Here is a 128,531-nt window from a genome sequence, read left to right on the forward strand (position 1 = left end):
TTAGAAAATACTGTACATATATTTCTAATCTTGTTCAAGATATTGTACCTATATAGTTCATTTAACAATGTAATGCAATTTGCTAATCTTTGAAAGTTATTATTACCAACTATTAGGATATAAAGAAATGAAAGTTAGTAGATAGTTATTACAGTTGAACTTGTCATATTAGCTATGTTTTCAAGGTCAAGCAGAGAAATATTTTAGATAGCTCATCTTCAAACTCTTCAGAGGTCTATAGAATATGGCATTTCAGATGTTTTAATAACATAGTTTTTTTTTCTTTTTTTATGACAATGAGACATGTCTGCTCCTGGCAGCACCAATCTACTTCAGAGAAAATGGGCATTGAAGAAACTCCACATGGAGTTAACTTTCACTGTGGCAAAAATTATCCACTGGGCATGAAAGTGCCCTCTCATCAACTGCTGACAGTATGCTGTCCAAAATGGACAAGCAGGACACAAAACAAAGGACTGCTGATTCTTGCCAAGACAAGTTAGGAAGGCTCTTTAGAAAATCTTGCCTCACAGATGAGTCTGTCAGATATGCTAAGCCTATAGGCCAAAGATGGTGCCCCAATGTTGCAGAGAAACCTTGGGTGACTGTCCAGGCAGCTGGCTGTTTCTCTCATAACTCACATTTTTTTGGAAGTCGCTTGTTTGCATTTCCTGATTTACTAGGTAATATTATTTCCTTCTTGGGTCTCTGAGGGAGTTGAAGATTAGATAGTTATAGTTTTCCTTATTAAGAAGTTCAGAAAAGAAACTCACTAAGAGGTGTAAAGTGCATAAGTTTGAAAGACATCAAAAGATAGTTTTGGTAATGCAAATTAGGATAGAAGGTAAACTAGACACAATCCTTTGGGTTCAAAAGAATAGGATGGATAATGAAATATTTTCTCTGAATTTGTCAAATGCAAATGGACTAGACATTGTTGGTGTATTTATTGCTTGTATATATTGTATATGGTTATTGTACTTATTGTATACACTCTTATGTCAGTTATAACTTTTTTATTTTAGACAAAAAAGGGGAAATGTGGTGATACATTGTGTCCCCCAATATATTGTGACCCTAATAAAGCTTATCTGAGGATCAGAGGAGAAAGCCAGCCACTATAGTAAATGTAGAGTTCAGGCAATGGTAGACATGCCTTTTATCCTAGAATTCAGGAGGTAGAAATCATTCAGATCTCTGTCAGTTCAAGGCCACACTGGGAACAAAGCCAGGCATGGTGGCACATGCCTTAAATTCCAACACTAGTTAGCCATAAAGGTCTAGAGGTCTGTACAGACAGACAAACAGGAAGTGACAGTGCTGGGCAGGAAGAGGAAGTGATGTAACTGGGTGGAGAGAGGAAGTGAGATGGCAGGGACAGAAAGGCATATAGGCATGGGTATATATGAAGTAGGTCTCTTTGGAAGTTGAGGCATTGGTGAGGTGAAGTTGGCTGTGGCTTTTCCTATTTCCCTGATCTCTTGGCTTTTACCCAAATATTTGGCTCTGGGTTTTTATTAATAAAATCATTTAGCAATTTGTCTTACAAGGAATAGTAACCATAAGACAATGACTAACTATGTAAACCTGCTTATAGGAACCCTAAAACTTTTAAGACTGTTGTGCAGCAAGAAGCATTCTGATAAAGAGTAAGAACATACCATTGCCCCTAGGAATGGTCTATATTCCTACAGCATTAATCAAAATGTACCAATTCATCTCCTGAACAAGGTAAGGATGCTCAGGGAAATGTATATATGTGCACCATCTGAGTGCCTTGTATCCAGGAAGTCCAGAAGTGGGCACTGGATCCTTTGGAATTGAAGTTACAGGTGGTTGTGAGTTGTCATGTGGGTTCTAGAAACCAATCCTATGTCCTTTTCAAGAGCAGCAAGTGCTCTTAACCACCAAATCATCTCTCCAGCCCTTTGTTTTAATTCTTTTGACAAAGACCAGAGAGCCAAGAGCAGGCTAAAGCAAGATCCCGGTAACCTTAGGACTTTTTTCTGTGTTAAAATCCCAATTTTGCATCAAACACACAAAGGACGGTGCAGGAGAGGAAAAGCAAAGGAAAAAGAGAAGCTATAGGGAGCTGTATTGCCTTATATGATCCTACTTTAGAAGTCAGTATCCCCTCTAGGGTTTGCCAGTAGCCAAGATAGTGACTGTCTAATTCTACCCAGGTTCTAGAAGGCACACAGTCTCCACCATTCAATGCAGAGTGGCTAGATTCTAGAAAAGTAAGCAGGACAGGAAACATTTCTGTGGCTATTTCTCAAGAAGGGAATTATTAAAATTGGGTCCTATAAATTGGGAGAAGCAGAATAAGAAAAACAAGAGTCCCCAAAATTCTGGATCTCAGAATCAGGAGCACATCGAAGCTGATAGTAGCACACCAAACAGAAAAAGGATCCTGGAAATTTGATGAAGCCCTATTAGTGCCCACTATAACCTACTACAATGTAAGTTCCTTCATGAAAGAGAGCTTTAGTTCACTTGTAATGTATCTGTAGTGTCTTCAAGAGTGCCTGTCACATAGTAGGCAGTCACTAAAATTTGTTGAATAGCACTGTCAATAGAAATGAACATTTTTAATGCCTTGCTGCTTAATATCTTCTACATCCAAGGTAATAGATGTTTCCTTATCTTCTAGTTGTTTTAGAGTTGTGTATCTTACAGGAACTTGCTAATGCCCCAAAAGTCTTTCTTCCCTCCTCCATGGTAACTGTTTTGTTATGGTATACTTTATATGCAACAAATGACAAATATCAAATCCATAGACTGATTAGTTTTGTGTGTGTATACACATCCATGTAACCACCACTCATACTGAGAACCAGAATATTTCCTTCATTCCAGAAAGTTCTTTATTCCCCCTTCCAATCAATAATAGTTTCTACAGGACATGGAGAAATGGCTCAGTACTTTGAGTTTTTACTGCTCTTTCAAGAAACTTGAGTTCAGTTCCCAGCACACATATTGTGTGGCTCACAACCGCCTATAACTTTAGCTCCAAGGAATCTGGGACCCCTCTTCTGGTTCCACAACACCACAGCACGTACATACACACAAATAAAAATAATACAAATAAAATATTTTTAAAAATAATTTCTCTAATACAGTCAAACCATTATTCTGACTTCTCTCACCAAAGAGTATGGAAATGAACCAAAAATTTCACATTTTAGAACAAAATATTTGAAATATTTTGAAATATAAGGGCAAACATTGAAACAATTAGAAAATTTAACATAAATACTGGTTGTGTTGTTTCACACATTGACAAACACAGGTTAAAATTAGTGGAAATAGAGACAGTGGGGAGTAGAGGCAAACTAGGTTGGACAAAGAAGGAACATGTAAAGTTGATCACTCTTTTCCCATTGCCATCCACCTGAATAGGGATTTTTGTGTGGAGGCAGAATTGGGAAAGCCCCATTTTTTGTTTATCTGAATATTCATCCCACAATGGGGCTCCCTGCATTGGGAAAGCCATTCTACCCCAGTGGCTCTCCAGCACCCCCTATGTCATAAATGAATATAGGGTGCTTTTCAAAATATTTTTAATTTTCTTTGTTCTGTGTATATGTATATGATTTCTATGTGTGAGCATGGGGATTCTCCTGTCCCTGTGATGTGTCCAGGAATATAGGAATAAGATAGGAATATAGGAATAAGATAGAAATATAGGAATAAGCTTAAGAGACGGAAGCTGACAGCCATCAGCCTGGCCAGCAAAAAAGGGATTAACTTTTAACTGGGCCCTTCTGCATTTTACAATGGGCAGCTCTGTCAACAACTCAAAGGTTACTTTTTTATTAAATATTGCCCTCTGTAAACCTGGGGTTAGTGCTGTGGGATGGTCTGTATGTGCTCTGATTGGTCAATAAATAAAACACTGATTGGCCAGTGGCTAGGCAGGAAGTATTGGTGGGACTAACAGAGAGGAGAATTGAGAGAACAGGAAGGCGGAGGGAGAGACTGCCAGCTGCCACCATGACAAGCAGCATGTGAAGATGCCAGTAAGCTACGAGCCACGTGGCAGGGCATAGATTTGTGGAAATGGATTAATTTAAGCTATAAGAACAGTTAGTAAGAAGCCTGCCATGGCCATACAGTTTGTAAGCAATATAAGTCTGTGTTTACTTGGCTGGGTCTGAGCGACTGTGGGACTGGTGGGTGACAAAGATTTGTCCTGACTGTGGGCAAGGCAGGAAAACTCTAGCTATAGGTTAGCTATTTTCGATACCCCCCTACCACTCACTACCAAAACCAAAGTTAACTTTTAATGATTTCTACGTGACAACCTGCCTTGCATTGTTTCATATTCCCCTCACTATGGGAACCCAGCTGTATCAGGAAAAGTTGTAGTTTTGGACAAACATCAATTAACTGAGTCAGGAAGGGCTGCAGGGATATATAAATATTGTTTAGCTGAAACCCCCTAAAACCTTGTTAATGGAAAACTGTAAAAACCTAAAAGCAATTTGTGTCTAAAAGTTTAACTTAAAAATTGTAAAAATTCCTTTGTCCATGCCTAATGCTTTCCCTTGACTATAAAAAGAGGCTCATACCCCCCCCTCCAACTGCCACAGCCCTAGAATCCCGAACACTGGCTGTGGTCTCAACTAGCTGATAAGCTTTTGTGTCCTGATGTGATTTTTTTTTCTTTGGTTTCTTCTCGAATGAAGTTTGCTTCTGGTTTAATAGACTTTGGTGTCTGGACCCATTATTGCATGATCCCAGACCCAATACCTGCCTCCCATCTTCCCTCCCTGGGATTATGGACACATGCTGCTGTGCCCAACTTTACATATGTTCTGAGGATTCCAACTCAGTTCCACACACTTGCAAAACAAGCAGTTTTACCTATTGAACCCTCTTCACAGCTGTGAATTTAGTTTTTGATGAAGAAAAAGAGATGCCAAGATTTGGCTGAGTAGAAGCATTGTTTGACAGTCATCTACTCAATTATTTGCACTCAAGTAACATGGGTGCATCGTTGCACCTGAGTACAGTTAATTTTGTCATACTTGAACACTATAATGAAGGCTTTACTCGAATATCCAGCTTTCCAAACATGTTCCTTATTTACATCTAGTGCCTTCAATTAAAATTAATAAGAAAAAACTGCAGTCACAATTCCTCCTTATAAAACTTTTATTAATGCCAGAAATGAAATAGTAAAAGTGAAATAAAATTGAGAAATCAGTGTCATTGTGGGTACAGAGATGATGATATGAACAGGGGGGACTAAGGAGATCATTAAGAAGAGGAATGTTTGTGGGGCTTCTTCATGATGATTCAACTGATTCCAGATCTATAGTGAAGCAACTACAGTTAGGTTATTTTGTGCCATTATAGGCAGGCTGTGTATACCTCAGACCTCCTTCTTTCCTAAGAAAAGCTTAACTCCTCACTGGTCCTGGGTTTGCAGCTTTCCCAACTTGCAGGCTGAAGGCCTCCTGTTCCCCATCCTGCACTGGGAATAAAATTGAAAGGAGCTACAAAAAACAGACTGAAATTAATAACAGCACTGTCCTATTAAATTGGTTCCTAGAGTTCTCAAGAAGGTGTCCACTGCTAAGTGTATAGCTAAGTCATATGCATTTGACTCAAAATGGCCTCTGCTATCATTCCTGTAGGAAATAACAAGTCCTGGGTTAGAAACACAGCCCTTTTCATATATATATATATATATTATATATATATATATATATATATATATATATGCTGTCTCCACAAAAAACAAGATTTAGATGTCATCACTTTGTCTCAGTGGTAGCTTTCTTAGGAGCATCTGCTGTTTCCAGCTTACAAATTCCTTGTGCTTTGTTCCACTGTGCTCTTATGCAGCTATCCTTCAGCAGTTTTATCAAAGCAGGGCATAACTGTATACATCCTGGAAATTATGTCATCTTTTACCTTGTAAAAGAGTGCATACTTAGGGCACTCTTGTTTTTAATATATCTAAAAGGGTTGTATTACTTATATACTAATACTTAAAATACATTCTTAGAAATGTTTTGTAGGTAAGATAAATTTGTATATTGAGTGACATTCCCTGCTGGCAACTTCAGCTGTAACTTCTATCTTCATCCTGTGTGGCCCTTGACCCTGGGGGTTATAATTTTCTGCACTAGCTTTTTCCAGGTAATTAAGGATCTAAACATAAGTACCTCATACCTGAGGAAGCTCTGCTCCTGTCTATAGGCATTGACAGTCTGGAGCCCCGGATTCTTGCTTGGGTTTTATGTGATTGTTTATCAGTTACAAGGAAAAGAAGGAAGCTCCTCAAAGGCTCTGGCCTGTGTGTTGTGGTTTGGGGCTGGATATGAGGTCCAAGTATACCAAGGTCCTTGACCTTGTTTAAAGTACTTGACAATTTCCCTATTTTCCACATTAAAAAAAAAGATGTATCCACAACATTCTGTTTTGAAAATCAAAGTGATTTCTTGTATGATATGAAAAAAATATTTTGTCATTTATTTTCATTTGAGGCAGTGTGAAATGTTGATACCTGATGACAAAGCCTACAACTTCTCTGGCTACACTGACCCTCATTGAGGTGGCTTCCTATTTGATCCATCTTCATATATAAGAAACAATAGCCAGGTTGAAGTGGCAGATCTGTTAATTTGCCAATTTAGTTTTATCTTCTATCTGTAGGTGCTCTGAAAGATCAGAAAGGAAATTAACTAACACTCCATTCCCAACTGAGACCTTTGTTTTGGGTTCCTCAGCCTCCAGAACCATAAAAAAATCAGCCGAATTTTCAGTCTCAGGACCTAGTCATTTCTCAAGTAGAGGAGAAAAACAGGCAGGAAACCAAAGAGTAGAACTGTTTGTTAAATTTGAAACTGCAGTTGTGATGTAAAATAAGTGAATAAATGTTTTTTCTGGTCATTTTTATCACTTAAAAGCTTCAGTCCTTCATAGAGAATCTGGCAACAATGTATGTCTTCCCTGATATGCTAAAAAAAAATTCTCTGTCAGCATCCATCAGTTCACAAAGCAAAGAAAAATGTGGCTTGCATAGGAGCCTATGTGATCAAGAATGGATTTCAGACTGGCCACCAGGAGGTAATGTAGCATCACACAGAGCCCCTCACTGGAAATGTTTCCCTTTCAAATACCAAAAACATCTATGCAGATCGCCATGAAAAGGTGAGGTGATAGCTCATCTTATGTCTGCAGGTATTTCCTACAGGTCACCAAACTGACTCAGTTGTTAGAGTTCATCAGACTTCTCAGCAGTAATAAAAGGCAGAAGAATAACACTGCAATTAACAGTCTGGGCAACTGTAAGCCTGACATTGTGTCCCAATTCTGTATGTGATCTTGGGCAATAAGTTTACTCTTCTGCTTCTTGGTTTTCTTTTCTTGAAAGTGAGAGCAATAGGCTCTGCTATGTCTTGCTTCTGAAGTCTTTTAGAAAATAGGAGGTGATATATACAAAAGCATGCTGTGCAAAGGGTAACAGCAACAGAATAGGAAATTGAAGGCATGTCTTCAGTGCTACTAGTGTCATCTAATATGCTCATCATGGAGCCTTTACTGAGGAGTTACACTTCAACTTTTGCCATTCCTTAATGTCTAGACATACCCACTACCCATTGCTGCAATTGTACTGTCTTGGGACTAGAAATGACTGACCTGATGAAATCTTTGATGTAAGGACTTTAGATGCACCTGCTACCATTGCTAGACTTGATCTCCTCAACTATGTCTTCAGAGATTGTGACAAGACCATCTCCAAGTCTCCTTTGCTAGGATAGTTTATTAGATGATCTAAATGTAAGGGATAGGACAGAATTTCAGATACTGAAGGCAAATTATGTCATCCTGTTGGTATCAATACTGGTTCCAACTTTTGCTCCAAATACTCCATTTGACAAAACTTTAACAGGGTATTTGGAAAAACATTTTTGTAATCATTTGTCATCGTTGTTGTTGTTCCTACTCTGCCTGAATGAATGACTTTTTTTTTTTTTACATCTCCATCTGTAGCTCTAGCATTCTCTTTCTCTCTGGCTGTGGAATCAATGGCAAACATCCCTGGGGTTGGAAAAATGAACCTCTGCCACAGGCTCTGGCATTGGGAACTTGACTCCCTGAACTCAATGCATACCCTCTTTTCTAAAGGTTTTTGCTAAGACTTCCTAAACCACATATTTACTCTTGGTTTTGCCCTACACTGACCACTGGTGTATTTTTTATTGGAAAAAATGCAAACATATTCCCAAGCTTCCCTGTTGCACACTTTGCCCAAGCCCACACCTCTCACGCTTTGGATTGCCTCTCATCAGTCCACTCCTGCTTGGTGCTCTGGAGAGCTTGTGTCTTCTGCTCATCCACTTGGACATAGTCTACTCTCTGCTCTTCTGAAAGAAGAAGTTTCTGAAGGGGGAGAACAAAAAGGTTTTAATTTCATCTTAATTTAAATGTTCTTTGGCAGATTACATTTGCTTCCTCTTCTTCCTATAGAAACTTGATACTATATGTGTATTATGTTTGCAAGCATCTCTTTAGTTATTTGATTTGCTTAGATCAATAGGATGCAAGTGGAAGTGATGTATCCTGCACTAAGTAGAAGCATTCTGGAATTCAGTTGTCTCTCTTTTTATGTTCTGCCAAGAGCCCTGGATTGAAGACTGTCTGTAACACAAAGGCCCTGGCCTACAATAGTCTTTTTCAGTAGCGGTAGCTAAATGTTCCTTTGTTGCTGTAAGCACCTGAAATTTTCTGCTTTGAGTGTGATAGCTTACTCAAACTGATAAATGGGCCTTCTGTATTTGTTTCTCTCACTCATCTCATTGGCTTTTCTTCAATGCCAGAGCAGTGTTTGGGAATGTAAAGAGACACACAAATAGAATCATTCTATACATTCTGTTCAATGGGCTGCTTTTTACCCACCAAACAATACATTCTTAGTGTAGATCATGGCCATCCCTTGCTCACATACCATCATCATGAGGCTGTCAAGTCAGTGATATCAGTTAATAGCTAATATCACTAGCTATTAATATCAATAGCTATTAATCACTCAGTCCTCACAGTCCTTGATGTAGGTGGCATTATTTCTGATCCCTACTGTAGAGAGGAGAATATTACCCAATGGAATAGAAACTACATTCAAGGTAATTCACTGAGATCCACTTTAACTTAGAGCTCCTTTTACCATTCCTTAAAAACTAGAGAGACAAGTCTAGTACTTGTTCCCTAAACAAACCCTTCCTATGCCTCAATAGCCTGTGTGTGCCTGACCCTAAGCTCTGCTTAGGGTTTTTTTTCTATAACTTTTAGGGCCCCAAATTTTAAGAGCATGAAACTTACACATATCTATACACAGGCACCCAGAGAAAATACCCTAAAAGAAACATACTGGATTTCATGCTTTCTAGGTGTCAGGATTAAGGTTAATTTTAGCATTTTGATTATATGTGTTTGTACTTCCAAGATCTAGGATACTACACATGGTTTTATCATTAGAAAAATCTCTAGCAGTGCAATCAGGACCTGTGCTCAGCACATGAGCTGGCATTTTGGAACCTATTCCCCACACTGGGATGCCTCACCCAGCCTTGATGCAGTGGGAGAAGCTCGGTCCTGTCTCAACTTAGTATGCCATGCTTGCCCCTTTCTGAACAGAGGAGGAGTGGATATGGGGGGGATGAGGGGAGATGGGGGAGGGAATGGGAAGGGTAGGAGAAACTGCGATTGGTATGTAAAATAAATGAAAATATTTAATTAAAAAAAGAAAAATCTAAGCAAAAGTGAAATCACCTGGGAATTGTTCCTACCTGCTGCACAGGGGCTGGTGATGCTGAATTGAAGTCCAGGGCCAAATAATCCAGGCTGAATTTCTTTCTCCAAGTAAGAGCACTACTACTCACAGAATTGACTGTTCTGTATTCTTCCTAAGAACCAACATCATAAGACTGAGATCAATAACGAATAGCTAGGGTGCATTTGGGAAAGAAAGCTAGTTTGTGCTTCATCCAAGCAGCTGCTGCCGGATCGATCATAAGAGGGTGATCTGAGGCCTGCACATTTGAGTAAGATTTGACATTTCAGCTGGACAATGGTGGTGCATGCCTTTAATCCCGGTTCTAGAGAGGCAGGTGGATCTCTGTGAGTTCAAGGCCAGCCTGGACTACAGAGTGAGTTCCAGGACAGCCAGTGCTGTCACACAGAGAAATCCTGTCTTCAAACACAAACAAGTTGGCATTTCATACATAATACAGTAAGGGGTTAGGGGCACTTGTTGCCATGTCCAGATTTTTTAATGTGGATTCTGGGGATCTAAATTCATATCCGCCTGGCAGGAACTTCTAATCTGTTAATGTTCATAATTAACATAATAGATATTATGGCTTATTATTTTAATAGCTCATCTCACAGAGTATTGGTAATAACACAACTTTAAAAAGGTTTCTCCTTCTAGCACTGTTTTAGAATATTAGGTGAAGATGTATGACATTTGTTTATGCTGTGAAACAATTGTTTAATGATGCAAAGATGTGTTGCATTCTTTTATGTTGCATTTGTTTAACTCTGTGAAGCTGTGTTAACTGTGCCTGTTTAAAACACCTAATGGTCTAAAAAGAGCTGAATGGCCAATAGCGAGGCAGGAGAAAGGATAGGTGGGGCTGGCAGGCAGAGAGAATAAATAGGAGGAGAAATCTGGGAGGAAAGGATGGAGGATTGAGGGTCAAGAGTGAGAGAAGGAGGGAGGATGCCGGAGGCCAGCCACCCAGCCACACAACCAGACACAGAGTAAGAAGTAAAGAAAGGTATATAGAATAGAGAAAGATAAAATACCAGAGGCAAAAGATAGATGAGACAATTTGAGTTAAGAAAAACTGGCTAACACTAGTGGAAGCCCATGAACTGTGGACTGGTGGCTGTGGAGCCTCCATTGGACTGGACTAGTCCCTCTGGATACGGAAGATGGTTGTTTGGCTCGAACTGTTTGGGGGGCACCCAGGCAGGGGGATCGGGATCCATACCTGGTCTATGAACAGGCTTCTGGGAATCCGGTGCCTGTGGTGTGACACCTTGCACAGTCTTGGTGCAGTGGTGAGGGGCTTGGACCTGCCTGGGCTCAGTGTGCCACTCTGCTGACTCCCCATGGGAGACCTCGATTTGGGGGATGTGGGGTTGCGGGGTGGCTTGGGAAAGAGGGCTGGAGAGTGGGAAGAGGGAGGTGGGGGGTTGTGGATAGTATGTGGAGTGAGTAGAAAATTTCTTAATAAAGAAAAATGAAAGAAAGGAAAAGAAAAGAAAAACTGGCTAGAAAAAAAACAAACCAGGCTAAGGCCAGGCATTCATAAAAAAAAGAATTTTTTAATGTGTGATTTATTTGGGAGCTGGCTGGTGCTGCCCCCCAAAAAGCCCAAAAGAGTAAAGAGTAAAAAAACAACCAGCAACATAGCCAGTTTTTATTCCCTCCCATCTGTTTGGACCCCTGTCTTTCATGCCATAGCTTTCCCAGAATGTCAGGTGAAATTACTGGTTGTCACTCATATTTAAAAATTAATGATCAAAGAAAAGAATGGAAGCACACATCTTTAATCCCAGCACTAGGGAGGCAAAGACAGGTGAATCTCTGTGAATTTGAGGCCAGCCTGGTCTACATAGAGTGTTCCAGACTAGTCAGAGCTACCTGGTGAGACCTTGTCTTAAAACAAAACAAAACACCAACACCAAAAAAATAAAGCAGCCAAACAACAATAAAAGCAAATGGTCAGAAGACTAACATATAGTGCTGGAGAGATAGCTTAAAAGTTAAAAGCATATACTGCTCTTCTAGAGAGAAAAATCAAATTATGTATCTGATACCTTTGGTCTCCAAGAAGACCTACAATCATGAGCACATACCCCTCCCCAAACAGATACACACACACACACACACACACACACACACACACACACACACACACACACAAACAAACACACCTTTTTTAAAAGGGTTAACACAAAGCTTTGCATATGTGAGTGAGATTTGTAAGCTCTGGAGTTTACTGAAGGGGATCTTACTGGCTAGTTTCGATCGACAACATCTAATATTAGGATCTAGGAACTCTTGGGCTGCTGAAATAGCCTAGATAACTATCATCTTCCAACTTCCAGAACCAGTCATAAAAGTCTGAGTGTCAACCAGACCTGGAAAAGAGAGGGCAGAGAAATTGCTGGGAATTCTCACATCTGTTTGCTCACCTTGTTTTTAGTATTGTGTCAAAAGACAGAGGAAAGAGCAGACAACAAAGAGTAATAGAGGAGTGAATATGATCAAAGTATATTATATGCATATGTAGAAATGTCATAATAAAACTCCTTTGTACAGTCAATACACATTAATAACACTTTTTCTCAACATAATATTTAGAAACTAGCTTTCTTTCCACTCACACTATGGCTTGGATAGATGAGCTGGCAGATCTGGCATGGTGGGTGGCTCATATTGCAGAGCCTTCCATGCTGGGCAACAAGGCAGGAAGTATAATTGCCCCGGGCCTGGTAAGACACCGAAGGAGCTGTGCAGTTTAAAGGCCCAAGACCCTGAATATAGTGGACAACTGCCTAACCCAAATCTTTTTCATCTGTCCTCTTTTTTCCATCTCTCCTTATATAATTTTCTGGTATAAGATGCCTATCTTTAATAACTAATACATATAGCTGAGCGGTATAATACTCCTTTAATCTTAGCACTCAGGAGGCAGAGGAAGGTGGATCTCAGTGAGTTTGGGGCTAGCCTGGTCTACAGAGAAAGTTCCAGGATAGCCAAGGCTACACAGAGAAACCCTGTCTTGAAAAAAAAAAAAAAAACCCCATATAATACATTATATATATATATATAATCTTTAGTATATAATAATGCCTAGTATTGTCCCACTTTTATTTTTTTGCTTTTGTTTTCCTTTATATTGCACATATGACAGAAAACATGTGATATTTATCTATCTGAATGTCTTTCAGTGAACAAACACACAGCCAGCAATACACTAAATCGGAAAAAAACTGAAGGTTTTCCTCTAAAATTGGGAATGAGACAAGAATGTTCATGTTCAACTTTTCCAACATGACGTTTGATGTCTTACCCAGAGCAATAAGGCCGAAAGTGACCTTTGACTTATGTTCCTTTCCAAGGAAATGGGAAAACTGAATAGATTTATTTTTACTAACCACTGATAAGATGCCAGAGAATCTTAAATATAAACAAATCATTTTTAGTGTGAGTTGGAAAGACTTCACCAGGTAACTGTTCCTGTGCTTGTCCTACCTCAGTGTACAGTAAAAGTAAAGTACCCTTGAGAGGTAGAGAATTGCAACTGTCCCTAGGTGCATAACATGGTAGAAATTGATTATCAACAACACTGTTGTTGATAATCAATTAAGGATTAATTAAGGATGAAAATGTCATAATGAAACAATGTTTTGTATAAATAATGGCTGCTAATTTTTTTGCAAAAATAAATATTAAAGCCACACTGAGATATCACTGTACACCTATTAAAATGTCTACATTTTTAAAAAATTGATAATTCAAATCATGTAGACAAGAATGGAGAAACACTGATACTCTCATACTTTATTAGCAGGAGGGAAAATGCTGCAGTCACTAAGCCAATATCTTATAAAGTATGCTTTAGAAAGTGTCTTATAAAGATACAAACGCACTTTATAAAGTATTTTACAAAGTTAAATATACATTTGATGAAATAATGTGTATATTGAGGAGAAGGATTTTATAGGTGAAGAGTGTGGGATCCATATATCACTACCACAGGATAATAATGAGACCAGTAGACATTCTTGGACTCTAAGACAGCTATTGTTTCCAAAACTACAGTTATGAAGTAGCAACAAAATAATTTTATTGTTGGGGGTCACCACAACATGAAGGTTTGCAGCATTACGAAGGTTGAGAAGCACTGACCTAAAGCTTAGTTATGCATACCTGAATAGTAGTTTCTTTACATTTTAGGCTGGACAGTTTTGGGTTTTTTCCCCCTTAGGGGATGTACTGTACATTGTAGAATATATAACAGCATTTCTTTTAATTTTTATTTATTGTTATTTGTATGAGTGTTTTTTCTACATTTATATATGTGATACATGCATGCTGGGTGCCCATGGAGTTCAGAAGAGGGCACCAAATTCCCTAGAACTGGAATTTCAGATGGTTGTGAGCTACAACATGGTTGCTGGGAGCTGAACCGAGGTTCCCTGTAAGAACAAGTGCTCTTAACCACTGAGACATCTCTTTAGGCCCTGTAGCATCACTTTTTAGTTCTTCCCACTAGAAACCAATTGTGCCATCTCTTTTGACTCTAGCTTTGTATCTAGACACTGAACCTTAAGAAAAGAAAAATTCTATCTACATAAAAGCCTGTAGAAGATCCCAAATTTTAGGGAAAAGATGATAGAGTGAAAGGACAACTCAGAGAACTGGGAAAACAGCTATAAATTATGCATCGGATAAGGGTTAATGTTCATAACATAGAATAAACACCTGAAACTCAATAACAAAAACAACCTAATTAAAAATAGACAACATATTATAGTAATTTTTCCAAAGAAGATAACAAAATGGTAAACAAGCACATTAAAGATATTTAATGTCATTATTCATTTGGAAAAGACAAATGAAAACCACAATGACCTTCCACTTCATATTGATTAGGATAACTATTACAAAAATAGGGAGAATAAAATGTTAAGATGTGGAGAAATTTGAAATCCTTGTGTTTTGCTGGTAGGAATGTAAAATGGCACAGCCATTGTGGAAGACAAGTTTGGTGTTTCCTTAAAATGTCAACATAAAATGTATGTATATGGTTCAACAATTTCACCTGTAGACAAATACTCAAAAGATTTGAGAAAGCAAGTGCTCAAATATATTCTTGTATCTGATATTTACAGCATCATTATTCACAACAGCCCAAAAGTGGCAACAACACACATGTCCGTCAACAAATAAGTGGAAAAATAAAATATAGTATGCTCTTATTAAATATTATTCACATACTATATATGTATATATATTTAAAAACCACTATGCTAAATGAAAGACAGATACAAAAGAATTAATATTGTATGATTCTGCTTTTTAAACATCTATTTATTTATTTGTGTAATTTATATAATTTATATAACTACAGTAAATTGTTTATTAAATACTACAAAATGTTTATAACTATTCTACTTGTCCCCAGATTTGAAAGAGTCCAAGTGTCCCTCAGTGGGTGAATGGGTAAACAAAATGTGGAATACCCATACAAGGGAATGCTACTCAGCAATAGAACAGAAAGGAGTAGTGACAAATGTATCAATTTGGATGAATTTCAGATAATAGTCTGAGTAAATTAGGCCAGACTCAAAAATATTATATGATTCTCTCTATGCAACATTCTTGACAAGCTAAAATGATAGTTATGAAGAATAGATAAGTTACTACCAAGAGTTAGGAGTGGCAGTATGGTATAAAGAGTATAAAGAGACAGAATGAGTGAGTATTTGGGGTTGATGGCCATGTTCAGTATCCTGATTGTGGTAAAGTTCACACAATTCTATCTATCTATCTATCTATCTATCTATCTATCTATCTATCTATCTATCTATCTATCTAAATTCATCTATCTCCATATACCCAAACTAAGAGAACTGCAAACCGAGAAAGAAATTTCACTGTATGATTTAAAAACTTAAAAGTCTTATAGAAGACAAAGCAGTAGCTTACGCATCTGTCTTCACAGAAGCCCAACAAGAAAGGGATGCATTTCAGCCCTTCCTTCTAGCACATCTCCATTCCTTTGTGCTGCCTACAGAAACACTTTCTACTAGGGACCCCCAGTGACCACACTAGGATGGGATTCAACCCATCTCCATTCCTTTGTGTTACCACCAACCCGGAAAACACTTTGTACCAGGGACCCCCACAACCAACATATTTAACTAGAATCCAGAGAGGGTAACCAAAGATTGGAACACCTATCCAACAAAGATAAGACCAGATATCTATGTCAAGAAACACTTAAAACATCATAACTCCCGGTGCCTAGATCCCAGAGGGGGAAAAAAAAAACAATACACCTCCTCCAGAAGCCAATAACCCTATTGCAATAGGCCCTAAGAAAAGCAATTTAATACAAGCACTAGAGAAGAACTTCAAAATATCAATTGTGAATATGTTCAAGGACCTTAAAGGAGATATGAACAAATGCCTTAATTAGGACCATGAAAACACAATCAGTTGAATGGAATAATTAAAACAACTTAAGACACAAAAGTAGAATTTAATAAAGAAATAGAATCACCAAAGAAAGCCCAAATTGAAATATAACTGAAAATAAAAAAAAAAACCCTCAGGACAACAAACAAAATCCTCAGATATCAGTGCCTCCATCAACCTTCATCATAGAAGTTTCTTGTAGTAGATGCTAATTAACAAAGAGATCCACAACTGGACAATGTGCAGAGAGTTAGAGATTTTGGAGCACTTAGTCCTAAATGTGATGTCCATCAAATCCCTCCCCTCAAGGCTCAGGAATCTATGGAGAATAGAAGGTGAAAAAATTGTAAGAACCAGAGGTAATAGATGACTCCAAGGAAATAATGTCTTCTAAATACAACAGAACTGATGAAGATATGAACCTATGGATATTGTAGCAGCACACAAAAGACCTACACAGTTTCAAGCCAGATGAAGTCCCAGTACTGAGAAAAAGTGGAGACAGTATCCAACCCCTAACCAAGAAGCTATTTGCAATTGTTACTCACTGGCAAAGGGAAAATAAGTTTTGTCCAATGGAGTGCCAATAGGTGTATCAATTACATTCTAGGGCAATCCCCATGCCCAAGAATAATGTTGGTCAACACAAAATGAACTCCATGATTATTTTGTGTGCCTTTTTGTTTTGTTTTGGCATTTTAAAAAATCTTTTTGGAGCCGGGCTGTGGTGGCGCACGCCTTTAATCCCAGCACTCGGGAAGCAGAGGCAGGCGGATCTCTGTGAGTTCCAGGCCAGCCTGGGCTACCAAGTGAGTTCCAGGAAAAGGCGCAAAGCTACACAGAGAAACCCTGTCTCAAAAAACCAAAAAAAAAAAAAAAAAAAAAAAAAATCTTTTTGGTTATTTTCTTCGTTTTGGTTTTTTTCTGTTTTTCTGTTTTCTGTTTTGTGTCTTTGTTTTTCTGTTTGTGTGTGTGTGTGATTTTTAAGAGAGAAAGAATATAAAGGACGTGGGAGGAGTTGGAGGAGGAGAAAATATGATCAAAATATGTTGTATGACAAAAAACTAAACAAATAAAAAGAAAAAAAAATTTTCTTCAAACTGGAAAAAGTATAGGACAAGAAGACAGTTCAGGGGGCTGGAGAGATGGCTCAGTGGTTAAGAGCACTGACTGTTCTTCCAGAGGACATGAGTTCAATTTCCAGCAACCACATGGTGGCTCATAACCACCTGTAATGAGATCTGGCGCCCTCTTCTGGCCTGCAGGGACACATGCAGGCAGAACAGTGTAAAAATAATAAATAAATAAATAAATCTTCAAAAAAAAAAAAAAAAAAAGACAGTTCAGTAACTGCTTGCCTTTCAAGCATGAGGACCTGAATTTAATACACAGAGCCCAGACAAATAAAAGCCAGGCATAGTGATATAAACTTGTAATCCCAGTACTAAGGAAGTGGGATAGGTAAAAGCCTGGGCCATATCTCCCAGCAAGCTTAGTCTGCTTGGTAAGCTCTAATCCAGTGAGAGATCCTGTCTCAGAAAGCAATGTGGATAGCCCTTGAAGAAAGACAACGTTTTTCTGATTTTTTCACATGTATGCACACATATATATGCATTACTTCATGTGGGAGCCCGTTCTCAGGTTCCTCGTGGCTTTACCCAGCAGGTCCACATAGAGGATGATTAGGACCATGGGCCTGAGTCCAGGTGTCTGAGATGGTCTGCACTTGGCTGTGCTGGGGGAGGAGGTCTTTTGCTCCACCCCTTGGCCTCTCTATAAAAACCCTGGGGCAGAGACAGTTGGAGCCCCGTTGGAATAGGTTCCAGGCCCTCTCGAGGCTATCCTTTATTTTCTGTTTATCTCCACAAGATTCTCCACAATAAATCTTTTCTATCTAATATTTCCTGCTGCTCGCACTCAAGAAAACTCTGGGGAGCTGTGGGGTTGGTGGGTAAATGCCCCACAGAATGGCGCCATGAACAGGGACTAAAGAAAAAAGAAAAAAAGGGACTAAAGAAAAAAGGGGGACTAAAAAAAGGGGGGACTAAAGACAAAGTAATAGGGACTAAAGACAAAGTAATAGGGACTAAAGATAAAGGAAAATAATAGTTTTATTACAGAGTTTTTGGTGAAAGTGCTGAGTCAGCCCTGCCAGTGGAAAGGCATGCCAGTGTTATGGAAAATATATATATATTATTGAGAGGCAGGGGTTTTATCCTCTAGAGAAAAGGAAAATGGACTGGAAGGATGTCCGATGCTGCAGCGAAATTCTCTTCTGTCAAAATTTTCTATCTTCTATCCCTTTCTCAATTTCTATCTGTGAAAAATAAGTATAAGGTATAGGGTAGTAATATAGTGTAGGAAAAACTTAGAAGTGTAAGATCGTGTAGGGAAAAATAAGTAAGGCAACTAGACAGAATTTCAATTTTCTAACTTTGGGGGCTATGAATGCAAACTGGGGAAAAAAATCTTTCTTTGGGCTTTACAGATAGGAAAAAGGCTCTTCTTTGAGCTTATGGAGAAGAAAAAGTTTCCTATGGAAGCTTTTGTCCTGGGGACAGCTGAAATGCTAAGTCCAAGCATCAGGAGAAAGTTCTTTTCTCCCTGAGGCAAAAATGCGGGTGTAAAAAGCCAAAAAGTTTAAAGTTCAGAAGTTTTGGGAAAAGTTGGTCTTTCTCCTGGGGGGGGGGGAATCTTTCTCTTAAACTATAAAGCTTTTCTTGGAAAATTTGCGGGGAAAACATCTCTCTAAAAAGCTTTAATCTTTCTCAAAAGCTCTCTTAAACTTAAAAACTAAAGCCTTTAACTTTCTCAGAAGGACAAAAATTAGAATCACCTGAAGATATTAGTATGGGGACCACCTGTGATTAGCTCAAAGGGAAAACAACAAACCTCTTAAGATGGCAAAACCTCTCCAAGTTTTCTTTCAAGCTTTAAAAATCCTCCCTGCAATGCAGGAGGCAGGGACAAGTTCCTAAAAACCTCTTCTAAGCTCAGGCTCTTCAAGCTAGTAAAAGACAGTGGGTCAGAGTCCCCTGAGGGAAACGCTTGGGAGAGTGTGGGTGAAGAGCTACAGAGAGCCCAAAAGGGCAGGAAACTTTACCTGAAAAAAGCAAAAAAGCCAAGCTTTTCAGTTACAGCCTAGCTGAGGTATCAAGGGTTTTGTTTCTGAGTGAGCATCTTTGAAAAGGTGCTCCTAATCTTCCTAAGGCAAAGATCCCCTGAAGCATTGTATCCTCTCTTCTGACCAAAAACCCAGAGGCGACTGGCCAGCGTCTCTGAGTTGGAGTGCATTTTGGGGATACTAGGGTTCCTGCAGTTGCAAACTTCCTGGAGCACAGAGCTGAGGCAGGAAGGTGCAGGACCCAGGGGAAGATTGCTAATGAACAAACAAAGCTAAAGCCGGTGGGAACGGCACAGTTGTCTGCTTTCCTACAAGTCCCGGGTTGATAGGTCCACAGCTGCACAAAGAAATCTGAGAAAAGCTTTCCTATCAGAGAAAGGACCTTTCTGGGAAAACAGTAAAGCTGAACTGTGTCTGAAGCAGTTGTGCTGCTGAGTCAGAACGCTGTCTGGGGAAAGAGCCCAGCCAGGGCAGGACAGAACTCTCCAGGAGTAAAGCTTTCTTTTCTGTCAGAGAAAGCACTTCTTTGAGAAAAGCTTTGTTTCAACTGCCTCCCTGAGATGAGGGGGTGTAGCCCTGAGGGGTGATTGCCTCTGCCATAAGCTCTGTCCTTGAGCACCCAAACAAACCCAACCCACTATGGGACTGGGCCAGGTGAAGGCCTGATGAGGTAAAACACCCGTCTTAATGGGAGTTTAGAAATAGCAAAAACCTCCCTTGTTAGATTTTCAGTCTGTATGCAAACCACACAGACCCCGAAAACAAATGGAAAAAAAGCTCCTACCTTCAGTAGCAGGGAAAGCCCCCACAGTAGTGTCGGAAACTGTTTCTGGCGTAGAGGGGATAAACTGAGACCAAACTGGGAACTGTCTGGGAGAAAGACTCTGAAGAAACAGAAGGGACAGATTCCTCGCCAGAAAATGCATGACCCATTAAAAGCTGCTAGAATTTGAGGCAGATTCAGGGGGAGAAAAAAAGCCCCTACTTCCAAAGGCAGCTAGCAGAGGTACAGAGCTGCAAACAGATACCTGAAGCTCTGCATTTGGGGGGGGGGGAGGAACAAGCAAAATGAGAATAAAATCAGTGGGAGAAAATCTCTCTGAAAGAGCTATGGAAAAGCTGTTGTACATGATCTTGTTTTTTCACTGACTGGCTGAGACAAACACAAACCCCTAGGAAAGTTGCTATCAGAAATGCCAGCCTCAATGCTGGCTAATGAGGCAGGTGTGGTTCTGATCCCAGGCCAGTGTCAAATGAAGGAGAGACACCTACCTGTTAAAGCCAGCTGAGGTGAGACCAGAAACCTCCCAATGTCCCATAGTTGAAAATGTAAAATGCTTGTTCAAATCTCCTGTTGCAAAAGCAAAAAACTTGTTCAAACCTCCCAGGCAAGAATTTGTAAACAAGTCTGGTAAAAAAGAAACCCTCGAGGTCTTCTTCCCAATCATCTATGGCAAATAGATGTTATGCATATTGCAGAATTTGGCAAATTAAAATATGTACATGTGACCATTGACACTTATTCAAGATTTTTAATGGACAGTGCACAATCTGGGGAACCTACAAAACATGTAATTATGCACTGCTTGAAGTGTTTTTTTGTATATGGGTTTACCAAAAGTTATTAAAACTGATAATGGTTCTGGATAGTGTAGTAAGGCATTTCAACAATTTTGTACCCAATGGGAAATCGTACATAAAACAGGTATTCCTTATAGTCCTCCGGGACAAGGTATTGTGGAAAGGGCTCATAGCAGTCTTAAAATACAACTTCAAAAATAAAAATAAAAAAGGAAGAAATTTACCCTTAATCACCACATAATGCATTAAATTATGCTCTTTTTGTTCTGAACTTTTTGAATGTGAATGTCTATGAACAGTCTGCTGCAGATAGATTTTGGCACAGTGGCACCCAAGCGACTTTTGCTCAAGTGAAATGGAAAGATCCCTGCTTGAGATTATGGAAGGGTCCTGATTCTGTTTTAATAAGGGGTCAAGGACATGTTTGTGTTTTTTCACAAGAGGAGAATGAAGCTTGGTGGTTACTGGAGTGTTTGTAAGGAGCGTGGAACTAAGAAAAGTCAGCTCCAATGACGTTCCTATAAAGGAACCAGAATGAAAGTGGCTCGATTAGTGTTTCTGAGGTTTTGTCACTGGTTAATGCAAACAGTGAGGAAATAAGAGTTCGGAGCTGGGCTGCTTTTGGTTTTACTAGCTCCTTTAGAAAAATACTTTATATCACCTAATAGCTGTGCAGTACTTGGCGAAGAGCTTTACAGCAGCTAAATACGGTAATTTCACCCTCAGCGTGAAGTGAAGTTTTTCGGTAGAGCAAACCCAGAGTACTGCTGTAATAGAAACGTTTGTCTGAATTGAAGCACTTAGGGGAGCTATTATGAATTTGGGTGAAGGGACAGCCTCTAGTTAAAGATCGTTTACCGCTGACAGTGCATCTCTGCCAGTTCCCGAACGGCTGAGAGAACTGGCAACTTTGGAGTGTAGCTTCGTCCTGAGAAGGTTACAGTCCCCTAGAAACAACTATCACAACTCTATAACAACAACACTCACTAAATCCCAGTGCTTTATAACAAAGCTGACTATAAACTCTAAACTTTAGAAATGATGTACGTACTTCCTGTCTAGTTAAGAGAATCTTTCTAATAGAGATAGTGATGATAATTAAGAGTAAGAAGTAGAAAAAGATGAAAATAAGATATGTGAGTTTGTAGAAAGTCTGTCTTTTACATCTCTGTATTAAGAAATCTTTAGGTGTTTGCTAAGTTAAATATATGCTAATGGTAGCCCTATATAAGTTTGTAAAATAGGTCTATAGAGTTCCTTTAAGAATATAAGCTTGCGTAGCCGGGCGTTGGTGGCGCACGCCTTTAATCCCAGCACTTGGGAGGCAGAGGCAGGCGGATCTCTGTGAGTTCGAGGCCAGCCTGGGCTACCAAGTGAGCTCCAGGAAAGGCGCAAAGCTACACAGAGAAACCCTGTCTCGAAAAACCAAAAAAAAAAAAAAAAAAAAAAAAAAAGAATATAAGCTTGCAGGAAGTATCTAAGGTAGTCCTAAGACATGTAATAATAAGCTTATAAGAAGTAAAGATGCTAGTTATAAATGTAAGTTTAAATAAGAGTAAGATGGAATGAATATAAGTATATAAGAAGTAATAAAAATATATTTGCTAAAGTAGTTCTATAGTTTCCTTAAAGAGTATAAATAAGTAGATGTTAATGTTATATGTGAGTTTGTAAAAATGTGTAAATGTTGTGTAACTTTATGCTTAAGTACATGTTTTATGTGAGTTTGTGAAAAACTGTAAATACTGGGTGTGAGTCTATGCTTAATGTATATGGTAAAAGAATCTGAGATACAGATGTTAGTGTCCTAGCAGACGGCAAAGCAGGCAGTCTGAATGGTTTCAAAAGCTCCAGAAGCCGCTAAGAAGCTAAGAATGGCGGACCCCAGAACCAGCACAACAAGGCATCTGCAGCTGAGATCTGTGGAAAATCAACGCAGCACAGAAAAACCTGAGCTAATGGCAAAAATGGTGCAGTTTAAAATATTACTATAACTAAAAAGGTCTCTGGCTTGAGAATAAAAGTTGCAGAGACGCTTGTTTGAACTAAAATTGTTAACTGCAAAAACTTTTGGTTGTAGAACGTCTCTTCATATTTGGAAGTGAAAGCCTGATACCAGAATTTATTTCTTGTTTGAACTTTTTGAACTTAAAATAAGATAAAACTACAAAAAGACTTTTGTTATGAATTTCTTCATATTTGGAAGCCTAGTACCAGAATTTATCATTTGAATTTTGGGACTTAAGAAATGAAATAAACAATAGAGATTTCATAGCAATGGGATAATTTTGAGTTTACTTATAGCAATGACCTAGGAACTGTTTTCTGGAATTAGGTTAAAAATGGAATGTTTAAATGAAGAAATTTATTGTTTCTACCTTGACTCAAGATGCAGTTTTATGTATGCATATATGCTGGTGATTCATGAACTGTTCTGTGTTTAAAATGCAATTGTTGTGGTACTGTTTATGTAAAAATGGAATTACTTATGGAACTGGTTTTGTGTTACAAATGGAACTGTTTAAACAGAAAAGTTTGGGTTTTCTAACTAGGCTTGAGATCTTGCTTAAAAAATTATAAGAGAAGGGAGCGTTAATATTCCTTAGTCTACTTAATTTAAAAAATTGTTTGAGTGGATTAATGTCATGTTTTGTAAGTAAGAAATGCAAATGGGGTATCCTAAGAGGCTACTTTTAAAGTATAAAGAGTTTTACTAAACTGCTTTTGGATGTTTTGCTAAAAGTTTTCAAAATATTAATGATTAGATTGAGAATATTGCTTTTCAATATGGGATTGTAGGAATTGTATAAGTTTGGGTTTTTTTCTAACTAGGTTTGAGATTTTGTTTAAAAAATTATAAAGAAAAGGAGGAGTTATGAGTGAATTAAGGTTGAATGTATGTTTGCAGAAATTATATTTAACCTATTGATATTAATGCACCCTGGTTTTGTGGAGTTAAGGAAACATTTAAGTTTGATGTGAATACATCAAAGTTTTTTCTGTGTTCTGTTAGCAAGAAAATTCAAATGATTGAGTTAAAGTTGTAAGACGGAGAAAATTGTTAACTATATATAGCACCATATATTCTAATTCAAATGGTCCTGTTAAGAGTTTGCTTTGAGTTGTAAGATTGAGAGAATTGTGACTATGTATAGCAATGTTTATGTTAACCTGTTAATGGTAATGATGAAGCTAAGGGATTCTTTAAGTTTGTAGTAGCCTTAAGAGTTTTTGGTTTAGAAAGGGCTTGAGGCAGCTAAGACTGCTGTAGTCACCTTGGACCTAATTCAAAAGAGAAATGCCATCTTTATCATCCTCTACTCCCATACTGGGAGGTGTAACAGCTATGGAGATTGCTGTAAGCCATTAATAGTTAGTTATTTTTTTATATATATTAAGAAGGGGGGACCTGTGGGAGCCTGTTCTTGGGTTCCTTGGGACCCAGCAGGTCCACATAGAGGATGATTAGACCATGGGCCTGAGTGCAGGTGTCTGAGATGGTCTGCACTTGGCTGTGCTGGGGGAGGAGGTCTTTTGCTCCACTCCTTGGTGTCTCTATAAAAACCCTGGGGCAGAGAAAGTCTAAGCCCGTTGGAAAAGGTCCCAGTCCATCTCGAGGCTATCCTTTATTTTCTGTTTATCTCTGCAAGATTCTCTGCAATAAATCCTTCTAATATTTCCTGCTGCTCACACTCAAGAAAACTCTGGGGAGCTGTGCGGTTGGTGGGTAAACGCCCCACAACTTCACACATGAACATATGTGTGTGTGTGTGTGTGTGTGTGTGTGTGTGTGTGTATCACACACATATACAAAGTATTGTATGGTTGGGGTTTATTAATAGTTTAATTGTTATGGTGCTTGCTTAGCACTCATATAGCCCCAAATAAACCTTTAATGTTGGTGCATATCTATAATCCCAGCACTTGGGAGGTGGGGCAAAAGGATTTGAAGTTCAGGGTCAACTTGAGCTACATACTGAGTTAAGGTCAGCCTGGGTTACGGGAGATTCTTTCCAAAAAGGGTATTATAACACTATAATAAAAATTATTAATGTGAGTTTTAACACTAGTATTCTACTTCCAAAAGTTGTTCTGACATATGCACTGTGGCATGTGCACACAAATGCATGCACATGTGCACATGCACGTGCACACATACATAAATAGATATAGTAGAAAAGAAGTCTTACAAGTTTTTTAAATTGTAAAGTTTGAAAAGCTGGTATATAAGAAATAGCATTAAAAATATATTTAGTCTTCTAAACTTTTCATTTCATAAACATTTGAAGGATATATAAAAACACTTGTATAGCAATAAGACAAAACCTGTATTTCAATCCCCGGCCTCACCTTTTAAAAAAATTAATTTTATTTATGTATATGAGATTTTTGCCTCCATGTTTATCTGGGCACTACTTGTGTGCCTGATGCTATCAGAGACCAAAAGAGGGCATCAGATCCTCTGGAGCACACGTATGATTATGGAAAAAAAATCAATATAAATCATGTTAGTTTTGACTATCATATCGGTCCATTGTGTGGCACAAGGTATAAACAAGTCATTTCAGAGTATATTGTAAACTGAAGTTAAACAAACACACCTGAATGAGGTAAGACACCCCTTCACCTTTTTCACATAGTTCTTCGCTCACATCTACCATCAACCAGTATTGCCAGCTCTTCAACTTCTGTGTCATATTGTTCAGTAATACACATTCATTGACAACCTATACACACTTAGGCAAGCAATCAATATTTAATTGTGTTGTTTATGAAATAACTGGTCTTACTGTCTCAGATATCAGCAAACTGTTGGTATCTGGAATAACTTTACACTTGCTTCCATAATGTTTAAGGTTCACTTTCCTTTTCTGTTCTCCAGAAACAGAGAACAGTTGTTTAGAATCCTTTATAGGAATGTTTTCTTCTAGGGATTTCCCAAGGGCCATACTAAGTGTAAGAAATATTGGGAAGAGTACAGCAGATTTATACATGTGTCACTTCCCACCTGCATGTAGTTAAGTGTATCACAGCACAACTTTTATCAAATGAGACAAAATGAAGCATTTAGCTGTTACTTTCCTAGAGGCAATTCATTTTATTTTATATAATATTTTAATATATTCTTTGAAAATGCAAGTTTCATAATGTATACAATGTGCTTTAATTGCCTTGTCTCCTCACACATAGGAGGATAAGATTATCTTCTTAAGAGCATATATCAGTGCCTTGAACATCATCTTGCCTTAGCAGGATAGAAAATATCTCTTCAAAACCTAATGTTCATAGTGAAATTCTCTCTTGGAACTCTGTTTCTATGTTGTGGATAGACATAGTTCTGGCTAAAGGGTTCTCTAATTGCTATGGATGCTAAAAGCATTTTCAAAACTCATGATCTCAATGGAATCCACATTAAGAGAATAGGGCAATAGGACAGGGAGGAGATACTAACACTCTCGAACTGTGAATGGCTAATCAAAAGACAAAGATGTCACATTTCTACACACTCAGGTCTACAGAAAGACCCTAAAACATAAATCTCCAGAAAGTTCAGAAGCAGGTGTTTTTATAAAATAAAGCCTCCAATAAACCTGTTTTTACAGCCTGGACTTTGGACATTTAGAAAATTACAAACCCATTGGAATCAAACAGAACATCACAGTTTTTTGGAAAAAGAATTGACTACCATTTCTATTTTCCACAGCATGGGCTCTAAGTCCAAGGTTCCCATGAAATATTGTGAACTTCAAATGGTATAAGGAGCTGAATACTGCAAGAAGGAAAAACAGCTTCAAGGGAGCTGAGGAATGACTCCATAGATAAAATGCTTTGTACTCAAAAGTTAGGATCTGAGTCTGGATCTCCAGAACCCATATAAAAGCTGGGCATGATTACATACATCTTTAATTCAGGTACTTGTTGGGAGGAGAAGACAAATGAATCCCTGGATTTCTGTGGCCAGGCAGCCTAGCAAATCAGTGAGCTCTGGGTTCAATGAGAGATCCTATCCTAAGATTAACTTAAAGAAAAAAATGGTAAGGTGAAGAGACATAGTGGAAGACTCTTGATGTCGACCTTTGGTCCTCACACACATGTGCATACACATGTACAAATGCACCAATATGCACACATGCATATACATATACTACACACATGCACACACTTACAATACACATTTAAAAAAAAGAAAAAAAGGAAATTAGCTTCAAATTGATTTGCTCCCAATCTAAAAAAAAAACAAACCGGTGACCTGGTTTTACAATCAAGTGTGCATTATGACTACACAGAGACTTCTGAGGAATGTACTTTTATCATAATGAATTCTCAAGATTATAGATTTGGAGAAGAAAAAGAACACAAAAAGTACAAGATTACCATTTGGATGTAGCTTTCTTCTTCTTCTTTGGAAGAAGGAGTGGCAAAAAATCTTGCAGAATTAATACCATTTCTTTGTGACGAGAGAAAGCTGGTTCGATTGCTAAGACCAAAAAATATAGATGAGATCAATGCAATGTCTTACAGCTGCTCTGAAACATAGCCAGGAACAAACACAGTCCTGTGGAGTTTGAGCCCTCCCCTTCCAGACACAGCTTCCTTTTGGCCCAAGCAATTCTTGAAGAAGACACTTCCCAGTAGCCCTGTCTCACTCAGAAGAAAAAGCTTCCCAATTGTTTTTTCCTAAGCCCTCCACATAATGCAGACAAATACATTGTATTTAGCAAATAACAACAAATTAACAAAAATGCTCCAAAGTAATAAAGCTGACTGACAGAATTAAAAGAAATACTCCAAAGCAAAATCTAAACAAACAACCAGACAACAACCCCGTCCCACTTCTTTTGGGTCTTTTTTATTCCAAAGTAGCCAGAAGAAGTATGGAAGTATCCATCTAACAGGACAAGAAGAGATAGTGTATTAATTTCTGTCTTCCTTCTGAGATGGAAGAACAGGCTAAGTGTCTCTGCAGTTTGGCCTGGAAATAAAGCTCTCTGCAGAATTCCGCTTTACAAAGTTAGCATGTCTGTGTGGGTATGGTGGTGCATCCTTTTACCTTTAATCCCAGAACTCAGGAAGCAGAGACAGGCAGATTTCTGTGAGTTCAAGCCCTTCCTGATCTACATAGTAAACTCCAGGCCAACCAGGGATACATAGAGAGACCGTGCCTCAAAAAAAAAGTTACCATGTCCTGTGGAATTTATTATGAGCTAGGAAAATGCAGCTTCTAGAAGGTAAGATGAGCAGGCACAGATGTGTTAAGGTTTGTTTACCCAGCCCATAAACTATCCCACTTTCTCTGAGAGCTCTTTTCTCAGATATAATTCATAAAGTTGAGATTCTCTAGTTATTAGTGTTGTCTGTGTACGCTGTGCCATAGTGGATTCCAATCTGACAGAATTCCATAATTTTGTCTCCCTTGAATATCTGCATTGGGATCGAAAAATAGTCCATATTTGTTGGTGCTGGAGTTAAAGCATGTAAACAAACTTGGAGTATGTAATGGGTAATCTTGGTTGTCAACTTGACATCTAGAATCAACTAAACCCAAGCAGATGGGTACACCTGTGAGGGATTTTCCTTATTAGATCGTTTGAAGTGGGAAAACCCACCCTAAATCTGGGCCACACCTTCTAATGACAGCTCACATAAAAAGATGTGGAAGAAGAAAGCTTTTGCTTTTTGCCTGCTTGCCTTCACTCTCACTAGAAAGTTAATCTATCCTGCTGCTGAGGTATTTCTATTTCTACTTTGTTGTGTTTTAGCATACACATCTTGTTGACACTGGTAGTTCCAGAAAAAAAAAAAAAAAAAAAAAAAAAAAAAAAAAAAAAAAAAAAAAAAAAAAAAAAAAAAAAAGAACCTACTTCTTCAGGATTCCAATATAGACTGAAGGCCAGAATCCCTCTGGGCATTCCCTGGTCTTCAGTACCAGATTGGAACTGTTGAGATATCTAGAATCACAGACTGAACAAGTACTGTATTCCTGGCCTTCACGTTGGGAGACAGCCATTGTAGACCTACTCAGACCACAGCCTGTAAGCCACTTTAACAAATCCTCTTTTAATATATACATATTCATTTTATCAGTTCTGTTTCTTTAGAGAACCCTGACTAATACAGAACGGGATCATGCAACAAAGAAAAGAGCTCTGCAGAGAACAGGTACAGCAGGAAGAGAGAGAAGTTCCCAACACTGCTCTATTTCTAGGATTCAGAATCTGGAGGAACCCAGTCACATGCCTTCCTTTGTGATCCAGAAACCACTCCTGGCTCTTTATAACAAGACCAACTCCTCCCTTGACTCCCTTAAGCAAGATAAAATGAGCTTCAACCACAAGAGATCTAATATCTGAGGTTTACCAAGGCACAGTGTGAGTCCTGGTTAGAGATGTGTGTTCTCGAATGGTGGAAAGGTTTCTGAGGTCCAAGGGAGGGGGCCGTGCTAAAAAAAAAAAAAAAAGTGCACAGTATTCAGTATGGTTAAGCAGAGAATCTAAAGATTGTAAAAGCTATCACAATACACTTCCTTTACATGCCAAATTTAAATGTATTGACAGTAATTACTGGTAATGAGTGAGAATTTCAACATTCCATTCTTGCCTGATTCCCTGGGGAAAAGGACAAGTATTGAATAAATGGCCTCATGGTATGTTAGAGGGAACAAAATGAGACTGTACATTTAGTCAACAAACACGTATTGGGAACTCAGTCTATCAGTCATGAATCACAAAGGAAACCAAATTGGAAACACAATATTAACCAAATATACAGAAATCTGTAGCCTCAGGAAGACCAATCAATGTATTCCAGACACTCTACATGTCTGAAAGGCAGAAATGATCACCAGGTTCCAGTCTCCATGTCTCCACCTAATGGTCCTCCCACCTAAAATAGTCTTCCTCATGTTGTTTCCTAGTTACTCATCTTCACATCTCAGTTCAATGTCCCCTGCTTTGGGTGGTCTTATCTGGCCTCCAGACAGTGCCAGATCCCTCACCACAGGCCTCATGTTTTTGTTTCCTTATGCTGCATGCACTTCTCCCACAGTTTATAATGAAACACTATCTGTGATTATTTGACTATAGTCTATACCGTGATCCCAGATGGCAGGGTTTCCTTTTGGCTTGCTCAAGGCAGCAGCCTGCACACTTAGTACTTGCCTCAGTGGCCTATCTGGCTGCTTTGATATCTATTTTCTTCACTAACCTACATGGGCAGAAATACATGCTGACAGAGACCTTCCTGCTGCCCAATTGTTTTCTTAGGTACCATGGGCCTAGGCAACTATCTAGGCTCAGGATGTAGAAATACATGAATGATGGGGGAAGGGGAGGGGGGCAGGAATGGACCAGACCTGAGTAAGGTCTCATTTAGCAGCTTTGGGCATGGCCACCAGAAGGGGTAGTTTTTCCAAAGAGCAATGAGAGGCAGAAGCAGACCATATTGTCTGACAAGGATCATAGACATAGCCAAATGCTTCCTTATAATCATATAGCCTACTTGGCAGGTGAAGGTAACAATGAAGTTAAGAATTCACTTTGAGGGAGTGATGTCTCAATGGTGAAGAGCACTTACTGCCCTTCCAGAGGACCCAGTTCTGTTCTCAGCACCTACATGGCAGCTCACAACCATCTGTAACTCCAGTTTCAGGGGATTTGATACCCCCTATGGCCTCTGTGGACACTGAATACATGCAGTACATAGACATAAATGCAGGTAAAATACCCACATACATGAAATAATCTCAAAAAAATAAAAAATAATTCACTTTGATCTGTCTTTTCTCTTTCTTTTTCTTCTCCTTGTATGTCCATGATGTTTAGCAGATCAGAAGGGCTACCTGAGAGTAGTAACACAGGGGCTAAAAGTTGCTCTTTGTACACAATAGTCATGTGATTCATAGCCGAAGTCTTCCCCTACCACAACCTCTGCTGACATATGGTATGCATAGAGCAATAAGTTATAAAATGTACTTGAGTATGAAGGACATTAAAGAATTGTTGTCAATGACCATTGTTGCCTGCCTTCCAGAAGGTCAGTATTATACACTTGAGTTATTTACATGAGATGTTTGGTGGCTTCCACTATGATTCTCATCACTTACTCCTGGGACTTCATTATGGAAGTAGACAAAAATGAGCCCTCTGGAATGAAATTGGATTTGTAGGTTTATTTGCAGAGACTAATTACCTTTAGGTCCCCTGACTCTTTTTTATAATAATCTTGGAACAAAAGTTATCCCCAATCTTCTAATTCTTCTGCATCAATTTCTTTCTAATATTTTTTTCTGGTTTTTCAAGACAGGCTTTCTCTGTGTAACAATCCTGGCTGTCCTAGAACTTGCTTTGTAGACCAGGCTGGCCTCAAACTTATTGAGATCTGTTTGCCTCTGCCACCCAAGTGCTGGGATTAAAGGTGTGGGCCACCACTGCCCGACTCTTTCTAATATGGAAGGAGCTTGCCCTCCTACCCAACACAGCAATCCTAGTCAAATGCCTTACATTTCCTCTGGGGCTTGAGATCTCTGTTCACTGGAGGTGGCTCCAAGTCTGCAGGTAACTCCGACAACATGCTTGAGCTCATTGGGATGTAGTCATCCTGGCTGTAATGGGGTCTAAGACTAGAAGCAGTGCCTTTGGGGCTCATGGGCACATAGGAGTCTTCAGCACTGAATGAAGCTGTAGGATACATCGGTGAAAACTTACATGGCTGCAAAACAGAGCAAGTATAGGTTGGAAACTATAGACCACAAATTCAAACTGCTACTAGTAGGCACTACAGCTGTGCATACAGTTTGAGTTCCAAATTACCCCAAAGTAACTCTGAATTTCTTAGGGAAAAATGGACAAGCATCTAGTCAAAGTTCTGCCTCTGAATTCACATGAGAATAGATGATAACTCTCCAAGATCTAATGCTAGCACACTAAAGGTTTTGAATTAAGATTTGCTCTTAATTTTGACTATCAACTTGGCTGGACTTGGGATTTCTTGGAGACCCATCTTTCGGAGCATTTCTAGAGAGGTTTAACTGAGAAAGAAAGTCCTACTCTGAATGTAGGCAGTACCAACCTCCTGGAATCCTAGAATCCAGAACTGAATAAACCAGGAGGCAAAATAAACCTTTCTCTTATGTGGCTCAGTCAGATATTTTTTCACAACAAGAAAAATAACAATACATGCTTCAAGTATAATGCAGTGCTTTAATAGCTACCCAAATCAGTTCAAATCTTTAGGAGATTACTGGAAGAGTTCTCAGAGATTCAGAGTACTGAATCTCAGAAGACTTAAAGGAAATATCACATATAGGTCAGGTTATTTCTGGTCAAACTGAAACTTTAAGGAACGCAAGGGCCAAACTTACCAGATTTAAACTGAGCCGCTTATCTCGGTGTCTTAAGGACTGGATTTGTACATCACCTGAAAGATAGTCTAAAGTGGTGAGTGCTGCAGGACAATATCCATTGAAACTAAAGTCCAAGTCCCTATACTCCTCAGGTCCTGTGCCTATAGGTCCAGAGAGGCAGGGAAGGATAATACATAATTTCCATACAAAAAGCTTGATAGTAAATGTAACTGGAAGTCAGAATCCATTCCCCAAGAGATGGAAAATCAGTCCAGATTCTAAAGATACTTATGTTGTCTGATGGCTTTGGTTCTCTTCATAAATCAGAAAAAGATACAGCAAGTAATTAACAAGTGTTTGCTGAATTTGTTAAAATAATCTTCTGGGTTTGGATAGACCTGTGGGTCTCAGGAAAAAAAAATGTTTGAAATATCCATTGTAGTAAGCAAAAAAAAAAAAAAAAAAAAACAAGTTTAGCATAGAACAACAGCGTTGTGGTCAGCATTAAGGGCTCAGTTGATCTATGCTACCTTGAGTCAGTGACTGTGATCTTTCTGCAACAATAAACAGATACTCAGGTACGGGCTTGAAAGACAGAGTATTTGAACTAATCTAGAATCAGGAACTTGTTACATGGATGTGAAAATGAGACAAAATTTAGAGTAATTGTTTAACTGAAAGAAGAAATGTCTATAAGGCATATTGAGTTCTTAACTCATCAAATAAGGCCAGAATTACTCTAATACAAAGTCAAACATATTATAAGAAAACTATAGATCAAGATATGTCATGAATATAAATGCAAACATTCTAAAAATACTAATAAATTCGATTTGGTGATGCTTAAAAAGAATTACATAACACGATCAAGTAGGATTTATAATAGTTATGCAAGTCTGGCTCAACATTTGAAAATCAATTACCATATTCCACATTAAGTTTAAGGAATACTATAGGGCTTTGATCCCTTTATGAATCTTGAGATTGATGAGTATGTGGAGATGGCAACTAGTGGGCACCAGATTAATACTGGAATGGTGATAATATGAGGAAATAACAGCATCATCATGTTAGAAGTCTTGGAAAGAGCCTAAACAGTGGCTTCTCAGCAGAAAAGTCCATGCCCTCCCCAAAAAGCCTGTTTAACTATGGTGTAAAATTGGGTTATGTGCATTTTAATGTGACAGTTTTTGCTAAATAAACTTCTCGTGTTACTTAAAAGGGGATAATAAAAGTACATGATCATATCCACAGATGTAGAAAAAGCATTTGACAAAATCCAATACCCATTCATGATTTTAAAAAGAAAAAGTAGGGCTGGAGAGATGGCTGAGTGGTTAAGAGCATGTTTTGCTCTTGCAAAACATCTAAGCTCAGTTCCCAGCACTTAGCTTATAAGTGCTTGTAACTCCAGTTCCAAGGAGATCCAATGTCTCTGACCTCATAGGCACCTGCACTAACATGCATGTAACTATACAGGCATACATGTACATTGCTGAGAGAAAGAGAGAGAGAGAGGGAGGGAGGGAGAGAGAGAGAGAGAGAGAGAGAGAGAGAGAGAGAGAGAGAGAGAGAGAGAGAAGGAAAGAAAGAAACCCTCAGTAAACTAGGAATAAAGAGGAACATCTTCAACGTTGTAAAGAAAGCTACAGAGCAGGGGATGTAGCTAGGTGGTAGAGTGCCTGCCTAGCATGCTCAAAGCCATGAGTTCAATCTGTAGCACTAAGAAAGGAAGGTAGTGAGGAACAGAGAGGGTAGGAAGGGAGAGAGGGAAGGGGGGAAGGAAGGAAGGGTAAGCCTACAAAGAAATCTACAGCTAACACCATAATTAATGGTAAGAAACTCAAAATGTTCCTCCTAAAAATAAGAAAAATCAAAGGATGTTCCCTCTCCATGCTGCTTTTTTTTCTTTATTAAGATTTTTTTTCACTCATTTTACACACCAATCAAAGATTCCCCCTCTTCCCTCCTCCTGCCCTACCCCCACTCTCTCCCACAAGAAGGCAAGGCCTCCCATAGGGAGGAACATTCAGTAGAGGCAAGTCCAAGCCCTTCCCCCAGCCTCAAGGCTGCACAAGGTGTCCCAACATAGGTAGTGGGCTCCACAAAGTCTGCTCATGCACCAGAGATGGATTCTGATCCTACTGCCAGGACCCTCCCCCAAGCAGATCAAGCTACACAATTGTCTCACTATGCAGAAGGCCTAGTCCAGTCCCATGCAGGCTCCACAGCCATAGATCCAACTTTCATGAGTTCCCACTAGTTTGCTTTGGTCGTCTCTACAGGTTTCCCTATCATGATCCTGATGCACTTGCTCATAGAATCCCTCTTCTCTCTCTTCTACTGGATGCCTGGAGCTCTGCCTGATGTTTGGCTGTTGATCTCTGCATCTGCCTCCATCAATCATTGGAGAAAAGTTCTGCCCACATTGCTTTTTAACATTGTACTATAAGTACTAATAAATGCAATGTGACAAGAAAAGAAAAAAATATACAGATTAGGAAGGAAGAAATTAAACTTGTCTTTGTTGATAGACATGGTGGTGCATGTCTGTAATTCCAGCACTCAGGAGGGTAAGGCAGGAGGGTCTCCAAGAATTCAAGGCCAATCTAGGGTACATGGTGAGTTTGAAGTTAGTATGGGCAACTTAAGACTTTGTCTCACAAAACACCCAAAATCCTGTCTCTGTTCACAGATAGGATTAAGAAGAAACCTTGAACAAAAATCAATGAATTTTTCCTGGAATAATAGGCTATCACTGCAAAGTTTCAGGACATAAAGTTAACATAAGTCCATCAGTATCCTATACAATAGCAATTAAGTGAAATTCTAAGTAAAAAAAAAAGCACAATATAATTTACACTAGTACCTACCTCCCCAAATGAAATACATTGCTTACATATAAACCTAACAAAATATGTACAAAATATATATGTGTAAAACTGAAAATTCTGGTGAAATAAAACAAAACAACTAAATAAATGGAGGGGGTATAAAGTTGGTAAAGTGCTTATCTTGTAAGCATTAGAGTTTGAGTTTGGATCCTCAGCATCCACATAAAAGCTGTTACAGCATCCCACATTTGTAACTGGAAGTGTAGACAGGAGGATCCCTGAAGCTCAATGGCCAGATAATCTAGCTTATTGATGAGCTTCAGGTTCAGTGAGAGAGCCTGTTTAAAAAATAAGATGGAAAACAATAGAGGAAAACACTCAACACTGGCTTCTAGCCTCCACATTCACACATACACACCCAGGCAGATACAATACACAGTAAGTTAAATAAATGGGACCCAGAGAAATGGCTCAGTAGTTAAGAGGACATACTGAGTTTGGTTCCCAGCACCCACACTAGGTAGTTGACAACTACCTGTGCTCCAGCTCCATGAGATCCAACGACCTCTTCTGGAGTCCACAGGCACTTGCACTTACATGTGTACATATCCACACACAGACATACACATATATGCATGATCAAACATAAAAATATGTATTTTTAAATTAAATACATGAAGAAATACCACATTCTCTTAAGAAACTTATTGATTTATGAATAAATTAATATTGTCAAGTTGTCCATTCCCAAGTTCATCTATAAATACAGTGTAATTCTAATCAGAATACAAAAAACTATTGTGTATATATATAAATAGTTTCCATATGAAGTTTAAGTGGATGGAAAGGCAAAAATACAGAAATGTTAACATAATATTGAAAGAGAAGAACAAAGTTAAGGAACTGACACTATCTGACTCCATTATTTATTCTAATGTTATAGTAATCATGACGGTGTAGTACTGTAGGAAAACTCAGTCACTAGCCTAACTAATTCCATTTTATCCCGCTCTGGCTCTATGTTCCCTTTCTAAATTTTTCCCTCTAACTCACTCTTCTTCAGGTACCTTGAATTCTTAGAAGGTAAGGACTAATGAACAAATGTCATTATAACAAAGGACTGAAACTGTCCCCAAGAAATGATGTGCCTCAAAAAACAGATTACCTCCATGATGAAGTTGTTCTACAAATAGAGGCAGTTTCTCCATGAAGGGAATAGAGGCAACACCCTGGATCAGGAGCAATCATCTCATGGAAACCAGATTGTTTCCTTCAAGTCATGACTGTGATAACTTCTCTAAAACCAGAACTGAGATAATGGTTGGTCGTATCACCAGCCTGAACAAGAACTCTGTCAGCTATCTGACATCACCACCCCCTCAGCTATGCATGTCTCAATTCTTTTGATTTATTTCCTCTCCTATACACTCTCAAAATTTCCTTAAGATAGACCTGGGTCAATGAAATCTCTTTATCTGTTTTGTTTTCATTGTTTTGTTTCGTTTGATCTAGTGTAATCCCATTGGTTAAAGCTTCTTTCTCTTCCCATTTCTTTAATTAGCATATTCAAACAGGTAGCTGAACCTAGTCCACTGGGATCCACACTGGGGCCTAAAATTTGTTCCTAAAACTCTGGTGAGAGAATTGGTGAAAGAACAGACATATATTTCAATGGACTGGAATAGAGACTGCTAAATAGAGCCACATAAATATGTTTAGCTAAACTTTGAAAAAGAAGTGAATGCTAAGCACTGTAGAAAACATATTATCTTTTTACCAAATGATGCTGGAACAAATTAAATGTCCTCATATAAAAGAAATCTAAACAGAGACCCTATACCTTTCACAAAAATTAAATCAGAGTGGGTCTTAGGCTTAACTATAAAATGAAAAATTAAGGTGCTGCTACTAGGATAAAACCTAGATGATCTTGTATCTAGTGATGAAAAAAAGAACTGATGTCATTAATTTTTTTAAAATAACACTATCAAGAGAAGGGGAAAGCAAGCACAAACAAGGAAGAGACATTTCAAAAATAAAACATACCTGATAAAAGACTGGTATCCAACACATGCAAAGAAGTTTAAAAATAAACAATAAACAATCTTACTTAAAATGGGCCAAATATCTTAACAGACACCTTACTATAAACTACATACAGATGGCAAATAAGCCTATGAGAAGATGCTCTACATCATATGATATTAATGAAATGAAAATGAAATAACCAATAGAATGGCTAAAAGCCAGACTACTGACACCACCCCCATACTAAGTGAAGATATAGAGTGAGAGGAACTGTAATTCCTAGCTGGTAGGAATGCAAAGTGATATGACTGCTTTGGAGGATAGTATGGCAGTTTTATAAAAACCTAAACCTATTTTCAACCATATGGTTCTGCAATTGAATTCCTTGCTATTTATCCAGAGGACTTAAAAATTTGTCAACATACAAAAAGCTTCACATAATGTTTACAATAGCTTTATTCATAAATTGATATAGGAGTTAAAAATAAGAACTGATGTTATTACTATCTGCAGATGATATATCTATACAAAAAAATGAAAAATAATCTACATATTAGAAAAATTGGATAGGATATCAAAATACAAAGTCAATTTGAGTTTCATATAACAGCAAAAGAGCCAAATAAAATGTCTTTGACAATAAACATAAAATAGGTCATTGTTGGAAATTATTAAATAAAACTGATTTAAATAAAAATAAACATAAAATAGTAAATACGTGAGAATATATTATAAGGAACTCAAAAACTCGGCAACAAAAAAGCAAGTTATCCACGTTTAAAGTGATCAATAAAGGCTGCAGGGATGGCTTAGTGGTTACAAGCACTAACTGCTCTTGTAGAAGACTAAGGTTCAGTTCCCAGAACCCACATAGTGGCTCACAACCATCTATAACTCTAGTTCCAAAGAACTAAAACCTTCTTCTGGCCTCTGCAGGCACTGCACAAACACTGTGCATAGACATACATGCAAACAAAACACTCATACATATAAAAAAAATAAACCTTCATAAAAGAATAGACATTTCCAAGAAGGCAACAGATGGCCAACAAATATATGAAAAATGTTTAACATTGTTAACCATCAGGGAAGTTCAAAATTAAATTATCAACTCAGCCCAGCTACAATAACAACCATAAAAATGACCCCCCCAAAAAATCACAAGTTCTGGTAAGAATGTGAACAAAGGAAAACACTTACACACCAGTGGTAGGAATGTGAATTGGTGCAGAAATTATGGAAAATATCATGAAGCTTCTTCAACAAATTAAAAATAGTCTTACCATATGATCCAGCAGTTCCAGGATCAGGACTATATGCCCAAAGGAAATGAAATCATTACTTCAAAGAGACATCTGCAGTCCCACACTTACTAAGATACATTAACAGCAAAATCAACAGGTAAAAGGAAAAAATGTGTCATATACATACATGCACATACATTTGCATATATACATACACACAGCATCATGTATGCACACAGTAACGTGTACATGTACACAGTGGAAGGCCATTCAGCCATAAAAATGGGAAATCTTTTAATTTGAAAAGATATATCACATTAAAGCAACCAGACAAAGAAAAACTGCTGCATGATCTCACATGTTAAATCTAAAACAGTTAACTCATAAAAATGGGGCCTAGCCCTGTGTTTGCCAGAAACATGGCAGTACAATAAAATTAGATGTTTATCAAAAGGTCTAAACTTTTAACTATAACATAAGCGAGTTCTGAGGATCTAATGTAAAACACAGATGGTTATGAGTGTGCTAAGTAATCTGTGATCATCCTTACAAATTGCATATGAAAACAGGAGGTGAAAGAATTTTCTAACTGATATCTATCAAGACAGGAAGTTTCAATGATTAAGAAAGTGTGGTGGTACTGGTACAAGTTGAATAGCAGAGGACAGGAAGCAGAGTCAGACTGAGACCTTTATACACATGGTTTCACTTATGACAGAGGGAACAGAACAGCCTTCTCAATACAGGGAGCCCCATCATGTGATGGACATCCAAATCAACAAAAATGGGCCTTTCCCAATTCTGCCTCCACACACAAACCCCACATCCAGGTGGACAGCAAAGGAAAAGCAGTGATCCACTTCACATGTTCCCTCTGCTTTGTCCAACCCAATTTTCTTCTACTCCTTACTGTTGCTTCATGGTAAAAACCCCTATTTTCATCTATTTTAACCTGTGTTTGTTTTTATCTGAAAGAACACAACCTGGCTGTTTTATGTTTGTCTCAAAACTTTCAATTCATTGTCTGTTGCTGGAGGGCTTCTCTCCAGGTTCCACCAAGCCCCGCAGTCCCACAATCCACATATAAAATAATCACTCAGATGTTTATATTACTTATAAACTGTATGGCCATGGCAGGCTTCTTGCTAACTGTTCTTTTATCTTAAATTAACCCATTTCTATAAACCTATACCTTGCCATGTGGCTGGTGGCTTACCGGCGTCTTTACATGCTGCTTGTCCTGGCAGTGGCTACAGTGTCTCTCCTCCTTCTTCCTGTTTCCCCAATTCTCCTCTCTCCTTGTCCTGCCTATACTTCCTGTCTGGTCACTGGCCATCAGTGTTTTATTTATATAGATCGATATCCACAGCAATTGTCACACTCTATTATTCTACTAGCTTTATTAATTTCAGTTTCTAATTTTTTTTAAGACAGGATTTCTCTATTTAACAGCTCTGGATGTCCTGGAACTCACTCTGTAGTCCAGACTGGCTTTGAACTCAGAGATCCACCTGCATCTGCTTCCCAAGTGTTGGGATTAAAGTAGTGCACAAGTACCATCCAGCTTCAGTTTCTAAATTTTGCTTACCAACTTTTATTTGTCCCCACTTTTTGTCACTATTCTCATGAATTAAGAACCTTTGTGCAATCAGCACACACCCATTTCACTGCGGTCGTCTGATGTGTGATGGTTAGTCACATTATTAAAGAACTTTGAGTGTTCCCAGGGTGACATATTTCCTAATCAGAATGAGAGATTTGAAAGCCAATTTGCCTTCTTTACACTTTGACTAATTCTTTTGATATATAGTCTTAGTAAGTAATAGTGTGTGATTGTATTTGGGTGGAGGGAGAGAGAGATATTTTTTTTAATCTGTCTGAGATCCATAGGCATGAGAGAAAGGAATAAGATGCTTAGGCTGATGAACTCACGGCAAAATATGAGACTGCCCAAAAAAGCAGTAAAGAGTTTACTAAAAAGCCACAGTGAGGATATTTGTATGGACTTGTGTTGAGCAGCTTTTGAAGGTCGCAGAGAGCTGGAGTGGAAGGGCAGAGAGTGGTAGAAAATGGCACTATATGGAAAACTGCAAGTTATTCACACTGAAGGGTATGTCAGTAGACCAGAATTGATGAAGCTAGGTGAGAATTAAATATGCCAGTTAGGATCTAGGAAGAACTTGTGAATTGGGATGCTGAATGAGACTAACAAAATTGATAAGAAATACAAGGAGCTATGATCTACAGTCTCCAAGATCATTATGCAGGTGAGAAGCGAAGAAGAGAATGGAATCCAGTGAAAGCAAAACCACATGACCTTCAGTATTAAGTATGTCTTCAAGTGACTCCAAACAAAACTCAGCAGCTCAATCTCAGATGAAGAGTTTACCAGTTGGGCAAGGACTCACAATGGACAGAGACTCCATCCTTTTACAGTATCTTTAGCAACCTAAGAATCTTCCCTGGTGGCCAAGCTCAAATGAGGGGTGGAGGTACCTAGAACCAGGAGAGTTCTGTGTGTTCTCATTGTACATTCAGCCTCATTAGGAGACTGGATTGGTTTGACCAATGAATGCTACCATGTGGACACAAGGTGTGATAAAGAGTTGTGAAGGACAGTCCTTGCCCATAATTATGTACCTGAATCTTAACACCCAACACTTACCTTTCCATGACCCTACATGGTCTAAACCAGAGAGAGAGATTCTTCTTGGCACCATAGTGTACCCTGGCTTCTTGCTACTGCTGCACCCAGTCAACAGGAACTGATCTTCTTGGCGCCGTTCAGAGAGATAACTTGGCTTAGGAGGACGAGGAGGTGGAGTGTTGGACATAATGTTTAGTTCTTTTGCCCCACTGGGTAAGGAAACTTGCTTTTTTTCTACATGAATTGTGGGATTTAAGGAAGATTCCAAAAATGGTGAAGAAGACATGTGGTTCCTGGATGGGACATTGATTTCTCTGTTCCAGATTAGAGCAGCCTGGGGCCTTGTGGAAGGCACATCCTGAGATCCATTCCCATGGCGCAGGGGGTGAACCAAATTATTAGAGGTAAATGGCTGCAGACCATCAAGAAAAACATCATCAAATGAAGTCTGTTCCAATGAACGGTCCGAATTTGACCAACTATCACATCTGGTGGGAAGACTGAAGAAAAGCATATAAATTGGAATGATATATAGACATCCACACACAAAATCCACAATGTACTTCATTCTAAGTTGTCATATGTCACCCTTTTTCTACTTGTAGAGACTTATTCTTTTTACAACCCACAGTTACACCAACTCCTCAGTGAAGAAAAAATATCTGCTATTTTTTTTCATCCTATAAAGCATCAGATGAGTATGAAATGTGAGGTGAGAAATGAAAGCCACAATACTGAAACCCCTGGCTCATTTTATTTAGTATACTACTTCATCTTTAATAGTGATATTGATAATGATCTCCCTTCATCATTAGCAGTAAGAAAGAGATGAGAGTATACCCACCCACTAGAAAACATTGTTGCTAAACAGACTTATTTGGCTATGTTCTTTGAGCACATTTCAGAGACAGACTCTGCAGAAGGCAGTGTGAGTTCTGTGAACAGAGTAGAACATTCTAGAAGGTCCAACTTAGTCCCCAAAGTAAGCATACCTGGCATGGTGCAGTTTTCCAGTCTCACAGTTGGACAGGATCAGATAATCAGGAAGGAAGAGAAACTCTGACTCACTTCTGGTTTCCTCAGTGGCTACAGCATTAGTGTTTGGCTCATCTTTTGGCAAGGCAGAGTTGGCAACATGAGCAGTATGAAGTGAACTGGCAGGGGATGGCTGGAGGGAGGAGGGCATGTGAGAGAGACTCTCCACAGAATCTGCTGGAAAAATCATTTCCCAGGTTAGTGTTTTAAGAATGGCTGTAACACTCCATCAAAGTTTCTCAAACAGTATCCAAGAACCAAATAGAAGATGGAAATCACAGCTGGTGTTTGTACTGGTAGAGGCAACCATTTCCTCAAGCTATAAACAATGTCTGGGAAAGGAGACCAGTGTTCCAAGAGTGAAGTGTTGAATCAATTAAGAGAAAAAAAAAAAAAAAATAAGCATTCTTGGTCTCAAAACCTGCAGTTCAATAGTCTACACACAGCTTAACAGTCCTCAGCAACAGCCTTGAATCATTGTTTATTCACTCAACAAATATCATGTATCTGTGCATATGTATTTAATTTATGCATAATAAATCTATATGTATATACTTACATATGCATTCAGGCATATAAATATCATGATTTGGATATGATGTCTCCCCCTCCCAAAAGGCTCATGTATTAAAGGCTCTGATACTGAGTAGTGAATCTAATCATTGAAAAGTGACTGAATCATGTAGATTCCCATTTAAGAATGAATTAATCTACTGAAGGATTGATAATTTGATGGTATTATTTGGAGGTTGTAGAAACTTTTGGAGGTAGACCTCCTTGGAGGAAAGAGGTCACTAGGGAGGCATGTTTTGGGGGCTGTATTCTATCCTGCCCCCACCTCCTTCCTGTCTATAATAAGACAAGCAGCCTCTGCTAAACTCTTCTACTACTATAATATTCTGTTTTACCTCAGACCCAAAGTAATGTAATGGAGCCAGTTGACCACAGTTTGAAACGTTTGAAATGGTGAGTAAAATATGAAGATTTCTACTTTCAACTTCTCTCTCTCATGTATTTGCCATAGCAACAAAAATCTAACACAGAAAATTGGCGCTAGAGGTGGGGATGTTGCTGGAATTACTCCTAAATATGTGATTCAGATGCTTCTAGAACTGGTTTACAGGAAGAATTTGGAAATTTTGAGAGCTGAGCTAGAGAAGATCTGGAATTCTGTAAGCAGAACTTCATGATGACTCTAGTAAGAATTTAGAAAATAAGAATGTTGTAAGAGTCCAGACAGAAAAGACTGTACTCTTGAGGTATCACAAGAGAATGCAGATTCTTCTGGGGGATAGAATTAGAGGAAGTTCATGTTGCATAGTAGAAAAGAACATTACTGCATTCTGTCATGCCCTGAGACCTTGTGGAACACAAGTTTCATTCTGTTCTACAGGGTTGCTAGCTGATTTTAGTCACATTTACAGTGAGAATCAGAGAACAAAAAGCAAAATGCAAGAACTGATTTTTTTATTTCATTTTATTTTTTAATTTTATTTTAGTATACATGTGTTTTGTCTACATGTATGTCTGTGCACCGCATGTGTGCAGTGCTCAAGAAGGCCAGAAGAGGACATCAAATCCCCCTGGAACTGTAGTTACAGATTGTTGTGAGCTGCCATGGGGGTGCTAGGAATAAACCCAGGTTCTCTATAAGAGCAGCCAGTGCTCTTAAGTGCTGAGCCATCTCTCTATCCTCAGAATTCAAAGACTTAAAAAAAAAAAAAAACTTCAGTTTGGCTTGAAAAATACATATGAAGTTGTAACTAAAGAAGTCATGGTTTTTAACAAGATTGACATCATTAAAAAGAAGTTAGATGGAAGGTATGTAGCTCAGTGATGGAGTACATGCTTACCATGACCAAGGACCTGGTCCCAATCTCAAAATTTGTAGCAATGACAACAACAACAACAATGATGTTAAGCACTTTGCACCAGGAAAATAGGAAAGATGTCTTGATGATACCTCAAAAATCATTGTAACCCAACCATTACAGGTCTAAAAATGTTAAGGTATAAACTCATTTGAAAGACTTTCCCTTGAGAGGAAGAATGCTATTCACAGGATTCCTTGCTCACACAAGGCTATCCAAGTTCAGTTGCCCAGGTATTTGAATATTGCTACAGATATGTTTCAAGAAGGACTAGCTACCACCATGAACTGATGGTGGACACTAGCATCATTCACAAGATGCTGGTTTTACAAGGATACTAAATCTAAGTCTTAGGGTCTTGGAGGTGTCTATCTAATTTCAAAGGAAAGCCTGAGAAACCAGACAATGTGCATCAGGGTTAGATTCTTTGGGAGGAGCCCATGAGAGGACAATGTATAAAGCTGTAATAATGAAACTGAAGATACAAAGGAGAACACAAGAAGCTGGAAATGTCAGGAACATGGAACATCTTCTAAAGAAAAGCACTATGGAGCCTGGAGAGGTGGCTCAGCAGTTAAGAGCACTGACTGCTTTTCTAGAGACCCCAGTTCAATTCCCAGCACCCACATGGCAGCTCACAACTGTCTGTAACTCTAGTTCCAGGGGACATGATACCCTCCCTCACACAGACTATATGCAGGCAAAATACCAATGCACATAAAAATAAATTAATATAAAAAGAAAGGCACTGGGAGGAAGTAGAGCCAACCTAGGGAGGAAACCACATGGGCTGTAGCTGACAAAGCTAGAGGGGCATGGCTCTCCAAAACCTGAGGAGCTCACATCATAGTACACTATGCTCCAGGAGATGGACATGGAGCTCTAGGATTTAATACTTTACCTGCTGGGTTTTGAATTTGCTTGGGTCCTGTCCCTCCTTTCTTTTACCCCATCCTGCCTTTTGGAATGTGAGTGTTTACTCTGTGCCATCTTATGTTGGGAGTATGTAAATTATTTCTTGATTTTTTAATAGGGATTCACAGACAAGAGATTGCCTCCAGTTTCCATATAAGTCTTTGTATTTGAGCAATGTCGAATCTGTTGACACTTTGAGAAAAGAATGAGTGTTTTCAGTTGTACACAGGATAGTTATAGCATGTTATGTAGAATTATGATCATGTTACCGTCTTTATTTTGAGTTTGAATATGGTTTAAGGATACTTGATAAGGTACCAGATAGACAAAGGGGAGACTTGTGATGATTAATCTTATCAACTTGACTGGATTGAAAAATGACTAAAAGGTTATTCAGGTACAGTTCTGAGTATAGGAAATTTCACAAATGGTTAAGGGGAGAGAAATGTGTATACCACCCAATGAATTAGGGTCCTGGATGGAACAAAAAGAAGAAGAAAGAAGCCCACAAGTATAAACATTCATTCCCCTTGTTTCTGGCTACTGTGAGGTGAGTAACTGTGATGAACATATATTCTTGTGGCTATCATCTTCTGCCTCACAACAGGCCCATAGCAATAGGTCTACAAACAAAGGAACCAAGCAATCACGGACTGAAAGCACTAGGCAAAATAAATCTGTCCCCCTTTGTTTTTGTCACTTCATCAACAAGTCTAACATATTATGTGTGCATAAATACTTATATTAAGTGTGTGTATATTCATGTTTATATAGAATACCTAGTAGTACATCTACATATGTGACTGGAACCTTTTTAACTCTGGCAATGTAGCAGAAACAAAGACTCTGCCTTTACTTGAGTTTACACTTATACCAGAGGAGTCACATAAGCAACACATAAATGGAATGTTGTTAATAATTGTTTTATATAAGGAGAAACAAAGGAACAGTGTGTTGTTATGGCTGGGTATCACATGTTTCTCAGGGACACTAACATTCTCACCAAAGCCTAAGAACAGGGCTCAAAATTTAATCAGGATTAAGAACTAATAGGAACTCCAGATCATAAAAAGCCAATGAAAAGCTTGCTTTTATTTTTTCTTGGAACCAAGTTTTTGATACAGGGTTCCTCAGTCAGAGTGACCCTGAACTTCCTGGGATCATGTCCAGGTTCTAGTTATCATCTATTTTCTTCAAGTGTCCTCTACTGTAAAGTAGAGGTGACAACAGCATATCTGGCAGAGTCAGTATGGGTTAAGACAAATTCATAGGGAAGATGCAATGTTGACTAGACTGCGACTGCCCGAAACAGAAGTAAATACCATACAGTTGTTCCATCTTATTGCACTTTCCCTTTCTGTGCTTTTATTTATCTAAAATTAACCTTGGTCTGAAAATATGAAATGGAATTTTCAGAAATAAGGAAGTACTATGTTTTTTTTTAAAAAGTGTGTGTGTGTGTGTGTGTGTGTGTGTGTGTGTGTGTGTGTGTGTGTGTATGCAGTGACTGTGAAGGCCAGAAGAGAGCTTTGGACCTCTTGGATCTGGAGTTACAGGAAGTTGCGAGTTGCCTAATGTGGGTTATGAGAATCAAACCTAGGTCTTCTGCCAGAGCAGTATGCACTTTTCACCACTGAGCCATCTCTCCAATCCTAGAAGCCATAAGTTTTAAATTGTAAGGCATTATGTATAGTTTGATAAATTCTTGTGCCATGAACTGTGTGCTGCCTAGAATTTTAATCCTCTCTTTGTCCAGCATATGCACAATCTACACTATTGTGCCCATCAGGCACTTAGCAGCCTCTTTGTTATCAAGTTAGTTGTCATGGCACCAACAGTTATTGTTTTTAAGTATTTTTTTCTTAATATTAGCCTTAATGTGTAAGAATAATGATCTCCTTCACCAACCCCACATCTGACAGAGGATTGATCTCCACATTATATAAAGAACTCAAGAAACTAGACATCAAAATACTGAACAGTCCAATTAAAAAATGGGCTAAAGAGCTAAACAGAGAATTCACAAAACAAGAAACACAAATGGCTGAAAGACATTTAAAGAAATGCTCAACATCCTTAATCATCAGAGAAATGCAAATCAAAACGACTCTGAGATACCACCTTACACCTGTCAGAATGGCTACAATGAAAAACACCAATGACAGTCAATGTTGGAGAGGATGTGGAGCAAAGGGAACACTCCTTCACTGTTGGTGGGAATGTAAACTTGTACAACCACTGTGGAAATCAGTATGGCGTTTTCTCAGAAAATTAGGAATCGAACTACCTCAAGACCCAGCCATCCCACTCTTGGGCATATACCCAAGGAATGCTGATTCAGACCATAAAGATACATGCTCAGCTATGTTCATAGAAGCACTATTTGTAATAGCCAGAACCTGGAAACAACCTAGATGCCCATCAACGGAAGAATGAATGAAAAAAAATGTGGTACATATGCACAATGGAGTACTACTCAGCAGAGAAAAACAATGAAAGCATGAAATTTGCAGACAAATGGATGGAACTAGAAAAAAATCATCCTGAGTGAGGTAACCCAAACCCAGAAAGACAGTCATGGTATGTACTCACTCATAAGTGGATTCTAGATATAAAATAAAGAACAATCATACCATAACCCATAGAACCATGGAGGCTATATATATAGCATGGAGGTCCCTAGGACGACTGTGGCTTATAATAAATTTCGGTTTTACTCAATTATTGAAAAAAAAATAGCCAAATGAATGGAAACACATGAACTATGAACCAAAGCTGAGGGGCCCCCAGCTGGATCAGGCCCTCTGAACAGGTGTGACAGTTGATTGGCTTGATCAGTTTGGGAGGCATCTAGGCAGTGGGACCAAGTCCTGTGCTCATTGCATGAGTTGGCTGTTTGAAACCTGGAACTTATGCAGGGACACTTGGCTCAGTCTGTGAGGAAGGGACTGGACCTGCTTGGTCTGAGTCTACCAGGTTGATCGCAGTCCTCGGGGGAGGATTTGCCCTGGTGAAGGCGGGAATGAGGGGATAGGCTGGGGGTAAGTGGAGGGAGTGGGAGGGGGGAGAATAGGGGAACCCATGGCTGATATGTAGAACTGAATGGTATTGTAAAATAAAATAAATAAAAATTAAAAAAAAGAATAATGATCTCAGTAATTGAATTATGTAAAATAAAAGTTGTAAAGTGCTTCTGTTAGTACAAACAAGTGACATATTTTCACTTAATAAGAAAAAAATCTTATACTAATTTTGCAAGATTGACATAAGAATGAGCCTTCTACAATGGTCGAGAGACAGCCGGGACTGACGTACTCTGGTGATGGGATGGCCAAACACCCTGATAGTTGTGCCATAAACCCCATCCAAGGACTGAGGAATCTGGATGCAGACATCCATGGCTAGGCCCCTGGTGGAGCGCTGGGAGTCTAATTAGTGAGAAAGAGGAGGGTTTATATGAGCGAGAATTGTTGAAGCCAAGGTTGGATAAAGCACAGGGACAAATAACCAAATGAATGGAAACACATGAACTATGAACCAAAGGCTGAGGGGTCCCCAACTGGATCAGGCCCTCTGAATAGGTGAGACAGTCGATTGGCTTGATCTGTTTGGGAGGCATCTAGGCAGTGGTACCAGGTCCTGGGCTCGTTGCATGAGTTGGCTGTTTGAAACCTGGGACTTATGCAGGGACACTTGGCTCAATCTGGGAGTGGGGGAACTGGACCTGCCTGGACTGAGTCTATCAGGTCGATCCCAGTCCTCGGGGGAGACCTTGATCTAGAGGAGGTGGGAATGGGGGGTGGGCTGGGAGGAAGGGGAGGGGGCAGGAAGGGGGAGAACAAGGGAATCTATGGCTATTATGTAGAACTGAATAGTATTGTAAAATAAATAAAAAAAAAGAATGAGCCTTCTATTCATACAATTGTGAAGATAAAAGAAATATTTATTTATTTTGCTGTTCTACTTCAAACTGAAAAAGTTTCTGGTGACAGTCATAATGTATGATAAACACTTATGTAAGATGGAAAGGCATTAAATTTGTGTGTATACACATAGAGAAAAATGATATACCATCAAAAATAGAGTTTGGCACTGTTGAAGGCTTCAGGCATCTACTAGAGATTTTGAAATCAAACACCTGTAAATAAAGGGGGCTGTTGCACATGGAAAGCTGAAAGAAAGCCTTTATAACATGGATTTCAGATGAAAGGGACTTGACCTTTACATTTTCCTAAAAGTGGAGGGAATAAAAGGAGTTGTGGGGAAGTTTCTTTCTTTCTTCCAAATTCACAACAGGGCAGGGTTTTCTTTTCTTTCATTCTTTTTTTTTTTTTTTTTTTTTGGTTTTTTGAGACAGAGTTTCTCTGTGTAGCTTTGCGCCTTTCCTGGAACTCACTTTGGAGACTTTGGAGACTAGGCTGGCCTTGAACTCACAGAGATCTGCCTGCCTCTGCCTCCCAAGTGCTGGGATTAAAGGCATGTGCCACCACCACCCAAGCAGGGTTTTCTAATTACTTCCTGGTTCTTTATTCCTTTTCCTTTTGAGTCACTGGGAAATATATTACATACATATGTTTTGGGACAACTGCTATATGAAAAAAGCAAGAGGAGACACATAATAGTGTGCATGAAAAAATATAGATGTAAAAGTTTGGCTGAACCCTGCCCCCCCACCCCTGCCACCTGTGGTGGGTGGGGGAGCTGACCCTTACCAGCTGCAGCATTCGGGAAAGCGGGCCCTGAACCTCGGCTGGCAACACAGTAGAGCTAACCCTATTGACAAGGAGATATGGGTGAACTGGCCCAAGAACGTGAGCATGGGAGACCTAGCCCTGCCCCTCATCTGCCATATGGTGGTGTGGGTGGGGGAGAGATGCCCCCTTCCCCCATCACTGCCTGTGGCAGGTGGGAGAGCTGGCCCTGAGGTCATAAGAGTGGGAGAGCTGTCCGAGTCCTTCATCAGCTGCAGCACTTGGAAGAGTGGCAACACTGTAGAGCTGGCCCTGAAGGTATAGGTGTAGGAGAGACTACCCTGAGGGCAAGAAAGCAGGAGAACTGGCCCCACCCCTTGCTCATTGCTGCAAAGGGTGAACTAGCCAGGGCAATGCTAGAGAGTTCACCCTGGTGGTGAGGACAGGGAAAGCTGGTGCGCTGACAAATCCTGCAACTACCAAGGCCCAGAACCAGGACTACATCCACCCCATCTGTGATCTGCTGGAACATGTGAAGGGGACAGTCTTGAAGACTCAAAAGCTTCAGGATCTCCACAACACAGGGCAGCAACAGGATATCTAAGAGAAGTGAGGGCCCAGTATGTATAGTGTAGCAGAAACCAGAGGTCTCAAACCAGACCAATGACTCTTTGTAACGAACACTTACAAGTAAAGCTATATGGATAAAAAGGGTTTACTGCATGACTCACTGTGTCACCATACAGCTTCCTTGATGAGATATTTCCTTTTTTTCTCTTAAATTTTATTTTAATTTATTTGGGGGGAGCTGCAAGGACAGAGGGCAGATATGAAGGGGCAGGAAATGAATGGGATCAAGATACATGATGTGAAAGACATAACGAATAAATAAAAAGAAAGTTAAAAAAAAGTTTAGCTGAAGGTAGAGAATAGGATAGTGGAGGGCCAGCATCAAGCACCACTGGAAGAGTTGGTCAGAGAGGCTCTGCTGGGTTTGCTTGATGTCAGGCTCTAGGCATGATGGATATACTGCAACTTTGCAAGCTCTCTCTGTTGTACCAAAGATAAAGTACTTGCTGTCACTTCATTTCCTTTTATTTGAGTGCTTTCAAAGCTCAGCAATGTTACTAAATAGTATCACTTAATAAGCTTTGCTGGCTCATGAAAAGAAAAGGAAGCACACATGCATGTTTTGCCTTAGAGATGTAACCCTGACTCCCCATTGCCACCTGGTGTTAGAATGTGGATATTTCCATGGTAGATGACAAAAAAGAGTTAAGGAGTTATTGAAATGTTGAAGTATGTGCCAATATTAGGGATACAATTTTTTTCTACTAAACAAAGAGGCTAAAAAAAATCAGATTCAAAATTCCCTATTCTAAATGTCAGAATATGGTGAAATAATACTAGGGCACCGTGATTGCTAATCTTGGTTGTCAACTTGACTACATCTGGAATCAACTAAAGCTCAAGTGGCTGAGTAAGCCTGTGAAGGATTTTCTTGATTTGATCATTTGAGGTGAGATGGAACAACCTAAATCTTGGCCATACCTTCTGGTAGCAGCCCACATAAAAGTACATGGAAAGAGAAAGCTTTTGCTTTTTGCCTGCTTGCCCTCTCTCTTGCTGGCAAGTTCATCTATCCTGCTACTGAGGCATTCCTTTGCTGGTATTAGAACCTACTTTTTAAGGATTCCAATGTAGACTGAAGACCAACTGTGACATACATCCTCATGGATAGAACAACTATATGATTCTTGGCCTTTCCATCAGGAGACAGCTATTGCTGGACTAGCCAGACCACACTTACAAGTCACTGTAATAAACACACACACACACACACACACACACAACACACACACACACACACACAAACACACACACACCACTATATTAGTTTTATTACTTAAAAGAACCTTTACTACTACAGGCTCAAAAATAAAATCTACAAAAGGAAGTAAATTATAACCCTAAGTTATAACCATCTTGTATATTACATGGGAATGGTAGTATGTGGAAACAGGGTGAAAGAGGAGGGAGGGAAGGAGCTGGAGAAAGAGAGAGAGTGGAATTAGGAGGAGGAGGAAGAAAAGGGGAAAGGAGGAGGAAAGGATTGAATTAACTGCTCCCAATGCTCCAAAGTGACCCAGAGTCAACTTCCAGGTTGTTTACCAGCAGAGATCTCCAATGTTACGTGTATGGGCAGATTTTTGCCTTTCCACATTTGGACTTGAGTCCTACTACTAAGCAAAAGACAGTGTTTTCCAGTGTTGTATTGAGTTTAGTGGGATTAGCTCTTGTAATATACATTAGATTGCCAAAATACCTTCACAGAGGCAGGCATCACTTATTTGCAGCAGCTTTCCAGCACCAGCAAAGCACCTTGGACAATCCCTTTGTTCATAAGAGTTCCAACCCTGCTCTTACCTGCACCATCTTCCAGTTGATTGAGATTGCAGACTTGACTGATGCTGTGTACCCACACCTGCATTTCTTCCTCAGTCTTGGCTACTAGGTAGAATGTACGGGAAGTAGTCTTGACAATGAACACAAAATTGTTCTGAAATTCCTTCCTAACGAAGCCAGGGCCTGCATGCTTCCACACAGTGCATTCGCTGAGATCTATCACACGGATAGGCTTGCTGGAGTGCTTGTTGCGGTAGTACTCTAAGACATCAGGATTGCCACTCATGCGGCCCCGTCGGAGGACAAACCAGCGCTTGCGCCAAGCCTGTATAGGAAATTTGACATGAAGTTATTAGACCAATTGTTCGTGTTTCTCAAGCTCTGACAAGAACCTTATAGGAGGACAAGGGCAGCAAGAAAAGAAAAACTGCCATTCTAAAGTAACACTTTTTATTTTTGGAGAGAGAGGTGGTCTCATAGAGGCCATGATAGACTCAAATTCACTGTGTAGCTAAAGATGACCTCAAATTATTGATTTAAGGGGCTGTGGATTGATCTGGCTGCTCAGTGTTTAACAGCACTTCCTGCTCTTGTAGAGAACCTGGGTTCAGTTCCCATCATCCACATAGCAGCTCACAACCACCTGTAACTCCAGTTTCAGGGGTTCTGATGTCCTCTTCTGATTTCATGGGCACCAGGCATGCATGTGATGCACAGACATACATGCAGTCAAAACTTTTGCACACATTAAATAAAATAAGTGTGTGTGTGTGTGTGTGTGTGTATGTGTGTGTGTGTGTGTGTGTGTGTGTGTTGGACAGTTTTATGTCAACTTGACTCTTAGAAGATGGAAGCAGTATGATTGTTTTTAAGGAGAAATAACAGCATGAATGTATGCTTACAGGAATGATCTAGGAGAAAGAGAAAAATTAATGACTCAAATGCCTGTTGCAAAAACTCGGCATTTCCAGGATTGGTAATGTATACTTTAATCTTAGAACTTGGGAGCCAGAAGCTGGTGGGACTCCATGAGTTCAAGGCTATCTTACCCTACAAAGTGAGTTCCAGTTCAGCTGGACTACAAATTGAGACACAGTCTCAAAAAACAATAACAATAACAAGAAATCATGGCTGGAAACAAGAAAACTGGATGGAAGTGGGTCATTAACAAGGAGAGGAATTCACCTTGCTTTGGGGTATAGAACACAGGAGGTGGGAAACCAACTTTGGGATTAACAGGGACAAAGAACAGGGTGATATCATGCATGCCTGCTAAGGAAAGCTTCCACGGAAGGCCTGGAGTACCCCAAACTTTCCATAGGCCACTTTGGTGAGGAAATGTGAAGAGGAACTTTGTTTTACTTCTTTAAAAAATGGTTCCAAAAGAGGAAATCAAAATGAGCACAGAAGCAAGTTTCATGTTAAGTGTTTTTAACACAGAAGGGAGATGACACAGACAAGTTTATAATTCATTGATTCAAAAAGTACCAGTTGATCTACTAATATGCTAGATACTGTGCAGATATTGGAGAAGTCAAGATGAGCAAGTCACATATCATGCCATTCCCAGTCGTGTGGGTGGCAGGGGAAGTGGGCAGATGGATAATCAGATAATTGCAGTCAATGAGACAAGTGTTGTAATAAAAGATAACCAAGATGCTAAGGGAACACACAAAAGAAAGACTTCTGTCAGATCAAGGTCTGGGAAGGCTCCAAAGAGAAGTAGTGACTACACTATAACTAAAGCCATACAGAGGGAGAAGAATGCACAAAGACACAAAGAAGGAAAAGACATGAAGTCGTCCATAAGTAGTTCAGCAGGGCTGGAAGGAAAAAGAGTTACATAAGTAACTTGAGGAAGATATAATGCAGTCTTAATGCTAAATCATTCAAGATTACCAGCATGAATTTCCCTAGGTTTTAAAATGTCTGCCTGAGAACTATGATTGAACAAAAGCCAAAATAATGTGTCCTAGGAGCTGTTTGCTAAGTAAGTAGGTCAAAGACCAAGGTTCAACACATAATGGAGAAGAAAAGCCTTCTGTACAGCAAAGGAAATGACAAAATTAAATGGCAACTGTGAAAAAGAGACTGTGAAAAAGGTTGCAAGCTACACTTCTGATTAGATTGGGTTTTTTTTTTTTTTTTTTTTTGGTTTTTTGGAGACAGGGTTTCTCTGTGTAGCTTTTCGCCTTTCCTGGAGCTCACTTGGTAGCCCAGGCTGGCCTCGAACTCACAAAGATTCGCCTGCCTCTGCCTCCCAAGTGCTGGGATTAAAGGCATGCGCCACCACCGCCCGGCTAGATTGGGTTTTTTGTTGTTGTTATTTTGTTGGTTTTGTTGTTGCTGTTTTTGAGACATGGTTTCTTTGTGTAGCCCTAGCTATCCTGAAATTCACTCTGTAGACCAGGTTGGTCTCCCACTCAGAGATCGGTCTGTATCTGTCTCCTGAGTGCTGGGAGTTAAGGCTTGCACCACCACATCCAACTGACTAGATTTAACTTCTAAAATTTATAAAGAACTTCTAGGACTAGAAAGATAACTCATTGTTTAAGAGTGCACACTGATCTACAAGAAGACCCAGATTCTGTTCCCAGTACCCATACCTGTTACCTCTTATAACCTCAGCTCCAGGGGCTCTCCAGAAAGCCCTCTTCTGGTTTCCAAGGGCATCTGCACTTATGTACACAACACCCTACACACATATACATAATTAAAAATAAATAAATATTTTAAATCAATAAAAATTTTAAAATGGAATGTTTACAACTCAGTAACAGGACAAAAATAACCCCACTTAAACTGGATGGGTGTGATAACATATGCTTTTAATTCCGGCACTCAGGAGACAGAGACTGGAGGATCTCTGTGATTTCAAGGCCAGCCTGGTCTACTTAGTGAGTTCCAAGTCATTCAGAGCTACATGGTGAGACTCTGTCTTAAGGGGGGGAAAATAGCGAAGGATCTGAAAAGAAACCTCTACAAAGAAGACATAAATGGCTAAGAGGTATTAAAAAGATGTTCAACATCACCAATCATTAGGGAAACACAAATTAAAACAAATGGACATTACTTCGCCCCAGTTAGGTTATCTACTATTAAAAAGAAAGAGCAATTGTTTGTGAGGGTAGAGAGAAAGGGATACCCTTGTACACGCTTAGTGGGAAATGTAAATTAGTATGACCACTATAAAGTTAAAACTAGAACTACCATATGATCCAGAAATTCCTTTTCTGGATATATACCAAAAGAAGACAAAAATCAACACCTTGTAAAAATGTCTGCACTGCCATATTCATTTCAGAATTACTTGTTTAACAGTGGACAAATGGTTAAAGAAAATGTGGTACATCTACACAATGGAATGGCATTCAGTCTTAAAAAAGGAAGCAGTGTAGCATTTATCAGGTATATTTGGAAAATATGTCAGGTGAAATAAGCCATATACAAAGAAAAACATTATATGACTCCATTTATATATGGAATTATTTTTTAAAAGTCAAATGTCCAGAGATGATGAAATGGTGGTTAATGAGGATAAGGCATACAAGGAAACAGGGAGATGTAGGTCAGAGCATACAAAGTAGAAGACATTTAAGATGAATAAGTCTAGAGATCTAATGTTTAACTTATAGAGGACTATAATTTAAAAATATTTTGTAATGGATGTTATTGTATAGTAAGTAGGTTTTAGCTACTCATATCACAAAGACAAGAACTGTGAGATATATGGTAATATACCTCAGTATGGTAACCATCTCACTATCATAATATCATGTTATGAAACTAAAATATACATAATAAAATTTATTTTTAAAAGACAAATAACATGATAGAGAGGTGATCTGTGAATTACACGAAGCTGAAAAGATGTATCATAGTCTTAAGTGTGCACAGATGTTCTTTTTGTTCTGAGAAGTGGTTTTGTTGTATAGCCTAGGCTGGTCTGCAGTTCACTATGTAGTCCAGTCTGGCCTCTAACTAATGATCCACTCTCTATGGCAGAGGGACTGACACTTGAACCTGTGTTTCCCTGTTACAGGTGAATTGTATTCCCCAACACAAATTATTTTATTGTCTCTTCCCAAATAGGGTGAATGTCAACCAACTGGGAAATAGGATCTTTATCACATTAAAGTAAGGCCATCAAGGTGGGCTATAATTACATATTATTATAGCCCATTACATATTGATGTCCTTATAAAAGGAGATACTAGGACACAAAGTGGTACACAAGAAAAACACCGAAGAAACAAGGAGATAAGACAGCTACTTAAAAGCTAAGAAGAATCCTTCCTCTATATTCCTCAGAAGTAATGGACTTTACTGTAACCTTGATTTCAGACTGTAATCTCTCAAACTTAGAATCAATGAAATTCTGTTAAGAATGAGTTTTTCTATAGGAGCTGTTTCCTAAACTTTAGCATATATGGGGAGTATGTCTTCTGCCAGCCCTATTGGTATACCTGGAATGGAGTTTGCTTCCTACCCACAAAATCAATTAAAAACTATCCCAATAAATAATATTGTGTGAAAGGCAATCAGTGCAGGGCTAAATACTATAATGTACAATGAAATTCCATGATACAACTCCAAGAACTTAGTAGTTCTTGGATTCAGTTCTTGGATTCAAAGGATTCACTAAATGAATAACTACAAGAACTCACAGAGTAAAATCTGATCTGCCAAGATGGAGAAACTTGTAACATTTATCAAGCTCCAGAAAGCCCAACCCTTAGAAACAGGCTAGGCTAGCCCCACAGTATAGGCTACTCTTGGTCTGCTCTACAAAAACTTTAAAAGAAAGCTTAGAACAATCAAACTGGTCTACAAATCACTGAATTTCCTGCCCAAGAAATTCAACAATTTAAGAGAGAACAACAAAATCAAGATGCTGAACAATGTATTTACTAAGTACAACATCCCAAAATGCTACTAAAAATGCAAAGAAACTGGAAAATGTGACCTATAACCAAAAAAAATCAACCATCACCAGAAAGAGATCTAAAAATGAGAGAGACTATGGAATAAACAGATAAATAACTCTAAAACAACTATTACTTGTGGTGGTATTGTGTTCCCCAAAATATTGTTAACGCTAATAAATTTATCTGGAAGATCTCCCTTTTTATCTTATCAATTACTCTTTGATATTTAAAGGAAACCATGTACATTATGAGAGAAACAGAAAATATAGACAAGAAGAAATGGAACTTGCAAAGGTTAAAAAAATATTACAGTATCTGAAAAAATTTGCTAGATAGGCACACCATGTTACGTACTAAAGAAGTGATTATGGGACCAGAAGCATAGAGGAAAGGGGAAGGAGAAAGGGAGAGGGAGATGAAGAGAGAGAGATTCTTTGTGGGTTTACAATGAACCTAATATCCAGTATTTTCTCATCATAAACTTACTTTCTAGAAACAATTAGATACACACGGTCTCTAACCTGGAACTCAAGCTGTCAGGGAAGGCTTAAAGTTCCACTCTTAACTCAAATGTGACAAATGCTCTATCCAGATATTATAGTATGTGTTTGGGTGTGAGAATGACTAGATAGTAACTTTAACCTAGAGCATATTTAGGATGAACATTTATTAATCAGTAGGATGGGCAACTGAGGCTGAAGTTGAACCATTTTATTCCTGCACTCAGTTATACTTGCACAGTAAAACAAACCTGGCAGGGTTATAACAAGTGTCACTTCTTTGCCTTTAGAATTCACTCTAATAAAATGAAGTGACCTGTCTGGATTGTATCCATTGTCAAAAGACACTGAAGTGTACTGGGAAACATCCTGAAAGTATCTGAAGCTATAAAGAGATGCCTCTGATTTAAACTGCTTTTCTGGCAAGAGTGATTACTGTCCTTTTGTTTCAACGGAATTGGCCCCCTGCCCCTCTGCAGTGGTGAAATCCCTAAGCTATGAAATCATTTCCTTCACATGTGCACAGGATGGGTCAGCAACCTGCCTCCACAACCAGGCTTTCCTACTCAGACTGAGAGGGCAAAACCCACAGCTATCTTCATTTCAAGCTCCAAGTTTTTATCTTTAGTATTGTCATTTCAGCAATGGCAGTTTTATTTTTGTTTTTCTTACTTAACTGGCTTTTAAAAAATATGTGGGCCTCTTCCTTTCTTGAACCGTAGATGTGCTACACACTGTCCTGCCCAGAAGTATCTATAGCTCCAGGATTTGTGTGCGTACATTCTGATTGCTTATAGTCATTGATATCTCTCTGAGCTGCTTTTTTACTGGTCTTATTAGACACCTTTAGAAAATGCCTTAGATTAGAGGAAAATGAAGAGAAAAACTGTTTCTATAAACCTATCTTCAAATAGCATGTGATCTAGCCCAATATTCTTCACTACTATATATGAAGAAAGGTTAGTTGAGGAGTGGAACTAGTTTGGGAACATCTGCAGTTACGAGTAAAAGCCCAGAAACCAAACTATAGCCAATGAACACCAGCCAACATCCAATGCTTCTTGGAAACTTAACCAATGCTGACAAAGATTATAGGCTTTATGACAGCAGGAATGTTTCCTATCTTTGTTTCTAAAGTACAACAGGTATTTTTAATATATAAGATATTCTCAGTGCATTATTGCTCATCAAATGATTGACTGAAAGAGGTGCAGCTACAAAGGACAATATGAAGGATTGCTGCGGTGGCACAATTCTGTATATGGACCTCTGAGGTAGCTACATGAATCTACAAGGTAATGAGCTACCCCTGTGTGCACACATGCATACACAAGTGCACATGCAACTGCAGCCACCTACAGTAGCTCTTAGTTGGTATCAATGTCCTTTGCTTGTTGTGAGAGAACTGGGAAAATGTTATACTAGCCTCCTGAATGTTTTTCTTCCTGTGAATCTACTGATTTTAAAAATAATAAATCTTAAAAAATACACAATCCAAAATAATTTTAAAATATAGATTTTATATTATAAAAGAACCCTAGAAGGTGAGACAAGTAGAAAAGCATAAAATACAAGTGTTGGATTTCAATCCAAAATCATCAACCATAGCTTTAAATGGAAATATACTCAATGTTGTAGTGAAAAAGTACTTATCGTATGCCTATTATGGGCTAAACCTTGGGATGTGTGCAACTGCAGTGCTGAGAGCAGTCCAGTGAACCAAGTTCATAACTACCAGGAGGTTTGAAATGAAAGAGAATGAAGTTAGGAGGATGGCTTTGGCCAGATGATGGAAGACAAATAGGTAACATGATTGATAAGACTTGGTCACCAGCTGTATGTGTGCCATAAGGAAGATGAAGGGTTCCAGGTTGCAGCAGAGGCATCTGGTTTGCATTTGGAAGATACTGTTATCATGTAACATGTTATCAAGGGCTCCATATTTCTTATTGAACTCAAAGCCTGCTAATTAGTATAGTCTTCCTAACCAGCCTGCCTTGGGGATCCTGTCTCTGACTCCTGAGTCCTGGGATTACAGGCAGGCCACAACACCTGCCAGTTTTTATGTGGGTGCTGGGATCTGAACTCCAGTCCTCACACTTGTGTGGTAAATGCTTTATTTACTGAGCTATCTCCCTAGACCCTTCTCTTATTTTTAATTTTCTCATTTATTTGAAGTAATGTTCTAAAATGTTGTGAATAGAGAAGAAACTTGATGTCAGCTTCTGGTCTCTACATGCATGAACACACATGTGCACGTGCACTAGCATACATGTGTGCCCACACAAATGCAAACATTTGTGCAAGCCACATACACATGTACACGGGGAATTTAAATAAAAAAACAGAGGTACAGTAGGAAGATTGTACATTCTATAAGTTAGCTGATGAGCTTTCAAGATAGCTTAAAACTGTACCAGAAAGATTTTCAGGCTAGTTGTTCTTGTCGTACCTGAAAGTTTACTGGGAGGTACTGGAATACAAATGTAGTGACATAGCACAACATCCTCAAAGCTATGTGTTAGAACACTTTCAGCAAATTCTGTTCTATCACATAGAACTATCGAGGCTGTTTTCCAAAATTTACTTCTATACTCAAAACATGTCTTTCACTTCACCTAAAAAGTTCTCCTTTGGATTCTCTAAACAGTGGAAAGAAAGAAAAGAAGAATAGGATGTGCTTTTGTCTGATTTTATGATTCTTCATTTCCTTTTTGGGTCCTTTCTCATTTTTTTCTCTCCGACTCTGAACAAGTTTTCCCTGCTCCATTTTTCTTACTGCAAATGATATATACTTAGTAAATTCTGGTTAGTGTTTACGAAACCTAACTACTCAATTACTGACTGCAATTTGTAAGGCCTCCAAGAATATTGGATGTGATCCCAGAACATGAAATGAAAGAAAACATTTGGCAACAACTTGGAGGTTTTTACTAACTTCTAAAGACCTGTTCCTGTACACTGAGATCCTATTTTCTTTCCAGTAGTTGCACCTTGAATACACTCTGGAAGTTTAGGTGTATTCATAAGTTGCATAAAGTGAGAATCATTGAAAAAACAAAATTCTGGTTAATCTTATATTTTCTGCTGAGGTCTACTCTATTTCCTTGCCAAAGAGGTCACGGGACCCAAGGGCAGAGGGTTGGGAATTTCCAGGAGCAGGTTGCATTGCTTCTCTCTGTCCTGGCTCAGTTCCAGTAGCCCAGGGATTGCTGGTGCCCCTTCAGCCTGATGGTCTGTAACCTTCTGCTCCCTGCCAGATAGTTGGGACTTGTCCCAGGCATGGGATAACTTCCTGTGATTGTGCTGGAGATGACCTGGCCCACAGGATCTACTTCCATGGTTTGTCAACAGAGGCAGGGAAATCTTGTATCTCTGCACTGATGTGGGCTTTGGGAGGAGGAATCCTGAGACTAAATGTTCAGCAGAGATAAAGTGAGCCAAGGGAGTTATGTTCAAGCATAGCCACACTGCATGACACATGCTTGACCTTCTTTATGCATTATTCCTCATTATTCCTTGGGTGGTACTCTTAGCAGTCAATAAGAGCTGCTACATGGACTCATGAGGGTTACAAACTTGTGTCACCAGTCACCAAGAGAGGGAGAACAAGGAATAGGAGACCATGGTAAATGAAGACCATATGAGAAGGGAGGAAGCAGAGAGCTAGGGAGGCCCACGGAGATCCACAAAGATACCTCGCAAAAGACTGCTGGCAATGGTCGAGAGACGGCAGGAACTGACCTACTCCGGTGATGGGATGGCCAAACACCCTGATAGTTGTGCCATAAACCCCATCCAAGGACTGAGGAATCTGGATGCAGACATCCACAGCTGGGCCCCTGGTGGAGCGCTGGGAGTCTAATTAGTGAGAAAGAGGAGGGTTTATATGAGCGAGAATTGTTGAAGCCAAGGTTGGATAAAGCACAGGGACAAATAACCAAATGAATGGAAACACATGAACTATGAACCAAAGGCTGAGGGGTCCCCAACTGGATCGGGCCTCTGAATAGGTGAGACAGTCGATTGGCTTGATCTGTTTGGGAGGCATCTGGGCGGTGGTGCCGGGTCCTGGGCTCATTGCATGAGTTGGCTGTTTGAATCCTGGGACTTATGCAGGGATGCTTGGCTCGGTCTGGGTGGGAGGGACTGGCCTGCCTGGACTGAGTCTATCAGGTCGATCCTGGTCCTCGGGGAGACCTTGATCTGGAGGAGGTGGGAATGGGGGTGGGCTGGGGGGAAGGGGAGGGGGCGGGGGGGGGGAGAGCAGGGGAATCTGTGGCTATTATGTGGAACTGAATGGTGTTGTAAAATAAAAAAATAAATAAATAACAATAAAAAATCTAAAAAAAAAAAAGATGCAAAATGGGTTGGATAATGAACTAAGACCAAGTCAGGAACAACTGCATTTAAAACTCTGATAAATGCTATGATTGAGTCTGGAAACACAAAGTAAATAATCAAGTTTGGACAGATTCAAAGATGTTTAATACAGAGACAGTGATGACAGTGCTGACCTTAAGAGACACTACCAGTGTGGAAGAGGGGAAAATACTCTAAACAAAGGTACTTTCAAAGGTATGAAATCATGAGACTATACTTCCTTTTGTGGTACATGTATTTGTATGAGAGGTTAACACTGGAAGTCTTTCTCAATTGCTCTCCACCTTATTTTTTGAGGCAGGATCTCATCAATTCAATTAGGTTGGCCAGCTATCAAGTCCCAGATATCTACTTGTCTTCTCCCTCCCCAACTCCCAGAGCTGAGATTATGTGCACAAACATGCCTGGCTTTTTTATGTAGGTGCTAGGGATCAAACTCAAGAAAAGGATTAAATTGTAATAAAGTTATTGGCATAGAAGAAAGAGAAAAATACCATACCAAAGGCATAAAAATGTTTTCAGGAATTAAGTCAGATGCCCATGCTTATACAGTATACATTCAGCCCATAGAGCTATCTCTTAGCCCAAGAATATGTCTTCTAAAAGGACTCTCACACCAAAGTGTTAGGTATAAATAGCAATAATGTCCACACGATATGAAAGCATTTACTGTCACTGAATTGCACAATGACAAATGGTTAATATAGTCACTGTTATATATTTTTACTAGAATAAAAAATGAAAAAGAAATATTATTTTCATACCTTTAAGAGGATTATTACAATCAAAATTGCAACAACAAATCCTGGAGTAACACAGACTCCTCAAAATATGCAATTATAATAAGAAACACATGTGTCCCAGAATTGTTTCTAATGCTTTAGATGGGTTGGTTACATCATTTGATACTCTCTGTGGACCCCACATGAGATATATATTCTCACATACCATTCTATATACATGTAGAAATTGAGGCTCAAGGAGCTTAAACAACTTGTCTATAGGTACAAGCTAATAATAAATTAAACAAGCAGTTTACTTTATAAGCTCTCATCTCAAAGTTTGCTTTGGTGCAAGAAAGTCCCTGATTCCCATTCTTCTCCCTCTCTTAGCTTTGTAGTCAGACTTTTTTGTCAGGACTGTCAGCTCCCCAGTAATGACAGGGAGACTTATTAATTATGAAAGCTCAGCCAATATCTTAGGCTTGTTTCTAACTAGCTCTTATAACTTAAATTTACCCATTTCTATTAATTTACTTTCTGCCTTGTGGCTTTATTACTTCATCTCCATAGTACCCATTCTTCTTTTTCTGTGCCCCTGACATCTCCACCTTCTTCCCACCATCCTCTCTGTCCCAAAAATCCTGTTTAGCTATTGGCCATTCAGCTTTTTAAACCAATCAGAGTGACATGTCTTCATAGTGTACAAAAAGATTATTCCACAACATAACTTTTTCCTTAAACTCTGGTCCTCTTCATCTTATTGCCCTAGAAAAGACAATTGTCCGTGACATAGCTATCTCCTCTCCAGGTTAAACACTTTCTCACTGAAATTCTTCAGAAATCTTTCTCTTCTTTTATCAAATTTGTACAATCTCTAAGGGAAGATGAGATGTGTAATGAATCTAAGGTTTCTGCCCCACAAATTAATGGGATTTCTTTCTTGATTTTAGATACTTTTAATTCTTTTAAATGAGACATCAGAGAGGATTTATATAAGCATATACTTATAAGTCTATATTAATTTCATTTTTATATTTTTCTCAGAAACATCTTTTTAAGCTTTGTCAGTCACATAGTAGGTCAAACAAGAGTATCTTGTTTAATTTTGTATTTATCTGATTCCTAATAAGCCTGGATATTATTTCCTATGTGTAGAGTTCTTTTAAAGGCATATGTAAACTGTTAGTCACATGTTTTACAATAATTATGCTGATCTTGTTATAATAATTGATAAGCATTATTCCTTGATTGCCACATATGATATGAAAGGGTTTTCATACTTTATCATACTTTATAAGTTTATATGACAGAGGAAAATGAGGAAAAGCCAGTTCATTATATCTTTATCATCTATCTATATCTATATCATCTATGTATCTAAATCTATATTTTTGGGTGGGACCCAGGGTAAGGCACACAGGTGTGAGGGAGTTCCATAACTCAAGAAAGAATGTGGCTGCTTTCTGTCCTTGTCTAAAAAATCTTCCTGAGACTAAATTTAAGAGTTTTGGATTAATGCCATTGGCAGAGGAGATTTCAAATATTGAAATCTGTATTGACTAGTATTGATTCTGTCATGTGGTTATTAGTGGTCACTCTTATGCAGATCTATAAGAAAGCTAAGCAAGGAAAAATACAAAATGTGTGGTTTTAGGAGAAAAAGGGCACTAGGAAGTGTAATGGAGCTAAGTCCGGTGCTCCAGGAAATAAAAAGTTTAAAGAAAATCCTGATGCTAAATGGAATAAAGGGACTGGTAACCTCAGGGCAAGACCCCAACCAGCTAAGCTTACAACCTGTAAAAAAAAGAATTAAAGAAAAACTTAAACAGTGAAGGAAATCATTAAAAACAGAAAGCTGGTGAAAATGTAACTGAACAAAGAGATGCCAAGTTCCAGCCCCGGAAAGCAGAAGAGCTTGGCTGCTTTGGCCATGTGGTTCTGGCTTTAGAGTCAAGGATACAAGAAAAGAGTTGTGAAATCTCCTTCTGTGGCTAAGGAAATCTGCTGAGGTCAGGCATGTATCAGGGGTATCCCTGCATGGAGGCTCTGAGGGGCCACTATATGAAGCTATGGAGGTGAAGCCTGGATTTTGTTAGAAATCCTAAGATGTTAGAGATGCCAGAGTTGTGAGATACCTGCCAATGAAAGAAAGCTGCAGACTGGATGTGGAACCAGCCCAAAACAGCTAAGTATGCTTCAGTCAATAAAGCTGAAATGAGTTGGAGATCTGGAGTGCTTTGACATCAGACACGAAGATGCAGAATTTGGAGTTTGTCCTGCTGGTTTTCAATCTTGCTTTGGTTCAGTATTTCCTCACTATGTTCCCTTTCCTTCCTTTTGGAATGGTAATGCATATCCATTGACAGTGTGCATTGGAAGTATGTGATCTGCTTTTTCATTTTGATTATACAGAGGTTACATACAGTTAAGAGACTGCCACGAGTCTCAGAAGAGACTTTGAACTTTGTACTTTTAATCATTGTTAAGCTTGTTATAGACTACTGGGGACTTTTGAAGTTGGACTGAATGCATTTTTTTCATCATGATATGGCTACATGCCTATGGGACCAGGGTGTGGAATGTGGTGGTTTGAATAAAAAGGGACGCTTGGCTTAGCCTGGGAGGAGGGGACTGGACCTGGCTGGACTGAGTCTACCAGGTTGATCTCAATCCTCAGGGGAGTCTTTGCCCTGGGGGAGGTGGGAATGAGGGGTGGGCTGGGGGAAAGGGGAGGGGGAGGGGGGAGAACAAGGGAATCAGTGGCTGATACGTAGAATTAAATTATATAGTAAAAGAAAATAAAAAGAAAAGTTAACTCAAAAAATATTATTAAAGTAAGCCGGGCGGTGGTGGCGCACGCCTTTAATCCCAGCACTCGGGAGGCAGAGGCAGGTGGATCTCTGTGAGTTCGAGGCCAGCCTGGTCTCCAAAGCGAGTTCCAGGAAAGGCGCAAAGCTACACAGAGAAACCCTGTCTCGAAAAACCAAAAAAAAAAAAAAAAATATTATTAAAGTAAAAAAAAAATGGACCCCATAGGCTCATATATTTGAATACTTAGTCATCAAGGAATAGCTCTACTTGAGAAGGATTAAGAGGTGTGGCCTTGTTGGAGTAAGTGTGGCTTTTTGGAGGAAGTATGTCATGAGGGTGGGCTTTAAGGTTTTTAAAGCCTAAGTGAGCCCCAGTGGTTCTCTCTTTTCCTGCTGTCTGTGGATCCAGATGTAGAACTCTCAACTTCTTCTCTAGTACCATGCTCCTTGCCATGATGATGATGGACTAAACCTCTGAAACTGTAAGCAAGCCCTAATTAAATGCTTTCTTTTATGAGTTGCCCTAGTCATGGTGTCTCTTCACAGAAATAGAGCAGTAAGACACTGCAAGAGAGGATAGTCAAATCATTTACAGACACACTTACCTGAATAACAGTTGATTATTCTATAGGAACATTAAATCCAGGATGGTCTGGAAAGATGCATTTTATGTTCTTAAAGACTACAATTACCAACCCAGACTATTATTCTCAGAAAAACTATCCATTAAAATTATAAGTAAAATAAAAGCTTTCTATGATAAAAAACATATTAAAGGAATTTATGACCACTAAGCCATAGAGGGCATTCTATAGAGGACACTGGAAGGAATTCTCTGGACAGAAGACAAGGATAAACATAACAAAGAGGTCACACTTTTTAAATAAACAATACAAGGACAATTCACCAAAAAAGGTCTAAGAGTGACTGGAAAATGGCTTTATGATTAAGAGCATTTACTGCTCTTCCAGAGAACCTGAGTTCAGTTTATATCACCCACATTGAGCAGCTCATAACCACCCATAACTGCAGCTCCAGAGGACCTGACATACTCTTCTGGTCTCTATGGGTACCTGCATACACATGGCATACCTACATATACACAGGTACATAGATAAAAACAAATGTTTTTAAGGTCTGAGAAAACATTTCAAAATTAACAAAATAACAGGAACTAATTCTTATTTTTCAATAATAACTCTGAATACCAGTGGTCTCAATTCTCTAATAAGAAGACATAGACTAGAAAATTGAATTAGAAAGCCATATCCATCATTCAAAAATATTTACTTATTTGTATGTTTATTTATTTAGTGTGTGCGCGCGCGCTCAAATGTGGCTAAAAAGTGTCAGATCCCTTGAAGCTGGAATTACAGGTATTGTGAGATGCTTGATATGGGTGCTGGGAACCAAACCTGGGTCCTCTGGAAGAGCAGTCATTATGTGCTCTTAACTAGTGTAACACCTCTTGAACATTGGAGTACTAGATGTAAAACCACATATTAACCCCAACACAGTGATAGTGCATCCCCCAAAAAAATAAACAGAAACACTAGGGTTAAATGACATTCTTAAACAAACATACCTAAAGACATTTACAGAACATTATACCTAAACACTAAAGAATATACATTCTTCTTAGAAGTCTATGGAACTTTCTTCAAAGTCAACCCACACAGTAGGATACAAAACAAATATCAACAAATATAGTAATATTGAAATAACATCTTGTATTCTACCTAGCTGCAATGAAATAAAGTTAGCCATTAAACAGAAAATTAAAGAAAGTTCACAAACTCATAAAACAACACATTATTGAATGATAAATGGATCACTAAAGAAATAAATAAAAGAAATTCCTATAACTGAATGAAAAGAAAAATACAACATACCAGAATTTATGGAACACATTGAAGGCAGTTCTAATAGGAAAGTTTATGATGTTAAGTGCTTACATCAAAAACATCAGAGAGAACCCAAATAAACAACTTAATAGTTCACCCTAAGCTCTTGGGGAAAAAGAACAAGCAATACCCCAAAAACAGTAGATACAAAGAAATAATCAAGATCAGAGCAGAAAATAATGAAATAGAAATGAAAAAAACAATACAAAAAAATCAATGGAGAGAGCTGCAGCCAGCCACCATGCTTTGAGGGCTGGGCTGGTGCGACTATGATGAGCAAGTATGTGGTGGAGAGATGGGAGGGTAAGAGAAGCAGAGCAGTTTATGTACTGTGTGGAGAAAGGAAGTGAAGAACAGGCTTCTGTGAGTGGCCTGAATTGCCACCTTAGGCCACGTGATATCTGGGCCATGTGTATGCCCCTATTGCAGGCGGGATTTGTGTTGATGTCTGTGGCCATGTTACCACCAAGGACTATGTGGATTTCCATGGTCTGGGCTGCTGTCAGAGGCCAAGTTGATTTCCGAGGACAGGCTGCCACCAGGACCATACTGATCTGAGTGGCCTGTGCTGCCACCTGAGGCCATGGTGACATCTAGGCTCATGCTGCAGCTGTGGGTCATATCTGGTTGTGTGGTCCTACCATAGCCAGGGGTCTGTGTTGATGTCTGTGGCCCATATTATCACCAAAAGTCATGTGGATGCTTGTGGTCTGGGCTATTAATTGAAGCCATATTGATGTCTGAGGGCAGTGCTGGGCTGGCCCTACCCTTAGTCAGTAGTGGGAGAGTTGGCCTCACCCCTCACCAGCCTTGCCAAAGGACTGCACTGGTATGGGGTGGACAAGGGTGAGCTGCCCCTACTTCCCCAGCCACTCCTTCACTGGCCACCTCAAGGAAGTGCAGTCAGTGGCATTGGCACCAGAGAGCAGGAGGAACCATAACCACAAGAGTATTGATGTAGCAGAAGCCAGAGGACTTGAATCAGATCAACTACTCATTGCAATGAACATTTGCAAGCAAAGCTGTTTGGGCAAAAAGATATACTGCTTGATATATCACAGCTCCCAGTGCTACTACTGACAAATGAATACATGATACAAAGGTGGGAAAAGAGGAGGAGTGTAGTGGCACACACACAGCAGAGTTGAAGCTGAGATAGCTGTGATGGATGTGGGAGAAAACTACAGTTAATACAAAAGCATGTCATTGACCAGAAGGGTCGATGAAATGTTTTAATTTTTGTTATTGTTTTATTTTTTAAAATTTCTTTGTGTGGGAGAGGTTACAAGGGTGGAAGGCAGATATGGAAGGACTGGGAAAAGAGTGGGATGGAGTATATTATGTGAAATTCCCAAAGAATCAATAAAAAAATATATTTAAAAAAACCACAAAGAATCAATGAAATTGGTTCTTCGAAAAGAAACAAGATTGACAAACCTTTAGCCAAATTAACCAAAAGAAAGAGAGATAAATCAAATTAATAAAATTAGACATGGAAAGGCAAATACTTTCGGGCAATGGTGGTGGCACTCACCTTTAATCTCATCATTTGGGAGGCAGAGGCAGGCAGATCTCTGTGAGTTTGAGGCCAGCCTGGTCTACAAAGTGAGTTCCAGGACAGCCAAGAATGTTAACATAGAGAGACCCTGTCTCAAAAGACCAAAAATCCACAAAAAGGAGCTATTACAATAGACACCAGTGAAATTTAGAAAATCATAACAAAATATCTTAAACACATCTATTCTACTAAATTAAAAAGACCTAAGAGAAATGAATAAATTTCTAGGTGCACACAATATACAAAATTAAACCAGGATGAAGTAAATAATTTAAACAAATCCATAGCTATCAAAGAGATTGAAGCATTTAAAAAAAGTCTCCTAATGTAAAAAATTAAAATTACAAAAGACCTTGGCATCAGATAATTTCACTGCAGAATTCTACCAGAACTTCAAAGAACTCATACTACTAATACTACTCAAATTATGCCATAAGGTAAAAAAAGAATGACAGCTCCTAAACATTTTTATGAAGCCAGTACTACCCTGATAGCAGAACTATAAAAACACATACACACACACACACACACACACACGAGAGGGAGAGAGACAGAGACAGAGACAGAGACAGAGAATTACAAATCATTCTCCTTACAGAACGTAGACGTAAATTTTCTAAATAAAATAGTCACAAACAAAATTTAAAATCATATCAAAAAGATCATTTGTCATAACCAAGTTGGCTTTGTTCTAGAGATTCAGAAATAATTCAACATATGTAAATCAATAAATGTTACTATCACATAAACACATGGAAAGAAATCAAATAATTGTCTCTACAGATGCACAAAATTCAACATTCCTTCATGATAAAAAAAAATCATGGAGAGGTTAGGGATGGAGGGAATATATCTCAATATAATAAAAGCAATATAAAAAATATACAACACCCTAAGTAGAAAAGAACTCAAAAGCATAACCATTAAGATCAGGAACAAGACAAGTATATCAACTCTCTCCATCCCTATTCAATATAGCGCTTGAAATCTAGCTATAGGGGCTGGAGAGATGGCTCAGAGGTTAAGAGCACTGACTGCTCTTCCAGAGACCCTGAGTTCAATTCCCAGCAACCACATGGTGGCTCACAACCATCCGTGATGAGATCTGGTGCCCTCTTCTGGCCTGCAGTCATATATGCTATATACAAAATAAATAAATAAATCTTTTAAAAAAAAAAAGAAATCTAGCTATAACGGTAAGATAAGAGAAGAAAATAAAAGGGACATAAATAGTAAAGGAAAAAGTCAAAGTATTACAATTTGCAGATGATATGATTCTATACATAAAATACCCTAAAGAATCCACTAAGAAAAAGGCCATCCTACAAAGAAACATACATATGTTTCAATGAAATTCCAGTCAAAATTTCATGTTGACTGGTGTCATTACATGGGTCTTGTTTAGGCAGCCATGTTGTTGAGGTTTTATGGGTGCAGCATCCTGTCATGTCTAGAAGGCACTATCTCACAGCAGGCATCCTGGCCCTCTGGTCCTTACAATCCTTCCAACCTGGTTTCCATGATGTTCCCCAAGCTTTGGATGTAGGGATTTCATTGTAGATGTAATCAACTGGAGTTGGACACCCTACTGTCACTTATTCTCTACATTTTAGCTACTTGTGGATCTCTGTAATAGTCTCCATCTGTTGTAAAAAGAAGATTACTGATGAGGGGTAAGAATGGCCTCATCCCTAGATGAAGAGCCTGTATTCAATGGTAAAAACCTAGCTGAAGAAACTATATACTTTGAGTGTAGGACATAGAGAAATCAATCTTGGACTGACCAAGAAGCTCTCTCCCTACCAGAATGTTTGCTGCAGGCTTCTTGGGAAGAAAGGATACCAATGATCTTACCCAGCACTGGATCCTGCATTCTACAGTACTGCTCTATTGGGCAAGATAAGACCCCTGGTGCAACTGTTAGAGGAGTAAACTTTTTTTCATTTGAGGCCTGCTGCAGATAGAATTCATGTCTAGTACTATAAACCTGGTAAAAACAAAACAAAACCATGGCTTAGGAAGTCATTGGGCTTAGAGGGAGAACCTACAATTATTTTTGTCAAAACATTTTCTAAATATCTATGTTTATGTGCATAGATTTGTGCTGTTCTCAATCTTGGTCATAGAAGCTTCTATTTGTAGTAGGCAACAGCTAATACAGAGACTGATATCAGGTCAAAATTCTGAGAATAAGTGACTGTGAGTACTCAGTCCTAGATGAGATATCTCTATAAACATGGTTTCCCCAACCCAAGACTCAGAGAACATCAAGAAAGAGAAGGTAGAAAAAATGTAAGCATAGGAGTATGGGGAGGAGCCCTGTGAAATTCTGTAGGACATGACATAGGCAGTGTAGACATGAACTCAAAGCAGTTGTGGCTACCTGAATAAGACCTGCATGAGATCAATTCCAGTATGGATGGAGGAAAGGCTCCTGAGGCTCCATACCTAGCTGAGAACTTGTAGGCTTGATGGCTACTGGGGAAAGAAGTGTCTCTTTGCTCTGGTGTTAGAGCAACCAGTAGGTTTCACATGCCCCATCAGATGGCCCTACACTCATGTGCATATAGCCAGCATGTCACGGTTTGAAAGAAAATGTCCCCCAAAGGGAGTGTCACTATTAGGAGGTGTGGCCTTGTTGGAGGAAGTGTGTCTTTGTGGGGGCAGGCTTTGAGGTCTTCTTCTCAAGCTTCCCTCAGTGTGTCAGTCAGTCGACTTCCTGTTGGCTGTAAGATGTAGCACTCTCAGCTCCAGCATCATGTCTGCCTGAACGCTGCCATGTTCCCCATCATGATCATAATGGACTGAATCTCTGAAACTGTAAGGGAGTCACCCTTAATTAAATGTTTTCTTTATAAGAGTTGCCGTGGTCATGGTGTCTCTTCACAGCAATAGTAAACCCTAACTAAGACACAGTGCTAATTGACTTTAGTTGTTATTTTTTCAAAAAGAGTTGTTGGGGGTCCTGGAAGGAGTTGTATGGGTGGGAGTGGATACAATCAAAATGCATTGTATACATGTGTCGAATTTTCCAAGAATAAACAGAAAATACTATTTTTTTTTACAAAAGTTTTATTTTTGTATAGCAAAAAACTGAAGTCTCTCTCAAGTTTTTATTCCACTACTATGTTTAAAAATGTTCTCTCTAAGGCCCTATACCTTGAGTGGGCAGCATAATAAAGTTGACCCTGAAGGTGTAGATGTGGGGGATCTCTGAGGACATGAAAGCAGGAGAACTGGCCCCACCCCTTGCTCATTGCTACAAGGGGTAAACTCACTAGGACAATGCAGGAGAGCTCACCCTGGGGGTGAAGACAAGGGAGAGCTGGTGGGCTGACCAACCTTGCAACTACCAGGCCCAGAACCAGGGTTGTGTGTGACCCACCCCAACATCCACACCATCTACTGTAGCTAGAGTTTTCCTGCCTTGCCCACAGTCAGGACAAATCTTTGTTACCTGCCAGTCCCACAGCCACTCAGACCCAACCAAGTAAACACAGAGACTTATATTGCTTACAAACTGTATGGCCGTGGCAGGCTTCTTGTTATCTAGTTCTTATAGCTTAAATTAATCCATTTCTATAAATCTATACCTTGCCACGTGGCTTGTGGCTTACTGGTATCTTCACACGCTGTTTGTCATGGCAGTGGCTGGCAGTGACTCCTTCCGCCTTCCTGTTCTTTCTTTTCTCCTCTCTGTTAGTCCCGCCTATACTTCCTGCCTAGCCACTGGCCAATCAGTGTTTTATTTATTGACCAATCAGAGCAACACATTTGACATACAGAACATCCCACAGCACAATCTGCTGGAGCACTTAAAGGGACCAGTCCTGCAGATCCAAATCTGCAGGATCTCCATGACACAGGACAATAACCAGGAGGACTCCCAGTGAGGGCCCAGTATCGATAGTATAGCAGAAAGCAGAGGTTTCAAACCTGACTAATGGTTCATTGCAATGAACACTAGCAAGTAGAGCTATATGGATAAGAGAGTTTACTGCATGACTCAGTCTGTCACACTACAGCTTCCATGACAAGGTTTATTTTTTTCCCATCTCTTTCTTTTTCTTTTTTCTCTTAAATTTTATTTTATTTGTGTGTGTGGGGGGGGAAGTTGCAAGAGCAGAGGGTGGATATGAAGGGATGGGGAAATGAATGGAATGGACATGCATGATGTGAAAGAAACAAAGACTAAATAAAAAATGCTCTCTCTAAAGATTATATAATTTCATTTTTTGCCTTTAAATAAAAACAGTTTTTAGATATAAATTTAATTTTTATTTAATATAGATTTCTCATCTCTATTAGCTGACATTTTCCCATACTGCAATTTCCTTATCCAACTTGATATTAGAGCACAGTAGCATCATACAAAAAAATTAAAGAAGTCTTCATCTCCCTCTGTCTAAGTGGCTTCAAGAACATGGGCATTATCTTTTATTTTAATATAAAATAACTTAAATATAAAAATTTTTTGAGTCAGATACCTTTCTTGGAGGTCACCTCATTTATATTTACATTATGATATGGATTGTGATTAGATTTAGGAGATAAAGATTTTGAAATGTGTTGATTTTTGTCAAACAAGGAAGTCTCATTTGGTAAGAAAACTTGGATTGAGTTTACTTGTAATTACGGTGTTCTCATGGCCAAAAGGCCCCAAACCACTGTGTTCTTGTCAGCATTGAAAGCCACAACATAACAGACTCACTTGTTGTGAAATAGGAAGTCATGACCTTGTGGTGATGAACTGAAATAACTACACATAAGGATGCATCTGAAGGCATGAGAAAGCAGCCTTGCTATCATGCTGCTCCTTCTGCCTTTTAGAAAGCTTTACATTAACATAAAAGGAGATAAATTCTTATCTGCAGAGAAGACATAGTAAACGGAGTTACTCTGATAGAAAATCTTCAGTAAAAAGCTTTGCTTGAGCCGGGCGGTGGTGGCGCATGCCTTTAATCCCAGCACTCGGGAGGCAGAGGTAGGTGGATCTCTGTGAGTTCGAGGCCAGCCTGGGCTACCAAGTGAGCTCCAGGAAAGGCGCAAAGCTACAGAGAAACCCTGTCTCGAAAAACAAAAAAAAAAACAAAAAAAAAAAAAAAAAAAAAAAAAAAAGCTTTGCTTGGTACTGAGGCGACACATAAGAATAAGTAAAATAATCACAATTTATGTTGCCAGGCATTGTGATAAAGAAGGGCCAAGGGCTTGTGATGAAGGATAGTGAAGTCTTTGCCCACATACTTTGCAGGTCATTGGGACATTCTTATAAGCTCTGGGAGGAATACACTTATCATAGATATAGTCTATATATCTAGTCATAGTCATAGTCATAGTCATAGTCATAGTCATAGTCATATATTTTGTTAGTTCGTGTGTTTTGTTTTTCTAGACAGGCTTTCTCTGTGTAACAGCCCTGGATGTCCTGGAACTCACTCTGTAGACCAGGCTGTCCTCAAATAACAGAGATCTGCCTGGTATTGAAGATCCCTGCTGGGATTGAAGGATATGTCACCTCCTCCCAGCTACAGTATATTTTCAAGGTACTTAGAACAACCCACAAGAGAAGGATTCCCAACTTTGGTGTTGTCCACTCTGAGACTTGGGAAGACAGTAGCATTGAGCAAAACCACCACAGCCCCTGTGCCCACAGGCTAACAGCTCAGGGAGGGAGACAGACACATAAACAGAAAGGGTGCTCCACAGAGGAAGGAAACCAACTTTGATCCCTGTTTCAACTCCAGCACTGCTCTTGGGTATGGAGACAACAGATCTGCAATCACCACTTCAGGGCTTCACAGCATGCTTCCGGCCTGTCTGCCTAGCCTGACTGAATTAAGGCATGCCCCACAAGTTTGAAGGCCTTCTCTGTTTCAAGACCATAAAAAATTTCTTTTAAACCTTCAGTTATTATATTAATGTCATTATAAAGGTTAAACAAATCACAAGAACTATAAAGGAACAGATTTACTTACTAAGAGTAAAAAATATTTATATGGTGAGGAACTGCTATTAACAAAGTTAAGATGATTAATACACAGGGAATTGTACAGTTTAGTAAGTGAAACATGTATGAAACGGAAACTATGTTGCACTGTAATAAATATAAATGAATGACCTAATAGGAAAGGGTTAAAAGACATGATTAAGATTTTCATAGAAAATGAAACAAAATAAAACTAAATATTAAGACATATTTTATGAAGCCAGGCATGGTGGTGCACACTTTTAATCTCAGCACTTGGGAAGCAGAGGCAGGCAGATCTCTAAGTCTGAGGCCAGCCTGGTCTACAGAGTGAGTTTCAGGACAGCCAGGGCTACACAGAGAAACCCTGTTATCGAAAGATCAAAAAAAAAAGTTTATGAAAAAAATCGTTGTCTGTCATATTGGCAAAACATTCATATATGTACACAATGGCTAAAAATTAGAAATAAAATGTCCATAAAAAGGGTTAAATAAATTCTGGTATGAATAAGCAAACCACATATTTCCTTTTATTCTAGTCTGTTCTCACATTTTTATACCTTCAAAATCTCTGTGCTCTTGTATGGGGAAGTGCTGTGGGATGTTCTGTATGTCAAATGTGTTGCTCTGATTGGTCAATAAATAAAACACTGATTGGCCAGTAGCCAGGCAGGAAGTATAGGCGGAGTAAACAAAATATTCCAGGATAAAACCAGATTTAATCAATACCTGTCTACAAACCCAGCCTACAGAAAGCACTAGAGGGAAAATTCAACCCAAAGAAGCTAAACACATCCATGAAAAATCAAGCAATAGATAATCCCACACCAACATACACCACAGAAGAAACAAGCTGGTGTAGCTATCCTAATATCTAGAGAAAAAGGATGTTTCAAAAGAGAAGAAGTCTTGTGGTCAGCACTGGCCTCCAGTGGTCCAGGGTCAAAGCTACACAGAGAACTTCTGAACAAAAGAGAAAAGTTTGTGTGGTGTCAGAACTCAGTTGGGATTGACTGGGAGGCCAAAAATTTGAAAAGCAGAAGATTCTCTCAAGACACAAGTTGTGTGATAATTGCGTGTTTTGTGTGTGTGAATGAGAATTTGTAAATGTTGAATTCTAGGCTTCGACAATCATTGTCAGTGCAGATTAAGCTGCAAGTATTTATGCTTTAAAACTTAAATTATAAAGCTAGTTACGTCTTTCTAACAACTAGTTTTAATGTTTATGAGCATATTTTACCTACATTACCTTTTCAGGATGTTGAGAAAGATGCATCACAAGCACAGGCTGGAGGCTGGGGGCTAGATGGTTTTGAGGAAGAGGTCTTGGTGGACTCTTTCATAGAGCAAAGGGAAGCAATGCCTTCTGGGAAATGAGCTAAGTTTTAATCTAGTCTTTAAGATTAGAAGTCAAAAACAAAAATATTAAGGAAAGGAAAACCTAATTGATCTTTGAAGTATTGTTATGTGGAATTGAGTGGGACTTTTGAGGCCTTTCTTCCAGAAAACAAGGACTTGGTTGTCAGGCCTATATTAGGCCTAAACCTTGGTGCCATGTAGTTGTACTTAAATCATTTCAATGGAAAGTGTCTTAGTGATTGGAACTTCTAGTGCAGTTTGGAATTCTTCCATTTGAAAAATGTGATATTTGCATGGGATTGTTTGAATCTTGTTTTCTAGTCCCTCCCCATCACCACCCTCATAGTCTGAAGGTAGATTTTTCTCTTGATAAAGGAACAAAAAAGGTGAACATCTTGTTTGTAAATAGGTATCTAGTAACTAGTGGTAAACTTGAAATGGTAGAATTCTTTAAAGCCTAATTCTAGTTACCCTTAAGAAAATGTATCTTAATTACTTTTGAACCTGTATTCACCTTGTTTTTTTCAAATATCTTAAGTTATATTTTCTTTTTCAGAGCTGCTTCTTATTTGGGGCTACTTTTTTTTTTTTTTAATTGAGGCATAATTCATAAAAGGGTATATTGTTTTGATGAGACTTTTTACAACTGTGGCTGGATGTCTTTCTTTAGTCTTCCAAGAAGGGCCATTTTACTTTTTTAGAGTTACTTTTAAAAGTCATGAGGTCAACAACTTGGACTACTATGCATGTAAGTGCTAATGCAAATTAAAGCCCAAGTTGACCTCCAGCAGCAGTTCATTCTATGTTGACAGTGAGAGAACACTTTGCCTGTTAGGATACTGTTACTCGTGGACTGAAACGCTGAAGAAACCCCTCCCCCTATTTTGTTTTTTTGCAAAAATCAAGGTATATTCTAGGGTTTCCTGGTTGACCTCAACAGATAAACTGAGATGATAGTCTTAGTTCAGAAATGATCTGAATGTAGATTTACAGTCTATGTGTACAGCTGGCTAAGTGAGATCGCTTTCACAGTTCTGCATGTATCCCATCGGCTCCCCATTAGTCACTGAACTCTTAAAACTGGTATTGTAACATTATCACAATGTTTTGCGCCAATTTTATAAACTTTACAGTGCAATATGTGTTCCTTTTCTGAGGCAAACCAAAGGTATATTTCTCAAGGTTCTGCTGCTATCAGCAGCGTTGATGGAGGATTTTTTATACATTTGTAATAGATAGAAATAAACCAGAAAAAAAGAAGAAAAAAAAGTGGTTGGAGGAAAAGGTGAACACTGCAAGAATACTCAAAAGGGCTGAGAGTTGCAAACGCCAAGAATGGCTTTGCATAGTAAATGGAATAGAACAGCTCTGAACTATAGCTTACTTTTCCTGGTTTGGTCTGACAGAATGATTGAATGCTTTTGTACAAAAATCAGAGCCTTAAAAACAAGGATTTGGTGAGATTGTAAAATGGTGTGCCACTTTAGCAAAACAGTTTGGTGGTTGGTCAAAATGCAAAACATTGTTACTCTGTTACTCAACAACTCTACCCTTAGGAATATATCCTCAAACTACTGAAAATGTGCACCTATGAAACATGTACATGAAGGTTTACAGCAGTGTGTTGCTAATAGTAAAAAAGTTAAAACAACTCAAATAGCTATCAAATACTGGAGAGAAATAAAATGTGACTTATTCATACAATAGAATATTATTAAGACATAAAAATGAATGAGAAACTGACAGATTAAATGACTTTGGTGAACCTTCATAATTTCATTTGTAGATCTTTCCATTTCTAATTTATAAATACATTTGGGGTTATAAATTATAAATGTACTGCCTCCTGTCAACATTGTATACTTCTATTTGATGATTTCTGTGTCAAACATTATATGGAAATGTTTCCAAGTATTTTCTGTATTAACTGTGAATGAATAGAACAAAATAAATTGCCTGTGATGAAAAAAAAAAGAAATGGATTAATTTAAGATGTAAGAACTAGATAGCTAGAAGCCTGAGCCATTAGGCCAAACAGTTTAAATAATATAGGTGTCTGTGTGTTTATTTTATAAGTGGGCTGTTGGACTGCTGGGGCTTGGCAGGACCTGGAGAGAAAACTCTCCAGCTACAGATGACTCCTTGAATTTTAGTTGTCTTATCCTATTTGTCAGTCTAAGTAAAATGAACAGCAAAGATGATAATTTCCAAATAAAAGCAAGTTTTTTAAAGCATGGACTGTTCATAAGATATCTTTCTAGACTTCTGCTAGCTCTACCCACTATACCATCTTCTCCCTGGTAGTAGTCATCACTATCCCTCACCTACAGCACTCCAATCACTCCTGACCTAGCTAGCCTCCTTGGTTTTGTACTTTTTTTTACAATTCATGCAGCTGCCAGAGTTATATAAGGGGTTCTCGTGCCCTTTCATCACTCCCTTCATTTTATCCACTATACCTCTCACCCCTGGGCTCTAGACAAGTCCTCTACTCTTGGAATATCATCCATTCCCTCTCCTGATTAAGGGGTGGGGCATACAATTTCCCAGGCACTTTCAATTCTCTCAAGTGTAAGTAAAAAGATTTCTGACAGGCCAATAGCAGTCCCCAAAACAGGAACTGCAGAGGGCAGATACTGGAAGAGAAAGAGTCTACTCAAGGTAAAAGGAGCATATCACTCATATTTTTCTGTAGAAAACCATGAATTAATCACATTTATAGACTACTCACAAATGCCTTTTAGAATTGTGGCCCCCTCAAAAAACAAAACAAAACAGAACAACAACAAAAAAAAAAAAAAAAAAAAAACAATCTGGCCTGTAGAGGAACCAGGTCACTATCTTATTCTTATGCTCTAGGTTATTACTAAATTCTGAGAAAGAACTGTAGAGGGGCTTTTCAGGAGGCTTCCCCATTAAGGTGCTATCATTAGTGTCCCAAGGGCCTATAAGCAGAATTCATCTAAAGCGTGTGACTGAGGCCCTAGACACACAGCTGTCCATTTGGGAATTGTTTTCATCTCTGCTCATCACTTAGCTGTATTTCTTTCTCTGTTAGTCCTAAGTCTTGTCACCTAGGTCACTGGCTTTTTATTTATTAGAAATAAAATGCCCCTCTCTCCTTGCCTTTCTCTCTTTGACTTTCAACTACTACTTTACCTCTTCTCTACCACTGTCATCATTCCCATTGACTTCACTGATCTCTTCCTAAACTGCTAATATTAGTAATTAATTTCACTAAAAGAAAAAAAATCCTACTTTGGTTTAAGGCCCAAATGGTTTCTAATCCAGCTTATTTTTGGCTGTGAAACAGCTATTTTGCCTCTATCTGTTTTATTTCCTCCTCCTTGTCAGTTCTATCAGTCAAGGGCTTAGAAGAAGAAAGGGTAACTAGCTAACTTCATGATGCATTCCCTCTTACTCTTTCACTGTGGGCACCTTCCAGAATTCGATCCTAGGTTCATTTTTTCTTACTTATTACATTTTGCTTAGATCATTTCATATACAACCATGATTTCAGTACACAAGGGCAATCAAAACTCCATTTGGAGCTCAGGTCCTTCTCCACATTTTCTCCAGTTATTTCAAACTTGGTGTTTTCTGGCATGAATACACCCGTCTCACCCATATGTCTTCCTAAAACCAAGTCTTCTAACATACTCTCTTTCACAGGTTCTATTGTGACATAATCAGTGTGCAAAATGATTTTGACGTATTGGTGAGAAGAACCAGTTTGTGTGTGTGTGTGTGTGTGTGTGTGTGTGTGTGTGTGTGTGTGTGTGTGTGTTTGTGCATGAGAGAAGGGGGAAAGGGAGAGGAAGGGAGGGGAAAAAGGGAGGGAGGGAGAGAGAGAGAGAGAGAGAGAGAGAGAGAGAGAGAGAGAGAGAGAGAGAGAGAGAGATTTAATAGTAATAACATATAACATAAGATAGTGTTCCTTGGCTTAAACAAAACACCAATAGCACAAGAACAGCCTGGACAATAGACAGCTTAGCAAAAGCACAGAGGAAAACTAAGTTGACAGGAAAGTCAATGTGAGTCAACAGTATGGTGTAGCTGCCAGAACAAAGCTAATGAAATCTCCAGCTGCCTTCTCAGAAGCAGAGTCTTGATGAAGAGTGATTGCACTGCTCTGCCTGCCCCTGGACAGTCTAAGTCAGGGGTAGTTTATTCAGCTCTGGTATCAGTTCAGGGAAGGCAGACAAGGCAGTGAGGGAAGTCACAATGCTACTTGCTGTTCTATCCTAAGGAATAGCTGAATATACTGCAAATATTTAGAATGGATAGTTACAGGGCTTTCAAATTGGGAAATAATTTGATGTGATCTGTATATCCTGAAGTGATAACACCAGAAGCATTTTTTCTAAACAGAGGTATCACAAAATTATTTGAGAAGCACATTATATCACCACTTTCCTGCCACTGGATATATCCAAATAACAAATGACTAGTAAAAAAAATTATGATTCATAACAGTAGCAAAATTACAGTTATGAAGTATCAATAAAATTATTTCATGGTTTGGGGTCACCACAACATGAGGAACTGTACTAAAGGGTTGCAGCATTAGGAAGGTTGAGAACCACTGACCTAAAGCTTAGTTATGCACACCTCACAGTAGTTTTTTAGCTGCCTATAAAAAAAATCGCATGTCTGAAATAATGTATGGATTGAAAATTCTATAGGTGATGAGTATGGGATCCATTTGTCACTACCACAAAATAATAATGAGACCAGTAGACATTTTTGAACTCTGAGACAGCTATTGTTTCCAAAGAAGGATAGTAAGTTCAAAGGCCTAAGTTCTTGGCTCAAAGCATGGTTTTTAAAAATGGACTTTCTTTCTCATATCTCACAACCATGTGCTGAAATAGTACAAAACCAAGCTTCAGAGTTTAATATTTGAAGTGGTCAAATTATTCTACCACAACTTTTTTTTTTGGGGGGGGGATGGGTTCGAGACAGGGTTCCTCTGTGTAGCTCTGGCTTTCCTGGAACTCAATTCTGTAGACCAGGCTGGCCTTGAACTCACAGAGATCCACCTGTCTCTGCTTCTGGACTGCTGGGATCAAAGGCATGCACCTTATCTTATATGTGAAACTGAGAGCTTGCTGAAGAAGTCCTAAGAACTGGAATAGAGTACTCTTAGTACTAATCTCCCAATGCCTGAAACTCCAGGATGACCTCTCAGTACTGAGTGTTTAGGTCCTCTCACTGGTAAAGCACCTGGTACTGGATGAACAGAAGGAAATCATAGAGTGAAATAGCCATTATTCTACATTGTTATGACATTTTAGTAATCAATCTTTTCTTTCTTCTTTCTTTTCCCTGCTATTTTGTCTAGGATGTGTTGGCATGAGTAAAATTTACATCTGAATCCACAGCAGAGACAAGAGCCTCACTCAGACCATTCCACCTCCTTTCATACAAAAGGAAAGGAACAAGTAGGCAGTGGTGGTAGTAGACTTCTCACCAGCACTAGATCTGACATGTGGTTTGGGGTGTTTTTTCCTGGCTGTTTAACCTCAAAGTTTGTTCTCCAGCCCTCTCAATATTTCTGTGAACTACCTATTTTTGTTGTTGTTGTTGTTGTTGTTGTTGTTTTTGAGACAGGGTTTCTCTGTGTTACAGTTCTGGCTATCCTGGAACTCACTTTGTGTACCAGGCTGGCTTCGAACTCACAAAGATCCACCTGCCTCTGCCTCCCAGGTGCTGGGATTAAAGGTGGGGGCCACCACTATCTGGCCCAATATTGTTTTGATAAGTCACTTTTCACTGATGTTTAAACCAGTCAGGGTCAGTTTGTTTCAAAGTAAAACCCGGCTAGCAAATACATTATCTATATGGAATGTGGTCAGACCAAGTCTCCTTATCTCTAAAATACATCAAAGTACTGGAATATAATTAATAATTTTAGAGAAGAAATTAAAAATTCCAGAAAAAATTTAAATACAATTAATTTGAGAGCCGAAGAGATAACTTGGTGTATGGTGTTACCAAAAGGATGGCCTTTCATAGTTATTGATTTAAAAGACTGTTTCTTTTCAATACCCTTACAAGAAAAAGACAGAGAAACATTTGCTTTCACAGTGCCTACTTATAACAATTCTCAATCGGTTAAAGGATTTCAATGGAGGGTTCTCCCACAGGGAATGTTAAATAGCCCAACTCTGTGCCAATATTTTGTACAACAGCCATTGGAAGTGGTACGTAAAAAATTTCCTAAATCTATAATTTATCATTATATGGATGATATTTTATTAGCTGACTCAAATGCAGATACTTTAGAAAGAATGTTTGAAGAAGTAAAGAAAATTTTGCCTTGCTGAGGATTACAAATTGCTCCTGAAAAGATACAAAGAGGAGATTCTATTAATTATTTAGGATATAAAATAGAGTTACAAAAAATTAGACCCCAAAAGGTACAAATTAGGAAAGATCCACTACAGACTCTTAATGACTTTCAAAGATTATTTGGAGACATTTCTCATCTAAGAACTATTGTTGGGGTAAAAAATAATGAACTAAATATTTTGTTCAAAACCTTAGAAGGTGACAAGGACTTAAATAGTCCAAGAGAATTATCACCTGAAGCTGAGAAAGAATTGGCCTTGGTAGAAAAGAAAGTGCATGAAGGACACGTGGATCGTATTGATCCAAAGCTGGATTGCATTTTGGTTATTTTACCTTCTAGGCATTCTCCAACAGGAACATTAATGCAAATGGAAGATATTATATTGGAATGGATATTTTTACCAAATAAACCAAATAAAAAATTAAAAATTTATGTGGAAAAAATCTCTGACTTGATTTGGAAAGGAAAATTGAGACTTCGTCAATTAGCAGGAATAGACACAGCAGAAATTGTTGTACCTTTAACTAAGGAGGACATTGAAAAATTATGGATAGAAAGTGAAGCTTAGCAAAAAGCTTGCAGTAATTTTTTGGGATAAATTAACAGCAAATATCCCAAAAGCGATAGAATTGATCTTATAAAGAGAGCTGATTGGATCTTGCCTCGAATTGTGCAGAAAAAAACCCATATCTGGAGTTCGTACATTTTATACAGATGCCAACAAACAAGGAAAAGCAGGTTACAAATCAGAAAATTTAAGTAAAGTGGTTCAAAGTCCTTATAATTCAGTTCAAAAACCAGAATTGTATGCTATTCTGTTGGTATTAATGGATTTTTCAGAACATCTCAATGTAGTAACTGACTCTCAGTATGCTGAAAGAGTAGTATTACATATTGAGACTGCAGAATTTATCCCTGATGCTTCAGAATTAACTTCACTATTTATTCAATTACAAGATACAATCAGGAAAAAGAGTGTCATCCTGTATATATAACTCACATCCGATCCCATACTGGTCTGCCAGGCCCTCTAGCACAAGGCAATGATGAGATTGATAAATTTAAATTATTGATAAGAAATGTGCTGGAGGCCTCAGAATTTCATAAAAAACATCATGTCAATAGTAAAGGTTCAAAAAAGGATTTTTCCATAACCTGGCAACAAGCCAAAGAAATAGTAAAGAAATGTCCTACTTGTTCCTTCTATAATCAAACGCCATTACCAGGCGTATTTTATTACCCAAAGGGTACTCAGAGGAATGAAATCTGGCAGATGGACGTGTTTCACTTTGCAGAATTTGGAAAATTGAAATATGTACACCACACTATCGATACTTATTCAGGATTTCAATGGGCAACTGCTTTGAGTTCTGAAAAAGCTGATTCTGTGATCACTCATTTGCTAGAAGTTATGGCCATCAAGGGTATACCTGCACAAATTAAAACTGACAATGCTCCATCATATGTCTCTGTTAAAATGAAACAGTTTTTTGCTTATTATAATATAAACCATATTACAGGTATATCACATAATCCTACAGGTCAAGCAGTTATAGAAAGATCAAACAGAACTCTAAAAGATATGCTAAATAAACAGAAAGGGGTAACAAAAACCCCCAGAAATAGACTACATAATGCTCTATTAACTTTGAATTTTCTCAATGCCAATGAGAAAGGAACAACAGCTGCAGAGAGACATTGAATAATAGAAAAAACTACAGAATTAAATCGGCCTATATACTTTAAGGATGTGCTGACCTCAGAATGGAAACCAGGGTATGTTTTACATTGGGGATGAGGTTTTGCTTTTATTTCTACAGGAGAAGATAAGCTGTGGGTACCATCAAAATTGATAAAGGTTCGATTTGAGCAAGAGAGACCTCTTAATTAGAGGAGGTGATAGTTCATCAACTAGCATGAACATCCAATTTAAACTTACTTATACCAGTAACACATGCCTTTTCAGTTAATCAGATAATAACTTGCCAAAAAGGAATATCCCAAAAAAACATTGGGGAAAGGTTTTTGTTTTTGTCTTTTAGGAGAATGAAGGTTAAGGAATTTGAAGAACACTGGACAAATGAGACAACTGAAGAAAAGGGACAAATCGTCTATCCCAAGAAATAAAGTGAAATGGTGTATGGGTATATCATCTAAAAAATTTTATGTCTTCCTAAATGTTTGTTTCTACTTTTCTTTAAAGATTTAACACTATTGGTCTTCTAATAGTCCCAGTTCAATTAAAATTTAAAGCTGACTTTGGAGTTTGGAGAATGGCTCTCTCCTTTAAACTCAAGCATGTTGTTAAAAGGAAAATGCAAACTCCCTGTATCATGCCAGAATAAAAGAGCCATCTTCTGCTATGGGACAGGAGAAAAGCCAAATTAATTAAGGGACTATTCTATTACTAATCTCAACTCTTTGATTCTATTCTGATACTTTAAACTTTTCTTAAAGTATGAATTTTATATCAAAATTTACAAGATTAATATATATAGATATATATGCATTTTAAACTTTGTTAAGATATGAATGGTTATATAGAGTACTAACTAATTCTAAAAAGAAAAAAGGCTTCAATTAGCTGCATATATATGTCTTTGTGTTTGAGTCTCATCAGTTTTCTGCAGGAATTCACAGCCAGGCCTAACATCAAATAAAGTCTCCAGGAAGAAGATGGGGCCCCACAACAACAACAATTCCACGTGGACAATAATAACATCTCTAAGCTGACAAACATCATCTACAGATCAGCTTTGAACTACAAAGTGCTCAGAGCAATTTTGAGAGAGCTAGTTGAGATGATCCAGTCTCAAAGACTACTTGAATGAGGATTTGAGATAAACCCTGAACTTTGGCATTATATACAGACTGGATAATGAAGGATATAGTTACCTTTCCTAGAATTTGACAATTAACCTAAAATTTTTTCTTTTCAGGATAAAGATACCTTCGCCCATACCCAGCAGGAAGCAATTTCAAGAATACAACACCCACATTCCCAAAGAGGTGGTGTGGGGCGGGTGGTTTTTTTGGTCTTTTAATGGGTGTTGGGTCTGGGATAATTTTCATTGATTAGGGGGTTGGTTACAAGTTGTTGACAAGGGTCAGGAAAAAGGCTAAGCAAAAGAGATTAGATTTAAGGATCTTGTTTAAAAAAAAAGAAAAGAAAAGAAAAATGTAAATACTTTACATTGGATTGGATTGTTTTATATTGTATACAAATTATATATATATTGAAATTGATATTATTAAAAATGCTATATGTATATTTCTAATTGTACTTATACCATTCATTTAACAATGTAATGCAATTTTCTGATCCTTGAATGTTGTTATTACCAACTATTAGGATATAAAGAAATGAAAGTTAATAGACATTATAATAGAACTCGTAGTCATATTAGTATGTTTTCAAGATTGAGTAGATATATTTTAGATAGACAGGTTATCTTCAAACCCTTCAGAGATCTACAGAATATGGTATTTAAAATGTTTTAATAACTTAGAAAAATTTTCTTTTTTGTCATGACTATGAGACATGTCGGTTCCTGGCAGTACCAATCTACTTCAGAGAAAATATGGGCATTGAAAAAACTGCATATGGAGTTAACTTTCATTGTGGCAAAAGTTAGCCACTGGACAACAAAGTATCCTCGAATCAACTGCTGACAAACAGGACAGACAGGACATGAAACAAAGGACTACTGATTCTTGCCAAAACAAGTGTGGTTATGGCTTTATTAAAAGGCATCTTCTGAGGCCAGGACAATATGGCACCATCCCTGAAGTGGCCTTCGCAATCTGGAAAAAGTATAGTGCCCTTTTCTTCGAAGGCAGCTGAACAGGCAGTGGGTCGATGGCTTCTGATGTGCAATGGGACAGCAGCTGAAACAGTTATTCTTGAAGAGTAATTAAGTTCACACCTCTCAATAGTAGAATGGCATTTAATAGAGGGATGTGGAGAAGAACAGGATGCTGAGATGAAGCCACATACATACATAGCCAAGAAGAATGGACAGCTGAATTAAAAAAATATCAACAATTTCCAGAATTTAAAATCCTGAATCATGACATGACACTAGTGGAATTCAGGTGTTTCTGGTATATAGACTGACTGCTCTCACCCAATGTGAGGTTGAACTGTTGACCTTGTGTACATCCTACTTCACAAATGAGTCTGTCAGATATGCTAAGGCTATAGGCTGAAGATGATGCCCCAACACTGCAGAGAAACCTCAGATGACTGTCCAAGCAGCTGGCTGTTTCTGTCAACTCACAATTTTTTAGAAGTTGCTTGCATGTACTTCCTGTTTTTATTTTTGTTAGCTAATATTATTATTTCCTTCTTGGGTCTCTGAGGGAGTTGAAGATTAGTTAGTTATAGTTGAAGATTAATTAGGATAGAAAGTGAATTAGATACAATAGTATAGATAATGGAATTATTTTCTCTGAATTTGTCAAATACAAATGAACTAGACATTGTTTAGGTATTTATTACTTGTATATATTATATATAGTTATTGTACTTTTGTATATAGTTTTTCTTATGTTAGTTATAAGCTTTTTCATTTTTTCTTTTTATTAAAATAGAAAAGGGGAAATATGGTGATATTTTATTTCTATTAAAATGTTATTTGTATGTTAATAAATAAAGTTGCCCGGGGTTCAGAGCTATTAGCAAGCCATAGGAAAGCAGGGCAGTGGTGGCGTACGCTTGTAATCCCAGAACTTGGTAGGCAGAGCTAGGTAAGTCTGTGTTCAGGGTTACAGCCAGTATTGGATACACATGCCTTTAATCTCAATACCAATCATAGAAAACCTGGAGGTCTATACAGACAGGCCGTGATGAGGCGGTCATGTGGTTGGGTTTACAACCAATGAGAAGGCAGAACAGAAACTCTATATAAAGACTTTAACACAGGAAGTAGCTCTGGTTCGGAGAGGCAGGATCATCGCAGGAAGAAGGGTAAGGTTCTAGCTCTTAGATCTGGCCTCTTGGCTTTCTTCTTTGCATCGGTTCTGTGTTTCTTATTTAATAAGACGGTTGGTTACATCTACATTGGTGATTAGAGCACTTGCTCCTCTTGCAGAGGACCCAGATTTGGTTCCCTGCACCAATATGGTAGTTGGCAATTGCCTGTGACTCCAGCTCCAGAGTATCCAACACCCACTTCTAGACTTCACAGGCACCTGCACACATGACAAGCACATGGCATGCACATCCATCCAGACAAGCAGGCAAACACACAAACACATAAACTAAAGGTAAATAAATCTTTAAAAAAAATAGAACTAACCAATCAACAAAAAAAATCACTGCAAAAATTCATAGAAATTGTTTTGTGACATTATACCTAGAACTGATAACCAGGATGATATGGACATGTTTCTAGGAAAGCATAGTTTACCAAAAGTGATTTAGAATGACAGAAACTAAACGGAGTAAGTCCTATAGAAGAAATAGGGAAAGTTGACAGCACTTTCTAAGCACACAAAAAGTACCAGTCCAGGTTTAAAGAAGAATTCTACTAGAATATGGCAAGTTTGTAGTTTTCATGAACTAAATATAACATTTATGCCAAAATCTTCTAAAGGTTTACTGAAGATAAAACCAAAGACTAATCTCACTTATGAATATAAATATCCAGAACAACTGGGATTTACTCCAGAAATGTACAAATGGTTCAATACTAAATAATCTATTAAAAGAATTGTTGCTTTACTAGTAAAAAATGAAAAACAATCAGATGATCATCTCTAGAAGTGCTGAAATCTTTTAATCAGTAAAATGCTTCACCAATGTAGAAAAATGCATCTTTTCTTGCCCTTAAAGCCAATACCCTCCATAGCAGGAAAACAAGGGTAGCAGACCTATTGAAATGACAGTCTCTACTATCCTGACTAGTTTGACTTCCCCAGAGTAAAGGCTGGGCTCTGACACACCTTCTGCCACATTTCATGGCAAAAGCCACAACAGCACCTACATCCTGGCCTACCCCAAAGGAATTCTCAAAAGTGTTGCTTACTCCTTCTACCATCCCTGATTCAGATAAGATACAGAAAATGAAATCTGGCTTCCCCAGTGACTGCCTAGAGTGACAAAAAGAGATGAGAGCTCTAAGGGAAGTGGCAAATGTTTTTTTTCTTCCTTCCTTGTTGCAAAACAGTATTTTGAGGTGAAGTAGTTTTTATAGAACCTGTTTAAATAAATAAATAAATAAATAAATAAATAAATAAATAGCTGGCTCTATTTTCTTGTAAAGCTGTAGCAAACTAAGTAAGAAAATATTTTTTCTGTTCTTTTTTCCATTATCCTCACTGTATTAGGTTTATGATTCTAACAATGCATTGACTGAAGTCCTGTTTTCTAAGAAACCTGGGTGAAAACACAAACAATAGCTTTATAGAGTCAAACAACCAGTTAGTAGACATAATGGAGAAAGACCTCAATTACAAATAACCAAACTGAAAAATGCTAGGCATAAACTTAATAAATACATGAAAGTGAATATGAAGAAAACTTACCAAAAAAAACTTTTTTCTTTGGTCTTTCAAGACAGAGTTTCTCTGTGTAGCCCTGACTGTCCTGGAACTCGCTCTGTAGACCAGGCTGGCCTTGAACTCACAGAGATTCACCTGCCTCTGCCTCCTGAGTGCTGGGATTAAAGGAGTGTGCCTAGCTCCCCTTATATCCTTTTGTATCCCTAACATCTGCACTATGAAAATCTCCAAATGCATCATGGATTTAGGAAAACTGTTAAAAAGAAACCCTGCAAACCACTAAGTGTGAAGGCCTTCCTAACACTACTCAAAATCTAGATGTTGGCAGCTAAGGAAATGGCTCAGTAGGCAAAATATTTGCTATGTAGGCATGAGGACTAGAGTAAAAAGCCAGGCTTGACAATACAAGAGAACATAGGAAGATCCTGTAGGTTTGCTGGCCATCCCATTTAGCCAATCAGTGAGCTCCAAGTTCAATAAGAGACATTGCCTCAAAAAAATAAGGTGAGTCGGGCGGCGGTGGTGGCGCATGCCTTTAATCCCAGCACTCGGGAGGCAGAGGCAGACGGATCTTTGTGAGTTCGAGGCCAGCCTGGGCTACCAAGTGAGTTCCAGGAAAGGCGCAAAGCTACACAGAGAAACCCTGTCTCAAAAAACCAAAAAAAAAAAAAAAAATAAGGTGAAAGGTAATTAAGGAAGGTGCCTAATGTTGACCTCTGACCTCTATACATGAATATATAGACACATACAAACACATACACACACACACACACACACACACACACACACATACACCACATAAAAGTCTAGATGCTACAAAATAGAAAATATTGGCAACTTTTATTAAGATACAATTTGGGGGGACATGCATACACACTCAAAAAAAACTTAAGCAAAGTCAAAATGTGGATGCGGGATGTCAAAAGTCAAATGTCAAGAAGCCATAGGATGGCTCAGCACTTGTCCCCAAACCTAAAAATGAATTTAATCTCTAGGGTCCTCTTGTCTCTATACAAGCTCCATCGTGTGCCCGTCCAAAATTAATAAATAAATGTAGTATAACTTTAAAGTGAAAATGAAAAAAGGCAAGTGGAGAAAATCTATACAGCTCTTCTCTTTTTATCCAAAATAGAGATCAAAACACGGAGAAATAGGACATAGGAAATGGTAAATAAACAAACATACTGAGAAATGTTCAGCAATCATTTGGAGAGCTGAGGGCAAAGTTACCAGTAAGCAACTTTGTTGTGACCTTACTCCAAGAAAGAACCCATTTACATAAAAGGTTCTGTGGAATTTCTGAGTTGCTGTAGAGATTTCAGTCAGGCACAGCATGACCACTCTATAGATTACTAAACTATAGATATTTATTACTGTTTCACTACAAAGCCCTGTAAGCACAGTTAACATACACAGGTATGTTGAATTCAACTCTGCAGAACATTTAACAAGAACTGCAACCTGGATGGGGTAAAACCTTAGTGCACATCTTTTCAGTGCCTCAGTATTACTAGAATGAAGAATCACTGCTGCTTCTTAGGTGACATATTGCATCCCCCCCACACACACACAATTTAACACTCAAAGCACTGAGGATTTCAAGTGGAGTACAATGTAGTAGACTTCAGTTTCTTTGCATCATTTTTTGTATTAAATTTAAAAAAATATTTCATAAGCCTATTGAGTGTTTTTAAACTAGATTACATGACTTGAGTGAACATTGTATTCCAGTGGAAATCACATACAAGACCATAGGATTCCTCATTACATACAATCAACTGCAACCTTCAACATTTAAGGAGAATAGAGTTACCACAATAGAAAGAGTATGTGAATCAACTTGTGAAACTACTTTTATGGAGAAAGGTGTTCACATTGAGTGGCCTTTTGATGGTGGATTGTCGATGGCTGGTTAAGTATCATACTGTTATGGAATAATCCTTTTGTACAATGTAAAGATATATCTTTGCCACTAGGCAGTGGGACCAAGTCCTGTGCTCATTGCATGAGTTAGCTGTTTGAAACCTGGAGCTTATGCAGGGACACTTGACTCAGTCTGGGAGGAAGGGACTGGACCTCCCTGGACTGAGTCTACCAGGTTGATCGCAGTCCTCGGGGGAGGACTTGTCCTGGAGGAGGTGGGAATGGAGGGTGGGCTGGGGGTAAGGGGAGAGGGTGGGAGGGGGGAGAATAGGGGAACCCATGGCTGATATGTAGAACTGAATGGTATTGTAAAATAAAATATGTATTAAAAAATAAATAAACTAAAATCTAAAAAAAAAAAGATATATCTTTGCCAAGGCGCCTTCTGATTGGTTTAATAAAAGAGCTGACTAGCTGGTAGCTAGGCAGGAGGTATAGGTGAGACAGCAAGACACAGAGGACACTGGGAAGAAGAAGGGTGGAGTCTTGGGAGTCTCAAGTGACTCAGGGGGAAGTAAGATGAATGTATAGTGTTGAAAGAAGGTACAACCACATGGCAGAGGGTAGATAAGAAATATGGATTAATTTAAAAAGTAGGAGTTAGCTAGTAACCATCCTGAGCTATCAGTTGAGCATTCATAATTAATAATAAGTCTCTGAATAGCTATTTGGGAGCAGCTGCTAAGACACAGAGAAACTCAACCTACATCATACCAGTTAATTTTCATAAAATTTTGGCACTTGTATTGCTGCCTACCATGTTGCAGACCTTGGGAGATCTCAAGTGTTTGTGACTGTACCATGAATTGAAGTGAAATGGGAAGATGTAGTATAATTCAAATGTGGTACAGAGCTTTTAAAAGCAGGCAACTTTTTTTGTTTGAAGAAGAATCATCCTAAAATGCAGCTATACTCCAGAGACTCAAATGTTTGTCCAAATAAAATTTAGCCCAATAAATAGACTGATGCTATTACCTTAAAAGTGGAACTTCAGATAGAACCTAGTTTATTGTGCATAATTAGTTAACATATGACTTGGTAAATGATTCTAATGAAGCTTCTGTAGGGGTATTGAGGAGCAGTCTTACTACACATGCTTGGCAGAATTGTAGTTTCTACTTTTGGGTTATGATCAACCTAGTATTGAGTATTTAGCAAAAGATTCTCTCTGGTCAGCATTTTAAATGTTCTTGTTAGGGGCTGGAGAGATGGCTCTATTGATAAGAATACTTTATGTATAAGCATAAAGACCTGACTTTGAATCCCCAGAATCCACAAAAAAGCAAGATGTAGCCACTGCATCCACTGCATCCACAGTGCCTTAGGAGGCAGAGACAGGAGGCTAGGTAGGCTTGTTGGTCACCTGCCTAGCTACAGATTTAGTGGAAGATCCTGCATCAAAAAAAAAAAAATAAAGTGGAGAGTGATAGAGCAGGATATCCAACATTTTCCTCTGGCCTTCGTGCATACACAGGGCACACAAACTTGGACATAACACACACACACACACACACACATACACACACACACACACACAAATGGCTCTTACTATTCAGACCAAATGAAAAAAATTTTGAAGATATTTTGTTTATCTGTCTATGTGTGTGCATCTGTGTGTTTGCATAAGTGTGTGTGTAGTTGTTTGTGCCTATTTGTGCACAGAGGCTAGAAGAGGGTGTCAGATCTCTCAGAGCTAGAGTTCTGGCCATCTGCAGGGCACTCAGCTTGTTATGTGTGTTCTGGAATCTGAACTTCAGTCCTCAGGACTATGCAACAAACACTCTTAACCACTGGACCATGTCCAGTTCCCTCCCCCTATGGCCATTTTAAATTTATACAGTATTGAGTTATATCTTTAAATCTATTCCCTGTGTCAAAATTTTATTAGTATGTAAAAAATGTAGACAGATTAGGTGTTTAAAAACAAGTATAATAGTGGTATATTTTTAGTATTACAAGGAACCAAAGTTCTAGAAATTAAGAACATTTTCAACTCTACATGGTTTGTTCCTTTAGTTATTTCGAACACTGTAGGGCCTATATGGTTATTATCTACATGTTATATGTTCACCTCTCCCACAATTATGCCAGCAAATAGCAGTTTTGTTCAACCATTTTTTAAAACCAAGTCTTATACTTTATTTAACTTTTTTCCTTCCTTCCTTCTTCCTTCCTTCCTTTTCTCTCTCTCTTCCTTCTGTCCTAACCTCCCTTTCTTCCTTTCTTCCTTTCTTCCTTCCTTCCTTCCTTCCTTCCTTTCTTTCTTTCTTTCTTTCTTTTCTTCCTTCCTTCATTCTGTCCTACTCTCCCTTTCTTTCTCTTTCTTTCTTTCTTTCTTTTTATTTCTTTCTTCCTTCCTTCCTTCCTTCCTTCCTTTTTTCATTTCATTTCTGCAGCAAGATGAATATTAACTCTCTTATTTATTCACTTACTTGCTTGCTGAGACAAAGTCTCATTCCATAACCCACACTGTCCCAGAACTCATACAGTCCATGGTACCCTCACATTCATGGCAATCCCCCTGTCTCAGCTTCCTAAGTACTGGAATTACAGGTGTGAGCCATCATGCCTGCTTGTTTAATGTCTTTCAAAGTCTTGCTATGTGAAACCTCAATTTTGAAAATGTACATTGTTAGAAAAGTATATATGGTGATATTTTATTTGTACTGAAATGTGATTTTATTTGTATGTTAATAAATAAAGTTGCCTGGGGGTCAGAGCTAACAGCAAGCCTTAACAGAAGCTGGGCGGTGGTGGTGCATGCCTTTAATCCCAGCACTTGGTAGGCAGAGCTAGGTAGATCTCTGTGTGTTCAAGGATACAGCCAGCATGGAGACACACACCTTTAATCTCAATACCAACCATAGAAGACCTGGAGGTCTGTATAGATGGGCAGTGACTAGGAGGTCATGTGGTTGGTTTTACAACCAATGAGAAGGCAAAACAGAAAGTCTTTATAAAGACAGACACACAGGAAATAGGTCTCTTTTGGAGAGGTAGGACCACCGTGAGAGTGAAGGGTAAGGTTTTTAGCTCTTAGCTATTGCTCTGACCTCTTGGCTTTCATCTCTGTATTGGCTCTGTGTTTCTTATTTAATAAAACGGTTGGTTACATCTACAAGTATACATCTTTAATACTGTCTTCCAAAGACTGGTGGATAGGATTTGTGAAGGATAATTCCCTACAGGGTAATCCTAAGTATAGAGGCCTCCAGCTGCTGTGTGACCCATGAATAAACTACTATTTCATCCAACCCAGGGCCTTGACCTTCCTCTTCACCATAGCCAGAAATATGCTCCTGTAATTAAAATGGATACTATTGGCCAAGATTCTTACTTAAACTGAGGAAATTCACTGTTCCACATAGAACAGAATACCTCACATTTGACACTATTGGCATTTTAGCCTGAATTCTATTTTTGTGTTTTTGTTTTTTTTTTTAATTAGCAGACAAAGTAATAGGTTTCAACATGGCATTTTCGTTTGTACTTTGCTGATATTTTTTCCCACACTGCCTGGCCCCAGTACCCTTCCACCACTTTCATGTCATATGTGTACCTTCCACATTCCCTTCCCTAAAACCTCTTTTCTAGTTTCCTGACCTCTATCCACATTCATATCCACATAAGTACACATATATAAAAATTAAAAGCTAGCATCTGTATATGAAAGAGAACATGCAGTACTTGTCTTTATGAGTCTGGATTTTCTCAGTTAACATAGTAATTTTCAAGCCCATTCATTTTCCTGCAGATTTCATAATTACATTTTTCTTTATGGTTGAATAAAACCACATTGTGTATATGTGTCACACTTGTGATGGGGGCGGTTTTATGTGGTGTAAGTTATTTGACAGGTGTTATTTTGGGAGGCCCTAGAAACTTTAAGTGAGGCCTATCTAAAGAAAGTAGGCCACTGGGATCAGCTCTTTAGGAACATTCTTTCCCTGGCTACTTGTTGTCACTTTCTGCATCTTCTATACCATATTGTCAACTTCTCTGCTCTACTCTTTCATGCATTACTTGCCATGATGGACTGATACTTCTGAAATCTTGAGGCAAAATAAATTGTTCCTTCCTAAGTTGTGTATATCAGATATTTTGCTCACAGAAAGGAAAAAGCAATATAGAAAATCATACCAGGGAAATGGATTTGTTGCTGTGGCCAAGCTTGACCACGTGGTTCTTGTCTTTTAGAACTGGTTTCAGAAAGAATTTGGAAGATTTTGGAGAAGTGGAATAGATAAGTCCTAGAATGCTTATGAAAAGTTTAATTGTGTTTCTAGTATGAATTCAGAATACCAGTATGCCAATAAAAGTGTGGACATTACTGATGTAGCATTTTACCAGCATTAATGAAATCCTAGTTTCAATCTCCAGTAGCAGCAAAAAAGAGGAAGAAATGTGAATATTAAAAACTGTTCTCATTGGGGCTGGAAAGATGGTTCAATGGTTAGGAGTATACTGCTCTTGTAGAGGATCTGAGTTCAGTTACTAGCACCCATACAAGCAGCTCACAACTACTTGCAACTACAGCTTTTGAGAGATTTGGAGCCTATTATCTCCACAGGCACTAGCACTCATGTGCTCATACCCACACAGAGACGCAATTTTAAAAACTGCACTCACGAGGATGCATATAGGAATAAACTTTCTACTGGGAAATAGGAAAGAGGTCATTTATGTTATACTGTAACAGAGAATTTGTCTACCTTCTGCCTGTGTCCTAAAAATTTGAGTGAAGCTGAATTAAAAAGAAACCAACTGATAGGGAAATCTATAGATACAACTGAACCAAGCTAGTGGGAACTCATGAACTTCAGACCAACAGCTGTAGAGCCTCCATGGAATTGGACTAGGCCTTCTGCATGTGGGAGATGGTTATGTCGCTTGGTCCCTTTGAGAGGCCCCTGGCAGTGGGATCAGGATCTATCCCTGGTGCATGAACTGGCTTTTTGGAGCCCATTACCTATGGTGGGATACCTTGCTCACCCTTGATGAAGGGTGGGGGGCTTGGACCTGCCTCAACTGAATGTACCAGGCTCTACTAATTCCCCATGGGAGGCCTCACCTTTTCAGAGGAGGGGATGAGGGATAGGTTTGGGGGGGAAGGCTGGTGGGTGGGGGAGGAGGAAAGAGAGGGGGATCTGTGATTGATATGTAAAATGAACGAAAAAAATTTTAATAAAAGAAATCAATTAATAATTTAATGGAGGAAATTTCAAGATAGCATAGGATACAGGGTAAAGCATGGTTATTACTGACTGCTTTTAGCCACATTTATAGTGAGACTCAGAAACAATGAGCAGAGCAGAAAAATATAGAAAATATGTAGTTTGGTTAGAAGAGGAGCATGCTTAAAGTTGTGCACAAGAGACCATAGTTATAGGGCTGATGAGATGGCTCAGCAGTTAAGAGTATATACTGTTCTCAGAGAGGAATTGAGTTCAGTTCCTAGCATCTATGTTAAATGGCTCACAATTGCCTATAAGCCCAGTTCCAGAGGATCTGAAGTCTTCTTTTGGACTTTGTGGTCACCTAGATTCATATGCACATGCCCATACACAGACACACATATATACATATAATTTTTAAATAATCAAGGCCATAGTTGTTAAATACCATTAAAGAAAAACATTTTGCAGTAAGGAAGCAAGAAGGGTGTCTTAAAAGCATTCCAGGAATTGTCAAAATCTTACTCATCTCAGGCTCCCATGATGTAAATATGTCAACTAATTTGAAAGATTTTCCAATGATAAGGGAACACCTCTAAGGGCCCCTACTAATACAAGATGTCTAGAGAATTTTTTCCAGGTTCTGCCCAGGCAATCAGAAGCCACTAGAATCAAGGACAAAGGGGTCTGGTTACTGTTCCAGCTATCACAAAACTTGGCATTATCCACATGCTTCTGGTTTTAAAGGCCTTCAGAATGAAAGACTTAAGGGTCATCTAGGTTTCTCCCCAACTTCCAAGGCAGTGTGTAAAAGGGACAGATTCCACATAGGAATTTCCTAAAAGGGTGATTCATGAAGCTATGGAGCTGCATCTTAAACAATACAGATTCAGGATGTTGGAGAGATGCTGTGGGATGGTCTGTATGTCAAATTGCTCTGATTGGTCAATAAATAAAACACTGATTGGCCAGTGGCTAGGCAGGAAGTATAGGCGGGACTAACAGAGAGGAGAAAAGAAAGAGCAGGAAGGCAGAAGGAGTCACTGCCAGCCGCCATCATGACAAGCAGCATGTGAAGATGCTGGTAAGCCATGAGCCACGTGGCAAGGTACAGATTTATGGAAATGGATTAATTTAAGCTGTAATAACAGTTAGCAAGAAGCCTGCCACAGCCATACAGTTTGTAAGCAATATAAGTCTCTGTGTTTACTTGGTTGGGTCTGAGCGACTGTGGGACTGGCAGATGACAGAGATTTGTCCTGACTGTGGGCAAGGCAAGAAAACTCTAGCTACAGAAAGATGTCAAGAATATGGAAACTCTGCTGAGAAACTGTAGGCAACAAGTGGAACCAGCCCAAAATAGAGCCTGTATGTGCAGCAAATGGCAAGGTCACAGGAGTGAGGCTTCCAAAACCTGTTGCAATGCTCATTTTGCCATTATGTGCCCCAGAAACTGGAGATATAACTACAAGTTTTAATATTTACCCTGTTGAGTTTCTTACTTACTTTGGTTTCATTCCATGTTTCTATGTTATCTTTTGGAATGGGAAAGTTTACTCTGAAACATTGAATATCCAAAGTATGTGAATTTTTAGTAGGATGCATAACAAGAGATTGCTTTGAGTCTCAGAGAGAATGTGAACTTAAAATTGTGAATAGTGTTTGAAGTAGTTTTTAGAAAGTGAAGTTTATTAGTTCTTTTCTTATTTTTCACTCAATTATTAAACACATAGTATACATGCTCACACATGCACCCCAGCTTCTTCCTGACTTCTAGGTATCTAGAGTATTTTTTATTTAAAATTTTTCATACAATGTATATTGATCATATTCTTTGCCTTACTACATCTCTTCTGGGATCCTTTCTACCTCTCTACCCATCCAATTTCATGCCCTCTCTCTCTCTCTCTCTAAATCAAAAAGCAAAAAGTGAAATCAAAATAAGAAAAAACAAAAAGAAAGTCAATAAGATTAAAAAAGAACAAAACAAAAACCACATATACACACACACTTACTAACTCACTCACAAACACACAGAACACATTTTGTGTTGGCCAACTACTCCTGGACATGGGGCCTGTCCTCGAGTGTGGTTGATATACCCAGTGACACTCTATTGGAGAAAATTGATTTTTTTCCTTTCCTAGTGGGTATCAATTGTAAATAGCTTCATGCTTAGGAGTGGGACTTTGAGTCCACTTCCCCTTTTCAGTTCTGGAATTTTCTATGGTTTGAATTTGTTCAGGTCTTATGCATGCTGTCACAGTCTTTGTGAGTTCATACTGTATCAGTCTCTTTATGTCAGGAAGATGCTGTTTCCTTGGAGTCATCCACCTCCTCTGGCTCTTACAATCTTGCTGCTTCCTCTTCCACATAGATCCTTGAGACTTGAGGGGGAAGGGTTTGATAAAGACATCCCATTTAGAGCATAGTGCCCTCAAATCTCTCGCTCTTTGCACATAGTCCATTTTGTGACTCTCCTTGTTAGTTACCATCTACTGCAAGAAGAAGATTCTCTGATGAGGGTTGAGTGATGTTCTGATCTCACTCACGATGATTATTTCTAGCTCCATCCATTTACCTGAAAATTTTACTTTTTTTAATTTTTACTTTTACTTTTCTTAACAGCTAAATAAAATTCCACACCACATTTTCACTATCTATTCATTGGTCGATAGGCATCTAGGCTATTTCTAATTTCTGTCTATTATGAAAAGAGCATCAATGGACACTGAAGAGCAAGTATCTTTATAGTAAGATGTAAAATCCTTTGGGTATATGCTCAAGAACAGCATAGCTGGGTTGTACAGTAGGGCAATTTTCAGCTTTTTGAGGAACATCCACACTGATTTCCATAGTGGCTGTACCAGTTTATACTCCCACCAGCAATAAATAAGTGTTGCCCTTTCCCTGTATTCTCACCAGCATGTGCTGTCATTTGTTTCATCCATCTTGGCCATTCTGAGTGGGGTAAAATGGAATCTCAAAGTAATTTGTTGTACTTTGTGTTTTTTTGATGGCTAAGAATGTTGAACATTTTTAAAGTGTTCCACAGTCATTTGTATTTTGCCTTTTGAGAAGTCTGTTTAGTTCTATGCCTCATTTTTAATTGGGTTATTTGTGGGTTTTTTTTTAAATGTTCAGGTATTTTAGTGCTTTATAATATTCTAACCAACATCATCTAAACAGAGAGAAACTCAAAGCATTTCCACTAAAATCAGGAACAAGACAAGGATGTCCACTCTTTCTGTACATATCAATATAGTATTTGAAGTCTTAGAACAGTAAGACAAGTGACAGAGATCAAGGAGGTTCAAAGAGGAAAAGAAAAAAATCAAAGTATATTTGCAGATGACATGGTATTATATATAAAACCTTAAAGACTCCACCAGAAAACTACAACTGATAAACACCTTCAGCAAAGTATCAGAATACAAAATAAACACACAAAAATTAGCAGCCTTCCTATATACAAATAATAAACATGTGGAGAAAGAATTTTGAGAAACAGTACCTTTCACAATAGCCTCAAAAATAATTGGCGATGGCTTTAACTAAGCAAGTGAAAGACTTTTACAATGAACACTTTAAGACATGAAAAAAAGAAATTGAAAAAGACATCAAAAGATAGAAAAATCTTTCATGATCATGAATTAGTAGGATTAATATTGTGAAAATGGCTACTCTATAAATTCAATGCAATCCTCATCAAAATTCCAAGATAATTCTTCACAGAAATTGAAAAAAACCATGATAGCTAAAAAGAAAATCCTGAAAAATGAAAGAATAGCTAGAGGTATCACCATCCCAGATTTCAAGTTGTGTTGCAGAGCTATAGTAATAAAAAGTGTGACACTGGCATAAAAACAATTCCACACACCTGATTTTTGACAAAAGCCAAAAATATACACTGTAAAAAAGACAATATCTTCTGGGCTGGAGAGATGGCTCAGAGGTTAAGAGCACTAACTGCTCTTCCAGAGGTCCTGAGTTCAATTCCCAGCAACCACATGGTGGCTCACAACCATCTGTAATGAGATCTGGTGCCCTCTTCTGGCCTGCAGTCATACATGCTGTATACATAATAAATAAATAAATCTTTAAAAAAAAGACAATATCTTCAACAAATGGTGCTGATAACCGTAGAAGAATGAAAACAGATCCATATGTATCACCCTGAATAAAACTCAATTCCAAATAGATCAAAGATGTTACCATAAGAACAGATATCCTGAATCTTATAGAAGAGAAAGAGAGAAACATGTTTGAACCCATTAGCAAGGGAAAGAACTCTCTGAATAGGACCCAAATGATATAGGTATTAAGACTTGTGATTAATAAATGGGACCTCCTGAAGCTTAAAATTGTTTGTATAGCAAAGGACTCTATCATTCAGCAAAACTACAGAATGGGAAAAAATGTTTACCAATTACACGTCCGATAGAATAAGTGTATAAAATGTTTGAACTATTAAGATTATAGGCACCTTTGAAGTTGAATTAACTGAATTTTATATTATGAGATAACTAACATCTTTTTGGTTTTAATCTAAAATGTTCTCCACAGGCTTATATTGTGAACACTTGTCCCCAGTTGGTGATACTATTTTGAGAGGTTCTGCAAACTTTGGCTGGCCATTTTCTATTACTGTCATGATGTGAATTACTCTGCTCTGTCACACCCTTTTCACCATGACTGAAACTTCTAAAGCCTGAACTAAGATAAACAAGTCCTCCCTTAAGTTGTCTATGCCACAGTGTCTGACTTCAAGCTATATTGCAAAGCCATAGTGACAAAAGCAGCATTGATACTGGCACAAAAATAGACAGGTAGACAGATGAAATAAAATATAGGATGCAGAAAAAACTCCACACTTCTGATGTCATCTAAGTGTATATTGGAGGAACAACATTATCTTTCAACAAATGGTACTAAAAAAATTAGATATCTACGTGTAGAAGACTAAATCTAAATCCCTATGGCTCAGCCTACACAAAAAAAAAATCAATTCAGAGTAAATCAGAGCTCCTATGTGTGACCTGAAAATTTGAAACTATTGGGAGAACTCATATAGAAAATATTCCCGGGACTGGGGAGATGGCCAGTGGATGGATAAAGTACTTGCTATACACGAATGAGGATTAGAGTTCAGATCCCCAGAATTGTTCAAAAAGCTGGTAAGCATGGTAGGCCATCTGTAATCCCACTACTTAGGAAGTGGAGGCAAAGGATCCCTGGGGCCAACTGGATAACTGTAGTAGCTGAATCAATGAGCTCTGGGTTCAATGAGAGATTCTTGTCTCAGTAAATAAAGAGTGAGTGAGGAAGGCACCCAACATCAATCTCTGGTCTCTTCATGCATGTGCACACAAATTCATGCACACCACACACAAATTCAGGCAAAAACAATGAAAAAGAAAAAGGAGCCTGGGTAATTTCAGTGTGTGCCTTTTCATTTGTAATATTTCAAATAAAATTTCCAGATATTAAATAATTTTAAATAAATAAAAATAGCTAAGGAGAAAAAAGAAAGGAAAACACTTTAGGATATAGGTATAGGCAGGCTGATGATGTAGCTCAGTAGTAGGGTGCTTGCTGAGCATGTAGAAGGCTTGGGGTACAATCACTAGCACCGCAAAGGAAATGAGTTAAGACACAGGCCTAGACAATGACTTTTTTAATAGGACTCCAATAGCTCAAGAAACAACAGAAGCCGGGCGGTGGTGGTGCACGCCTTTAATCCCAGCACTCGGGAGGCAGAGGCAGGCGGATCTCTGTGAGTTCGAGGCCAGCCTGGGCTACAAAGTGAGTTCCAGGAAAGCGCAAAGCTACACAGAGAAACCCTGTCTCAAAAAAAAAAAGAAAGAAAGAAAGAAAGAAAGAAAGAAAGAAAGAAAGAAAGAAAGAAAGAAAGAAAGAAAGAAAGAAAGAAAGAAAAAGAAAGAAACAACAGAAAAAGCTGACAAATGGGATCACATCAAATTAAAAAGTTCCTATATGGGCTATTACCAAGGCTATTAGTTATTCTCCATAACCTGATAGAAAGGCCCTATTGCTAGAGATACAACTTATGTCATCAAACATGGAAAGATTGAGCTGGTACACAACTTCACCCTGACTAATGTTCATGATGCTGGAAGTTATTTTGCACACTACTGGATGAGAAAAGTAATCTTCAATTTTTTACTCAGCCCTATAAGCTACAACAGCCTACAAGCTATACTGGTGCAATAGTGGCACAAATATTGTGGGAGTAATCAACCATATTTTCATTTGATTTTAGGCTCCTCCATGAGACAGAACCCATATGCAACACTGCTAGAATGGCTAAGTTCTTGAGACTAGATAGGTCGTGGGCCTAGAGAAAACCTATCACTATTATTCCACTAAAGTAATATAGCAATAAAATGGCTCCTACTGACATATTGCTATACCCATAGAGCTGAGCATCATGCAACCCTACCAATGGTCTCAGTTTCTACATTAACTGAATCTTAGAACGTGTACTGTGGTCACTGCTAAAGGAAAGGGGCATATACAAAGAATCATATACTCTAGGGTTCCATTTATACGGTATGTCCCCAAAACACAAATCAGTAGGGACAGGAAAGATATCAGTTGCTGCCTGGAGTTAGGGATGGGACTGGAGAGTGACTACAAATAGGCCAAAAGAATTTATGGAGGCTAAGTAATAGACAATTTTTTAATTTAATTTTTATTTTTATTTACACAAATGTCTGTGTCTGCATATGTGTATGAGCACAAGGCCAGAGGATGCTCCATAGCTATAGTTACAGTCATTTGTGCACCACTTGATATGAGAGCTGGGAACCAAACTCAGGTCTTCTGTAAGAACAATATGTATACTTTTTTTAAAAAAAGAATATGTTTTAAACTTTATTTTATGTGTATTGGTGTGAGGGTATCAGATCCCCTGGAACTGGAATTACAGACAGTTGTGAGCTGCCATGTGGGTGCTGGGAATTGAACCTGGGGCCTCTGGAAGAGCAGCCAGTGCTTTTAACAACTGGGCCATCTCTCCAGCCCCACAATATATATTCTTAACCAGTGAGCCATCTCTCCAGTTCCATGAAGTAATGACTAATTCCACTTGAGCAAGTACACAACAGATCTATGATCATTTTCTACGTTTCTGAGCTTGTAATTGGAACAAGTAATATTACTGTCAGTTGATCAAATTTGCACACCAGTCCTCATCTATGGAGTGATGGCTATAATACTAGGTAAACAAAAGTCACAAATTACCAAAATATTAATTCAAAGCAATATTGCAACACAATTAGCCACCATTAATCACTTGAGAGATGTAAAAGTTTGATATGCCTGTTTGACTTGCACAGAATGTGCATAAAGAGTATGTTATCATAAACATTGTGGTGGTTTGAAAGAAAATGCCCCCCAAAGGGAGTGGCACTACTAGAAAGTGTGGCCTTGTTGGATGAAGTATGTCACTGTAGGGGCAGGCTTTGAGGTTTCCTATGTTGAGGATACCACCCAGTGTATCAGTCAACTTCCATTGTATGCAAGATGTAAGACTTTCAGCTCCAGCACCACATTTGCCTGCATGCCACCATGCTCTCCATCCTGATGATAATGGACTGAACCTCTGAAACTGTAAGCAAGTCACCTCAATTAAATGTTTTTATTTATGAGTTGCTGTGGTCATAATATCTCTTCACAGCAATAAAAAAACTCCAAGACAAACATTATATAGTAATGATGTCTGTTATAGCTACTCTTCCAGACATGATTTGTTTTCTAAACCAAATAAACACAGCCCTGACACCTTGTATACAGCTTTTGATCTGCCAAATGTTTTTATCTTTTTATCAAGCTGCAGGGACAGCTGAAGCAATCACTTTCAACTCTCAGAGACATAATACAACCTTATGATCTTGCTTCAAGTATGTAAAGTCTGCTGCTGCCTGATTTAATCTAGTCAGCAGAGACACTGATAACTTCAGAATGTTACAAAGCATCACATTGAAAATACTATAATAAGCCAGGTGGTGGTGGTACATGCCTTTAATCCTAGCACTCGGGAGGCAGAGGCAGGCGAATCTCTGTGAGTTCGAAGCCAGCCTGGTCTACAAAGTGAGTTCCAGGACAGGCTCCAAAGCTACACAAAGAAACCCTGTCTCGAAAAACCAAAGGGGGAAAAAAGGAAGAAAGAAAAGAAAATACTATAATAATGACAGTATTCTGATTAGGCCTGCTCAGCACAAAGTAGAGTATCTTTTATTAAACTTTGCATGCCAGAAAGTGTGTGATTCATTCTATAAATATCAGAGGCCTGAGGCCTGAAGTTAAGTTTCTACAGATACAATGATATGGAACATGCTATTCTTTCCAAAAGGAAAGAAAAATTGCTGTATCATTTATTGGTAGACAAAAGCATTAAGACAGTTAATATATGTTCAAGAAATAAGAGGAAAGCATGAACATATTAAGGAAAGACATAAAATACTGAACAATATACCCAAAAGAATTACCAACAGACTAAACAGTGCAGAAAAGAAAGTAATAAACTTTAAACACTAAGCAATTCCTCACATTTATGATGATACTCAGATCAAAAGAGGTGCTGAGAATATGGCATCGGTGAGGTGTGAAACAAACAGCCTACTATAGGTGTAATTGGAGTCTCCAAGCTAAAAGAAAGTGATGAACTCAAGAATAAATATTTAATTAGGGTATATATATATATATATATATATATATATATATATATATATATTAAGAAAGGGGGACCTGTGGGAGCCCGTTTTCAGGTTCCTAGTGGCTTTACCCAGCAGGTCCACATAGAGGATGATTAGGACCACGGGCCTGAGTGCAGGTGTCTGAGATGGTCTGCACTTGGCTGTGCTGGGGGAGGAGGTCTTTTGCTCCGCCCCTTGGTGTCTCTATAAAAACCCTGGGGCAGAGACAGGTGGGGCCCCGTTGGAAAAAGTTCCAGGCCCTCTCGAGGCTATCCTTTATTTTCTATCTGTTTATCTCCACACTCTAAATCCTTCTATCTAATATTTCCTGCTGCTCGCACTCAAGAAAACTCTGGGGAGCTGTGGGGTTGGTGGGTAAACACCCTGCAGGGGAGTTGTCTTGATTGTTAATTGACTGTAGGAGAGCCCAACTCACTATTCCCTGGGCTGGTGGTCCCAGTTGTATGAAAAAAAAAAATCAAATAAAACAACTAGCTAAGCATGAGTCATTGAGAGAGATAGCGAGCACCAGTCCTCCATGGTTTCTGCTTGAGTTCTTACCCTCGTTTTGCTCTGTGATGGACTGTAATGTGGAAGTGTGAACCAAATAAACCTTTCCTTCCCCCCGCCAAAAGAATAAATATTTAAAGTATAATTGGAACTAAGGAATAATTATGGACCCATATATCCAAGGTCAATGAGCACCATGATGTGCACATTGGAAAACACCTTAAAATATTCAAAAGGAAGAATTCTTTATCCTGGCACATACCTGTAATACCAGAGCTTGGGAGGTAGAGAGAGGATGATCAGAAGTTCAAGGCCTGGGCTGCATAAGACTGTCACAAAGAAAAGAAAAGTAAAAGGGAAGAAAGGAAAAATGAGAATGCTCAGCTTCTCTGAATGAAGAAAAGAAATAACATCAAGGTAAAGAAACACTGAAGCTATCAAATTTAATGCTGTGTGGGTAGTTTACTCCTGTGATCTCAGCACTCAGGAAACAGACAAGAGATCCCCTTGAGATTAAGGCTAACCTAGTGATTTTCAACCCAATCAGGGCTACACAATAAGACCCTTTCTCAAAAAAGATAGAAGCTGAGAGATGGCTCAGTGGTTAAGAATGTATACTGCTTTTGCAAAGGACCCAAAATCAGTTCTCAACTTTCAAGTTGGGCAGCTCATAACCACTGGTAACTCCAGCTCCAGGGAACCTGACACCTTTGGCCTCCAAGGGCAATGCGGTGTCATACACACATCCACATACATACATACATAAATACATACACACATACATACATACATATGTACACACATACACATACATATACAATCAAAATTAAAATAGCCAGGCATGGTGCATACCTTGAATCTAGCAGTTGGCTGGCAGAGGCAGGCAGAGCTCTGTGAGTTTGAGACCAGACTGGTCTATATAGTGAGTTCCAGGACAGCCAAAGCTACACAGTGAGATGCTGTGTCAAGTAGAAAAAAAAATTCTTTACCAGCAAAAATATTAATCAAAAATTGAGGTAAATCATTTTTTGACCTGTTAACTAAACTAAGCTCCAGTGCAATAATTGACATAAATAAAGATGTTTTCAGTCATACAAAAGTGAAGAATTATTAATAGTAGACTTACAGAGCAGAAAAAATTATTCTAAAAGTAACTGTGGATGTAAAAAAGAAATAAATTATTCCAGGTGTGGTAAACAGGTGAGTAGAAGCAAAGTAGCTATACCTTTAAGGCAAAAATATGGCAGTTTAGAGTAGGCCATTATAACATTTGTACAAGTAAAATGCATGACAATAATAGCATGACATCAATGAAAGTGCTTGTGAGTATTTTTAAAAACCCTAAACCAATCACTAGGATACAAATGCACACAGAGGTACAACCACAAAAAAAGATAAAACGGAATCATAAAAAAATTTAATCCAAACTAGGCATGGTGGCACATTCCTTTAATCCCAATACTCAGGAGGCAAAGGTAGGTGGGTGTCTGAGTGTAAGGCAAGCCTGCTCTACATAATGAGTTCTGGGCCAGCCAGTGATACACAGTGAGATTTTGTCTCAAAAAAGAAAAAATATTAATCCAAAAAGGAGTGTTCCTATAAAAACAAAGAATAAATGAGACAAGTAGCAAGACAGACTAAAAATCAATCACATTAAGTGTAAATGATCTAAACAAAAAGGCTGTCAAATTGAATAGAGAAGCACGATTAACTATAGCCACCTACAAAAAGAATGCTTTAAATGAAAATGTTAAACATTAATGTAAAATGACAAATACATAGAACTAAGAAAAAATGAGCCAATTAGCCAAACAATTCTAAAAGATCTCAGGTTACAAGGCAGCTTATGAATTTGAAATATGGGGAGATACAGAAGCCTGCAGGGAGGGACAAAAAAAATAGCACTTGCTTACCTGGTCAGTGATTACTGTGTCAGTAAGAAAAATTCAGCTGAAACAATGAGTTGAAAGCAGCATGTAGTCCAGTGCAGGGCTTCTTAAACTTTTTTTCTACTTGTGATTCTCCCCTTTCATCCAAGAATTTTTTATTCAATACCAGCACATAAGTATGTAAAATAGGTATACAAATCAAGCATCCATTGATAATAAATGATAAAGAAAAATATTTTTAAAGTTTTTGGTATACATATAATCTTATCATTTACTTCGATGAAAGCAAATTTTCATACTAATGTAATGTATATGCTTATTTATTTTTAAATAAAGAATTAAATCTTTGGCCTGCTCTGTAGACAAAGTCACTTGTCACCAAGTCTGAAGACCTGAGTTGGATCCCTGGAACACACATGGTGGAAAGAGAGAACTGACACTTGCAAGTTGTCCTTTGACCTTCATAATGTGTACTATGGCTCTTATGTGCACATATGCTCATGTTCTTGTATACACATACCAAATAAATATAAAAATTAAATTTACCTGAATATTTAATTCTTCATGATAGAGTATTTTTCAGAGGTGATTGATACTTTGATTTTATAATCATCAATGTTGAGAATATTGCTTTGCATAAATATGTAGTAAAAAATGACAAAAATTTAGGGCCATTCGTGAAATTGTTGGAAATTTTGTACTAATCCTAAGTCAAATTTTATTTAATGATTTTTTTATGAAATGCAAGCCAGCACACAGCAATTTTTAAGACCAAAGATTCTAACATAATACAATGCAAAGATATACAATGAGAAATGCAATTGGAAAATATTGAAATTAATTTTTTTGTCATTATCTTTCTATAAGAGCAGAAAAAATTTATGAACTGTAGAAATAATATACTCTATAACATAATAATGGCATAATAACCTGTGCCAAGGTATTTTAGAAAGTGTTTGTTGATGTGGTGACTTGCACATGAAAAGTATGCACGTATGTTCAGAGCCAAAACTTCAGTAAAGTTGTAGGATACAGCATGCAAGCACTGCCAGAAACACATTGAATTCATTATTCATTTGTTTTTAATTAATTTTTGATAGGTACACATTTAGTAAGGTTTTACTGTTGCCAAATTTTGCTCAATATCCACATTCAATTATACAACCTTATATTGTGTGATAACCCACAGTTTAAGAAGGTGGGGTATATTGGGAAAAGGTGGGGCTCTTGTACATTGTAAGTATAGGGGAGTTGAATTCTTTCAGGCTTTTTCTCCACAACTCCTATCAAGTACTTATCAGGCCAGCAACCATAGAATAAGCCCAACAGACAGTGAAACACTTCTATGAGTACCACAAGAAACTGACTCTATGAGGATCAGCACAAAAAGATATAATTTAAGAGGTATAGCTCATTGAAAGAAGATTTGGGCACCATAAGTAAGGCCTGAGTTACTTCTCTTGTCCCAAAAAAAGTATCACATTTTTTTTTACAAAACAAACCACAAAGAGAAATGGGCAAACTGGCCAAGTGGTGGTGGTGCACACCTTTGATCCCAGTATTTGGGAGGCAGTAGCAGGCGGTTCTCTGAGTTCGAGACTAGCCTGGTCTGTAGAGCGAGTCTCAGGGCAGTATAGCTACACAGAGAAACACTGTCTCAAAAAAGAGAGAGAGAGAGAGAGAGAGAGAGAGAGAGAGAGAGAGAGAGAGAGAGAGAGAGAGAGAGAGAGGAAGAGGAAGAGGAAGAGGAAGAGGAGAGAAGAGAAGAAAGAAGAGGAGGAAGAGGAGGATGAAGACGAAGAAAGAGTTGAATCTGGCCTACAATTCTAGCTACTCAGCAGGATGAGGCAGGAAGAATGCAAGTTCAAGGCCATCTTAAACTACAGTCTCCTTGAGCTTAGGGGCCAGTGTGATAAGGGAAGAACTCCTTTGCAAGGACAATCGGGGTCTGGGCAACAAGCGTGAGACTCCCACAGACTGCTCCCCTGATTTAGGGACTGCTAGCCAAATCTCAAAGCTCAACAAATAAAATTAATATTTTTAATTTAATGAAACTTGCCAGAGTAGCAATAAAATTAAGGCCAAAACAATCAGAAATAATAAATATGGGTAAATAAACCAATGAAATTAAAAACAAAGAAAATAGTAGGGATCAACAAAAATGAAGGCTAGTTCCTAGAAAGTATCAGAAAATTTAACAAAACTCTAGCTAGAGTGATGAGAAAAACAAAAAAACAGACCTAAGTTACAGAATAATAAATGAAAAACAAAGCACTGTTACAGATTCTGTACGGGAAAAGGACAAGAAAGAATACAAGAACTAACTTAATTTCAATAAATCTGACAATTCAGTAGAAACTAAGAAAAGCCTTGACAGGCTAAACTACTTCAGATCATTCAAGAAGATATGAATCCTCTAAATACTTATTTAAAGAAATATAATTTTAAGTTAATAAATACCCTTCCCAGAAAGAGATGGTCAATTTCAAATTGTTTCAGTGGTGAATTCAATGAGATATATTTAAAGAAGAAAGAATACTAATTGTATGAAATATCTTTCAGAAAATTGCAAGAGGAGAGAACACTTCCCTTTTTATTTTACATGGCTAGCATTATGCTAATATCAGAACCAAACAAAGATAGTCACACACATACAAGAAGGAAAACTGTCCATATCTACCATGAACGGAAGTACAAATGCCCTCAGCAAACTACTAGCAAAGCAAGTCCAAGAATACATGACAACCACGTGAAGTTTATCCAGGGAGTTCACAGCTGCCTCAGCATTGAAAAAAAAAAGAAGTCTAGGGGTGTATCTTGGTAATAGAGTGCTTACTAATAGCATGTGGAAAGCCCTTGGGTTCCATCTCCAGTATCACAAAGAAAGAAATCACAGCAAGATCCTTCTCAAAAACAGCAAAAATTAAATAAAAAGTCAGGAAGCCACCATAGCAACAGACTAAAGAAAAAAAGCAAATTATTACTTTATAGATTAAAAAAAGTATCAATTCACATTTTTAAAAATCTCAGTAAACTGAGAGGTGGTGATGCCTGCCTTTAATCTCAGCACTTGGGAGGCAGAGGCAGGCAGATCTCTGATACTTGAAATTAAAAAATTAAATGCTGTTATCCTTAAGATGTGAAGGATGTCTTTTCTCATCATTTCTATAAAACACTGATCATACTGCAATTTCTAAGTACAAGCAAGGCCACAAGTACTAATAAGTGACTTAAGCAAGGATGTAGCATATAATCTCAGTAAAACCAATTTACAAAGTAATTTTAAAATTATTACAGAAAAACAAAGGACTTAGAATGGCCAAACCAACTCAGAAAAAGTAAAACAAAGATAGAAGGCTGAAACTAAATTTTTATGAAGCTATGCTTATCACAAAGCATGATATTGGCATAGAAATGAACAAATAGTTGGTCAATAAAATAGACATTCAAAATCTGATATTCTGAGTTTCACATTTGTTAAAGTCTTAGCTGGGCATGGTAGTTCATGCTTTTAATTCCAGCATTTCATAGGCAGAAGGATTGCCATGAGTTTGAGGCCAATGTAGACTACATAGTGAATTCTAAGTCAGTCTGAACTATAGTATGAGAACCTGTCTCAAATAAAAAAAAAATAAAATAAAATCTTGGTTCCAAAAAACAATACTGTAAAGAGAAAGAAAAGACAAATTACAGAGTGGTAGAAAATATTTACATATTGCATATCCAACAAAAAATTTTGTATCCAGAGGCAAAGGCAACACCTGTCTCTTAGTGTTATGTTGACAAGTTAATAAATTAGCTTAGTGTAGCATTTCATTCTTCAATCACTTCTCTACTTTATTTTTTCTGACAGTGCCTCCCACTGAGCCTGGAACCCACCAATTCAGCTAGACTGGACAGCCAGCAAGCCCCAGGGTCCTCATGTCTCCACCTTCTCATTGTTGGCATGATAGGTATACATCATGTGCCCAGCTTTTACATGGGTGCTGGGAACCTAAACTCAGGTCTGACTTAGCCATCTCCTTAACCCTCTAAGCAATTACATTACTTAAACCAATGGAATAGAAGTAAGCTAAAAGTTCATCAACAGAAAACTAGTTATAATAAATATATTATAAGGAATATTACACAGTGGTTTGAAAATGAAGTCAATGTATATACACTAACTTGGAACAATGTATAGACAGGCTGTAAAAAGGAAGAGAAAATTATTGGACAATCCCATACATGTGAAAAGAAAATTATGTATTTTCTATGAAAATTTCTGGAATAATACTGCACAGCTAACATCTTTTGTCCTTAGAGACAATCCTGAGAAGGGTAGGATGCGGGGGAACTTTTCATTCTATTCATTCCTACAGTGTTTGAATTCTGATGATAAGAATAAATGTCTAGATTACTTGTGAAACCCAAAAAAGGTATCAACTTTCCTCCAAAAAAAAAAAAGGCAATGATAAAAACTAACTTTCTGATGGCCTTGGCTCATATAATCAAGTAAATGAAATACAATGTACTGAAAAATTTGCCTCAAAACAGACCGAGCTTCCATTTGTTAATACAAACATTGATGGTCTGCCAACACAAAGAACTGGGTTATTGTTCCAATTGTTCTAACTAGCTTTGTTACATTCCTGTGTTAAATATATTATGACTATGGAATGTGTGAGGAATAGAATAAAGTCTTTTCTATTTCTTCTGAGCACCAAACACTGAGCCTAGTTTAGAGATGGCACCCAGTTAATGGAAGGAAGTAGAAACTACTTACAAGAGCTGAATTAAACAGATTAACAGCACTGCCTGACCTTGTCGAAGTGTCTCATTGTTGCCCTCTAGTGGCAAAAGGGGATTCCTGCATCCCTTACCGATCCGAGGGATTTTCCAGGGATAGAAAAAAAAGCAGTCTCTTAAAAAAAAAAGTTCTCAACCAGGGACTAAAAAGTCAAGGTTTACGCCTTAGAATGTTGGTAATATGGCACCTAGGCCCTCTTCTATTTTCAGTCTTGTCCATCATCATATACTCCACACATCTGTAGTCTATTCATTATCCACTCTTACCACAGGTCCATTTCACCAAAAATAACAACAAAAAGCACCACAATAAACTACATATGACAAAAGATCTACCAAAGTCTTCCCAAAATCATAAAACACTAATAAACTTTTCTAAACCAACCTGTTGAAGACAAAATACAAACCAAGATTGGAGTGGGGGTTGGGGGATCATCCATAAACCTTGTTCTCCAGATTCATCATCTTTCTGAATCAGCTACTGGAAAGTTTGTGCCACTCTGCAAATATCCAGTAATCCTTTAAATGACTCTTATTAAGGGCAGCAAGGAAAGCCACCCAGGGAACAGCACTGCAAGCCTCACCTGCATATGTAGGGCTTAGGAGCAGGTTTTTGCCTCCTGCCTCCTCGGTATCAGTGCATCTTCAAAACAGGCCAAAACTTAGGGAAGCAACTTGATGGTGCAAAGGATGACAGATGTGGTACTTCGTGTTTAGGAATTTGTGGAATCAAAAAAAAAAAAATGATGCAGGGCCAGGCATGGTGACACACACCTGTAATCGCAACACTCGGGGAGGCAGAGGCAGGCAGATCTCTGTGAGTTTGAGGCCAGCCTGGGCTACAGAGAGAGATCCAGGATAGGCAGGACTATGTAGAGAGGCCCTTTCTCAAGAAAAAGGGGGGGGGGCAGGGGAATACTAGTATTATTCAAAGAAATGCTCATATTTCTGCATCTGTGATGGCTACATACTAAATAGAACAACATTCTTTGATTTAGCAGCACAAACAACAAAAACATTTCCAAAGACTCCTAAGAGTGAAGTACTGTCTAACCCAGAAATGAGGGGCAGGAGAGAGGAGCACTGGGCAACTTGATATTCAGGAAGAGCTTTTGTTACAGATTCTAGAAGTATCCATGCATTATTGCACTCTTCTTATAATCCCACCCCTGAACTTCTACATGATACATGCTCTTCAATATGGAAACAGAAGTACTAGTGAAATATGGACAAAATAGGGATACCGGTTGGAAAGCTATAAACACAAGTACCAGGTAGAACACCATTTGGGGTGGGATACCTCAACAGAGTGCAAACCTCAGCAGGATAGCTCCCACCAGCATGGTTTGGTGTCTCAGAGAAATTAGGAAACTAGGAATTATGAAGGATAGGGATACATCAAGCTACTTCCAGCCCCCCTCCCCCACAAAGGGGCAAGAAAGCCTAATATCTATTTATATGCAGCTCCCTGGGGACTAAAGTGGTTCTTGCTTTGCTAATGGCTAAAGACAGATTAGTAGCAGTTAGGTCTTTATGCAGAATATTTTAAAGATCTTATCCTGAGAACACTAAATATAATGAACTTTTGAGTTGTGTACAGCTTAAAGATGGTCATACAATGTGTAGAAAGATGTGCTTTTCCAAGTGTCCCTTATTTCATAATAGTAAATGTCAATGGTTCCTGCTGTCCTACAAAAGCATAGTGTCATCATCAAGAATATGCTGGGAAGGAACATGAAGAGAAAAGAGTTACACTGTATGGTAGGCTCCCAGCATGAGTGTCCTACGATAGTTACAATGACAGTACTCATTACAGTCCAAGAGGAATGCAACAGCTTCACTAAGTAGCCCACACAGGTTTCCTCTTACTATCCACTTCCCCGTCCCTCACCCTGTTGTCCTCACTGGGAAATGGAACACCCTTTAGAGATGTCTCTCTGGCTGCTCCAGAAAACAAACTGACTTTAGGGGGTTTTAACCCACCTCCCTCCACCGTTGACTGTGGTAGTATAAAGCGGTTGAACACAGCGGGCAAGAGGTACCAGGCTAGTCTGCTGCAGGGCGCAGCAGCAGCACAGCTCGACGTGCGATTTCACTTTCCGTCGTCCATTGGCCTCGCCTGCAGCTAGGGCGCTGGGAACAGCTACGTTTGGCGCGCCTAAAGCCAGGGACTCCCCAGGACCACGCGCGGCCACCCCACAAGCAGAGAACCGAGGACACGAAGGTCAGGGATGAGTCGGCGCCCCTACTCACATAGCGCTGCAGTTTCCTCTCGGGGGGCGACTTGACGAGCCAGCCCGTGCACACGGCGTCGCCCGTGCTCATCGTGGCTGCCACTGCCGCTGCTGCTGCTTCCTCCAGCTGGGCTGGCCGCCTGCGGCAGGAGGAAGTCTAGCTAGGGATGCCACGGGGCGGGCCCGCTCGAAAAGCGCCGCCCCAAGCGGCCAAGCGACGCCCCCACCTCCCCCCCCCCCCCCCCAGACTTGAGGAAGGGACAGTAGCCAGCCGCTGTTCTAGAGCCTAGAGGGCATCGGGGACGAAAAACAAGCAGCAAAGTCAAGGAAACCCCTTTGAGCAGTTGCTGTGCCACAAGAGTCTCTGCCTCTGGAGACCCAAACAGGACGCCCTGCTGCTCTCACCAAAGTGCCTAGACTGCTATTTTCATAGTCATAGTAAAGGAAGCAAGGAGCCCACCCACGGAAAAGGCATTAAGTGACCTAGTGGCAGCATCACAATGAACCTGTTGCCTTCATCACCATCCCTGAAAAGCCATGCCAACAAGGGTCGCTCTATTGGCCTCAGAGGTTCAAGAACAAAAACCTATGGCCCACATCTGTCATGTATATAGTTCAGAGAGGAAGAAAGACTCCTCTTCCACTTGCCTGTTCCACTTGGTTGCTTACAGAATACTGTGATTTTTTTTATGCTCCTCTTCCAAACATTATTGTGTTCAGTGATGAGCTGCCTGGGCAGAACTGTTTAAATGTTCTAATGAACACAAATGATATGAATTCAGCAGTAGTACTATCTACATCCTCTTTGACTCTGGGGCTTTAAAGAATGAATCTAAAGTTGATTGGGCCAGGTTGTGTGCTGGGTTCTCTAATAACAAAAATAAACAACTAATATTTATTGTGACCTTACTGAGTACCATATGCCAGTCATTGTCATAAGTGCTTCACAGCATCTACACAAACACCTTATAAACTATACTGTTAAGTCAAGTTTGCCCATGCGTAAGATGAGAAACAGAACAATAATGTCCCCTGTATAGAACATACACTGGGGCTGGAGAGATGGCTCAGAGGTTAAGAGCACCGGCTACTGTTCCACAGGCCCTGAGTTCAATTCCCAGCAACCACATGGTGCCCTGAGTTCAATTCCCAGCAACCACATGGTGGCTCACAACCATCTAGGATGAAATCTGGTGCCCTCTTCTGGCGTGTAGGCATATATTCCGGAACACTGCATACATAATAAATAAATTAAAAAAAAAAAAGAACATACACTCAGGAAGTCACTCAGCAGTTAGAGTTAGTTGTCTGCCTCAAGAGTTGTCTGTCTCATCCTTCTAAACAACACTTGCTCTTTGTGAACACACTTTAAAAACTGAAAAGCACCATAATAAAGTTAGAATTAGCATCCAAGATGTAAATAGCATCCACATGATGTTTGCTGGCATCTGGTCAGCTTCCTAATCTGCAATGGTCTTTTCCCCTCGTGTGATGCTTCTCCCTTGGAAATGACACTTAGAAATAAAAAATTTACAAAACACTTACTTATCACACCACATTCACAATGTCTAGGGAGAGAGGACTATCTATATGTCAGGATTTGTTGTCATTATACAACCAGGGATCAATGGAGAGAAAAGAATTCATTTGAGGTGTTTCATGCGGGGAGGGGATTAACTTCACAAAGGTGGTACTTAGCAAACTCATTGGCTGTACAGGAGCAATGAAATTAAGGAGTGCCACTAGTCAGGGCTTCAAGGCACATCCAGAGTGCAAAGCAGAGGCTGAGACTCTGTTTCTGTCACAAAGCTGGACAACTCATGTCTCAGACCCCATTTCACTCTATCATTGCAACCATCTGCCTCCTCTCTGATTTTTCAAGTCTCATACTAGCCTATATAATTAGCCAAACCCAACTCTCATGGAGAAATCTAGGTAAGAGAACATTAAATAAATATCTTTATTTGGCTTTCTTATCTCTCCAAATATAGAGGGGAAATCTAAGTTGAGGCACATAGAATACTCTTGCTACTTAATACACATACATATTCATTGTACACAAAATTTAAAAAAGTATAGAAATAACACATCTAACTGGACAGTGGTGATGCACATCTTTAATCCCAGCACTCAGGAGGCAGAAGCAGGCAGATCTGTGAGTTGAAGGCCAGCCTTGTCTATAGAGTGAGTTCCAGGACAGCCAAGGCTACACAAAGAAACCCTGTCTTGAAAAATCAAAAAAAAAAAAGGAAAGAAAGAAAGAAACAACACATTCACACAAAGCAATGTCATTATCTTTCCTACAAACTAAGAAAACACTCCTAAAACAAAAGATAAATGGTTCCATTGTATTGTACGATTACTTAATGTAGCCATGTCTTTGGGATAGTCATTCCTCTACTAGATCAGGTACCATTCCATATCAATAACTTACAAGCTAAGAAAAAATCATAAAGCCAAGCTTTATGAACTTTTACTTGACATCCATAAAATATAGACAAAAGGAAGACAGGAAAAGATGAAGAGAGGGAGAACAGAACTACAATATTCTGTGATTGCTCATAAGACTAATTGGTATGTCTAATTTCTTTCCTCTATTTGCTTTCTAGCCAGGATACCAAGATTCTTTGTCTAGTTCAGTGATTCTCAACTTCCCTAATGCTGTAACTCTTTAATACAGTTCCCCATGTTGTGGTGACCCCCCAACACACCCACACCATAAAATTATTTCCATTGCTATTTCATAACTGTAATTTGGCTACAGTTATGAATCTTAAATGACTGGGTTTTCCAATGGTCTTAGGTGACCCCTGTGAAAGGATTGGTCAACCCCCAAAGGGGTCAGGATCCGCAGGCTGAGAATCTTTCCTTCTGGTAAGTCTAGATCCCCAGTGGTCTTACCTGAATATCTCACTGTCAGGAGATGTCCTGAGGATCCTGTGGATTAAAAAACATAGTCCCTCTGGTCTCCTTGTTTAAATACAACATTTGATAAAAATTTCCACTAGATAATCACATAAGTCATTCAGCCAATTAAGTAGGATCTATGGTTGCAAAGTTTCCTGGCATAAAGAATGTCAAATGGCCAGGTGACAGTCTCAATTCTCAATGTGTCAAAAACCAATGTCTCATCCTTGGAGAAGCAACTCTCCCATTGGGAACCAAGACTTTCTAACCAGAAGAGCTCAAAGTTCTGGTTATGGAAAGAAACACTTAGAGAGTGGTTTGTTATGCATAATCATAAGAGGAGATACTGCAGACTGCAGCTCTTAATTCCAGACTCTTACCAATCCTGACCTTGGGGAAGCAATGTTGTATGATGGTCACTAGTTCAAAGTATTATGATGATTTCCTTGGTGAGAAGTGCTGTTACTTGAAGTATTGCAAATACAAACAGATAGCTAATCCAGTAAGTGGGAGAGCCAGCAGAAATATGGCTTTGAAAATAAATCCATGAAAAAGTAAGTTTCTATTAAACTGAAAATAAATTGCTGCCTTTCCAGTGGATGTGATCCAATTTCTGCTGCCAGGTGCCTGGTTGGTCCCTCCAAAGAACTCAACTACATTAGGGGAACTCACTGTTGGTCTTGGTTGAGGGAACATTGAGCGATGGAGCATTGACTATGAACCTATCAGCTGTTTTTAGTTTTAGGAGTCTCATTTATGGATGATTCTCAACCTTGTTCACACCTTTGTAAGAAAGAGCAGTCTAACCTTGAAAGGTAGGGAATTCAAACAGCAAGTAGATTTTTGGAACTTTTACAATTTACTTGAAATAGGTCTAGTGAAAATGGGCAGGGTAGCATTGTGTTCATCTCTGGGGTTAGTTTTGTAGTTCATTCAGTATTTTAAATCCTATGACTAGAAGGAGTCATAGAAATGAATGATTGCCATTACAGAAGAGTTTCTTTTTTTAAATTTATTTATTTATTATGTATACAATGTTCTGCCTGCATATATCCCTTCAGGCCAGAAGAGGGAGCCAGATCTCATTACAGATGATTGTGAGCTACCATGTGGTTGCTGGGAATTGAACTCAGGACCTCTGGAAGAACAGCTGGTGCTCTTAACCTCTGAGCCATCTCTCCAGCCTCGAGTTTCTTTTTTGTTGTTGTTGTTGTTTATTGTTTTTTTGGTTTTTCGAGACAGGGTTTCTTTGTGTAGCTTTGCGCCTTTTCTTGAACTCACTCTGTAGCCCAGGCTGGCCTCGAACTCATAGAGATCCACCTGCCTCTGCCTCCCGAGTGCTGGGATTGAAGGCGTGTGCCACCACCGCCCGGCTATAGAAGTTTCTTTATCAATTATGTCAAGAAGGTCATGAAAATGGCTCAGTGGCTAAGAGTATATACTGTTCTTACAGAGGACCTTAGTTCAGTTCCCTACACTCACAATCATGGAGTTCACAACTGCCTTTAATTCTAGTTCCAGAGGAACCAGTGCCTTGGGCCTGCATGGCACCTGAACTTCTACCTACACACCACATTTTTTAAATGGTCATGAGGACTGTGCATTTGACTTATTCACTATGAGAAGAGGGAAAACTTGAAAAGAACATTGCCACAGAATTTTTTTCAGAAGAAAAATTGGAAAATCCAAATCATAAACTGTAGCATGAATCTTAAAAAGTTCTTATTAATAAAATCAAACCTGAGGCCAGTTTTTGGGGTGAACACTGGAAGATCAGAGAGACAGAACAAGCCACAGCTAACCTCACCTGGCCAACTTCTCAGCTTGTTCCCTCAGACTGGAGGTCTTGTTCCCTCAGACTGGAGGCCTCTGAGTCCTCATCCCAATGGCTCTCAGCTGAACTATGCTGCTAGAAGCCTGAAAGCTTAACCAGCCAAATGCTTAACCAGCCAAATGCTTCTAGTTTCTGGTCCTCACGCCTTATATATCTTTCTGCCTTCTACCATCACTCCCTGGGATTAAAGGCTCACTCCCTGGGATTGAAGGCATGTGTCACCATGCCTGGCTCTTTCCAATGTGGCCTTGAACTCACAGAGATCCCAGATGGATTTCTCCCTCTGGAATGCTAGGATTAAAGGCATGAGTGCCAACATTTTCTAGCCTCTGTATCTAGTGGCTGTTCTGTTCTCTGACCACAGATAAATTTATTATGGTGCACAATATTTTGGAGAATACAATGCCACCACAATAAACAGACTTGGGGAAAGAGTTACATGTTCTGTATAAAGGCCAATAATAAGGTTGGAAAGCCTGTGCCTTTCTATATCTCCTACTTCTTGCTCATCTTTTATTTGAGTAAATCTATGAAGGATGTGGCTTAAAAGCCTAAAGTGCTAGGATATATGTTTAGATAGACTAATCCACTCTTTCCTATGTAAACATCTACAAAGTGCTTCTTTGTAAATGAAGGCCATTTCCAAATATCCATCTTAAGTTTGAAACTTGGCTTTTTCTTATTTTGTTTTTATTAAAATTTTATTGCAAATTATACTGTTTCTCATGTCTCATGAGAAAGTTCTAACATCATAATTATTATTTATATACTTAAAAATTATAAGAAATTGTCCCAAATCTAGATCAAATACATCTCAACACATTCTATGAAGTCACTATTACTGTGATACCAAGATCAGAAAAAGGTTGTGAAAAGGAAATGAAAACTACAACCCAATATGGCTCATGAATATATACACAAAATTCCTAAGCAAAGTAGAAACAGAACTAAAAATAAATACATAAAAATAATTGTATACCATGATCAAGTGGGCTTTATCAAGAAAAGGATGATTTGTTCAGTAATTAAATACTAATAAACACAATTTTCTAGGCTGATAGGCAAAAATTGAAAATCCATGTCCTAATCTTAATAAGTGAAAAACAAGCATCTGACAGAATCTAACACACATTCAGGACAAAAACTCTCAGTGAACAAAGAACAGAGGGAGAACACCCTTAACTTGTTAAAGCATGTCTACAAAGACCTATGGCTAACACTACACTTCATGAAAAACTGGACACCTTTAATTCCAGTCAGGAGGCAGAGGCAAGAGAATCTCTGTGAGTTTGAGGCCAGCCTAGTCTACATAGTGAGTTCCAGGCCAGACACTGATATAGTGAGACCCTGTCTCAAAAAAAAAAAACACAACACACACACACACACACACACACACACACACACACACACGGGTGGGGAAATCATGTGGTGGTATTGTGTTCCCCAAAATATTGTGTACTCTAATAAATTTATCTGGGGTCAGAGAACAGACAGCCACTAGATACAAAGGCTAGAAAATGGTGGCACTCACACCTTTAATCCTAGCATTCCAGAGATAGAAATCCCTCTGGATCTCTGTGAGTTCAAGGACACATTGGAAATAGCCAAGCATGGTGACACACGCCTTTAATCCCAGAAAGCCAGCCTTTAATCCCAGGGAGTGGTGGTAGAAAGCAGAAAGATATATAAGGCGTGAGGATCAGAAACTAGAGGCTTTTGGCTGGTTAAGCATGTGGCTGGTTAAGCTTCAGGCTTTCCAGCAGCAGTTCAGCTGAGAGCCATTGGGATGAGGACACAGAAGCTTCCAGTCTGAGGAAACAAGACCAGCTGAGGATCCGGCGAGGTGAGATAGCTGTGGCTTGTTCTGTCTCTCTGATCAACCAGCATGGACCCCAATAACTTGCCTCAGGTTTGATTTTATTAATAAGAACTTTTAAGATTCCTGCTACAAAATCACTTGGTTATTAAGAGCACTTGCTACTCTTGCAGAGGACTAGGGTTCAATTCCCAGCACCCACATAATAGCTCACAAACATCTGTATCTCTAGTTCCAGAGGATCTGATGCTCTCTTCTGATTTTGCATGGTATTAAGCACTCATGTGGTACACAAACATATATGCAGGGAAAATACTCATATGCATAAAAATAAATAAATCTTTAAAAATTAAAAAAACAAGCAAGAAATGAATCCTAGACATAAAATATAAAGCTATAAAAATTTCAGAAGATAGCAGGAGAATATCTTTGGGACCTGGGACTTGATAAACTTTTAGACATATAATTATAAAAACAATAATAAACTGCACTTGATTGAAATTTAAACCTTTGCTCTAAAAAAAAACTGCACTGTTAAGAGTATAATAAAACATGCTACATACTGGGGGAAAAACTTTAAAATTATACAGTCTAACAAAAGCTATGAAGAGAGCCAGACAATAGTGGTCATGCTTATAATCACAGCATGTGGGAGGCTGAGACAGGAAAATTGGCATAAGTTCAAAGCGAATGAATGGCTATGGGCTACATAGTGAATACCAGGCCAACCTAGGCTACAAAATGAGACTGTCTCAAAATAAAATAAAAATGAAAAAGACCATTGGAGAAAGAGGTACTAAAACTCAACAGAAAAGAACAAACAAAACTCTAATAACCCAATTAGAAAATAAAGACATAAAGAAATATGTCACTAAAGAGAACATACAAATAAACACATGGAAATGAACATGGAAAATAAATACATGGAAAGATGTTTGACCTGACTATCTGTTAGTGAAGTGTATATTAAATCACAACCTACCAGAATAGCTAAAGTAAAAAATTCATCAGCATCACCACAATGATTTTCTTTTTTTTTTTCTAAAGATGTATTTATTATGTATACAGAGTTCTGCCTGGATGTTTGCCTGCAGGCCAGAAGAGGGCACAAAATCTCATTACTGATGGTTGTGAGCCACCATGTGGTTGCTGAGAATTGAACTCAGGACCTCTGGAAGATCAGCCAGTGCTCTTAAGCACTGAGCCATCTCTCCAGCCCCTCCCCCACAATGATTTTCTACCTGTAGAATAAGATCATCACAGCAGAAAAATACAAGTGAAAACATCTAGAAGTTCTTCTCACCAAAGTATAAATGATGGCCTTATTAAGCACTCCATTTTGGCCTCCATGTCTTGGCAAATGTGTCAATTTTGAGTTGAGAATCCAAAATTCTTTGACACTTTCCTCCACTGAGTGATGGGGGCGGGAGGGGGGGGGAGAGAAAGAGTCAGTATAACCTGAACAGGCTTTTGTCTGTTTCAACCATAGCATACTAAAAACATGATGCTATGAGACTTCCCAGGCTGAGTCACAAGAGGTGATGCAATTTTATTCTTCTAACACTCAGTTTTCAAACCTCAAACTACAAGTAAAAAATCAGACTACTATATGGTCATCCCATGATAACAAGTCCAAAGCACATGGAAAGTCCTACAAAGTGGGTGCTTCATTACTAGAACCCAGACTTCCAGCTACCCCAGTGCAGACAACAGACATGTTAAGGATGAAACTTACAGAAGATGATAGCTTATAACTATTCTATCACTGCTAATCCTCAAGTCATCTCAGGCAAGGCCTCAAATATGGATCAAGAGTAACCATTTCCATTGTACCCTGCCTGAATTTGTAGCATGAAGAACTCTTCAGCCCAATGAAATGGTTTCTTAATGTTTCTAAATTTTGTAATGGTTTCTTTTGCAGCAGTAGTAACCTAAACTAAGGACATAAATGTTTTCAGGTTGCTCTAAGTTGTGATATCTCAATCTTCCTCTTTCTTGTTTATAAATAGATGATACAGATACAAAATAGTCCTTTTGTATCTATAAGGAATTGATTCTAGAACCTACTCACATCCCCCTGTGTATTTAAACAATCTCTGGATCACTTATAATACCTAAAACAACATAAATATCATGTAAATAGTTGTTATACTATACTTTTTAAAGAATAATGACAAGAAAACAAGATCTATACATGGTCAGTAAAGACACAATATTGTCTCAATTATCTTTTAGTCTTCAGACGTGGAATCAATAGATAATGAAGGCCAACTCTATATATCATATTCAGTCTTCAAACCTGTCCTTTTTTGGATCCATGACCCAAATTCCACCTTTCTAATAAACTTCATTTTTGGTTAAGAGACCAGGTGCTGGGGAGCTGTCTCAGTGGGTGAGAGTGCTTGTTCTGCAAGCTCAAGGATCTGAGTGGAAATCCCCAGCACTCTTGTAAAAAGCCATACATGCTGTGGATATTGCTCTGTATAAATAAAATGCTGATTGGCCAGTAGCCAGGCAGGAAGTATAGGCAGGACAATAGAGAAGAGAATTCTGGGAAGTGGAAGGCTGAGGTGGAGAGACGCTGCCAGCCACGGCCATGAGAAGATGTTAAGATACCACTAAGCCACGAGCAATGTGGCAACTTATAGACTAATAGAAATGGGTTGATTTAAGATATAAGAACAGTTAGCAAGAAGCCTGCCACAGCCATACAGTTTATAAGTAATATAAGTCTCTGTGTGTTTACTTGGTTGGGTTTGAGCAGCTGCGGGACTGGTGGGTGAGAGAGATTTGTCTTGATGGTGGGCCAAGCAGGACTGGGGAAAACTCTAGCAACACACACATGCCTATGTGGGATGGCACAGAGATGGGTGACACCTGAGAAATTTCTGGCCAACCAGCTTAGTTGAAATGGTGTGCTTCTGATTCAGTGAGAGACCCTATCTCAAAGCAGTAAGGTAAAAAATGATAGAAGAAGATATCTGATGTTCTGTTCTGGTCTCTCCATGCATACTCATGAGTGAATGCACCCTCATACTTATATGCATGCACCACACATGAAAGAGCACAATGGAGCTTGAAAATTCCTATTGCCTAATGATCTCATAAAGCAATGAGTTAACCATGTTTCTGTGGTGATGTTGGTATTAACAGGCATATATCATGGCCAGAGGCATAGAAGTATAGCACAGATAATTACATACAATATATACTTGATAATAAAGGACTTATTGGATCATATATTTACTGTATTACACTCTTAACTGCTGAGGGATGTCTTTCTGTATGCTGTGAATAGGTGTTGCTCTGATTGGTTGATAAATAAAGCTGCATTGTCCTATGGCAGGGCAGGATGGAGTTAGGTGGGAAAAATCCAAGAGAGATAGGAGAGAAAAAAGGAGAGTGGGGAAGACACTACTAGCCTCTACCAGGAGAAGCAAGATGTGAAAATACTGGTAAGCCACAGCCATGTGGCAAAGTATAGATTTATAGAAATGGGTTAATTTAAGGTGTAAGAGCTAGCTAGTGAGAAGCCTGAGCTATCAGACCATATAGTTTAAAATTAATATAAGCCTCTGTATGTTTATTTGGGACCAAGTGGCTGCAGGATGCAGGTGGGAGAGATTTGTTCCAACCGGGCAGGCAGGAACAGAGAAATCTTCTAGCTACATTTGGCTGCCCAATATGTTGGCTTGACTTTCCACCTAAAACTTAAGAGAACTTAAAAAAAGATTCTAAAACGGAGTTTAAAACAGCTTCCTAGTGTGTCTCTCAGGCCAGCCATGGACTATGGACTTGAGCTACAGTATGGCAGATTTTCAGTGTGTGGGCTTGACCTGAAGCATGGTGGATTCCCAATATGATACACAGAGGCATCTCCAAGCTGCACAGTATGCTGTATGGTGGATTTAGCTTTTGCTAGTACAGAAAAAAAAAAGGTTTCTGGGCTACACGCTGCTGGATGGAGGCATGGACCCATTGCCTCCCAGAGTCAGGGGAGAGCATGGCTCCCAGAGGTGGAGGTGCATTACCTCTGCAATGTTGAAAAGCTGAAATGGGCAGAGTCAGCAGTCAAGGCTTCCGCTTCAGTACTAGCCACTGCAGTTTAAAGCAATAGATTCACAATAAGGCAGATTCAGATGAAATAAAACTTTAAATGGTCTACGATGTGTGTAAAAATGTACGTAGGCTTGGAAGAGAGAAGAAAACGAATATAGACAGTTACATAAAGAAATAGTTCTAAAAAATAAAGTCTTTATAGAGACAGTAAAGGTAATATAAAAAATAAGCCACGTAAAGATGGATATTACACAGAGAATCTGGATTGTGTCATCTTTGGGATTTTTAACTGCAGAAAGACATTTGATTGTAAAGGCTGCTGAGTTAAATCAATATATATATTTTAAAGGTACCTTGACTTGAAAATTTGTGTCTAAGGATATGTTACTTTGGAAAAGAGGTTCTGCTTTTGTTTCCTCACAAGATGAGAACCTATGGATTGCTTCTAAGCTATGATGGTTTGATCAAGGAAGACCCCCTGAGAGGTCTCCAGATGTCCCAACATCCAGATCAGCTTCAAGGCAACTGGCTCAGACAATGCAGCCTCATAGACTACTCCTGTCAGGACTTGACTGTAATTCTTTTTTTTTTTTTAAGATTTATTTATTTAGAAGATGGCATCAGATTTCATTACAGATGGTTGTGAGCCACCATATGGGTGCTGGGAACTGAACTCAGGACCTCTGAAAGAGCAGCCAGTGTTCTTAACCTCTGAGCCATCTCTCCAGCCCCTGACCATAATTTCTAATTTTCTCAGGATCCATACAAGAGTGACAGTGCCCCCAATGAGCAAGAACTGGTATGAGAAGCTACACCCAAATTCCCCAAATATTGTTTAAACATGTTTATTTTTATTGAAGTGGGGTTGATTATAAATGCAATCTCTTTCTAAAGAAGAAAAGGTGATAGTATTGATATGATAGAATAAAAGGATAGATTATTGAGCCTACTTTTAAAGAGCAACAACTTGTTTAAAATGTTTTATATTGCTATAGATTTTAGTTTCTTACAAATTTAAAGTTAATTTTGTTATACTGTATGTATATTTCTACTCTTGTTTAAGGTATTATGTTTGTGCAGCTCACTTGAAATTGTAGTGTATATTTAAGAAATACAGATTAATAGTCATCTATTATAGTCAAACTTGTAGTCATATTTGTTAAGTTTTCTAGGCATACATAGATATATTTCAGTTAGGTAGGTAATCTTCAAACCCTTCAAAGACCTACAGAATATGGCATTTAAAATATTTTAAAAACTTAGGCTTTCTTGATAGGGAGACATGTCTGCTCCTGTCAGCACCAATTTATTTCAAAGAGAAAGATGGGCATCAAAGACACTCTTTATGGAATTTATCTTCTTCTTGGCAAAAATAGCCATTTGGGCAAGAAACTGCTCTTGCCTGGACTACTTGAAAAAATGTTGTATAAACTGGACATGCAGAACCCATAGAAAGGTGACCACTAAACTTTGCAAGACAAGATGGTCCTTCAGGTTCCTGCTTCACAGAGGAGACTGCCAGACATTCTACAGGACACAAAGAAAAATAACTGAGAGACTAGGTCTATAGGCTGAAGATGGATGCCCCAGTGTTGCAGAGGAACTTTGGATGACTGTCCAGGCAGGCAGCTATCTCTGTCATTTCCAGAATTTTGGAAGTTGCTTACAATGCATTTCCTGTTTACTTAGGTAATATTATATCCTTCTGAGGTCTTTGATGTATTTGAAGACTAGATAGTTCTAATTATAATTTTCCTTGGTTATGATAAAAAATAAATTAGATATGAAACTTTAGACTCACAAATATAGGATAGAATATTTTCTTTAATTTTGCCAATACAAATAGACTAGATATTGTAACTGTAATTCTTGCTTGATAACTGTTTTGTTATATGTAATTTTACTATGTTAAAGTTAAAACCTTCATTTTTGATTAGACAGAAAATGGGAAGTGTTGTGGGATACCATTTTGTATACTGTGAATATATGTTGCTCTGATTCGTTGATAAATAAAACGCTGATTGTCCAGTAGCCAGGCAGGAAGTATAGCAGGGTGAGGAGTTGAGGAGAATTCTGGGAAGAGGAAGGGCTGAGTCAGGAGTCACCAGACAAAGAGAGAGCAAGATGTCAAGGCAGAACTGAGAAAAAGTAACAAGCCACGTGGCTAAACATAGTTAAAAAATATGGGTTAATTTAAGTGTAAGAGCTAGTCAGTAATAAGCCTGAGCTATTATATGGCCAAGCAGTTATAATTAATATGAGCTTCTGAATGATTATTTTATAAGTGGATCATGGGACTGCAGGGGCCTGGTGGGACCAGAGAAACTTTCCTACTACATTTAACATTATTTTAGAGTATATACATATTCATTTAAAAAGCTCACTATAGAATTCATACATCTTAGCTGGGCAGTAGTGGTACATGCCTTTAATCACAACACTCAGGAGGCAAAGGCAAGACAATCTCTGTGAGTTTGAGGCCAGCCTGGTCTATAGAGCGAGTTCTAGGTCAGCCAGGGCTACACAGAGAAACCCTGTCTTGAAAGACAAACAAAAAAATTTATTCATCTTGTGATTGCATCAGGAGACCACACTATAACTGACTATACTTCCTAGGTTTAGGCTTGTGTAAGTGCATTTTGTGAAGTTTGTCTAACAATTAAATCACCTAATGATGAATTTTTTAAGAAACTGTCCCATCAATAAGTAATGATACATGGCAGCATTTCTTACTAGTAAAGCCAGAAGCAGTCATTCATGTTCAGTGATGATTTTTCAAATAACTGTGGGAATATTGATTTGGAAACTGGCCAGATTGTGGTGAAGACAGTATGTTGAAATACAATCTGGGATGGGACTCTAATAGCCTGAAGTATATATTAGCAAAACACTTTCTTAAGTCAATGTTTATTGTCAACTGAACTCCACTGTCCCCTTCAGGTAAAGGTCTGGGATAATCAGAATGGCTGTCATCAAAAACATAGATGACAAAAAAATGCTAGTAATGACCTGGGGAAAGAGGAACCCTTATTTACCACTGGTAGGAATATAAACCAGTTTCACAACTATGGTGTAGCTAGAGTTTTCCTGCCTTGCCCACAGTCAGGACAAATCTTTGTCACCCGCCAGTCCCACAGCCACTCAGACCCAACCAAGTAAACACAGAGACTTATATTGCTTACAAACTGTATGGCCGTGGCAGGCTTCTTGCTAACTGTTCTTATAGCTTAAATTAATCCATTTTCATAAATCTATGCCTTGCCACATGGCTCGTGGTTTACCAGCATCTTTACATGCTGCTTGTCCTGGTGGTGGCTGGCAGTGACTCCTTCTGTCTTCCTGTTCTTTCTTTTCTCCTCTCTCCTTGTCCCACCTACTTCCTGCCTAGCCACTGGCCTATCAGTGTTTTATTTATTGACCAATCAGAGCAATTTGACATACAGACCATCCCACAGCACTGTGGAGATCAAAAAACTAAAACTAGAACTATCATATAATTCAACTATACCACTCTTGGGAATATAACTCAAAGAATCTAATTCATAGCTGGGTAGTGATGGTACAGGTCTTTAATACCAGCACTTGGGAGGCAGAGGCAGGCAGATCTCTGAGTTTGAGGCCAACCTGGTTTACACAGCAAGTTCCAGGAAAGCTAAGGCTACACAAAGAAATTCTATCTCGAAAAAAACAAAATAAATAAATAGAAAAAAAGAAAGAAAAGTATCTAAGCATACT

At 38.6% G+C, this 128,531-nt stretch overlaps 1 protein-coding gene across 3 annotated transcripts; it reads right to left on the minus strand.

The window, feature by feature from the left end:
• Positions 1-4,166: 4,166 nt before the first annotated feature.
• On the minus strand, positions 4,167-114,317 carry Gab3 (GRB2 associated binding protein 3). 3 transcript variants are annotated; one of them, XM_037199369.1, is made up of 11 exons: positions 114,200-114,317; positions 51,976-52,279; positions 42,029-42,248; positions 41,055-41,536; positions 32,302-32,357; positions 31,442-31,649; positions 29,301-29,382; positions 27,318-27,420; positions 9,804-9,920; positions 8,281-8,400; positions 4,167-5,477 (listed from the first exon to the last, which is right to left on the minus strand). In XM_037199369.1, exons 1-10 carry the CDS (start codon positions 114,269-114,271, stop codon positions 8,284-8,286), a joined length of 1,761 nt encoding a protein of 586 aa, XP_037055264.1. In that variant the 5' UTR covers positions 114,272-114,317; the 3' UTR covers positions 4,167-5,477; positions 8,281-8,283. The 3 variants fall into 3 exon arrangements, with proteins under 3 accessions (XP_037055264.1, XP_028744408.1, XP_028744409.1); XM_028888575.2 differs by having other exon boundaries at positions 4,167-5,482; XM_028888576.2 differs by having other exon boundaries at positions 4,167-8,400; positions 42,029-42,245.
• Between the last annotated feature and the right edge of the window lie 14,214 nt (positions 114,318-128,531).

This window comes from Peromyscus leucopus, chromosome X, assembly GCF_004664715.2.
Source record: "Peromyscus leucopus breed LL Stock chromosome X, UCI_PerLeu_2.1, whole genome shotgun sequence".
NCBI classification, from domain to species: domain Eukaryota; kingdom Metazoa; phylum Chordata; class Mammalia; order Rodentia; family Cricetidae; genus Peromyscus; species Peromyscus leucopus.

Excerpts from the sequence above, each read along its gene's own strand:
- Gab3 (XM_037199369.1), bottom strand. The coding sequence starts at position 114,271 with ATGAGCACGGGCGACGCCGTGTGCACGGGCTGGCTCGTCAAGTCGCCC. Across the intron at positions 42,249-51,975 it reads TCAACTGGAAGATGGTGCAG|CAGATTCTGTGGAGAGTCTC; the intron begins GTAAGAGCAGGG and ends TGATTTTTCCAG. Across the intron at positions 27,421-29,300 it reads AGGACTCACACTGTGCCTTG|CAATCGAACCAGCTTTCTCT; the intron begins GTAAACCTCAGA and ends TTTTGGTCTTAG.